This window comes from Hemiscyllium ocellatum, chromosome 11 (assembly GCF_020745735.1).
Source record: "Hemiscyllium ocellatum isolate sHemOce1 chromosome 11, sHemOce1.pat.X.cur, whole genome shotgun sequence".
NCBI classification, from domain to species: domain Eukaryota; kingdom Metazoa; phylum Chordata; class Chondrichthyes; order Orectolobiformes; family Hemiscylliidae; genus Hemiscyllium; species Hemiscyllium ocellatum.
In genome coordinates this window covers 22,648,507-22,792,685 of record NC_083411.1, presented here as the reverse complement: position 1 = coordinate 22,792,685, position 144,179 = coordinate 22,648,507, and the positions used below count along the sequence as shown (strand labels likewise).

Below are 144,179 nucleotides of genomic sequence, written 5' to 3'. Positions count from 1 at the left end.
CCAGGACTTTATGGCTGCTGTGTAAGGAGATTCATTAGTTAGACATTTCTAAGATGCCCTACATTCTGGAAAGGTCCCAGCAGATTGGAAAACAGTGAATGTAACTCCCTTAGGCAAGGAGGGAGACAAAAAACAGGAAACTATAGGAGAGTTAGCCCAGTATTTGCTATCATGAAAGTTCTTATTAAGGAGATTACAGCAGGGTGCTTAGAAAATCTTTATGCAATTATTTTGTGAAAGGAAAATTACATTTGATCAATTTATTGAAGTTCTTTGAGGACATATCAAGCAAGTTGGATAAAGGCAAAACTGTAGGTGTGGTCAACTTTTCTCAAAAAGCATATAGTAAGGTGATATTTTTACTTCTTTATTCATTCATGGAACTTGTGTGACAATGGCTGGGCCAGCATTTGTGGACCATCCCTAATTGCCCTTGAACTGAATGGCTTGTTAGGTTACAGAAGTAAACCACATTACTTTGAGTTTGGAGTTATGTGTAGGCCAGATGGATAATCATTGAACTCCCACAGTGTGAAAACAGGCGATTTGGCCCAAGTCCACACTAACTCTCCAAACAGCTTTCCACCCAGACTCATCCCTGCTACTCTATCCATGTAATTCTGCATTTCCTATGGCTAATCCTCCTAACCTACACACCCTGGATCACCCTTGATCACAATTTAGCATGGCCTATACACCTAGCCTATACATCTTTGGACTGGGGAGGAAACCCATGCAGACATGGGGAGAATGTGCAAACTCCACACACACAATCACCTGAGGCTGCAATTGAATGTGGGTCCCTGGTGCTTTGAGACAACAGTGTTAACCACTGAGCCACTGTGTTGATTTCCTTCTGTAAAGAATATTGTGAACCAAATGTGCTTTTGTGACATTTAAAGATACTTTCATTGACATAGGACCTTCATACATTCATTTGTAGCCAAGATTACCTCAGTGGTATGGTAAAACAATGGTTTGCTCTAAGTGTGGACTTGCGATTTCTGAACAGAGAGCTGTTTTTCACAATACAGTACAGAAACGCAGTGTTAGAAAGTAGAACATCATTGTTTAACCTTTGCCAGACTTCTTTCCTGGTTCCACCTTGGACTTCACAGAAGAGGCACCCTGGGCTGTTCCAGGGGCTTCTTCGATTGTAGCTTTTAAGGTTCCTTTTGCCTTCTTCATCTGCTGAATAAACACAATTTGTTTTGAACCATTGTGAGATTTTTGAACACATTAAAATCATCCTTTGCTCCCCAACGCAACTATTTCTCTGCAACAAAATTGAAATATCTCAGATATTGGAATTCTGAAATGAGGTTGTAAGTTTGCTCGCTGAGCTGGAAGGTTTGTTTTCAGACATTTCGTCGCCATGCTTGGTAACATCATAAGTGGGCCTCCGGTGAGGTGCTGGTGCTCTGTCCTGCTATCTATTAATGTGTCTCGGTCTGTTAAGGTGGGTGATATGATTTCTGGTTCTTTTTCTCAGAGGTTAGCAAATGGGGTCCAAATCGATGTGTTTATTGATGGAGTTCAGTTTGGATGCCAGGCCTCTAGAATTCTCGTGCATGTCTCTGTTTAGCCTGTCCTAAGATGGGTGTGTTGTCCCAGTCGAAGTGGTCTTCTTCTTCATCTGTATGTAAGCATACTAGTGATAGTGGGTCATATCTTTTGGTAGCTAGTTGGTGTTTGTGTATCCCGGTGGCTAGTTTTCTGCCTGTTTATCTGATATAGTGTTTATTATAGTCCTTGCACAGTATTTTGTAAATGGCATTTGTTTTGCTGGTTGTTTGTATAAGGTCCTTTAGATTCATCAGCTGCTGATTAAGTGAGTTGGTAGGTTTGTGGGCTACCATGATGCCAAGGGGCAGGAATAGTCTGGAAGTCATTTCAGAGATGTTTTTGATATATGGTAATGTGGCTGGAGTTTCTGGGTGCATTGCATCTGCTTTATTGGGTTTGTTGTTGTGGAATCGGCAGACTTTGTTTATCGGGTTAAGGGTGTGTTGCTAGAAAAGCACAGCAAGCCAGGCAGCACCTGAGGAGCAGGAAAATCAACGCCTCAGGCCACAACCCTTCATCTGGAATGAGGCCCTGATGAAGGGATCCGGCCTGAGGCATCAATTTTCCTGCTCTTCAGATGCTGCCTAGCCTGCTGTGCTTTTCCAGCAACACACTCTCGACTCTGATCTCCAGTATCTGCAAACCTCACTGTCTCCCCGTATTTATCGGGTACCAATTTTCTTGAATACACCGGATAGGCGTATTTTCTGCTGCTCATAGTTCCTGGGAGGTGCAGTATATTGTGGTCCATTTCAATAATGTCCTGATACTGCTTCGTTTGTGGGTGTTGGAATGATTGCTTCTGTAGTTAAATATCTGGTCTGTGTGTGTTGCTTTCCTGTAGACACTGGTCTGCAGTTCTCCATTAACTGTTTGTTCTCCCGTGACATCTAGGAAGGGAAGTCTGTGGTTGTTGTCCTCCTCTTTTGTGAAATTCATGCCAGTAAGGATGTTGTTGATGATGTTGTAGGTTTACACAATCAGCCAGCAAAATAAATATCATTTACAAAATACCATGCAAGGATTGTAACAAACACCACATCGGACAGATAGACAGAAAACTAGTCACCAGGATACACAAACACCCAGTAGCCACCAAAAGATATGACCCACTATCACTAGTATCCTTACATACAGACGAAGAAGGACACCACTCTGACTGGGACAACACATCGATCCTAGGGCAGGCTAAACAGTGACATGCACGAGAATTCCTGGACACCTGCCATTCAAACTGGAACTCCATCAATAAACGCATTGAATTAGGCCCCATCTTCCAACCTCTGAGAAAAAGAACTGGAAATGATATCACCCATCTTAACACACCAAGACACATAAATTGAAAGTGGGCATAACACCAGCAACTCACCAGAGGCTCACTGATGACATTACCTAGCAACATCTGAAAAGAAACCTTCCAGCTCAGTGAGCAAACCTACAACCAGAACCTCAACCTGAGCTACAAATCTTCACAAAAATTGCAATCTGCAATAAAAACAGTGATTACTCAAAAAGCTGTGAAGAGGCAAGTAGTGCTAACATTTCTGTTGATCTGTCATTGAAGCTGGAAGGTCACTACCTTAAAATGGTGACCCTGTTTTTCTCTCCATTGATGCATTACGTGCTGGGTAGTTTCATGAGTACATCAATGAATCTTGCCTATCAATTGCTGGGCAATGCCAAAGACTGAGGAAAGCTGGCCAAAGGTTTCATCTTTCTCTCTCCCTTTTCTTTGGGAAAGACTTTGGCCTCAAGGTGTGAGGAATTAAGAAAAATCAATGGTTGGAAATGGACGCTAGGTGATGGGGTTGGAAGATTTGAGCTATAAGGAGAGGTTGAATAGGCTGGGGCTACTGTCTTTGGAGCATCAAAGGCTGAAGGATACTTCTGTCAAAATGATTGGTGCATGCTGAAGGCAATTTTATTTTGCAAAGGTGCAATACCGGACCTGAAAGTGTGAGAACGCTGACAGGGAGAACAAAAATAGTCATAAGTAGAGCAAATAAAACAGCTAGATAGTAAATGTATGACGGTAAAAACAAATTATCTAGTTATTTAACAACTATAAATAAATTCGAGCCATGTCTTTACGCATGGTGAGCCACCGAAAATGCTGTTTTCGATGTGCATCAGTCTTCTTGATATATGAGGAGTATAAAGGGAAATTTTCCAATTCCATAGTTTCAGTAGGGAGCATGCAATTGAACGCGTGGCAGCAACATGGTCCTGTCTCCCAATTATCTGATCCAGCAGGCCTATGTTCGCAGGCAACAAAAAACTATTCACCCTTATAAACAAAACCCTTCACTGTAAAATAGATGTATTGGAAATCAAAAAGTATACTAACCTAACCGAAAAACTCATTTATTAAAAAAAGTACTTCTATATAGTTTGAAAGGTGTTAGAAATAAAAATTGATATAAAATAAACAAAGGAACACAGAACAGTAGGAAAATGATTCTACACTCAAGCCTATAAAAACAAGTTTTGTATAATTTTCACGGTGTAGAAATGTAAATAAAATTTATTTCAAATGAACAAAACATACAAAATATATTCAGATAATTATTCTAACATAGAATATTTTATAAAGCATTTTACAGCAGCCATAAAGATAAGTAGTTGACATAACAACGATCAATGTTTATTGAATTGCTAGGAGGCCCTTAGGATTTTCTGTCTATCATATTTGATTTCCACTATAAAAAAAATCAATTACAGAATTCCACATTGGGAAATCTGGTGGGACACATTGCTTTCCATCTGCTAACTCCACACGTATGTACATCAGAAAAAAAATGACCTAATGCACTTTACTTTGATAGAAAAGATTGCAGTGTGTTGTTGAAATACGTACAAGAAACGCCTGCTCAAAACCAGGGGGATATTGTTACTCTACAAGGCTGGAATCAAAATGGGGAATGAGGAACATGCAAGTACATTTTTTCAGTGCCTTACATCAGCAGACTGTTTAATTCTTTTTATACATGACTGCACACTCACAAGAATCAAAAAGGGCTGCATTGTACTCGACTTCCACAGGAACCTTGGGCTGCTGTGCAACCATGAGGGAGCCTTGATGGGGAGTAGAATCAGCCATTGGTGAACCAAGAAACATTCTATTGTTAAAATAATTAAAGACTGGCATATGGGGTAGCTGGAAGAGTCAATAAGTTCAGAATGAGAAAGAGGGGAGGTTGAGAACAGGGAAAGCCCAAGGGCAGTGACTGATTTCTTTAGATAATAAAATTAATGTGCCAAATCCAACAGTGCAACAAGCAGGGTGTTGCAAGATGCATGTTAAATACAAGTTATTGTACAAACTGATCTATAATGATTTTAAACTTGGCAAATATGATTCAGAAGGAAAGGCTTGCATTTATAGAACACATTTCATACCTTTAAAGCACTTCACATTAACATGTGACAGCTGAATTGTAAACAGCAAGATCCCACAACTCACAAGCAAGATACACGACTGGTGAATGTGCTTTGATGATATTGGTTTAGCATCAAATCTTGGATGGAATTCAGGACGCACTGCTTTTCTTTACATAATGCCAGGGTAAGAAATAATGAGAGCTGTCTAAAATACGTGGAAATAATCATGGGTGCTTTTAACCTACATATTGAGTGGAAAAACAAGTTGGTCAAAGATAAGCTCATAGAATATTTTCAGGATAGTTTCTGAGAACAGCACATTATGGAATTACCTAAACAGCAGGTTATCCTCGACCTCATATTGTGATTTGATTTAGAACTAATTAATTATCTCGGTGAAAGTGCATGGTAGACAGCAACAACTATATTAAACCTTACACTCAGTTTGAGGGAGACTGCAGTGCATCTGAGGCTTTTAAAAAAAATTTAAGTAAGAACAATTGTAAAGGCATGAAAACAAACTGAATTGACAAATTGGGTTAAAGGATAGATTAACAGAACTGAAACGGCAGTCATTTAAGGAGATATATCAGAATAGACACATTCCAAGGAGTCAGAAAAAAACAAGTCCAAAGAATAGACACATGATCCATGAGGTAAAAACAATGACTGCACATGCTGGAAATCAGATTCTGGATCAGTGGTGCTGGAAGAGCACAGCAGTTCAGGCAGCATCCAATGAGCAGCGAAATCGACGTTTCGGGCAAGGGCTTTTGTCCGAAACGTCGATTTCGCTGATCATTGGATGCTGCCTGAATTGCTGTGCTCTTCCAGCACCACTGATCCAGAACATGATCCATGGTTAATTACAAATGTGAAAAATAGCCTGAAAGTTAAAGGAAAAGTATATAATGATTGAAAAAACAGGTGGCCAGTTGGAAATTTGGACAGAATATATAAAAGACAAAAGATGGTCAAAAATTTAATGAAGAGGAACAAATAAAGTCTGAGAGAAAGCTGGCCAGAAATATAAAAACAGATAATAACAAATTCTACAAACATGTGAAGAAGAAACGTAATAACAAAGTGAGATTGGTCTTATAGAAAGTCAGAATGGAGAATTAACAATAGAAAATAAGAAAATTACAGATGAATTGAATAGGTATTGTTCACCAGTTTTACACAGTGGAAGATGTAACTAACATCCCCAGAGCAACAACTTATCAAGAATTTGAAGGGAGGGAGAAAGTTAGAAAAATCAAAAAGTGTTACTGACAAAAATCGTTGAAGCTGCCAGCTAACAAGTACTCAGGTCCTAATGGACCTCATCTCAGGTTGGTTGAGAAGTGATTAATGAAACAGTTGATGCATTGATTGTTAATTTTCCAAAACTCCCTTGATTTGGAATGGTCCCATTAGTTTGAAAGATAACAAATTTAACTCTTTTATTCAAAACTACATGTCAGTTAGCTTAACATCTGTCACAGGTAAATACTAGAAGCTAGTATTAAGGAAGTTAGAGGAGGGCAATTGGATAAGGTCAAGGTAATCAGATAGTTCAAGGTAATCAACATGTCCTTGTAAAAGTCAATTCATGTTTGTCAAACTATTGGAATCCTTTGAGGTAACACTTGTGAATAAAGGGAAACTAGTAGATGTACTATACTTATATTTCCAGAAGGCATTCGATAAGGTGCCACATCAAAAGTTATGCAGGAGGCTGGAAAAACACAGCAAGCCAGGCAGCATCAGGAGATGGAGAAGTTGTTGTTTCAGGTGTAACCCTCCTTCAGGAATCTCCGAAGAAAGGTTATACCCGAAATGTCGACCTCTCCATCTCCTGATGTTGCCTGACTTGCTGTGTTATAGAACATAAAACATAGAACATTACAATGCAGTACAGGCCCTTTGGCCCTCGATACTGCACCGACCTGCAAAATTAATCTGATGCCCATCTAACCTACACTGTTCCATTATTCCTATATATGTCCAATGCCCATTTAAGTGCCTTTAATATCGGTGAGTCTACTACTGTTGCAGGCAGGCTGTTCCACGCCCCTACTACTCTCTGAGTGAAGAAGTGTTCTTCCAGCCCCCTGCTTGTCTACTTTGGATTCCAGCATCTGCAGATTTTTTGTCTCTCGTGTCAAAAGTTATAGCAGCAAATAAAAGTTCATGTTATGAGGCAGCATATTAACATGGATAGAAGACCAATTGGCTAACTGTAAAAAATGAGCAAATTTTTCAGGTTGGCAATATGTAATGAGAGCTGTGGCCTGGGAATTGGTGCTGAGACCCCAACTGTTTAGATTAGATTAGATTACTTACAGTGTGGAAACAGGCCCTTCGGCCCAACAAGTCCACACCGACCCGCCGAAGCGCAACCCACCCATACCCCTACATTTACCCCTTACCTAACACTACGGGAAATTTAGCATGGCCAATTCACCTGACCCGCACATCTTTGGACTGTGGGAGGAAACCGGAGCACCCGGAGGAAACCCACGCAGACACGGGGAGAACGTGCAAACTCCACACAGTCAGTCGCCTGAGTCGGGAATTGAACCCGGGTCTCAGGCGCTGTGAGGCAGCAGTGCTAACCACTGTGCCACCGTGCCGCCCACAATTTATAATTTATATAAAAATTATTTTGATTTTGAGGTGAGAGGACAGAGATTTTAAAAAGACATAACAGGCAAATTTTTCACAGAGGATGGTTCGCGTATGGAATGAACTTCCTGAGGCAATGGTGGATGCAGGAATAATTGCAACACTGAAGGGATGGAAGGTATGGTTGCCAAATTTACCAAGGACACAATGATAGTAGGGAAGTAAGTTGTGAAAAGGACACAGGGAGTTACAAACAGATATCGATAAAATAACCGAGTGGGCAAAGATGGATCAAAGAGAGAATAATGTGTGAAATAGAGAAATTGACCATTTTGGCAAGAAGAATTTTAATTTATCACTTATCAGATGAAGTGCTAAAGTAGGGAGGTAATGCTTCAGTTATACAGGGGATTGGTGACATCACTTCTGGAGCACTGTGCAAGGTCCACACCTTATTTGTGGAAGAATGTAAATAGGGTGACTTGATTGAAATATATGATATCCTGAGCGGTCGTGACAGGATAGATGTGAAGAGGATGTTTCCTGTTGTGGGAGAACCTAGAACAAGTGGATCACTATTTGAAAATCAAAGATTGGCCATTTAAACAGAGATCAAATGAAAACTTTTCTTTCAGAGGATCCTGAGTCTTTGGAACTCTCTTCCTAAAAATGTAGTGAAAACAGAATCCTTAAATTCTTTTTAAGGTAGAGATAGACAGATAGATTCTTATTGTCAAAAGGGATGTGAAAGATATTTGGGATAAGCAGGAATGTGGATTTCAGGTTACAATCTGATCAGCCATGATCTTACTGAATAATGGACAGGTTTGATGGGCTGAATGGACTACTCCTTTGAATGTTTGTATGTTCAAATGGGATCTTTTCTGTTCCACTTAAATAGAAAGACAGGTCTAGCATCTCAACTTGAATGCAGAGTAGAGTGCATCTCCATATTCAACATCAGATGGATCATATTTTCATCTTCTATAAAACTAGCCTGACCTATTTCCCTCATAGAATGGGCAGGAGCTCTGCTCCATGAGATTGGCTCCCAAGTGTGAAGACTATACCTCTGTCAGGGCTTCCTCACTGCCCTGAGGTGTCAGCCTAGATTATCTGCTCAAACCTTAGAGTGAGACTTGAAGTCAGGAATCTCTTGGTTTAGAGCTACAATTATAAACCACAATGTCAAATTGTGACACAATGTCAAACTGTGCTACCCTTATGAGAGGGTAGCAGGGAGAATAGGCAGTTTTCACTGGTTGACAATTTGGCAGGAAAAAGGACACAGACTCAGGCATATTTAAACAGGTGATTAGATCTGATCTGTGGGAGGCCTGAAAAATGTGGTGCACCCAACTGTTCTGAAAGAAGCAAGGCCTGGGATGATGCAATGTTTCCCTCTCTGGAGCAGGACAGAAAGGTGGTAAGAAGGCCAAATATTTGGGCAAGTTGACTCCAAAGAGATACTTTCCACCCCATACCCATTTTCACAATTAAACGCTAGGTAGGAATGTCCATTGAGGACCATTAAGTTGTTAATTAATGGCCCCTTAAGGGCCTCAATGCACATCAACCTAAATATCTACTTTCTCAGGAGCTGATAAAATGGCTAGTGTCTTGACTGGGAGACCAAGGTGATCAGCCTATTGGGATTAGGGCTGGGAGGACTTCCATTTGCTCCAATCTGGGGCCAGTTGGGCTAGGGTTGGGGGCTGTTACACCCCGGCTCTTGCATCCAAACCCTTCTGAACCCCATATTTCTGACCAAAAGAAAAGTCTACCTTTTCACTGGTAGATTTCCTGTACACTGGGCCAGCAGTGATGATCTCTAGGACCCAGATGATGTTGCCTCTGATTGTCATGAGCTTTAGGTGAGGCAGTGCTTCTGCATCGAGATCTCTGATTCGCTAAGAAGGTCAGCAGTTAGTTCTTCACTACTGGATTGGCATTCGAGCAAGCTTCCTCATGTCTTTGGGGCAGAGTTAGTCATCACTAAACATGCCCACCCCCTCAGAAGCACTAACAGGCAGCAGTGTTTAATTTATGTATGTCCCCCTCCCCCATCTACAAGTGCTAACTATCTTGGCTAATAATATGAAAGGCAGGAATGGTGCAGTATCTGGCAGGGTTAGGGTCAGGTTTAGTCTGATTTTAACTCAGGTAGGCATAATTTGCTGTACCACATCCTGCACCAACATCCCCCTAACTTGGCCTCACCAATCATTATCTCCTGATAATGATGCTTAAAGTTGAATCTCAGGATATCACTCAGAAAATGGAAGAAAAAGGTTCAGAGAAACTGTTTCATGTAAAACAATTTGGCAAGCCTTGACAGGAGTAAGGAACTATTGAGGCACAAACTATATTCCAATTTAAAGAAAAATGGATAGTATGGGAGAGGAAATTATCTAAAAGGATACAGAAAGAAAAGTGTGGAACAAAATTAAAAATCTCAGAACTGGTCAAAGCAGCCCCAACTCAAACACAAGGAACTGTACATTCCCTGGAAGATGTACGAATAGAAAGTGGAAATGAGTATCCTGCACTTAACATGCAGTAATTACAAAATAGTTTTAAAATTTTCTACTTGCACAAGTGCTGTAATGAATCAAAAAACTTAATGGACAAAGGCACTATTGCTCAGTCACTACTAGCTTCATGAAATCACATGAAATTTTGAATTCCCATCCTAAACCACTTTGCACAATTTAACATTGTAACCCAATTCACTGTTAAAATGAAAATATGGGCAAAATTTCCAACAACCTTCTGCCTGCCTGTAGTTTGGTTCTACTGTCAATCATGGCTGAACATTTGTAGTGTCAGAAGTTCATGGATTTGGATTGATGTCAGCTGAATTTCTACGACACTAATTTGTAGAAAACTGCATTTAGTGGATTGGGATAAAGACGTTGGCTGAATGTAGATTGACTCAGCACAAAATGGAGTAAAACCTGGTTTGAGAACACGAGATGGCTGACTGGACAACACTATAGTCATGTTTGTTTAATCTGGACATACAATGATATAGAGAATTTGGCAAAGTGTGGTTTGTAGGTGAACTCAGCCCAGACAATCACAAAGGCCAACCTCCTATCTATAGAGTCCATCTACCAGGCCCGCTGTCAAGGAAAGGCTGCCAGCATTCTCAAAGATCCATCCCACCGTGGCAATGTTTTTCTACAACCTCTACCATTGAGGAGAAGGCACAGAACACACGCACCAGCCAGTTTTCCACAGTTTCTACTCTACTATTGTTAGAATATTGAATGATCTCACAAACTCTTAACATTTGCCTGTATCTATGTTTTTGTTTTTGTTATTTACTTATCTATGCTACTTAACTATGTGATCTGCCTATATTGCTCGCAAGACAAAGCTTTTCACTGTGCCTCGGTACACATGATAATAAATTCAATTCAATTCAATTCAAAAAGACAGCTGACTGCATTTTTAATGGCTTGAGAAGGTGTGGTATTTAGATTAATACTAATATGTAGAAGTTGATTGATCATTGAATTAAGTATGATTTAGCATTAGCTTGGTTTATCTATATATCTTCAAAGTTGAAAGTACAAGACAGAGTTTAAAAACTGAAGCTAGCTACATCAGAAGAGACAAAATTATAGGGTAACTAATAAATTGGTTGAAATTATGAAAGAATAGAACACTGTGGAGACAGCTTTCAGTTGTGGAGAGGACCTGAACAATGAATGGTGTAGAGAAGACGGTTAAGTACAAATTCATAAGCTTAAATGTGATTCAGGTAATGGATGGACTTACATTGCTATAGCATTGAACCAATGTGCATGTTAAGACCTGGTACCCAGGTTGAAAAATTGGTTCACTTAATATTGGGGTCAATATGCCTTTAAGGTAATATGAAAGACAGATAGGAATATTAAGGAGGAATCATGGAAGAAAAACATATTGAAATAGCTGAGAGAAAGCTTGCAAAGCTATATTCCCAGTGCTCCACTAGCATCATAGACACCCATTCCTTCACAGCACCACAGATTGGGAAACTTAGACTGTTGATCCTTTCAGTTTCTTTACCATTAGAGCCAATGTAACAGAATTATACTTCCAGTTGTTGGAACCCCTTCAAAGAGCACAATCAGGTTTCGTAGATCAGATTAGGAGAATCAACTCATATCTGACTTCTGATTGCTGTCAAATGTGTGAGCAGGTTTTAGGTAAGGAACATGACTGGGCTTATGTTTGAAGCCTCTAGGGTAAAGTCACTTGTCAATACTCGTTATCAAAGTTCAGAAATAAAGAATGGCCACTTGTTTGAGAATTCCCTGCTGTATTACATTCCAACATAACTTTGCATTTTCAGGAAAGGAAAAAGAGAAAGCAAAACAATAAGATACATTAATAAAACTCATTATTACAGGTGTCAAAGACATCCGCCTGGAGGTGATCCGTTTCTGTTTTGGGTGCTCCAGAGTGACACACTGAGTCATAAGAGTCTCTGTAAATAAAGGACAATACACAGTTAATGAAAGGACTATGATCCAACATGACATAGCCATGACTCAAAAGATCATAAGAAATAAGAAACGTGTATGCCATTTAGACCCTCAAGTCTATTTCACCATTAAATGAGATCATGCTTGATCTGACTGTGGTCGTAACTTTATGTTCTGGCCTACCCCAACACCCCCACCCCACCCAATTATCTTTAGATCAAAAATCTTCCAAACTTAGTCTTGACTATATTCAATGGCTCAGCTTTCACTGTTCTCTGGGTTAGAGAACTCCATAGGTTAATGATCTCTGAGAGAAGAAATTCCTCCTTGTTCCCATCTTAAACTACGCCCTCTCATTCTAGATCTCCTGATGAGGCCATAACCTTTCACAACATTTTGAACTGTCAGTGGATAAACACACTGTTTCAGAGCATGTGCAGCTAACCCAATAACTTGATATTAGAAACAGCAGAAAATTAAACAAGTTGCAAACATATTGAAAATGTACATACATATGCCATAACACAAAGAACTAGTGTCCAAGTTCATGTGAAAAACAAGGTGAATCCTTTTTAAGCTTAACATATTTTTCGATTCCTTAAAGCTATGCCCAATGGGACTCTATTTAGAAATGCACTATCTAGTAAAAGAAGGTTTCATGTTTGAGAATTGCTCTATGCTGAGTGCTGGATTAGTGATACTGGCAGAGCACAGCAGGTCAGGCAGCATTCAAGGAGCAGCGAAATCGACCCTGAAGGGCTTTTGCCTGAAACATCGATTTCGTTGCTCCTTGGATGCTGCCTGAATCTGGTTTCCAACATCTGCAGTCATTGTTTTTACCTCTATGCTCAGTGCACTGATCTCACTAAAACAGCACTAGGGGTGCCACAACTGCCCTAGTATCTTATCCCTATGAGAATTTCTGCTCTTGGCTGTCATTTTTTGCACAAAACAGCAGATAAGGACTAGATCAGGCTGGATGAGAGTTCCTATGAATTAATATCCTGCTCATCCAAAATACTTGTTCAAAGGTGAAGATGATCACATTGGTGAGGGTACTGGAGGTGCTTGTGCAGGTGCAGAGAAGCACAGCATGAGCAAAGAGCCCAGGGACCTGAATGATGTGGGCGAGAGCAAGAATTCTGGGAGAACGGTGTGAGAAGTCAGGTTAGGTTTTGCGATTGCGGGAACAACTGATTGTGTTTTCAAGCAGGGTTCCTGGTGTCATGATAAGATTGTCATCAGGGAGTGACAGGATTCCTATGAATGGAGATTCTTGCTCATTAACAGCCTCGTCAACAATGAACCTCGCCTCAGTAATATGTGGCTTAGTATTCCATCACCCACTGCAAGGAAAGTAGACATTTATAATTCCATAAGACATAAGACATAGGAGTGGAAGTAAGGCCATTCACCCCATCGAGTCTACTCTGCCATTTAATCGTGGCTGATGGGCATTTCAACCCCACTTACCTGCACTCTCTCCATAGTCCTTCATTCCTTGTGACATCAAGAATTTATCAATCTCTGCTTTGAAGACATTTAACGTCCTGGCCTCCACTGCACTCTGCGGCAATGAATTCCACAGGCCCACCACTCTCTGGCTGAAGAAATGTCTCATCATTTCCGTTCCAAACTGACCCCCCTCTAATTCTACATCTGTGCTTATGGGTCCTAGTCTCTCCGCCTCACAGAAACAACTTCCGAGCATCCACCCTTTCTAAACTATGCATTATTTTGTAAGTTTATAATAGATCTCCCCTCAACCTTCTAAACTCTAATGAATCCAATCCCAGGATCCTCAGCTGTTCATTGTATGTTAGGCCTACCTTTTCAGGGATCATCCATGTGAATCTCTGCTGGACACAGTCCAATGCCAGTATGTCCTTCTTGAGGTGTGGGGCGCAAAATTGGACACAGTATTCTAAATGAGGCCTAACTAGAGCTTTATAAAGTCTCAGAAGTACATCGTTGCTTTTATATTCCAACCCTCTTGAGGTAAATGAAAACATTACATTCACTTGCTTAATTTAAACCTTTAAGTTAACTTAACGGTGGATTCTAGAAGTTTATCAACAACCGAGGTTAGGCTAATCAGCCTTTAATTTTCCATCTTTTGTCTTGATCCTTTCTTGAACAATGGGGTTATAATCATCTGGGACTTTCCCTGACTCCAGTGACTTTTCAAAAATTACAACCAACACCTCTGCTATTTCCTCAGCCACCTCCCTCAGAACTCGAGGATATAGCCCACTGGGGCCAGGAGATTTAACATTGTTAGACCTTTTAGCTTTTCTAGAATGTTCTCTTTTGTAATGGCTACCATATTCAACTCTGCCCTGACTCTCCTTAATTGTTGGCATATTACTCATGTCTTCAACTGTGAAGACTGACACAAAGTACTTATTAAGTCCTTCAGCTACTTCCTTATCTCCCATCACTAGCCTCTAGCATCAGTTTGGAATAAATGTCTACTTTTGCCTCTCATTTGTTTCTTATGCATTGAAAGAAAGTTTTACTATCATTTCTAATATTACTAGCTAGCCTATCTTCCTATTTGATCCCCTCCTTCCTTATTTCTCTCTTTGTTATCCTCTGTTTGTTTTTGTAGCCTTCCCAATGTTCTGATTTCCCAGTGCTCTTGGCCACTTTCTAGGCTGTCTCTTTTTCTTGATACATTTCCTGACTTCCTTTGTCAGCCATGGCTGTCTAATTCCACCCCCCCCACCTTGCCTTTCGGACATGCCCTGTCTATTTCCTGGTAAATCTTGTGCTCCTGGTCCTGACCACTGTTAGGAGGTCTGTACATAACTCCCATTATGGTTTTTTTGCCTATGTAGTTCCTCAATTCCACCCGCGCAGACTCCACATCATCTGACCCTGTGTCACTCAGTGCCATAAATTTAATTTCATTCTTAACTAACAAGGCAACCCTGCCCTCGCTACCCACCTCCCTGTCTTTTTGATGTTTTAAATTCTTCAACCGCCAGTCCTGAACCCCCTGCAACCACATCTCTGTGATGCCAACCACATTATAATCATACACAATGATTTGTGCCATTAATTCATCTACTTTGTTAAGAATATTACAAACATTCAGGTAGAGTGCCTTAATCTAATTTTCTTATCATTATTAGAAATATTGGAAGTCATAAGATGTCTTAAGTTACCTTTCCTTTTTGCTGCATTCCTAGTCTGCCTCAAGCTTAAACCCACCTGCACACATGCTCTCCTGCTGCTTATCTTTCCATTTAAGTCCATACTCCCTGTCGCTTTTGCTTTCCCTTCCCCTCAGACTCAGAAGTTTCAACTCCTACTGACCATCCTATTTATCCTTTTCGCTTGAATACTGGTTCCAGATCAGTTCAGGTGGAGACTGACCCAATGGTTCAGATTCCCCCCATCCCGGACATGAAAGTGTACTTTGTGGTTTTAGTATGTCATTAGCTCTTTTTTAGATTAGATTAGATTACTTACAGTGTGGAAACAGGCCCTTCGGCCCAACAAGTCCACACCGACCCACCGAAGCGCAACCCACCCCTTACCTAACACTACGGGCAATTTAGCATGGCCAATTCACCTGACCCGCACATCTTTGGATTGTGGGAGGAAACCGGAGCACCCGGAGGAAACCCACGCACACACGGGGAGAACGTGCAAACTCCACACAGTCAGTCGCCTGAGTCGGGAATTGAACCCGGGTCTCAAGCGCTGTGAGGCAGCAGTGCTAACCACTGTGCCACTGTGCCGCCCATCTTGGATATTGGTGGCACTGTCACAAAGGCTGCACTAGGTGGTGACCAGGTTGAGCCCAATGCTGAGGGTATTGGCCACAGGTTTGGTTCTTTGCCATCACTTGTGTTTGATAGAAGCAACCTTCCACTGGATAATGCTGGCATGATGCCCAGGGTGGGCATCATCAGTGTCAGCGTGATGGACAAAAACATTGGCTCCACTTCTACTGGACAGGAGAAAATTGAGGGCAAAGGGATCAACCTTGCACTCACAACATGCAGCTACATTTCATTTGTAATTATACCATCGAGCAGGAGAAATGCATGCAGTTCAAAAGTGTTTGAGATTCAAATGTTGGTCACTGGCCACATGTCATTGGTCCTTGCATATTGCACAGAGATATCTCAAAGAAGTAGATGCTCATGTTCTGAATCCAGGTCCCTTCCCCGTCAGCAGAAGCTATGGATGCGGCCTCAGGTGAGATGTTTGTTGCTTAATTAAGAAGTTGAAGGTGGATGCGGGAGGCTACAGCAATTATAGTCAAAGCTACATGACTCCTAAGGATGGGTTGGGGCCACAAGATGATTAGGGTCTTTCATCCTCAAATCCATTTTCTTAGGATGAGCAAGTTGCAATGTCAATGCAGGCTTCATATTTCCTAGGAACCTGTGATAGAACTGCGTCAGCTGCTGAATTGGGACCTGAGATCTGCAGATGTGGGAGACTGTCCTTTCCCGGTCACAATGAAGGTGCTGCTCTGCATTATCTATGCAACTCGCCCCTTCCAAGGAGCAAATGATGACCTGTGTGGACTTGTCAGTCATGCACCCACAATGCATTAGTACAGTGATTGATGCCATCTGTGCCAGGTCACACCAGTTCATTTCATCCCCCCCATGTTGAGGTCAGTGCAGCAGGCCAGGCAGTGGGATTCAGTAACATACCCAGCTCCCCCCAGGCACAGGATGCCACCACACGTGGCACGGAAAGGACTGTATCACAACTACAGAGTTCATCAGCAAGAAGGACCAATTCCATTAATCTCCAGGCCACTTGCATTCACCGTTTCCATTTCTTAGAGGTTTGTGCCCACTACGTGAACGATGCAATGACTCGTACATCCTCGAGCATTCTCAAGTACCTGCTATATTTGAGGGTCCAGGGCTGATTAATGTGGGAAAAGGGTTGCCTGCTGTGGCCATCGCTGATGGTTCTATTAGGCAGAAATGGTACTGCAGATGCTGGAGATGAAAGTCAAGATTAGAGTGGTGCTGGAAAAGCACAGCAGGTCAGACAACATCTGAGGAGCAGGAAAAATCGACATTTTGGGCAAAAGTCCTTCATTAGGAATGAGGCCTCCAGGTGATATTACACAACTTGGAGCATGGATGCAATGCTTCAGACAGATCTGTGATGGAGCAGACGATGGGTGGCTGAAGGTGGAGTTCCACAGCCTGAACCAGGCTGGGGAGGGGGCCTGCAATATAATCTGAGCAGAAATGTTGAACCGAAGAGTCTGTTTCTGTGCTATACATCTCTGTGACTCTGTGATATCACCCTAGTCCTGTTGTCTCCAAATGACTGAAGTGCTGATTGCTGAGAGAGTAGATAAACAAAAATACTCTTCTGAGGAGGTGGACGATTAGGAATGGTCTTCAGAGGAAGTGTAAATTTACATTAAGGAGGAGGACCTACAATCCTTACAGGGTCTGATTTATATCTGGTTCTGAGCTGGATGCAGTAGACAATTGAACAGTTGTTGGTCAGGGTGCCAGCAGTTCATTTAAATTTATTAAATTTATTTACAGCCTCTTTTATTCAAACAAAAATAGAAGTTGCTGGAAAAGCTCAGCAGGTTTGGTAGCATTCTAAGGAGAGAAATCAAAGTTAATATTTCGGGTCTGGTGACCTTCCCTCAGAACTACATTCAAGCTAAAGATGAACTCAGTTCTGATAAGGGTCACTCGACCCAAAATATTAATCCTGATTTCTCTCCTCTGTTGCTGCCAGACTTGCTGAGCTTTTCCAGCAATTTCTATTTTTGTTTCTGACTTACAGCATCCGCAGTTCTTTCGGTTTTTATTTTCTTTTGTTTATTTGTGTTCACTTTTGAAATAAAATCTCATTCTTGGAAATGTCTGATGTGGTTAGGGACAGGTGAGTTGTGTGTCCTGCTGGTTAAACAGTGACTGGGCAAGAACATGGAATGTGCCAGGAAGTGCCAGCTATACACTGTGAACAATATGTGTTTTAGGCTGCTTTGCCAGTATTTTGGTGAGGGTAAACTCTGCAGTGCCAATGCTTGCCAAGTGTTGGCCAGGTTTTAAAGATAGCACATGAGTCAGCGATGCCTGCATATTCTGGGATATCCAATTAGTGGCAAGTTCATTCTCTTATGGCGAGATGATAGAATCAGGCTAGCATTGGGTGATGGTGAGTTGAGTTTGGGATGTTGCAGTAAGAAATCTGACTAGGCCTGTATGGAGAGAAACCCTGGTGAAACCTAGTGAAATTGACACTTTGTCAAACTATCGTGAGATTCAGATGCAAGAAATATTACTATAGACAAATTGGGCTCTGTCTTGTGCTTGGAATTGGCATTTAAAATGTCATTTGTGATGAATGTACACACTTCCAATATGAAGTACCCTGGATACCATCTTGGTAAAGGCGGTTATGTGTATGCAGAGCAGGTAGGTCATGATACCAGTGTGCCATACTGCTCTTCATTCAGGTCAGTGCTCTGTCTTAGCACTGCTGAATAAATAGAAAATACAATGAAAAATTCCCAGCAATTACGTTTAAAGGGATCATCAATGACTTACAAACTTGGCTACAAGTTCATTTCTTCTTGCTTTGATTTTTGGGTGACAATTATTTCACACATACCTATTTGTCAATCACTTCATTGTTATAACTGAACATAAGTCATTGAAAATGATCGACCAAAATCCACTAACAAGTACACCTCCATAACTCCAGAGACTACTTGTGAAGATCTGGAATATCATTGCAAAGTACAATACAAACATGGTTCCTAAATAACCATTTCCAATGTTCCTAGGTGTTTCTAAATCCTGCCAAGAACAAAAGCTATTCCTTTAAACCTACAGTGGACATTATTGTATCTGAGTTAGAATACATTCTGGACATCAGTCTCTTATGTTTTGATCAACAGATTCAGCAAGATACAGCTGATCATTTCCAGCTATCGCAGCTCAAAAGTTCATCAGCAAATGACTTGAAAATATTCAGCAAATTCCCAAAGAGATTTATTTTTTCTGGGCATTCAGAAACAAAATAGGTTGATGCAGGATGGTAATTTTTAAAGGCAAACAAGTGATAATTTCACAAGTTCCACATCAAGCTATACAAGACAATATACAAATAGGTCATATAAGTGGAGATAAAGAAGAGACTAGTGCATGCCCATTGATTGGCCTATCATCAATGAAGACATCAGTTGAGTTGAGAAACATGGCAATTCCATCAACCCCAATAATCCATAGAATTCTTATTCCACATGGGATTCCTTCTAAGACATGATGCAAGATTGCAACTCTCCTTTTCCACATCCACCGTCACAATTACATACTGATCTCTGATCAAATTGCCTTTTTGAGTGACAGGTCAAAGAAACCAGGCATGCAACTGTTGTTGACATGTTGACTGACATATTCAATATGTTTAGTGATTCTCAACAAGTTGTGTCTGATAACATTGTGTGGCCTGCTAATGCATCCATCCTGGATAAGTGCAGGAAAAGGAGTGTATAACATATTACCTCTTCTCTTCATTTCCATCAGCCTAATGGTCTCACAGAATGTATGTAGAAGTTGTTACGAGGACTAACATATAGGAATTACTCAGAACATAACAATCTGACCAGAAACTCCATTAGTGGAGATACGTGCAGCCTCTCACAATTTGCAGATCACAATTTAATGAGGAAGAATACGAAGGATCTGCACTCAAAGAGACTTGGAATAGAGGGGGTTGAAGGGATGGCAAATTCCAAGCCAAGTAAGAGCTAGACTGCTTCATGTCTCTAAATGTGCTGTTTTCTGGAAGGCCGGCCAATGTACTCAGCATCTTAGTTTGCATGTCCATTAGTATTCTGTATGCTGACCAGGAAAGTCCTTTGCAGTAGTACTTGCCTGCTATTCCATTGTCTGCTGAACTGAACCATCTTCACCCAGGTCGGATCACAGTTCATTAATTAAATAATTTGTTATTACCTCATAGACACATCAATCAAGTAAAGTCAACATTTAAATACACGATCATTTTATGAGAATCTGGTCTCTCAGCCAAGCTTAGAAAAAGTTGTTTATTTCTGTGGAGCCGTCTGTCAATGGCTCAATATTAATTTGCACAAGATTAAGATGTGTCAAGGTCTTAGACCTGCTGTTCAGAAACCATCATGTATAGCTGAGTGATCCTTTTATAGGGTTGTTTTTGTTTTGCAAGTAGTTATGTAATGGTGTTTTTCAAAACGTTTCACACATGCCTTTATTTCAGTCATACAGTCATAGAGATGTACAGCACAGAAACAGACCTTTCAGTCCAACTCATCCGTGCTGATCAGACATCCTAAATAAATATCGTCCCATGTGCCAGCACTTAGCCCATATCCCTTGAAAATCCTTCCTATTCATATACCTATGCAGATGCTTTTTTAAATGTTGTAGTTGTCCCACCCTCCATCACTTCCTCTGGCAGATTATTCCATACACACACCATCCTCTGCATGAAAATGATGCCCCCAGGTTCCTTTGATGTTTTTAGTTTTGGACTTCCCCACCAGATGGAAAAGACTTTGTCTATTTATCCTATCCATGTCCCTCATGATATTATAAACTTCAATAAGGTCACCCCTCAGTCTCCGACGCTCCAGGGAAAACAGCCCCAGCCTATTCAACCCTATAGCTCAAACCCTTTAACCTTGTAAAGCATCCTTGTAAATCTTTTCTGAATTCTTTCAAGTTTCACAACATCCTTCCAATAGCAGGGGACTAGAATTGCATACAGTATTCCAAAAGTGGCCTAACCAATTCCTGCAGGATTTTTACTGTAGGATTTATTGGATTTGTACATTTTGAATGCTGGATGAGTGGGCTTGGGTTGGCATTGAGTTGCCATTGAGGTGACAAGGGGTCCTGGTGCTGGATGGAGTGCACTGTGTTGGAATGGAAGGCTTAACCTAGTTATCTTGGGCATTGGTAATCCTTTTGTAATTAGCTTTCATCAGGTTCCTGAAGTCAGATTACAGTTCGTAACACCTTAGAGATTCATGAACCATGGGTGATGAAGAAAACAGCATAACTCCACAAAGATTGCAGGGGATGAGGAGATCAAATCAGCATTGTCGGGTGCAGGCTCACTACCCCACACTTAGCAAACACCAGTGAAAAGTTTAAGGTGTCTTATTTAGTGTGCTGAGGTCCTATGGCATTGTAAAGAAAAGCTGCAGTAAGTTGCCATTCCACCAATCCCTTATAGAAGCTGTTTTGCAGAGTGACAACTTCACCACCATTCTCTTAGGTAGCTGTCTGCATGTAGAACGAGGCCCTGCATGAAAAAGAATTGTTGGATCCTATTCATTGGTTCCCTGAACAGACTGATTGGAGTCATTTGGCAAAATGCATCATTACCAGATCTTTAAAGCGTGCACCAAGATGATTTTTGAGTGGTGGCAAGAAGATCTAGTCGATCCCTATCTGATCCTTTCAAAACATGAGAAGTCCCACACACTCACGTTGTCCTTGAAGTGTCTGCCATGGGGAAAGAACATCATCTGTCTTCTTCTGGGCTGTGCCCTTGCAAAGTAGCTCTGGAAAGAGATACAGTGATTTTTGTCAAGGTTCACCTCAAGTTGTTCTATAAGGCAGGGCTCTGTGCTCTGCAGACAGTTCCCATGGGAACTTTCAAGGCCACACATGTATACCAAAATAAACATCAATTTTATCTTTTCTCTTTGCTTTGGTCTGACTGAAACCTCCTAGTCTTCTGTTGTGATGAGTGCTGCAGGTGGGGGCAAAGACTCAATGGGAAAGATCATCATCTAAGGCCCTCTTGTTATAATATAGTTTGTCAATATGCACAATTCTTTGTACTCTACATTTGAAATGAAATGTATATTGTAAATTTAACTTAGATGTTATGTGGCACCTATATTAAAAGAAACTGACCTGATTAATATAACATCAGCTTGACTCCATCTATACATCTCACTGTCTCAGAAAGGCAGCCAACATAATCAAAGACCTCTCCCAGCCGGTTATAATCTTGTCCACCCTCTTCTGTCAGGCAGAAGATACAAATGCTTAAACACATGGATCAACAGATTCAAGATCAGCTTCTTTCCTGCTGTCATTAAACTTCTGAATGGATCTCTCAAATTTCAAATTTAATATTGACCTCGCTTGTCGTGCACCTTCTCTGCAGCCATAACATTGTGTTCTTCACTCTGTTCTATTACTCTTACGCATTTTGTATGGCATGACCAGCCTGTCCTGCACGCAAAATAAAACCTTTCACTGGACCTAGGTACACATGATAATAATAAATCAAATCAAATCAACTTTGAACTATTATATAACATACTTCTGTAAATTTCATGAACAAAGGGGAATTTTGGAATTTTTATTCAAAAAGTATAAACTTACTGAGTCAAAAGTATAGACTTGCTGTCATGTAATTCTATAAAAAAGCAGCTAAGGGTCCAAGAGATTGAACAGAGCTTTGACCTGGACCTGCTCAAAAAGGTTTGATATCTGCATTACCTGTCCTGTGACAGTAATTATGGTTACTGTACCTATTAATTCTGCGTTTGCACTGCTGTCAAGTGGAACAATCGATTTAAAGGAATTATCTAGCTGGTTTCCTGTAACAAGACAGACAAATTTCAGCTTTTTAAAAATTTGCCTTTCATGAAATTGCTCAATTCTATCAACCACAGTTGTTGACATCAGTTCTTTATCACTTCCTACTGGTGATTATTTTCAGATACTTAAAGATACTTGATCAAGCACATTTTTGTCCTCACCTGATAGAAATGCATGTATTGAATATTAATCAGGAATGTGAACTCTGATGGATTTTTATATTCTGTAACACAGGGGCAGTGGCACTGATTGGCATGCAATCTTTCTTGAATTGGACATGGGACTTCCCTGTTTTATATCATGTTGGGCATTGCATGTGTTTACCAAGCCATCAAAGGAGTTGGATATCTTTCAGTCTCTGTAAATCAGGAAAACTTTACAAAGGACCAAGGGAAATATTTACAGTTGATCTTGAATGCAATAATAAAGTCTTGGTATGTTAGAGGCAATTTGAGTTCTTGGTGCACACTGGCTAGCAAATGGAGAAGGAGATCATGCCACCTGCCTAACATTCTCAGTGAGAAGCAGGGCTGTAGTTAAGCAGGACTGAACCATAGCTCTCTGGCAGGTTGTTGATTGTAACTGGGGTAAGGTCCAAGGTGGATTTGTGGAAATCAGATGGAATCTCTGTGGAGCCGAGAGGGAGGTCACAAAGTGAAGGAGGGGCGAGGGTATTGGGGTAGAGTGAACTCAAGGTTTTGTTTGCAGGATCAGGAAAAGCATTTCTTAAAAATTATTTCCAAATCTTAACAGTGATCTTTTGAATGTGATCTATAGTAGTGTGCATGCTGTCCACTGGTGAAATTTGCACTGGTTAGCATCAGAACCGAATTGACATGCCTTAGTGAGTCACAGGTCTGAGGCAACCAGATCTCTTCTCATCAATTTCTAGAATCAATTGGAAACAGTAGCAAGTGCATCAAGAATGGAGCGGCAATGGAATTTTCATGGTATCCAGGACTGCATTTTCATCCACCAAACATGATAGAAATTGTTTCAGTAAGGTATCTTTAAATCCCCTGAGACCATTCTAGATTTATAGGATGATGTTCTTTTTGCAGGATACAGGGATGACATTTGAAAAAAAGCATTCACAATTCTTCTTCAAGTGATAATTAACTGGCCCTTGCTCACAGAGCGGTTACTGTGATGTGAAAAGTAGTGACAGGTTGATATAGTAAATCCTGGCTATGGGACTAGAATTAAGGGACATAATTGGAGTTGGAGAAAAATAGCTTTAGCCTGCAAAGAATCTGCCATTTAATATAATATTAACACCATTTCCAGCAGCATCACCCATCACCTTAATGAATAAAACAATTCTCTCAAAAGAAAAGCAGCATGAAATGTTCAAATACATACGTTCGATTTTGCACGCATAATAGGTCCCCCTTGGCTCAAATAGGTTTTCAAGGTTTTCATTTGGATCTTTCATTCGGAACAGCAACTTCATGTTCATCTGGTCATCATACAAGTCTACTGTGTCTGCACAGACAGAAGGTTTGTAATTAATCTAAAGATCCAACCTCCAAAGCTTCCTGCTGTTCAACTAAGAAAAAAGAAAGGCTTACATTTACATAGCACTTTTCATGACTCCCAGACATTCAGAAAGGCTTTGCAGCCCTATTAAATTTGTCTGAAATGCTGCCATTCTTGTAATGTAATGACAACTGTTTTTTTATGAAGGGCAGAAAACAAGGTAAGCTGTTTTAATCATGTTATCTGTGGGATAAAGATTGAGTAAAAAATGAGGTCTGCAGATGCTGGAGATCACAGCTGCAAATGTGTTGCTGGTCAAAGCACAGCAGGTTAGGCAGCATCTCAGGAATAGAGAATTCGACGTTTCGAGCATAAGCCCTTCATCAGGAATAAGAGAGAGAGAGCCAAGCAGGCTGAGATAAAAGGTAGGGAGGAGGGACTAGGGGGAGGGGCGATGGAGGTGGGATAGGTGGAAGGAGGTCAAGGTGAGGGTGATAGGCCGGAGTGGGGTGGGGGCGGAGAGGTCAGGAAGAGGATTGCAGGTTAGGAGGGCGGTGCTGAGTTGAGGGAACCGACTGAGACAAGGTGGGGGGAGGGGAAATGAGGAAGCTGGAGAAATCTGAATTCATACCTTGTGGTTGGAGGGTTCCCAGGCGGAAGATGAGGCGCTCCTCCTCCAGCCGTCGTGTAGTTGTGTTCTGCCGGTGGAGGAGTCCAAGGACCTGCATGTCCTCGGTGGAGTGGGAGGGGGAGTTAAAGTGTTGAGCCACGGGGTGATTGGGTTGGTTAACACCTCTGGGCCGCCCGAACCAACCAACCCAATCACCCCGTGGCTCAATACTTTAACTCCCCCTCCCACTCCACCGAGGACATGCAGGTCCTTGGACTCCTCCACCGGCAGAACACAACTACACGACGGCTGGAGGAGGAGCGCCTCATCTTCCGCCTGGGAACCCTCCAACCACAAGGTATGAATTCAGATTTCTCCAGCTTCCTCATTTCCCCTCCCCCCACCTTGTCTCAGTCGGTTCCCTCAACTCAGCACCGCCCTCCTAACCTGCAATCCTCTTCCTGACCTCTCCGCCCCCACCCCACTCCGGCCTATCACCCTCACCTTGACCTCCTTCCACCTATCCCACCTCCATCGCCCCTCCCCCTAGTCCCTCCTCCCTACCTTTTATCTCAGCCTGCTTGGCTCTCTCTCTCTTATTCCTGATGAAGGGCTTATGCTCGAAACGTCGAATTCTCTATTCCTGAGATGCTGCCTAACCTGCTGTGCTTTGACCAGGGATAAAGATTGACCCTATGGCAGAGAAGAATTCTTCAGCTCTTCTCCAATTTCTGTCCTTCGATCTCTGATGCCACTTGCTCTTCTGATACATTGGCGTATCAGAGCGGCATTATTGTCATGAAGAGTGTGATGGGATATTGGTCTACAGTTGGCTCGTCAATCATATATGTAATTCCTTGTAAGTCAGAGCTCTCTTTCTAAAAACTTGAATCTGCCATGTTTGAGTGTAACAAGGCATAGTTTCTTGCTCCAGGACATTTATAGGATAGCTGCCAAACTCACATGATGGGGATGTTGGTTGATTGAGGAGAAATGAGGGTGGGGGAGCAGATGGTGGTTATTTTACCAAAAGCAGTGGAGGTGTCAGACACCCATTAACCCTTAATCTAATTCAACCCTTAATGGTCACCTAAGGGTTGATTCCTATCACCACGGGTGCCATACATAGGTTGGTCCAATCTCCGAAACTCCTTGCCATTCTGATCCCATTCATTAAGAGATGAGAAATATCTTATGAAGAAAGTTATTGACATGTGTGGAAGCTATGAGATTGTCAGTCGTCAGCCAGAATGTGTTGGTGGGAAAACAGATGAGGCTTCACATTATTCTGAGATATTCCAGTCTAAGTGAAAACAGAAAAGTCAATAGAAAGATCAAGATCAGAGGGTAGGATGTAAATATGGCAGAGACCATCACATAAAAGGAACGCTTGGGAGGAAAGAACTCTAACTGCTAGAAGCAGAATCACTGTGCTCACAAGTGCTTAACTAGAAGGAAGCAAGATAAGTCTATGAAGATGGCACTCAAATAAAAGCAAAATACTTCAGATACTGGAAATGTACTTAAATCATTAACTCTGTTTTTCTCTCTCCACAGATGCTACCAGACCTGCTGAGTTTCTCCAACATGTTCTCTTTTTATTTTATAAGGATGGCTGCTAGAGGGACATCAGCTGCTGATTCTGAGGTTTGAGTCTATACTGTAGACCAGGCTGCGCTCATCACATCTGAAGGTGATCAGCACTTTGTGACTGTTAGAATAATGACAGCAAAAAGATAACATCAAGTGAAAGTGAAGTGTCAGATAGACACCAGTACTTTGTGGAACATTGGACCTTTACAGACCTTTGCAGTAACTCAAGATGGCAATCGAGAAATGAACCTCTCAAAAGGGAATTCAAGGCTTTTTGATGGAATAAACCTCATGTTGAGAGGATACGTTAGGTTGGGAACCCAATGCCTTGTAAAAAACAAAGATCTAAATTTCCAGATAGTAAACATTTAACAAAGTCTAATCATCTGAACTGAAGCAAGTCAAAAGCTTACACTAGTAACTATAAGTAGGCCCGAAGAGAATTCACTTCCACAGTAGGCTGTCAAGGTTGAATCATTAAGAAAATTGAAGACTAAGACTTAAAAATGTTTAATCAGGAAGGGAATCAAGGGTTAGGGGATAAGGTGGGAAGGTGGAGTGCAGAAATATCAGATTATGGTCTCATTGAATAGTGAAGCAGACTTAATGGGCTGAATGGCCTCCTTCTGTTCCTATGTCTTACAGTCATAAGAGATTTGCAGTGAGTTGCCGGCCACTAAACCATTAATTGCTGAGCAGATCGTACAAGATTTCAAAGTCTTTTTTACCAGTCTTGAAATATTCCAGCTGCCATCAGGTCCAGCCTGAAAGACAAGATAGGAGATCTGGAAAAGCAGGGAGTAACCCAAGAAAGAGACAACCCACACAGACTGGATTAGAAGACTGGCAGCATGCGGCCTGAGAGTACATGTTGTTCCAATGGATCAATAAAGATTTGAAGGGATTTCCCTAGCCTAAGCCAAACATTGAAGAAATTCTACCACAAATAGCTGAAGGCTTTCGTACCCTTGATGTGAAAGATGGCAACTGACAAGTGAAATTGGATGTAAACAGTGATTTGCCACATTGACCACATTCTGCTTACCATTTGGAGGAAACAGATTATCACACATGTTGTTTAGGTTTTACACAGCTCTGGAAGACTATCAGTCAGCACAAGGTAGTATGTGATTATCCCAGAGTGGAAGCTATTGTGGATGATCTGCTGGTCTATGGATGTCTGGAACTTGCTTTGTTTGGCTGGGATGTTAAACTGGATTATGTTGACTAGTATAATAGCATTCAGCCCTGCTCCTGTTCCATATTCCCTGTTTAAATTATTATGGGGTTAGACAGGTTGGACGGTGGGGTGAGATTCAATTCACCAAAGAATGTTTAGAAGGATAGTTTTGACTGTCAGAATTTAGTTGATTTCACCTACCAAGAGTTCCTGCTTCAGTCATTCTATCACGTGCCAGTGTATGTAAGGATCACTTAAAGTATCCCTTCAATTCTGGGCAACACTGCAGTATTAAATAGTGATCATCATCCCATAATTATTATCAGAATGTCTGATTAATTTTAGCCATTACCTGGATGATGGATGTTCAGTTTTCCTTCCAAGTAATTCCGGAAAATTATGAGAGTACAGTTAGGGTTAACAAGAAAATGTTGGTCATCTGGAATCAGAAGAGCAGAAAGGTCAAAATAACTCCATGATTATATAACAACAACAAAAAATGTCAGCTAATATAGTTAAATGCATCACAAAAACTCAATTTTAACCCCATATAGACATTGGGTGGTTGTAACTTGTCATGACCCTTCTTAGTGGAGGCTCCAGTCAATTTTAATTCCCAGACTTCATTGGAATTTGATGCATAAATAAATCATGCAGCCCATCCTTAAGAGGCAATTTTGGCTGTGACTCTTTAGGTCTACTTAAAACAAAGATGGGCTTCTTGAAGTGCAATTGCATTCTTAAGAGAGACAATGGCTTAGTGGTTATAGTGATTGCAATGAGGTCACCCAGGTGGGCTTCATAGAATATGAGTTCCATGATTGAGGTTGTCAATCTGGTCCAATTCAGGAGCCCTGGCTGACAGATATAAACCCGATGCCACATATCCTGTTCACTCTGAGAGCTGGCTCTGAGGGAGCTGGGTCAATATAAATGTGTAAATAAAGGGTGACTTGGTGACGGGATACAAGAGTTTGTGGAGTTACTTCAGTGGTGATGAGAGAAAAACACACTCCTGAAGAAATTCACTCACGACATTTGCCTTTGAGTTGGGATGAGCATTTCTAGCATTTGTTATTTGGTTAGCTTGACTCATTTGATCCTGCTGTTGAGGACTGGGCCCAATATGTGGAAAGAATGTGTCATTTTTTCCAGGCAAATCACATTGGGGCAGACGAAAGCAACAAGTAATCCTCCTGACAGCCTGTGGACCCAAAGCTTTTTTAGATGTTTGGAGCCTAACTTTCCTTGAGAAAAAAAACAATGACTGCAGATGCTGGAAACCAGATTCTGGATTAGTGGTGCTGGAAAAGCACAGCAGTTCAGGCAGCATCTGAGGAGCAGTAAAATCGACAAAAGCCCTCATCAAGAATACAGGCAGAGTGCTTGAAGGGTGGAGAGATAAATGAGAGGAGGGCGGGGGGTGGGGAGAAAGTAGCATAGAGTACAATAGGTGAGTGGGGGTGGGGATGAAGGTGATAGGTCAGGGAGGAGGGTGGGGGAAGGTAGCAAAGAGTGCAATGGGTGGATGGGGTGGGATGAAGGTGATAGGTTAGAGAGGAGGGTGGAGTGGATAGGTGGAAAAGAAGATAGGCAGGTAGGACAAGTCTTGGGGAAAGTGCTGAACTGGAAGTTTGGAACTGGGGTGAGGTGGGGGAAGGGGAAATGAGGAAACTGTTGAAGTCCACATTGATGCCCTGGGGTTGAGGTGTTCTGAGGCGGAAGATGAGACGTTCTTCCTCCAGACATCGGGTGGTGAGAGAGTGGAGGTGAAGGAGGCCCAGGACCTCCAAGTCCTTGGCAGAGTGGGAGGGGAGTTGAAATGTTGGCCTACAGGGCGTTGATTGGTGCGGGTGTCCCGGAGATGTTCCAGATACTAAAGCTTTTCAAGAGTTGACAGTTTTAGTTAAGGAATATTATGATGCCAAGCCTCCTTTAATTCTGAGATGCTATTGGTTATACCTGGCAGTTCCAAAACCAGAGGAATCTGTATTGGGATTTTTGATTAGGTTAAGATGAATGGCAGAGGCATGTGACTTTGGTTTAACCCTGAATGAGATGCGAAGAGACTGTTTGGTATGTGGGATTAATGATGTGACCATGCAAAAGTGCCTACTATCTGAAGCCCAAATGAACTTCAAGCAGTCACTAAAACCAGCTTTGTCATTGGAAAAATATGGCTGGTGGAGCACATGATTTACAGGGTATTTCAATGGAAGTGGACACTCTCGACAGTTCGACTGAACTTGGGGAACACCACTTGAGTGAAAGCATTTGCATAGCCTCACTCAGGACACATCATAAACAAATAGACTCTAGGTCGGCCCACATCAAAACCCAAAACAAAGCAAAGCCTCGGCCAAATTATTAAATTGTCTTCAGGGTACAGATAGACAAGCCATTTTAGTTCCTGCCTATATATGCAGATCAAAACAGCAGAAGTGTCCCACAAGACCTAAACTGATGTGACAAAGCTGCTCCTTTAACCAGGTTATGCAGTCCTTTTTTTTCAGCGTGGTTGTAAATGACAGACTCCAAAAAGTCTCAGGATGAAGAATTTAAGCTCTAATTTGATAATAGCTAACAGAGACTGACTCAGACAGAAGGCTTTCAAGTTTAAAAAAACACTTGTACAATGAAAGGGGAGTGGTCAGTTCTCCCAGCTCAGCACTTCCCTAGTTTGGTTTTTTAAACAGTCATGTGAAGAAGCAGGTCCAGGCTGGTACTCTGTCTCTGACTTCTATCCAGTAATAGCTTGTATTGATTTTACTGTTTAGGCCAAGGGATGTTTATGGGGATTGTTGTAAGTATTCGGAACAGCATCATTAAGTTGTGTTTTTGGATGGGATGAGTTATTTGGTATTCTGTTTTCTGTTCTTGGTGTTTCATGCAGTAATCTGTTTTGTTTAATTCTGTTTTGTTTAAAACTAAGTGATTTGACCAGCTGATTCTCTCCTGGAATACCCACTTTACACCTGCTTAAAACAATTGGCAAAGTTAGGGTCGGGGCTAACTTCTTGAAATGTATTGAGGGGTCTCGTCTGGTCCATAACACGGAGTAAATGGACTCATAGGCCAGTGTCCAGGAGAGTGCACATACTGGAAAATCCACCTATGTCCAATTTGAAACAGTTAATTGCTTAACAACATCCAAATCAGAACCTATCAAAATAAGTATCTGGTTAAATGGTCGTCCAGTTCTAATAGATGTCGATACCACTGTGGCTGTTTCAGTGATTGCAGAACCAGTCTTTACCATACTTTGTTCTGGACTCCAATATTTACGTTTGGGCAAAACCTTGGCTGGACTGAGAATCTATACCGGGGAACTTTTTGTAGATTAAGGGTTAAAACTTCAGTTGTATTAACTCATAGATGGTCCAATGGAAGGAGCACCCAATAGTGCATGCTTCTAGGATTTTGGCTAATGTAGAGTGTAAATACACCTAGACAGAGAAAGAAGGTTTGGCAGTCATATTTGGCAGTCACAGGAAGTTCCAGCAATATTTTTACAGATCTAAATTTGTAATACTAACTCACCACAGTGGGGGGGGGGGGCCGTGGGGGTGAGCAGCAAGGTGGCTCAGTGGTTAGCACTGCTGCCTCACAGCACCAGGGTCTCAGGTACGATTCCAACCTCAGCCGACTCTCTGTGTGGAGTTTGCACATTCTCTTTGTGTCTGCATGGGTTTCCTCCGGGTGCTCCGATTTCCTCCCACAGTCTAAAGGTGTGCAGGTCAGATAAATTGGCCATGCTAACTTACCCATAGTGTTAGGTGCATTAGTCAGAGGGAAATAGGACTGGGTGGGTTACTGTTCGAAGGGTTGGTGTGGACTTGTTGGGCCGAAGGGCCCATTTCTACACTGTAGGGAATCTAATTTAATCTAAAAATTCCTCCTAGTTCCACTTAAAGACAACATAGCTTCAGGCCAAATTCAGCAGTGGACTCTAATAGTAACTAGGTATAATTACAAGTTGGAACACTGTTAAGGAGGCCAAGTAGCAGATATGAATGTCTTAAGCTGCCTCCTGCTGGCAGATACACCATTGATGGTACCATCACTGCAACAGTCCATAATGGTTTTAAATTTTCGGGAAACACGTCCACTCACAGCTGACAATATGGATGCAGAACAATTTGGTCCTGGCAAAACTGAAATAGCTGGTGGTGTTGGGGGAAACCAAAGAGCTGTCACAACCAAAATTGAAACCTTTTTGGACCTGGAGAGTTCAGATCACAGTAGAGGATGATGTATTATATAGGGAAGCAAGAGTGATTTTCCTGAGCAAAGGTCGCCACCAGATACTGGCTGAATTCCCCATCCAGGAGTGTCCAAAATAAAGATATTGGCAAGAAGTTATATCTGGTGGTCAGGATTAGATGCAGACATAGCTGCGTTGACGGGGCAGGTGTCCCACATTTGTTAGAATGGCTGGGTAAATCCTGGACTCGGTTACATGTTGACTATACTGGTCTGTTCATGGGCTCACTGTCCCTTGTCATTGTGGATGTCCACTTAAAGTGGTTGGTCATGCAAAGAGTTCATTCGTCAAACATGGGGATGATGAGAGAAGAAAAATACACATCTTTTGCAATGCATGGACTCCCTGAGGTATTGGTCACAGATCACAGGCCATCGTTTGCCTAAGGGAATTTGAGTACTTCCTAAAATCCTCCTACCAAACTGTGCAGGTTCTGATTTGATTATAGGGCCACACCTCATCCAACTGCAGGGATAGCTCCAGCACAGTCACTAATGGGGAAAAGACTCTGCACCAGGTTAAATGTGGTCTTCCTGGACCCAGGTGGGGAGGTATGTGTGAAACAACATCAGGAATGCCAATGCTGGACACAAGACCCCACTAAGCGAGAGAGATAGTTTACTTCAGGGGATGAATTTTGGGGTGTAGGAGCCATGGGAGTGTCCCTGTGTGAGTCAGAAGCATGATTGACTGGAAGTCAGGCCTAGTGACATGTAAAAGTTGGGTAACTGCTACAGTCCTGAACAAGCACATGAACCACCTGAAAGCTGCAAACTCGCAAATGGTGTGGAAGCAAAACGTCCCCAGCTCCTCAACAGCCTTTCTTCCTGTGCTGAAACCCATGGGTGCTCCCTCTCTGTCAAGTGTTGAACATACCTCAGAATCTGAGACAGGCACAATGAATGTCGCCATCTTGATTCTTTGTTGCCTGAAGAGGAGCTGGATTAGTGTCAAGGACTCTCCATGTGTAAATAAAAGGTGAGTTGGTGATGGGTTTCTAGCCTTTGTGGAGTTATTTCAGTGGTATTATTGCTATCTATAAAGAAGTAATGTTCTGGTGACCTGGGTTCAAATCCTACCATGTTAGATGGTGGAATTTGAATTCAATTTTAAAAAAAATGCAAATAAGACTTTAATGATGAGCAGGAAACAATTGTTGGGAGAAAACCTATCTGGTTCACTAATGTGTTAAGGGAAGGGAATCTGCTGACCTTACCTGGTCTGGCCTCCATGTGACTCCAGGCCCACAGCAATGTGGTTGCCTCTTAACTGCTCTCAGGAGAATTAGGGATGGGTAATGTATGTTGGCCTGACCAGTGGTGCACACATCCTGCGAATGCGTAAAAAATCTTCTGGAAGAACTTTCCAAATGATTGAGCTGCCTTGTCAGACTCAATGCCAGATGTCTCCCATATTTTCCTCTGTGGCTCCATTTCAAGGTTTGAAATTTATTGCGAATGCTCAGTGAGATTGTGAGAGTGATCTGAGGAGACTGTGAGAGCGCGAGCACAGCTTTTATAACTCGGGCTTGGAGGCTATTGCTGCCTTTGAACTCTGGACCCCAAATTTCCACTTGTGCCCCCTTTTGAGGCCTGACTATGACTTCGGAAGCCATGTCCAAGTGTGCCAGAAGCCTCTGCCCATTCTGCATGAATATGTGTAAGGCAGTGATGAAGCAGGGTTAGACACAGGGGCTACCAGGGTGAATGAAACTGATATCACTCTCAAAGCCTGTGTTAAATGCAGGAAGAGATTCAATGAGCTCAGTAAAGCAGCAAAACTGACAGCAACCATCAGCCTCATACCTCTCTTTGTGTCTCGACAGCAGCTCTCAATAGTCCACTCACCCACTGTCTCATGACTCTCAACAATTCCTTCCGCATCACTATATCTTTCAATCCACACTAAAAAGAGCATGTTTAAAAACACTTCACTGCTCCATCCAGACACATTCACCTCTCTCTACGTAACACATTACCATCATTCTCATTTTGCATACAATAATTACATAGCCAGCTATTTCTCCCATCACAGTACAGTTTCCTTTACTTAAGCACTTTCCCAATTTCATTCCTAGCATTTTCTAGCCAACAATGACTGTTGTCTCATCATTTTCCATACTTAGCTTCTGAGCAGTCACTTTTTAACTCTTGCCCTCTGTTGTTTTGGGCTTTCCCATTTAAGTTAGCATTTTTTGGGTTTGCTTTCTCTTACCATTAGAATTAAAGTGTTCATTTGTACTTGCGTGTGTACAACTTATCATTTGTAAGTGTTGTCTCACATATTCTGTAAACATTCCATCATTTAGTTTAACCATTCCCTGATAGTATCTGTCCTGCCTGTTTTCTAATCACATCCACCAACTTTTTGTTGGGTATCGCCCATCAGTTCTGTAAAGACCAGCCTTTCCACTTGGCACAGTTTACTTGTGCAGCAGCACACGGGGAGCTCTTGCTGCATATGAGCAGATGCAATATCAGTGCCTGTGACCAGATGGACTCCTACGTTAAAATGGACAGAGGCAGCAATGACAAAAGGATGGGAGGAAAGCAGGAAGGAGAAGGGAGGAGGTGAAGGGAATTAAAAAAGGGAGTGGGGAGAGTGGCAGCAGGTCAGAGCAGTGGAGGCCGAGGATTCTGAATATATAATGATCACATAAGCAGATGGACAACTTGCACAATGAGAACATGGGAGGTGACTTCCAGATTTCATATTACAGGCATTGGTCTGTTCAACTGCATTCCAACTAACACATGGCACAGGTTGTATTTAGAAAATGCTGCACTTGAGACCTTTTCCTTAATAATCTTCCCGAAATCACCTACATTACGCATGATAGACCTTTGGTCCATTTCTACCTGGAACACCTCTATGAGTCTATGAGTTGGCTGCATACAGTTGGTCACTCTCACCTGTGAATCGGAAAGTTGTGGATTCAGCCCCGAGCTGAGCTGATACACCACTGCAGTGGTGTGTGGAAATGGCACCTTTAGATGAGATATATACCTGAAGTCCTGTCTGCTTTTTTATTTGATCACAAATGTGAGTATCACTGATTAGACTAGCATTTATTGCCATGCCCAATTTCAGAGGGTGGTTCAGAGTCAACAACATTGCTGTGAGTCAGGCCAGATGAGGATGGCGGATTTCCTTCCCTGAAGGACATTAGTGAAAGCAGTTTTTTATATGACTATCTCAGAGATTTCATGATCACCAATAGGCTTTTTATTCCAGATCTTTAGAAAATTCAAATATCACAAACTGCCATATTGGGATTCAAACCCATGTACCACTGGACCAGAAACATTTACTTTGTTTTTCTCTTTCCAAAGCTGCTGAGTTTTTCCAGCACTTTCTCTTTTTTGCCCAGAATATTAACGCTGGGCTTTGAATTACTGGTCTTTTGACATTACCACCACGCTACCACCTCCTCTGTTAACTCAATGTAGAAAATTCCATTTCGGAAAAGAAGCAGGATGCAACCCCCCATTAGTTTTATGGGTATTTTATAAACAATTTGATCCGTAAAACCTTAAGCAAGAATCCAATCCATAATATCACAGCTTGGCTTCTCTTTCCTATCTTGCCTGCTTCCTTGGCCAGTTGTATTGCTTAGCATATGGCACATCCTCATTTGGTGCAGCTGTGTATTGAACTGTCTTATTGTCTGTTGGAGACCACTAGCATTGCCTGTTCCTTTACTACTACCTGATCATTCTTCCCCACCCCTTATTAACAGAGCTCCTTCTCTCCAATATACTCAGAGACTCCTTTCCTCCTCTAAGCCCCTCAAAGTTCCTGCTAGCATATGAACTAGGAGTATAAGTAAGCCACTCTGTCCTTCCATCCTACTCTGCTCTATGAGAAGAGCATGTCTGATCTGATTGGTCCAAATTCCAAACGACATCTGATAATCTTTCACTCCCTTTAATTATCAATCATCCATCTACTTCTGCCTTAAAAATATTCAAGGACTCTGTTTCTTCTGCCTTTTGGGGAAAAGATGTCCATAGACTCACAACTCTCTGTGAGAAAAATAAATTCATTTCATTCTGGCCTAAATAGGTAACTACCCATCACTGTTTTTAAACAGAAAGCCCTAGTTCTAGATTTTCCCAAAAGCAAAAACATCTTTCCAGATTCATCCTGTTTCTCAGTTGGGAAGAAGGGTCACTGGGCCTGAAACATTAACTCTGTTTTCTCTCCACAGATGTTGCCAGACCTGCTGAGTTTTTCTAGCTATTTTTGATTTTGTTCCTTGGGACCTTATACTGTATGTGTTAATCAAGTCACCTCTTTCTTTTCTAAACTCCAGTGGATACAAGCCTAACCTGCCCAAACTTTCCTAAAAGGACACTGGCTCCCTTTCAGCTATTAGTTAACAAACCTTCTCTGAATTGGCTCCAACACATTTACATCCTTCCTTTATAAAGTGACCAATATGGTACACAATATTCCGGATATGGTCTCACTAGTGCCCTGCAAAACTGAAACATAATCTCCCTGCTTTTTTGTTCAATTCCTGTTGTCATAAATAGCAAAATTCTATTAGCTTTCCTAATTTCGTTATACCTGCATAATAATCTTTTACGATTCATTCATAAGGGCATCTAAATTTTTCTGCACTTCAGAGAACTGCAATCTTTCATCACTTAGACAATATCCTTTTTTATTCTTAATGCCTAAATGGACAAATTTATGTTTTCACACATTGTTCTCATTTGATGATCTTTGTCCACTCACTTAGTTGATTTATATATATATTTTTGTAACTTCCTTCCTTTCTCTTCACAGTTTCCATTCCTATCTATCTTTGTCATTAGCAAATTTAGAAAGCATGATTTTGGGCCCTCCATTCAGGTCCATTTATATAAATTGTAAAAGGTTGATCACCAAGGATTGATCTTTGTGGTATATCATTTGTAACATCTCACAAAGTGGTCTTGTCATCCGTTAGAACGTCTCTCTCACTCGTTGTGTAATGTGCAGCCAAATACTCACCGACACCAAACAGTTCAACACTGAATGTCTCATCCCGATTGAGGATGCTGCTGGTGAATTCTTCCAAAGCCTTTTGTTTGAAATCTTCACATTGTTATGAAAGAGTTCTCCAAGTGAAATCAAAATTCCCCTTTTAAAATCCACCAATTTCTCTCCTCCAGAAGTTCGTTCATCTTTCTAGAAGTGATTATGTTAGTTAACTGCTAACTGGCAGTGGGGTTTGAATGCCACAGATAGCTCTCTATACTGTAATTATAGTAGCAAGCTTAACTTTCTGAAATGTCCCAGTCATTCAGGCAAAGAATCCAATAATGGCCCACTTGTATTGTGTTTCTTGTTTTATTGTAACAGTCGTTCACGTTAAACCATCTCAAGACATGTAGTACAATGCTATTAGATTAGCAGCTTTGGCAAAGGCTGTGACATTCTTTTGTTAAGGCTGTGTTGTACTTTTAGCACTGTATGTCAGCTCAATTGTAACTCCAGCTGTTTTTAAACTTAATTCCCATGAACTGGATGTCATTACTGCACAAAGCAAGAGTAAATATCTTCAAGAATTAGGAATCTCATTGTCATTTATACAAAGCTCAAAGTTCTCTGTCATGAAGAGGTATAGCTTGAGAGCCTGGTGGTTCAAGCATGCACTTCAGAAGCTCTGCTCAGTAATGTTTGGCATCTACAAAGACATGGACATGGCAGTTTCAGAGGACAATTGCTGAACTGAGACTCGGAATAAGCATGTTGCCTTATGAGGAAGGATTGAGCAGGTTGGGCGGTTTAGAAGGGTGAAGGCTAATTTGGTTGAAGGTCATAACATCCTGAATGGTCTTGGCAAGGTGGACATGGAATAAATGTTTCCCCTTGCGGGTGAATCCAGAACTAGAGAACATTGTTTAAAAATTAGATGTCATCCTTTTAGGACAGGAATGAAATGTATGACTTTGGAGCTCCCTGCCTCAGATGGCAATGGTCATTGAATACTTTTAAGATGGAGATAGATAGTTTCTTGTCAGGCAAGGGATCATGGATTATCAAGGTAGTCGGGAATGTGGAGTTCGGCACACAATCTGATCAGCCATGACTTTAATAAATGATAGAGCTGGCTTGAAGGTTGAATGGCCTATTTTTGCTCCTAATTCCTATGTCCATGCACAGGACACTAAATTGTTCATCTGTGAAGCTTTACATGGCCCAGGCGCAATGCTGTGCTAGGCCTTTTAGTGTAATGCTGTTGTTCTGGTCTTCCACTACCTTCAAATCACTAATGGATTTCCCTGGACCTAGTTTACTACCAGTTTAGGTTGTGGTTGGAGTCCACTCAATTTTTGTTCTGGCACAGACATGGCTCTCGCTGCAGCGATGTGCCCATGCCCAACATAGACCGTACTTCCCACCGAGAGCTAAAACTGTCTCTAGAGAATTTAATTACTGTTCCTGCAGAGCTTACTTACAACAATGTAAATCTTCCAACCCCATACAAAATAACTGAGTTTCTTGTTTGCACAGGTCCAAGAAATGCTAGGTCAATTCTGTTTGATTAGATATTAGATTACTTACAGTGTGGAAACAGGCCCTTCGGCCCAACACGTCCACACCAGCCCTCCAAAGAGCAACCCACCCAGACCCATTCCCCTATATTTACCACTTCACCTAACACTACAGGCAATTTAGCATGGCCAATTCACCTGACCTGCACATCTTTGGACTGTGGGAGGAAACCAGAACACCCGGAGGAAACCCGCACAGACATGGGGAGAATGTACAAACTCCACACAGACAGTTGCCTGAGACAGGAATTGAACCCGGGTATCTGGTGCTGTGAGGCTGCAGTGCTAACCACTGTGCCATCGTGCTGCCCACTAGAGAGCGGGCTCCCGATCTCTGTGCCCACTTTAAGTTGCTGTGCCATTCCCACTTTGCTGCTGGCTGATCTTGTCAGTGACAGGAATGCCATCTTGGAAGCTGTGCTAGCACTTGTTTGCATATCACGGGAATGTCAAACCTGACTGAAGTCATTCCTGTTACAAATATCTCTCTCAATCCCAATCCCCTCAACCTTCCACTTTCTTTGGAGCATGGATTGTGCCCCTTTTCATGTTAATTCCAAGTTCTGGAAAGAAACAGAACCTCATGCACGATCATCTTCAAGTAGACTCTTCTGAACTTTCCACGTTAAGGATAATTTACAAAGCTTAATTTATACAGAAGCACATCTTATTTCACATGTTAGCAGCAGTAATCAACTGCAAGCAAAAATTCAGTCATTTCAATAAACAATAATTACCATTGTTTTGTATTCCCCTTTCAAAAACAGTCATATGAGGGTGGTCTAGTGGATCTCTTGATTTATCCTGGGTTTCAGAACATTTGTCCAAACATTTATTAATGTGCTAAGATTTTTCCAGTACTTGTTTTATTTGTTAAATTGTGTGCTTCTCATTTGAAATGTAAATAATACCTTTTATTTCCACAGATATGCACAAAGAAACATCAGCTCACCTCCATATTTGATGTAGATGAACATATCCTCTTGCTAAGTCTCCTGAGTGGGTCAAATTTCTGTTTCCTTCCCTGTGCCAATCTGACATCGATAGCTTTGTGACATCAAGCTGATGAAGTCATCGGATGAGAAATGCAAGATGTTAGCAAGTTGCTTAAGAAACAATTACAAGACCATGCAATAGTTTTTTTGCAAACTCTTTCTGTAGTTATCATTTAAGCACATAAAATGAAAGAATCCTCCTCGCATTGAGTAATATAGGTCAGAAAAAGTTAGTTCTCAGCAATTACGCAATTAGAATTGGTAAAAGAAAAGTTGGAAATATTCAGCAGTTCAGACGCAGTTCAATGGCATAGGTAGAGATGGGTCCTTGCTTTTTTTTATTCATTTGCAGGACTTGGACATTGCTGGCCAGGCCAGTATTTATTGCCCAGTTTAGAATCAACCAAATTGTTTTGGGTCTGGAATCATATGTAGGCCAGAACAAGTATGGAAGGCAGATTTCCTTCTCTAAAAGACATCAGTGAACCAGATGAGCTTTTCCAATCAGCAACATTTCCATAGTCATCATTAGACTCTTAATCCCAGATTATTATTGAATTCAAACTCCATGGTAACATTTGAACCTGGTTCCCCAGGATATTATCTGGATTAAAAGTCTAGTTGTGATATACTAGGGCATCATTTCTCCTTGGAGCTGCGTTGACAATAGTTTCATTTCCTTTTATTGTTCACTATTTGTTGCAAATCGATATTGTTTTAATAATTGCAGTCAAAATGAAATTTCGTAGTTACTCAAATTCGTGAGCTTCTGCCAACCAAATTCAAATTAGGAATACGTTATGCAAAGCTGAAATTTAAATTTAAATTGTTGATAGTGACAAGCTATAAGTTAATATTAAAATTAGATCCAAAATTCAAACAATACCGGCTAATAGTTTACAATCTTGATTTCTAAAGGAAATTGGATGGGCTCCTGACAGATTTGTTGAGCGACATGGGATAAACTGAGTAGAATGGGGCTGATTGGCTTGCTCTACAGAGAGTCGGCATGGAATTGATGGGCCGAAGAACTTCCTTCTGCACCTTTATGACTAACCTTTGGGCCCTTGAAGTAAATAAATACAATCTGATGCTTACATATATTATGTGTCAGGGATATTGTGCATTTTCAGGGGAATGTGGACGGCCATTGTATGATACAGAAGGTATCAGGATGTATGGACAATGGAGAAAGCAAAAACAATGAGCAGGAGGGCAGAAAGGAGTGATTGCTGAAGGGACAACTTTGGTCACAAGCCCAGTGATATCAGGCTGAGTCTAATGTTTCTCCACTGCTGGACTTATTAAAACCAGTGGGTGATTTGCCTACTTATAAGCAGTCTATCCCTGCATCCAATGCAGTTCTAACAGCTGCAGGACTAGCATCTGTGGCCTATCTGACAGTGAACATTTGAGGTCCTCATGTGGCCGGTTAATGCCTGGTGAAGCACCTTATCCTCGCCCCACTGCAACTAAACTGGTTGTAGGAGAGGTCACACCAAGCAGCTAGCAAGGCAGTTTGCCTAGTATAGGCTGGGGGCAGGCTGTCCTTGTTAAAGGGTCCTTTGTGTTTATCAGAGATCCACACCCTCCCCCAGAGCCTTACTGCTCTGGGTTGCTCTACTCATGGAGACTTGAATTCAAGTCTCTGCACCCTTCACCCACTAATTGGGGTCAGAACTTTGCCACATTTGAAATCCTCATTTAATGTCGCATGCATCTGTCTCTCGTGGATGGATAGCCATTGGCCTCCAAATGACCAGTTACTGTGAGCTGTGATGTAGAAGGGTTAAATATTGTGGCCAGATTATTCAAATGCAGTCAGCTATTAAATGGCTGTGGAAAAGCTGGTGTTCCCAAACTATTGGCATCTACGGCAAGGGTAGGGGATAGGGAGGCAGGTGCCTACATCATTCATCCCATTAACTCTGAAATGCAAAAAAAGTGTCATTATAAGGTATGCTGTGTATCCAGAACCTACTCCATTGCCCTTGAAAAAAGGGACCAATTTTACGAAAGCTTACCCTAACCAGCTATCTTCTAAGTTATACAAACTCTGCTTCTATTTATTACTGCAGGGTAACTAACAGGCTAGTTGATAGGCTTCAGGATGTGCAAGGTGCACTTTCCTTCCAAGTGATAGAGGTCACTGGTTTCAGAGAGAGATGTTGATGAGTAGGTGCCTCTCCATAACATTGATGATGACACCTTCCATCACTTTAACATTGATTGATAAAAGTCCACTGGGACAATTATTGGTTGCAATAGATTTGACCTGTTTTTTGTGGATCATCTACAAAATTTGAATGGTTCATCAGTTTCATACGTTATAATTTCAAATGATATTTTCTGTTCTTGGTTGCAACCATTTAAATAACGAAATGGCTTACCCCCGTCTCTCATCCCCATCACATTGATTAAATCTCTGATCTAAATCAAGGAGCGCAGAGAGTTATTTATCATCAAACAATTTAGAAAAAATAAAAGTAAAGAATGAAAACACAAGCACTTTACAAATTTCCTACAAATATCCAACGAAGTATAAAATCCAGAATGCAAACCTCATTTAGATATTGAACAAACCTCCAACTTTTTGATGAAGCATTAAATACAAAGTCCCAACTACCCTCTCAAAGACATCTCAAGCATTGCATGATATTATTCAAAATGGACAGGATATTTCACCCAGTGCCCTGGCCAATGTTTATTCCGTGACAAATATGAGTAAAAAGAGAAGAGGAACTGACTACATGTTCATTTACCTCACTGCTGTTTGTGAGTCTGAGCAAAATGAATACTGAATGCCTTGCAACAATGGCTAAACTTAAAATTATGTGTAATGAAAGGATTTCAATAATCTGCAAGCTATAAGAGATGCTGCAGAAATCCATGTTATTTTGATTCCATAGGTACAGTGCATCATTTTAAAACAAATTTGTTCTCTTTTATTGATTGGAAATCACGTTGAAAGAGAGGCACATGTTAATTACCTCTGAATCTGCCTATTCTACAAATCCTATACTCAACATAGCAGTGTGACTTCAATTAAATCTCCATTAATGAATAAATAAGCCTCCAAAGATCAGACTTGATATGAAACGTATTAGATTAAATTAGCCATTCCAGTTTTATTTTGCTGCACAGCAGAATAGGCTCATGGTTCCTTTTGCATAATGACTACAGAATACTGTGCTCTATACAACCAACCAGTCTTAAAGATGACAGTGAGACCACTGGATAAATGATCTTAACTAAGCAATTCAAAAGCCATTCACACCCATAGCAACTTGAGGAGACTTTTTAATCACCTATAAATTCACAAAATTAATTTGTGCCACTTCACCTTCATGTTTAGTCTGTATATCTGAGTTTACTTACATTTTCTCTTCCTCCTTGCCTTCTGTTTTGAAGCTTCATTGTAACAAAACTATGGTACTGGCAGCCCACCAACTCTTCACCCAAATGATTGTTATAAATTTATGAGTGTGGTCAGTGAGCATTGCATGTTGTTCAACCATGAAGGGCATCACAGACTAGCCAATGTCTCTGTCATTTCCCATAAGGAGATAATCCATAATGTTGTAGCAGAGACTAGCTATATTAGATTCCAGAATAACACTGTCTCATTATTATACTGAATGATGCCTCAATTCTCCTTTCTTATATAACTTGTTTATGACATATGTTCCTCATTCCATTCTTAACGTTACCTTAAGTTTTCTTTAAATCTTGAACCACTTAAAATAAATTAAAATAAAGTAAAATAATCAGATGCTTTGCATTTTAATGGACAATTTGTGAAAACTTTCCTTTATTTCTCTGAAGGAGAAGAGGAATGAGAACTAACAAAGTCATTTTGGTTATGATATCATGATGATACATTTTGAAACATTTGACATTGAGGGTTACTAAGTTTTCAGAACAAACAACTACCACATGATAACTGTGCTCCAAATCACATTAAGTAAAAGTTTTTAAAGCCCAAATTCTAATATCTAACACTTCTCATGATCTTTTCCTTGGAACCAGAAATATGCTTAATATGCTTCCATTACTCTTTGAATTTTAATTTAATATTTGCAAAATCAGGGGAGTTTAGGATCACTAAACAAATGTGAGGTTTTCATTCAAACAGAAGTAATGGGATTCTCTATAAAATCCCTCTACTGTGAATCTTTGCTTTCCAACCTTTGATGAGTTTAACATTCTTCAGTCTAATCTGGGCATCTTCAATACAAGAGGCATTTGAAGCTAAATCACATTGCAGCTGCTGGAAGTGGTGTGAGGAGAGTACATGATAATATCTTTCCATCCCTGCATTTCAAATTCCAGAATTGCCTTTGGCATCTCTCCTTTGAATTGTTCACTGCTGTGAACTGTGAAATCCAAAAAGCAGTGAATGGGGTTAGGCAGATCATAGAATTAAATGATTAGATTACCTACAGTGTGGAAACAGGCCCTTTGGCCCACACCAACCCTCCAAAGAGTAACCCACCCAAACCCATTTCCCTCTGACTAATGCACCTAACACTATGTGCAATTTAGCACGGTCAACTCATCTGACCTGCACATTGTTGAACTGTGCGAGTAAACTGGAGCACCCCGAGCAAACCCGCACAGAGAATATGCAAACTCCACACAGACAGTCACCCAAGGCTGGAATTGCACCTGGGACCCTGGCACTGTGAGGCAGCAGTGCTAACCACTGAGCCATGGTGCCACCCTGCTTGGATTATGGTTTGGGCATCCTAAGTACAGAGAGGTGGGAAACATCTTGTTACAGGGTGGCATGGTGGCACAATGGTCAGCACTGCTGCCTCACAGCGCCAGGGTTCAAATCCTGCCTCGGGCAACTGTCTGTGTGGAGTTTGCACATTCTCCCCATGTCTGTGTGGGTTTCCTCCGGGTGCTCCAGTTTCCTCCCACAGTCTAAAGAAGTGCAGGTTAGGTGAATTGGCCATGCTAAATTGCCCGTAGTGTTAGGTGAAGGTGCAAATATAGGGGAATGGGTCTGGGTGGGTTGCTCTTTGGAGGGCTGGTGTGGACTTGTTGGGCTGAAAGGCCTGTTTCCACACTGTAACTAATCTAATTTCTTTCCATTCATGCTTACATCTGGCCCTGTCATGCCTATGACAGTCACTTAGCTCATCAAGTTTGCAATCTGATTCTGGTTTGACAAATACTGAGCATCTGGATTTAAACTCCAAATTTAAACTCCATTTGAGCATGCAACTATAGTACACTTGGAGTGAGAATGTTGGGTTTTTTTTAGATTAGATTAGATTACTTACAGTGTGGAAACAGGCCCTTCGGCCCAACAAGTCCACACCGACCCGCCGAAGCGCAACCCACCCATACCCCTACATATACCCCTTACCTAACACTACGGGCAATTTAACATGGCCAATTCACCTGAACCGCACATCTTTGGACTGTGGGAGGAAACCGGAGCACCCGGAGGAAACCCACGCAGACACGGGGAGATTGTGCAAACTCCACACAGTCAGTCGCCTGAGGCGGGAATTGAACCCAGGTCCCTGGCGCTGTGAGGCAGCAGTGCTAACCACTGTGCCACCGTGCTGCCGAATTCTGCCGGGTTCTGAATAAAGTTTCCAGTGAAGAATCTTCACTGGTATCTCTACTTCATGAACGCACATTCCTGGAACTAATGTTCTGAGCTGGTGGTTAGTGGGCTGTCAAATGGCGGTATTGGCTCACTAACATCTGTCCACTCTCTTCAGTAAAATCTCAGCCACAAATCAGTTAAGGTGGAGACATGGTCAAATTAATTTTGACGCTCAGTACAAACTGTTTCAATTGAATCTTATCATTAGTCAAACTGTTAACCAGGAAAAGTAAACATTAAAATCTATTAAAATGGAATTTTTTTTTCTTTATTATTTTACCAATGAAGACTATATTTACAGAGCTATAGTGAAGTACAGGTACATGGCTCTAACTAAACAGTTCTTTCAATGATATGACTGGCACGATGGCTTGCTTCTTCTTCTTTGTATGATTTTATCCTTAAATGGAGAAGGAAGAATTTATTTTAAGCGCTATTTGCAGCAAAATTACACTATATTTATGAAGAATAGATTAAAAATTTCACATACATGGCTTAGAAAGGATTTCTTTCCTTGACTGAAAACAGTATGGTAAACGTTTTTCCATGATAGTGATTCACTTTTCTCTGCAGCACTTCAAAAAATTCTCAACATTTAGGCTTAAAAATAGAGATTAAGTTAAGTTTGTGGGCGGCACGGTGGCACAGTGGTTAGCACTGCTGCCTCACAGCGCCTGAGACCCGGGTTCAATTCCCGACTCAGGCGACTGACTGTGTGGAATTTGCACGTTCTCCCCGTGTCTGCGTGAGTTTCCTCCGGGTGCTCCGGTTTCCTCCCACAGTCCAAAGATGTGCGGGTCAGGTGAATTGGCCATGCTAAATTGCCCGTAGTGTTAGGTAAGGGGTAAATATAGGGGTATGGGTGGGCTGCGCTTCGGCGGGTTGGTGTGGACTTGTTGGGCCGAAGGGCCTGTTTCCACACTGTAAGTAATCTAATCTAATCTTATACTCAGGCACCATATGCTGGACAGCAAAAACAGAACTGAAAGCAAATCTTCCTGAAACAGCAAAATTAATTTAAGGATGACAGAAAATGAAAGGAGAAGAAGATTGTATATAAAAATCTCATTTAATAAAACAGTGTTAGTATGACAATGGCTGGAAACTGCTTCTTGAGAGTATCAACATGGCTGAAGCAGATTTATCTGCCCTGGCTGATTCTTTTATACAATCGGGAAGTACATGCACAGTTAAATGGTAAGTTAGTTTTTGCTGATTTATTTCTTGTTTCTTGTTTAACCCCACAGTCTGATGAGGAATAAGCAACTTGGTTAGATCAGCACACAATTTCATACATACATCCTCAAACCTAACTTACAATACTGGAAAAGGTCTGGCGAAGAATCATGCATCACTGAAACATTAATCTATTTTTTTCTTCCAGATAATAATCAACTTGCACTTTTCCAGTAGGTTGTGTTTTCATCTCTGATCTTCATAATTTATAGATGTACTTGCCACCTTAAAACTGAACTTAGAATTTCGTTGCATGCAATACTTTTTAAAAATTCTATAGCTTAGATGTTATTAATGTTAATGATAACGTGTCTTAAAACAGGCTTTTATCTATTCCTTCAACATATTGATATTTGAAAAGAATAGTAGCACCTCAACATTATAAATTCAGTTTTAGCCTAAACATTTATGAAAAGGAATAGATGCTTTAAATATTCATTCACAGAATGTGAGAGTTGCTGGCTGGGCTAACATTAATTGCCCAACACGAATGGTCCTGGAAGAGGTGGTGTTGAGCTACTGCCTTAAACTGTTGTTGTCCATGAATGTGGAAACAGCCACAATCCTGTTAAAAATCACACAACACCAGGTTATAGTCCAACAGGTTTAATTGGAAGCACACTAACTTTCGGAGCGACACTCCTTCATCAGGTGGCATCTCCAAATCACAATCCTGTTAGGAAGGGAATTTCAAGATTTTGACCTTGTAACAGTGAAGGAACAGTGGCACAGTTCCAAGACAGGATGGTGTGTGGCTTGAATGGCTACAAACAGGGTGAACATTGTTGATTTGGAATTATAGCTTCCCTGTTCATTGGGTTCAGAATATTTACTTGTAGCATAATAGGAATGCTAGAGTGAACGACACATTTGATTAAGTGGCTTCTGTGTAAAATAATGGATACCTTAAATTAAGTTTCAGGTTTGAATGTAATTGGAGTGTTTGGATAATTTATGCTTATAACGTTATATGCATGTATATAATATGCATTGGACAGCACTGTGGCACAGTGGTTAGCACTGCTGCCTCATAGCACCAGGCCCCGGTTTGATCCCACCCTTGGACGACTGTCTATTTGGAGTTTGCATATTCTCTCCGCGGGTTTCCTCCCGATGCTCTGGTTTCCTCCCACAGTCCAAAGATGTGCAGCTTAGGTGGATTGGCCATGCTAAATTGCCCATAGTATCCAGGGATGTGCAGGCTAGATGGATTAGCCATGGGAAATGCAGTGTTACAAGGTTAGGATGGGGTGGGTCTGTGTGAGATGCTGTTTGGAGAGTTGGTGTGGACTCGATGGGGTGAATGGTGTGATTTCACACTGTAGGGATTTTATAATTCTATGAATGTTGGGCGAGAGTGGGGTATAGGCCAAAATCTAACTGAGCCTTTTGTCTACATTCAAAGTCAAAATTGTAATTGATGGAGGTATTGATGATACAGTTTTGATATAATGAAGATATTACAACATTATATTTTCTTCCTGTTATTCCCTTTATTATGGGTATATATTCTCTATATTATTAGTATTATTGTTGGGTGATGGTGGTGAATGGTTCTGGTGACATTCTTTGTATTTTATCAGCAAGCACATGTATTGTTTCACTGCATAGCATCGACTAATTTTCTCAAAATAACTCCATATACAGTCATTTTTCTGTATCTGTGAGGATTCCATTCCTGAGGACACCTGCGAATGATGAAATTCACAAGTGTTTAAAATAGGTTAAAAATCATGGAAATGTGAGTTTTGCCTGCAGATGTCAATTTTCGTTATTATTTATTATTTGGTGTGATAGGCAAATTCACAATTTGTGATTTTGCACACACAGAGGATTTATTTGGCTGTTGTGTACAGGTTATCAGGACATGAGGAAGAAAATAAATCAGAAGATATAAAAGACATGTAAGAAAGGCACTATTATAATAATCATGAGGGACTTCAATATACAGGTGGACTAGGAAAATTAGATTGGTAGTGGATCTCAAGAAAAAGACTTCAGGACTTCAGGAAGTGATGTGCAATGAAGCAAATTTGATTAGGGAGATTAAGGTGAAGGAGCCTCTAGGGGGCAGTGGCCATAAAATAGGAGAATTCACCATACAGTTTGAGATGGAAAGCTGGAATCAGATGTAATGGTATTACAATTGAGTAAAAATAACGACAAAGACATGAGGGAGGTGTTAGCCAGACCTGAATGGAAGGGAAGCGTAACATTGGAGGAGTTTCTGGAGTAATTCAGGAGTCACAGCAAAAAAAGTCATCCTAAAGAAGAAGAAACATACTAAGGAGAGGATAAGGCAAGGGAAGCCAGGGACAGCATAAAAGCAAAAGAGAAAGCATACAACGTGGTGAAGATTAGTGGAAAGCGAAAGGATTTGCAAGCCTTTAAAAACCAGCACAGGATAACTAGTAAAGCAATAAGAGCATAGATGAAATATGAGAGTAAGCTAGCCAGTAATATTAAAGAAGATTGAAAGTTTTTTTAGATTTCTAAAGATCAAGAGAAAGGTAAGCATGGACATTGGACAATTGGAAAATGAGGCCAGAAAAGTACCAATGGGGAAGAAAGAAATGGTGCAGGAACAGAATAGGTACTTCAATCAGTTTTCACAGTGGAAGACACCCACAGCCTACCAGAACTTCACGAGAGTCAGGGTTCATAGGTGACTGTGGTGTCCATCACTAAGGAAATGGTGCTGGGGAAGCTGAAGGATCTGATGGTGGATAGATCATCCGGATCAGATGGACTATATTCTATAGTTCTGAAGGTGATACCCGAGGACATTTGTAGAAGTGTTTGCGGCAATCTTTCAGGAATCAGGAGTGGGGGTCCCAGAGGTCTGGAAAATGGCTAATGTAACATCTCTATTCAATGACAGAGGGAGGTAAATGACAGGAAATATAGGCCGGTTAGCCTGACTTAGTCATTGGTAAGATTTTAGAATACATTATTAAGAATGAGATTATGGAGTACTTGGAAGTGCATCATAAAATAGGGCTGAGTCAGCATGGCTTCATCAAGGGGAAGTCATGCCTGACAAATCTGTTAGAATTATTTGAGAAAGTAATAGCCATGTTCAGCAACAGAGAGCCAGTGGACGTGATCAATTTGGATTTCCAGAAGGCCTTTGACAAGTGGCCCCATAGGAAACTGCTAAATAAGATAAGAGCAGATGGTGTTAAGAGCAAGGTACTGGCAAGCATAGAGGATTGGCTCACAGGCAAAAGGCAGAGATTTGGAATAAAGAGGTCTTTTTTTAGCACAGCAGCTAGTAACTAATGGAGTTCTGAAGGGGTCTGTGTTGGGACCACAACTATTCACATTATACATTAACAATCTGGACAAAAGATTTGAGGACATTGTTGATAAATTTGCAGATGACACCAAAGATTGTTGGAAGGACAAATAGTGCTGAGGAAGTAGGGAGGCTTCAGAAGGTCTTTGACAGGCGAGGAGAGTGGCCAAAACAGTGGCAGATTGAATACAATTTGGGAAAGTGTGGGGCTATGCATATTGGTAGGAAGAGCAGAGGCTTGGATTAAATTCCGAAACAGGGGAATGTTTAGGAAATCTGAAGCACAAAGAATTTTAGTAGTCCTAGTTTCAGGATTCTCTTGAGGCAGTTAGGAGGACAAATGCAGTGTTAACATTCATTTCAAGAGGATTAGAACAAAAGAGTAGAGATGTATTGCTGAGGTGGTACAAAGCTTTGGTCAGACTGCATTTGGAATATTGTGAGCAGTTTTGGCCCCGTAACTAGGTAAGGATGTGCTGGAATTGGAGGGAGTCCAGAGGAGGTTCACAAGAATGATCTTGGGTAGGAAGGACTTGTATGAAGAGTGGTTGAGGAACTTGGGTCTTTACTTGGTGAGTTTAGAAGGATGACGTGGGATCTGATTAAAATTTACAGAATACTGAAAGGCCTTGGTAGAATGGATTAGAGAAGATGTTTCCACTAATAGGAAAGACCAGGTCCAAAGGGTATAGCCTCAGAATGAAGGGCCAAGCCTTTAGAATCGAAATGAGGAGAAATGTCTTCAGCCAGAGGGTGACTAATCTGTGGCAGTATTGTTGTAGAGGGCTGTAGAAGCCAAGTCATTAAGACAGATGGATTATTGATTAGGAGGGGGATCAAGGGTTACAGGGAGAAAACAGTAGGATGGAATTAAGCAACATACCAGCTATGACTCAATGGGCCAAATGGCGTAATTCTGCTCCTATATTTTATGGTGTTCTAGTTAGTTCTATGAGTGGCAGCATAAAGGAAGTGAGAAATGTGGGACAGTACATGAAACTAGAAATTGCTGAAGTGTCCATGTATTTTTTTGTGGCTCCAAATTACCCTTAAACACAGCAGCTTGGAGGTCAACAGTTCTTCAACTAGTTCCCCATGCATCTCATTCTCAGTTGAGGTGAAAGGAAGAAGATACTGTGCTCCACATTGATGTAACTGAATGCGGTGTGGTTCACTTCTGTAATTCTTTCTAAGTGAATTTAACATAGTAGCTTCATTCCCTTGTAGATATCAGTCATCAAATCACATTGCACAGAAAATGTCAAGTGAGCTCATCATGATTGCATTGACTCTTAGAGAGAGCTTTGAATTTTATGCCGCACCCGAGCTCTATTCCCACACTCTTGCAAATATTTCCCCTTCAAGTATTCAACTAATTTCTTTTTGACTGCTACTATTAATATTGCAACCAACACTCTTCAAGGCAACACTTTCCAGATGATAATAACTCAACTTGATAATATACTTCTCAAATCATCTACTGTCATCTAATGTTCCCACCTTTTAAAGTATAACAGCACTCAGTAGAAGTCATTGAAAATACAGATATATATACACAAGTGTTGAATCAACAGCAGGAGTAAGCTATTCTGTCCCTCTAATCTACTCAATCATTCAATATGAAATGGGAAGGTGATGGCCTAGTGATTATTGGTGTTAATCAGTAAACCTAGATAATGTTCCAGAGACACGGCTTCTGATCCTGCCATGGCAAGTGGTGGAATTTGAATTCAACTAAACAACAAATCTAGAATTAAAAATCTAATGATGACCATGAATGTATTGTTGATTGTCAGGAAAAACCCATCTGAATCACTAACGTCATTTAGGGAAGGAAATTGCCATCCTTATCTGGTCTGGCTGACATATGATTCCAGATTCAAAGCAATGTGTTGACTCTTCACTGCCCTCTGGCAATTAGGGATGGGCAACAGACGCTGGCCTAGCTAAAGATGCCCTCATCCCGTGAATGAATTAAATAAAAAGAATATGGCTGATCAGATTGTATCTTTAAACCTGCATTTCCACCTTACCTGATACCTTACCATTTCACCCCTTGAGAATTAAAAGTTATTCTACTTTTGCCTTAAAAATATTCAAGGACTGTGCTTTGGCCATCTTTTTAGGAAGAGGGTTCAAAAGCTTGATCAGCCTCTGAGAGAAACCATTTTGTCTCATCTCTGCTTTAAATGGGCAACATCTGATTTTTAAACAGACCCCTAAATTTCATTCTCCCATAAGAGGAAATATTCTCTCTGCATCTACCCTGTGAAAATCCATTATGGGCAATGAAGGCACCCAGACCCCTCGGCATCTCAGAGCTCTGCAATCTCCCACCATTTCAATAATATGCTTCTTTATCATTCCTGCTGCCAAAATTGCACATTTTCCCACATTGCACTCCTTTTGCTACTCTCTGCCCATTCATTTAATCCATTGATATAGGTCTTGTAGCTTCCTTATTTTCTCTTCACAACTTATTTTCCCAAATGTCTTTGAGTTGTCAGCAAATTTGGCAACCAAATCGCCAATCCCCTCATCTAAGCAAGTGACAAGAGTTTCAAAGACTTGAGGTCCCAGAACAAATTCTTGTGGCACATCATTCAAAGATCCATTTATGCTGAATTTCTACTTCCTGTTGGCCATCTTCCATCCATACCAATGTGCTACCTTCTACACCATAAACTTTTATTTTCCACAATAACATTGATGTGACAACTTATCAAATGCCCTCTGGAAATTTAAATACAGTGCAAACACAGGTTTCCCTTTATCTAACACACAAAGGACTCCAAACATGATTTCCAATCCATGAGACCATGTTGAGTCTGCTTGATCAAGTTGTATTTATTCAAGTGCCTTGCTATAATTTCTTAAATAATATCTAGGAATGACAATTGCCTATTGGTCTTATCACAAGACCAATAATCCAAAAGCCCAGGCAATGTTCTGGGGATCCATGTTCAAGTCCCACAATGGCAGGAGTCTAATGATACCAGAGCATGGTGGCTCAGTGGTTAGCTTCAGTGCCAGGTTCGATTTCACCCTTGGGTGTTTGTCTGTGTGGAGTCTGCACATTTTCCCCATTTCTGCTGGGTGCTCCAGTTTCCTCCCACAGTCCAAAGATGTTCAGGTTAGGTGGGTTGGCCATGGGAATGCAGGGTTGTAAGGATAAGGTAGGTGGGTGGGGATGCTTTTTGGAGAATTGGTGTGGACTCAATGGACTGTGTAGGTGTGTGTAATGTGGGTGTCAATATACATAAGCTTGTGACAAAAACAGAAATTGCTGGAGAAAAGCAGCAGGTTTGGCAGCATCTGTGGAAAGAAAACAGAAAGAATGTTTCACGTCTAGTGACCCTTTTTCAGAACTGTTCTGTCTTGAAACATTAACTCTCCTTTCTCTTATAAATGCTGCAAGACTCATTGAGTTTTACCAGCTATTTCTTATTTTGTGTTGGATTTCCAGTATGCGCAGTTCTTTGTTGAATTTTACGTAAACTTGTGTGTTTTTTCATGGAATCATACAGCACAGCAGAAATTTATTCCACCAATAATTATTATAGCTGTTTGAAAAGCACTCCCCAATTATTCCCAGTCCTGCCCTTTCCCTTATAACAATTCAGAAAATTTCCATTTCAAATATATAATTCCATTCTCTTTTGTAAGTTACCGGTCTGTGAGTTAAATATTCCTGGTTACAAGGTAATCATAAAAATAAGAAAAGGAATAAACAAAGAAGGGTGACATTTTTTTGATTATGGGCAGTATTGCAGCAGGGATCTCGATTTACAAACACCTGATTTACAAATACTCATACTACTGAATGCAATCCCATATAAGGGCATCATTTTAAAAGTCTGACATTTTTCCTGTACTTCCAGACAGTTATTTTATATTGACATGCATTGTGTTCCAATTTGCAAACAAATTGACTTGCAAACAGACTCATGAATGGTACTTGTTCACAATCTGGGGACTGCCTGTACTGAAGAAAAAGGATATTTCAGAGGATTCCAGAAGAGAATTGACTTGGCTAGAGCAAAGGGTGCAACTACATTGTTTGGTGTATTCTGTAGTGAGAAGGTGCAGTGGAACAATTGTGAAAGGAAGTTACAAAGAGGTGTCGACATCATAGAGTAGTTCTAATCAAGGGATTTAATTATCCAAATATAACATGGGATGCTCATTATATCAGGGGAAGCGAGTGGCAGGAGATTGTGTTCAGGAGAATTTCCCAAAGCAGAATGTGTCCAGTCCAACAAGAAAGACTCACTCCTAGGCCTGTTTCTTGAGAATGAGGTTGGCCAAGTAAATCAGGTGACAATGGGGGAACATTAAAGAGACAGTTATCATTGTATCATAAGATTTGGGATCATGTGCAAAATGGCTTTGGTCAATTTATAGCAAGAACTATCACATACCAAAGAGTCGACATCAATAGGGCAGGAATAGAGCTGGGTTAAATATATAGCAACCACAGCTTGTCAAGAAAAACAGCAACTAAACAATGGGCTACCTTCAGAGAGCATAGAATCAAGGATAGGCAATTCTGCCATTTTGGGCTTGCACTTCACTTCAATATGATCGTGGCTCACTGAACACTTCAACACCTTTTACCAACCCCAACCCCATAATTCTTTATACCTTCCAGAATCAGAAAGGTATAAATCTCTACTGTAAACACAGTCAGAGAGTAGATTTCCACAGCTCTCTGTGGGAGAGAATTCCAAACGTTCACAAGCCTCTGAGTTAGAAAATGTTATCTCATTTCAGATCTGAGCAGCATCTTCCTTATTTTGAAATTGTGTCAGCTGCATCTAGACTTGCCAAACTGAAGAAGCATCTTACCTGCATTAACCTTGTCTATCCCTGTGAATAGTTTGTAAGTTTCAATGAAATTACCCATCATTCTTCAAAACTCTAAACATTGCAGGTCCAGTCTGTCCAAGCTCTCTTTGTAGGACAGTCCCACCATCCCAGGAACTAGTCTGGTGGACCTTTGTTGCACTTTTTCAATGTCAATAATAACTTACCTCTGATTTCTGTTTGTTAGTCCATCATTAATTCACATTACCTCGTATACAATGTGCTTTAGCTTTTATAACTAGCCTCCTGTCAAGGTCTTTATCAAAGGCCTTCTGAAAATCTAAATGCATTATGTTCATACATCCTCCTTTATTAATTTTGTTAGTAACTTCTTCAAAAACAAGCTTATCAAACATGATTTCCTATCTGCAAACCTATGCTGACTGTCCTCAATCAGATTATTACCATCTAAGTGTCTATTTATTCCATCCTTGACAATAGATTTCAACACTTTCCCTACTACTGATGTGAGGCTGATAGTTCTGTAGTCCCTTGCTTTCTCTCTTGGTCCCTTCTTAAACAGTACAGTGATATTTGCAAACTTCCAATCTGCAAGAATCATTCCAGAATCCATGGAAGTTTGAAAGAGAGGAGATTGGAAAAGTAGGACAATAATTTACAAAATCCCTGGATGTCAAAGAAGATAGAAATTAAGTTGTAGAAGAAAGACTCTGCTTACTACAAGTGCCAAGTAGCAAATACAATTGAAAACCAAGCTGATTACAGAAGTTTCCGAAGGGTGGAGAAAAATTAAATACGAGAATCAAAGACAGATAATGAAACCAAATCAGCAGTTGACATAAAGGGAAATCCCAAAATCTCCATTAAACACATTAATTGCAAAAGGATTGTAAAAGCAGAAGTAAGGCTAATCAGTCACCAAAGATTTGATTTACAGTAGAGGCAAAAAAATCACAGCTGAGGTGTTAAATGAATACTTTGCATCTGTCTCTACCCATGAGGCAGTTGCAGCTCAGACCATGGTGACTGAGGACAGAACACAGTCACTGGAAAAGTTTTAAATTGATTGGTGGTATGGTGGCTCACTGGTTAGCGCTGCTGCCTCACAGCACCAGTGACGTGGGTTTGATTCCCACCTCGGGTGACTATCTGTGTGGAGGTTGCACATTATCCTTGTGTCTGCATTGGTTTCCTCCGGATGTTCCGGTTTCCTCCCTGCATCCAAAGATGTGCAGGTCAGGTGAATTGGTCATGCTAAATTGTCCATAGTGTTCAGGCATGTGTAGGTTAGGTGCATTAGTCAGGGTAAATGTAAGGTAAGGAATGAGTCTGGCTAGGTTACTTTTCAGAGGATTGGTGTGGATTTGTTGGGCCAAATAGCCTGTTTCCACACTGTACAAATTCTATAAGGAGGAGGAATTGGATACGCTCTCAGTAATTAATGTTTATCAGGCACCCAGGCGGGCTAGGATACAAACCAGAGTAGGGAATATGGAAATTGTAGACGTCCTTCCACTATTCCCAGGATTTTGTGTTGTGCCAAAGGGCTTGAGAATTGAAAACATGATGTCTTTATTCATAAACATTTGTAAAGTAGATCCAGCAATTATATTTTAGTCAATTTAACTTTAGTTGTGGGGTAGCAATGATTTAGGACAGAGTTAACAGTCAAATGGCAAAGATGGGTGTTGATCCAGAAGAGTCAACATAAATTTGCTCAGGGAAAATCTAATCTAACATTTTGAAGAGCTAACAGACAGGGTCAATGAGGGGATGTCAGTTGATGTGGTGGATGTGCATTTCCAAAAGGCGTTCAACACAGTACCACTTAACAGGCTTGGGAATGTTATAAGTCAGAAAATAAAAAGATTAGATTACTTACAGTGTGGAAACAGGCCCTTCGGCCCAACAAGTCCACACATACCCGCCGAAGCGCAACCCACCCATACCCGTACATTTAACCCTTACCTAACACTACGGGCAATTTAGCATGGCCAATTCACCTGACCTGCACATCTTTGGACTGTGGGAGGAAACTGGAGCACCCGGAGGAAACCCACGCAGACACGGGGAGAACGTGCAAACTCCACACAGTCAGTCGCCTGAGTCGGGAAATGAACCCGGGTCTCAGGTGCTGTGAGGCAGCAGTGCTAACCACTGTGCCACTGTGCCGCCCACCAAAAGGACAGGAGCAACATGGATATGAGGGCGAGGTAGCTGAGATTAATATTTAATGGGCGTTTTTCAGGTTGGAAATATGTTTATAGTGGAGGTCCCTAGGTTTGGAGTTCAGAGCCTTGTCTCGTCTGATTTACATAAATAATTGAGATTGTGTGTGCAGGGGATAATTTCAATTTGTGGAGGACACAAATTTGGGAGAATTGTAAACTGTTAGGAGCACAGTGTTGAACTTCAAAAGGACTTTGACATGTGGGTGGAATGGATGGATAGGTGACAAATGAAGTTCGATGTGAAAAATTGTGAGGTGGTACATTTTGGTTCAAAGAACTTGTAAAAAGTAAAAGGGTAACAAAAGCAAAATACTGCCAATGCTGGAGATCTGAAAGTAAAATATGAAGTGCTGGAGAAATTCAGCAGGTCTGGCAGCATCTGTGGTAGCAATTAGTTTTGAAGAAAAGTCATACTGGATTTGAAATGTCAATTCTCTTTCTCTCTCCACAGATGATGCTTTGTATTTTGTATAAAGGGAAAGAGTACAATCCTAAAGGATATGCAGCAGTGTAGAGACCTGAAAGTATATGTACATAATTCATTGAAAGATTTCAGCTGCATAGAGAGAACTGTTATTAAACATACAATATTTTAGGCTTCACTAATAGGCAGACAGAATACAAGAACAGGGAGGTTATGATGAACTTGTATCAGGCACTGCTTAGATCTCAATTGGAATATTACACATAGTGCTGGGTTCCACACACTATTGGATGAACGTATGTGATTTGGAAGTAGTGTAAAAAGATATTTCTGAGAATGGCTCCAGGAATTACTGGGAAAGGTCGGATTATTTTCCTTTGCGAGAAAATGGCTAGGAAGAGACATGATTAAAGTTTTCAAAGTCATGAGGGGTCTACATCAAGATGATACAGAGAAACCTTCTCAAGAAGTGATCTAGAACCAAGGGACATGGCTTTTGAAGAGTTTTGTATAGGAAGCAGAAATAAGGATAGGAACAAATTTTTCAGGAAGTGAATAGTTAGGATCTGGGTTTCACTGCCAAAAGTATAGTGAAGGCATGTTCAAGCGAAGCATTCAAGAGCGTATTATTTCCTTTTAAGTCATCCAATGAAATGGGTTAAGGAGAAAGGGGAGGAGGTTGGTGCTAAGTTAAAACGCTCTGAATATGTCCTGAATACTTACGTTTTTGATAGTTCCCTGCGGATTCTGATGAAGTGTTAAACATCAGAAACGTTAACTGTTTTTCACTTCACAGATGCTGCCAGGTCTGTTGCATAGGTACAGTATTTTTTGTTAATATTTCACATTTCCAGCATCCATCGAGTTCTGCTTTTGTAAGAGTATGATGTGCTTTACTTGTAGATGTGAGTTGCATTGTCCACAATGAGGAATTTATGGAGTGCAGATGGAACCACACTGATGGGGAAGCAAACTATACCCTGTTTTACTGGTGAGTCTGCTGATCGGGTGAAAGGTTTTATGGAGTTTCATGGATTTGTTCTGATAGAAATTGATTCAGAAGTACATCCCACACCTCATGAATCTCTTCACTAATCTGCAATATTGGAAAGTTTCTTCAGGAGTTTGACCAGCAAATATACTGCCGAATGGGATACTGAGCAGTGTGGGAGAGTAACTGTCTCAGGCTACAATTCCTGCTCAGTGTTCAGTGTACTGATCTCATGTGAAAAGAAAGAGGACAGGGTGCAGACTGGTAGTGTTAGGCCCTGATAATCAAGTTGTTATTTCTCTTAAGAAGGAAAGCATAATAATAATGAATAATAAAATATCCATATTCAAAATAAAACATAAGAAATATGAGCAGCAGTAATCCATGTAAGCCTTCAAGTCAGCTCCATCATTCAATACTGTCACAAAAGCAAAATACTGCAGAATTTGGAAATCTGGAACAAAAACAGAAAATTTGCAGAAATTCAGTGACTGTGGGTGAGTCTGCTGTGGCTTCTTTAAAGCAGTTACATTGAATTCAAAACATTAACTCTGCTTCTTTCTCCACTGATACAACCAGACTTACTGAGGTTTGCCGGCATTTTCTGGTTTTATTACAATCAGATCAAGTCTGAACTTACACATAAAATTTACATCCCTTGATTTACATCCCTTGGATTTTGCTACAAGTGCCAAATTCTAATCATCTCAGTCTTGAATGTTACTCATGGACTGAAAATCCACAACAGTCATCGGTGGCAAATTCCAAAGGAAGACAATGCTCCTTGAAGCAATTTCTCCTCATTCCAATTTTAAATAGCCAACCACTTATTTCCAGACAAAGGAAAGCAACCTCTGTGCCTACTCTGGTCAAGCCCCCTAAGAAATATATGTTTTATTGAAATCACTATTTTTCCTTCAAAACTTTAGAAAATGTTGGCCCATTCTACTCAATGACAATTATTCAGCTGAAAAAAATCAGTTTACTAAATGTTTGTTGCACTCCTCTCAGGCCAGAATATTCTTCCTAAGGTAATAAGAACAAACTGTACACAGTCTCATCAAAACTCTATATCGCTAATAGTAAGACTTTTCTCGTTCATTGCTCCCACCCGTCTGGCAAGGTTAATGTACCAGTTATTTTGAGTATTGCTTGCTGGATCTGATTGTTAACTTTCTGTGATTTATGTACGAGGCTCCCTACTTCCTTCTGAAGTAACCATTTATTAGTCTCTAAACTTGTTTAAAAAACTTTAATTTTTCATTCTTTCTATGCAAATAAATAAGTTTGCACTTTGTCACATCACATTCTATCTGCCATGTTATTGCCTAATTGAACAAAACCAATATACCCACTACCTCTGCAACTTTGACTATCTTAGCATTCACCTTCCTTCTGTTTAGGCCCTGAGGATCATGTGACCTGCTGGTTTCTCGCATGCATTGATTTAACACAAATCAGAAAGCTGAACATCACAAGCTAGCAAATTCTACATCATTTTTGTTTTTGAAATTTTCATCCATTAGTATCAACTTTAATATCGATTACACTTGTGTGAAATGTCCTCCAGTAGAGGAAGAAGGGAACAGGGTGAAACAAAATGACATATCTGAGGTGAGGACAAGGGCCACTGGAGAAAGTGGGAAAATGGGGTTGAGAAAGCTATCAGCCATGATTGAATGGTGGAGCAGATGTGATGAGTCGAATGGCCTAATTGCTGCTCCTAAGCCTTATGGAACAGATCAATTGATACTATATGTGTCATTCTGGTGAAATTCTAAAGTAAAGCCAAAAACTTACGAAATGTGGGAAAGCTTCAGCTGCCATGTGATGCTATCTTGTGGTCACTTATTCAGCAGCAATGCTGGACCCTTATGAACAGATCACTTGATGACTTTTGCGGTCTGAATAATCAGCGCATCTGAAAATAAAATGCAGGAAATGAAATACAGCAAAGCAAATAAAAAATAAATTGGCATCAGCAGATCTGATCATAAACACAACCAGCATCATTGATTTCTCCAGTTTGAAGTATGTCACAACGTTGCAATCTAGAGGTTATATAACTAATAGCAGGAGTAAGCATTTAGCCCCTCAAACCTGCTCTGCCATTCAATAGAATGATGGACCATCTCAACTCCACTCTCCTGCCCATTCCCTGTAACCCTTTAATCTATGACTAATTTAAAATCTATCTTCTCCTTAAATTTACTCATTGTCCTGGTATCTATTCAACTCTGGGTAGTGAATGCTACAGATTTGTGAACCTCTGTGAGAAGTAATTTCTCCTTATCTCTCTTAAAACCCTTCCCCTAAAACTATAACCTTTCATTCTGGATTGCCCCACAAGAAGAAACATCTCCTGTGTGTCTAGAACATTACAGCAGTCTCAATGTATCCATGATGTTTTCTGAATGTTAAAAGTGGAACTGATTATTTTAAGAAAAACCTCATTAAATTGAAGGATGATGGAATATCACATAAACATGTTAAGTATTCGTCTGGTGAAAACTTATACTACTTTGATCACGTTGCAATTGTCGTATGAGCCTGCTTTCTTTCAAAGTATGACAGACTGAAAGATAAACTGATAATGAGTTTTAAAGAGATGAAAATCTTGATGCAGTGAAACCATTTCCATTCTTTCGGGAGTGTACTCAAGGGTTGGGGGCTGTATTCAAACAGCAAATGCATGTTAATAATAATCTGGTCTGGCCTTTGTTATCATTTTTTTTCTTTTTTTTCTTTTTTTTCCTTTTTTTCCCTTTAATCCCCCACACTACCGCCTAACTGCGGTAGTGCTTATTTTTTTCCCCAGCACCCATAGTGTGTGTGTGCAGGTGTGAGACACAGTGAGAGACACCAAATTTCTACCACCAGGAAAATAGGAAAACACCCGAGTGGCCAGTGACAAGCAGTGCCCTTCACATCAAAAAGGGCAATGCTGTGTGATCAAACAGTGAAGGGGAGTGCAGGGAGGCCTTTGTTTTCAACAAGATCCAACAGCGATGTGATTGGCTCTTATCTGTCCCCTGGCTAATTAAGAACAAAGTTAAAAATCACACAACACCAGGTTATAGTCCAACAGGTTTATTTGAAAATACCAGCTTTTGGAGCATTGCCCCTTTGTTAGGTAGCTACCTGACAAAGGAGCAGTGCTCCAATAGCTTGTACTTCTAAATAAACCTGTTGGACTATAACCTGGTGTTGTGTGATCTTTAACTTTTCCCAAACCAGTCCAACACCGGTACCACCTTATCGTAATCAAGGACAGGCTTTAACTGTGGCCCAGCTAGTGGTAATCACATCCCATGAATGAAGAAAACAAAGCAAATAAATAGTTCAAGAGAAATTTCTTTATCCAAAGAGTGACCATAATGTAGAACTTGCTCCTGCATGATATAGTTGAGGTAAATAGCATGGGAGTCATCAGCTGAACTAGGTTGAAAATTGAAGAACTTATTATTAAATTTAAAGATGATAAAGTATGGATTGCCATTGCAGTCACTTCAAGCATGTATTTTGTAAACTGAAGTTGCCTCATCTGAGACTCCATACACAAATACATATCACTGCAATAAAACTTAAGGTTGAAGAAGAATCACAAAGGATTTATCACATAAATGGGACATCTGCTGTGTGAGGTTGGTGTAAAAGATTCCTGACACTGCATTGAGGAAGTAGCAAGATCTCCTGGCCAATATTTATCCCTCAACCCGTGAAACAAATAATAAAAAATTGATTATTTGGTTTCTGAGAGTCTGCTATGTGTTACTGGCTGCTGTATTTCCTTCATTAAAACACTGTCTACACTTTCAAAGGCAATAAATAATTTATTGAGAAAGTTATAAATAAATCTCTTTGTTTAAAGAATTCTTTTGTATGTAATGATTTGCACTGGAATTTACATATTATAAACTAGAAATGAAATAATAACCATTTCTTATCCCATACAGGTATACCTCAACGTCACCGGAGGAATGTAGGAACTATATCCAAGAAAATGGCTATAATGTTGGTTGTTATTTCTCAAAAGACAAAATTATCGAATTTGAAAACTTTTATCTATATAGAAATGGATCCAGTGACTCAGGAAGCCTGACTAAAACATTCCAGCTACAGAACCAAGGTAGATAAACTAGGACTGAATCTTACAATTTCTTTGCTAAGTGTCAGTTTTATCAAGTTTTGAGGAGGAATTCACTCACAAAATTAGCGAGTTTCTTTTGTACAACCGCCTGGACATGTCTCCTTATTTGAATACCATGACCCAATGGCACCATTCTTAACCTATGATAGTATAATTCTCACACACACCATAGGTAGAAGAACTCACCAGGGTCAGATTATTCCTGGCATGGCATTATCTTTGACCCCCAATGTGCGTCTGGTTAAGCATTGGCATTCCGGAATGGTGTCTCACCATCAACGTAATGGTACAGCAGCTACAAATAACGCCTCTTGTGGCACATAGATGGCACTGCTGACACTTATTTGCACGTTCCTACCCCAATTGCTTCTTAAGCACAAGGCCCCACAGCTTAACTGTTCTTAGCCACATTTCCTCTCACCATGACTCCTTCCCTAAAGTCCTCTGTAGACCAGCATCTTATAATTGTTCAATGTGGACCAGTACAAGCAACAAGTCCTTAAGTCACCTCAGAACATTAATTTTTATTTGCAATCACCAAAAGTAAACAACGATCAAACAACCAGAGCACCAACAATTATGTAGCCAGTGAATTGCCTTATGAGGAAAGGCTCGAGAGGCCAGACCAGCATCCTCTGTAGATTAGAAGAATCAGCAATGTCTTAATTGAAGCACATAAGACCATGGGAATGCCGAAAGGATGTTACCTCTTGTGAGAGAATCTAGAATTAAGCGTCATAGTTTAAAATTACGTGGCTGCCCATCTAAAACAGAGATGATGGAATACTTTTCCTTCAGAGGGTTGTGCGTCTTCGGAATTTCCTTCTTCAAAAGACAAAAGGTGCGGAATCTTCAAATAATTTTAAGGCAAAGGTAGATAGATGCTTGATGACCAAGCGGATGATAAGTCATCGGGGGATATATAGAAATGTAGAGTTGAGTTTTAAGATCACACCAGCCATGATCTTGTTGAACAGTAGAGCAGGTTTAAAGAGCTGTGTGGCCTACATTTATTCCCTGTTTATATCACTGCATCCAGTTGTTATTAATTAGAATTAGATGTCAGTTAGGTTCTGTCTGGCTAGTTGCGCTTGCCACAGCTGCACTCTATCATGCTGAAGGTGATGTTCCTCCTGCTCAAATGCTTCATCCTCCTGCCCCCTGGTTTTAGAACACTACCTCCTCATTTCAGACCGCTTCGTTTTGAAAGCACATTATCAAATACACAAAATATACATAGAGTTGTATAGCACTGAAACAGACCCTTCCATCCAACTTGTCCATGCCAACCAGATATCTCAACCCAATCTAGTCCCACCTGCCAGTAACCGGCCCGTATCCCTCCAAACCCTTCCTATTCATATACCCATTCAGATATCTTTTAAATGTTGCAGTTGAATTAGCCTCCACCACGTCCTCTGGCAGCTCATTCCATACACGTACCACCCTCTGCATGAAAACATTGCCCCTTAGGTCTCTTTTATATCTTTCCCCTCTCACACTAAACCTATGCCCTCTATTCTGGACTTCCCCATTCTCAGGGAAAAGACTTTGTTAATTTATCCTATCCATGCCCCTCATGATTTTATAAACATCTATAAGGTCACGCTCAGCCTTAGATGTTCCAGGGAAAACAGCCCCAGCCTATTCAACCTATCCCTATAGCTCAAATCCTTCAAACCTGGCAAGATCCTTGTAAAGCTTTTCTGAACCTTTCAAGTTTCACAATATCTTTCCGATAGGAAGGAGACCAGAATTGCATGCAATATTCCAACAGTGGCCTCATCAATGCCCTGTACAGCCACAACATGGGCTCCAAACTCCTGTACATGACACGGTCCCCTGTAGCTCCTTGGAATGAACCAGTCACATAAAAGATCAGGTTTGCTTGCTGAGCTGGAAGGTTTATTTTCAGATGTCTCGTCACCATACTAGGTAATATCTTCGGTAAGCCAAAGTCTTGTCCGGAGGCTCACTGGAGATATTACCGAGTATGGTGATGAAACATCTGAAAATGAACCTTCTAGCTCAGCGAGCAAACCTACATCCAGAATCTCAACCTGAGCTACAAATCTTCTCAAAACTCACTTACATAAAAGATCAATACAGTGGTCACCTTGACTGCTACCAGGATTGGATGGTCCACCCCTTCAGATTCCCCTCCAGCAGCTGGCACAGTTCTGTGACAGAGTCCTGGGACATCCTCAGGCTGTGCCAACATTGTGCTTTGCTTATCCGGAGGAAAAGTTTCCTTGCTGCAGCACTGAAGTGCAGAATCTTGTCTCAAACTCCAGGAACTGATTGGAAAATGAGACTTCTTGGTGTCAACATGGTGAGAGCCCATGCTTTGGCATTGTGCACACTTTTCCAAAGTTTCTCACTATAGCCCAGGGTCTGGGAAGATTCTTTCCTTTTTCAGTAATTCAGGGAGAATGAGTAGATAAGACATAGGATGGACACAAGGGTAAATGCTTGAGGGGCACAAGAAGTAAGGGGATGCGAGATTGTCCTACCGCTTACTTTTCTGAAATAATCATTCTCCGAAAGTTCTTGAAATAACCTACTTCAATAACAGCAAAAACTCAATTCATGTCTTTCAGTGAAACTCTACCCTCCTACAAACGTGACGCTGAATATGACAGAAAACAATGAGCTCCTTTTGAGCTGGGAAACACCAGCCAAGTTACTGGAGTGTCGAATGTATGAAATCAGGCACCGCAGTAATAAGGATAAAGTCTGGCAGGTATGAGGATGAGGAATCTCCACCAATTTTACCCTTCTCAATAATAGGAAAGACCAGCAGATCAGTGCACAAAGCTGAAACATTTGTAGTGTGCTTTAGTCAGCAATTTTGATCCACATCAGCCTCAGCAGGTCTGACCATCACAGATGTCTGTCTTCGGCCAATTTAGTTCAGTCAACGCAATATTAAGAAATGGCTGAAAGCACTGGATATTGCGAAATCTACGGACCCAGACAGCATCCGAGCAATAGTATTGTAGGCATATTCTGAAGAATTAGTTGTACCCTAGTGAAGCTATTCCAGTTCTGCTACCACAATGGCATTAGCCAAACTATGTTGTAATGACATCTCCAGTCGCATGTGGCAGTAATGAGGGAGGGCACTGAGTAAGACAGGCAGAGCAATTGAACAGGATTCTCTGTGGACAAGGGTGCTTTTGGGGAAAGGCAGCCAGATGAAACCACAAGCTTAATTCCATAATTCCTCTTTACCTATCCTGAGTTTCTTTTCAATTCTGTAATAACCTGATGCTGGAGGAATAAATATGCCCGTCTTCATAGTCATTGGGACATCCGTGTATTCAAATTTCATCTTATACTTCCGGTGTAGTTGGCAGGATTGCATAGCATAGGCATCAAGAGATGCTAGATGATATTGAAAGGCACTGGGCTGAGATGGAATTTGTGGTTGGAGGGTTGAGACTGACAATGTCTATGAGAGAGGCTAGAATTACTCCATCATTAATGTAGATTCAGGCATTGGTGATAGAAATTGAAGCATTAGTCCAAACACAGCAGAGGCTCTCTTTATGTTTTGCCTTGAGATTACAGAGGATGAAAGTGACCCTGCTAGTTGGATTTTCTACTTGCCAATGAAAGGAAGCTGGACAAAGTTGGGGAATATTTGGAAACATGTGGTGGCCTGGCGATTGGAGACTGGATTGAAGGTGTACACCTGATAATGGCAGTCAGTAAGTGGTGCTCACAATTGAGCCTCCTGTGGAAAAGTCCAATGGAAAATAATGGGATGGGCTACTTATGCTCAAAGAAGTGTGCGGTTGAATCTTTGAGGTACTGACAGCAGTTTATGGGAACTGCAGTAGTCTGACCCAGCTAGAACAAACATTTTATAGGCAAATGCATGTTGAAGAGGAGGACATGGTATCTGTATCCCTGGAGCTGCTGAAGTTGCTTGATTGTGTTGTTCAGCTGGATTCCTCCTTCAAATTGCCCAGGGAAGAACACTTAGTGAAGCGGTGAAAGATAGTTACGTCCAAATGGAGTTGAGGAGACTTAATTGTGATAAACCTCAATTTTGTTTCAGTGGTGTGTGGGATCACATCATCTGGAACATGGAGAAATATCGAACTTGTAAGACCACAAAAGAGACTACCATCAGGCAGGTGACTGTCAGCATGGATGGGGATGTAGACCACAGGTTGAAGAAGCAGGCAGAACAGATTACTGCACAGCAAATGCAAATCCAATCCTTGTTGTCTGATCTCCATGGCAAGCTTCATTGTTGATCCCATTAAAGAGATGTTTGAATTATGTCAAGGTTCATTCGAGACTGCCCTCATTATCCGTGGCCACCATAGTCATCAGGCACATCCTTTGCAATGGCTTTCCCTTCTCACTGGACTTTAAATGTTTTGGACCTCTCAGCAAGAGCCAGGCAGGAGTGAGAATTCTTCTTGAAGGGCACAATCTTATGTAGAGTGACAGGGACTTGCCCTATAGTGAGTATAAAATTTGTCAATGTAGATTTGACATGGCTAATTGACGCAAAACCAAGGATATTTACTGTAACTTATTAGCTTTTCTGTGAGCAAATTGATATGGGGTGTGAGCTGGTTGACATCTCTTCCCTCATCTAAGTCTCACTTTTGTAGTGACTGGATGTACGCTATCATCATAGAATCTTTACAGTGTGGAACCAGGCACTTTCTCCCTTTGAGTCCATACTGACCTCCAAAGAGCATCTCACTCATCTACCCTATACCTGTAACCCTGCATTTTCCATGGCTAATCCAACTAGCCTGCATATTCCTGGACACTATGGGCAATTTAGCATGGCCAATACACCTAACCTGCACATCTTTGGACTGTGGAAGGAAACCAAAGCACCTGGAGGAAACCCAAATGTACAAATTCGACACAGACAGTCTCCTAAGGCTGGAATCAAATCTGGGTCCGTAGTGCTGTGAGGCAGCAGTGAAAATCATGCAGCCTCATTTATCTCTCCCTAACTGTCCTCAATAATACTTTTCATAGCCTAGAGTTTCTGATCGTTCATGATCCAATCAATAATCTAGTGGAAGTAAGGAACTTGAGAATAATCATGGTGTTCGGGTATTTGGAGAAATCTAGGTGATCTATAAAGCATTTATTGTGACTGCTATGAGGACTGTTGCAAAGTTGGCAGATGGGGCTTGAGGGATTTTGATATACTTAAAGTGTATCAACTCATATGGGAAGAAATTACTCAACTGAATAGAGATGACACAAGCGCAGATCAGGTGAAATTGACAAGCTGTTTATTACAAGCAATATCGCTGGAAGAGAAATTGACGAGGCTGACACAGAACTGACAGTCTGTACAGGTAGACCAAGGATTCTCTTCCTCGAGGAGTGGACACACACAGTTTTATAGGGAAACAGTCATGTGGTGTGAATTACAGTACAATCAAGAGTAAAACTCAATCAATGGGAGGACAATCAGCCATCCGGTAGCAACAATCAATCAGTGATTGAGTTAGGAGATTCCAATCCTCAGTGAGAGTAGGTGCTAATATTTCTCATCCTGGCATCAATGGGTTTCCATTGTGGTGAGTCCGTAAGCGAGGTATCTTGGTGCCTTTCAGTCTGTGCATCCTTTATGGAGTTCCAGTATGTGTGAGGAGTGAGGCTGCCCTTAGGGCTTTGGGAGTGGTTGTGCTTACTGAAGGCGAGGAAGTCTATTGTCACGCTGTTTCGGGAAGTGTATTCCTCAATCTGGAAGTGGCTTGAGTCATCTCCTGTTTGCTGCCTAGTGTCTTAGTTCACCTGTTTGGTCAAGGCTGAGGCATTCTGGGTAGTTTCTGTTGTGGCTTAGGCAGACATGGTTCCTGATGTTCTTTGTGTCCATGATGTGGGTGGACAGGGAAGTGGATTTTCTCCCACAGGGACCTAGAATTGTTCAAGCAGCAATGAATTCGGCTGTTCCTTTACCTGCCCACACCATCTCTGGTCATGCCACACCGTGTCTAACTGACTGATATTTGGCATTACTAGAGTACCATGTTTCACATGCTACACACTCCCACCTGGTGTAATTTTGGGAGCAGCCCTTGTCATTGTGGGAGAATAGGGTAAGATATCCATCAGGCTACCAGTTTCGGTGACTAAGATGTTTACCTCCAACAAAGAATCTGTCCAGTAAAGATTCCTCACCATCTACCCCTTTACAGGGGCATGCCTGAAGACTACCTGCAGAGAATTTTGGGCCAAGATGTCCTCAGCAAATCATCATGTTGATAAGCATCTCCTACAGTCCTCAAAAGGAGGAGAAACAGAAAAGTGAGGATCTATCACTTACGTCAATCAGAGTCTCAAGCTGAACAAGTAGAATGTGTAGAGTTGCTCCTGTATGAAACTTAAACCATTGATTCCCCAGAAATAAAGAGATGTTTTGTGCAGGGTTAGAAGTCTTTAATGCAACCCGCTTAGTTATTTTCAAACGTCTACTGAAGTTTAATCAGTAGAAAGTCAATGGATTCCTGATATTGCTCCATTTTGATGCCAGATTTAGTCTAGTTCAGTCAAAACTAATGCAATGTTGACGGCTTTAGTCAGAAGACTGACCATGGGAGGGACCCCACACCCTGAACAGCTGAGTGGGTCTTTGGCCCAAGTCAAAGGCAGCATTCCAACCCTAATTGCCTATGACATTCTGACTAAAATTCAGTTGCGTGTCATGGATACAACTATGAATGAGATTTAAACCAAGTCTGGATAGGTCGAACCTAGTGTGGCTTCACCCTTGCCATCTAACTCAGAAAGCTTCAGCTGATTAACACAAACAGAAGCAGACTGCACCATTGCCAGAAGGCCTAACACCCAGCAACCCAGAGTCAATGACGAGGGTGTCCAAATAGGCACAGAAACTGTTGAGGTGCTGGAAGAGGATCGGCAGGAGGATGGAGTCCTCTATCAGCTGATTCATGGTAAGGAGAGAATGTTGAAGCAACTCATCCTTCCTGACAGCCTCAAGTGTTGGTATTAGTTCATAATCAATCAAGACACTAAGTGACAGAAAAGACGACTGCCCTGACCAGTCTGTGGCATTTTTGGTCCAGAATACCCGACATTGATGACTACAGTTGTAACGTGAGAGCTGAGCTTTGGCCAAAGTCAGGAAGCAACTTCACCCCAACCTAGGATCCTTGGTAACCAATAGACCTTTAGAGGTATTGCAGTAGATTTTGTAGTCCTTCTCCTCAGCAGTAATGGAATCGAGCTTGTTGTTATACTCTTGGATGTCGTCACCAAGTTCATGCAGGCTATTCCCACCCTTAACCAAAATACTTCAATTTATCCAGCATGTTAGTACCTGAAGGCTTGTCTGTTTCAGTGTTCTATGTCAGATTCACAGTGAGAGCAAGAGCTTTGCAAGGTCCATGGCATTGCCAGGAACTGCACCACTCAATATCATCCTGAGGGTAATGGATGATTCAGATAAATTCTGTATGACCATCTGTGAACCTGGCCTCATGAGAGTAAACCATGTAAAATGTGGTCTGTGAGCTTTTTGGAGATGGTTTTGGCTTATAATAGCACCCCTCATTCCTCCACAGGCTATTCTCCACATTATCTCTTCTTCAGGCATGGCTACGTCCTGACTATGGACTATCTCCTTGGTCTCCCCATGCCTTCTAATGGGGTTGGCCAGATCAATGAGTGGGTAGCTGAGCATCACATAAGACTAAGCCTGGCATCTGAGATAACATCTAACATCTATTTGAGATAACTGAAAGAGAAGCACAGAGAAGAGAAGCATTGGCCAATTGAAAGGCTAACAGAACGCATCGTCAGCACAAGGTTATTCTTCTGAAGTTGCAATATCAGGGCTTGGAAAAAGATATAGATATCTGGGATGCTAAACTCTAAGGAGTCACCAAATGGCTTGACACAGGTAGCCACATCAATGTTGTTGAACTGATAGTTGGGACAGTCTCAGAAAATGATTCACAGAGAGAAGGGAGTTACTTGGGGTCAGACGTCTGGTGAATGATTTGACAACAAATTTATTGTGGAACCTCAAATGTCGTTTTGAGTGAACTGGAGGGAGATAGTGATGAGGACTCCTGGACAGACCTGTGTGTTGTGAATTAAGAGGGTACATTCAGTGTGGGGAGGCCTACTCTGTCCCTCAAAAATGGAATGGAGTGACCTTTCAGGAGGCTTTAACTGAAGTAACAAATGCTGCAGATCCTGGAGAATTGACCAACCTGGATCCCAATGTGGGTGATCTACCATAGAACCTAGAGCCATTAGCAATACAAAGAAGAGTTTGAGTAGGCTCTTGTGAGCAAATACTGGACATCACCAGAACCCTTACAGATTGTCCAGGTCGGTGATGCAGGAAGAAATTGTTGCCAGTAACATAGACACAAGCATTCAAGCAACATGTTACAATTGAAACTGCTGGTCACCAAACTGCTTCATAAATTATCTGTATGTGCAGTATGTACTCATTGGGGTGGCATGGCTCAAACAGGGAAGTTATAATGGAACCTCCAGCAGCAGGTGGCAATGGTGAGGGAGGGAACCAAGCAGGGCACTGGAGCTGTCAAACAGACCCTCTTGGGGGAAGGAGGCTTCAAAGGAAAATCATTCCACCAGAGAAAGCATTTCCTTAAACAGATGCAACTAATAGTTTTGTTCCTTTTTACCTTGCTTAAATCCCTTAATTTGTGTAATGACCTGATTCCAGTGGAATAAAGAATCCCTGTTTCAAAATGTTTTGTCATCCTATATTCAGATCTAATATTACAATGTAAGACATGACCCACGTACATTCTGTTCACAAAAAGCAGGAAATATTCAATCTGGGTAATTACTGGCCACTAGCGTCTCTTGATCATCAGCAAAGTGATGGATGGAATTGTTGACAATGCTAACTAATGTTTCTTGTACAGCAATAGCCTGCTCACTGACACTGCCTGTAAGTTGCATTCAAGCCACTTGGCTCCTCAATTTATTACAGCCTTGGTCTAGACATGAAGAAAACAGCTGAACTCGTAAGGTAATGTGAGAATGGCTGATCTTGTCAACGAAGCAACATTTAATGAGTATGACATCAAGGAGTGAATATAAAATAATAAATACCATATACCTAAGCTTAATGAATATTTAGTTGGTCACTGCATACATTTGCACATTCGGTCTCAGTAAAACATGGACATCGAAAGAAAAATCTGATTGAAATTGAGTTTTGAATTGTTGTTTTCTTATTTGTCCATGATGTTTCAACTCAGGAGATCTTGGATTGTCCCCTCCTCCTTGTACTATAAACAGCAGGTTCACGAGAATGTGAGAAAATGGCGATCTGGAATGAGTTCCTTATCAATCAATGTAAATAGCATGGAGCTTGGAGACACATTGTTTACCTATGAAATGAGATTTTAATATTTTCTTCAGTTCTGATTACAATGCTACTTTTTCTGGATTTGTTCATCTAGGTACAAGTCATCACTGCGCAAACAAAATATGTTTTGTCAAGTGTAGATCCAACGAAATTCTACACCTTTCAAGTTCGAAGTAAGATTAACCAGTATTGTGCAAGTACTGAGCTGTGGAGTGAGTGGAGCTCAGCTGTTCACTGGGGAAAGGATCCCATCCAGTCAGGTAATTAAATATGCTGACAATGTAATAGACATCTGAAAAATAGCATTCAAATAACATCCAAATGGAAATAAAAATCAGCAGGGTTATAAAACCAGTTGCTGTTGAAACGTTTTGCTTTATCTCCAAAATCAGAAATGTCCTAGGGAGAAGGCAGCTGGGAAACTGAAACATGTTCAGTATGATCTATGTAATTTAATCTTCTTGCTCATTGATAATTAGATCCTTCTTTTTCATCCTGGGATAGGAACTGTGTGAAGTGACCTTCCACAAAAATACACACCATTCTTCTGTATTCCCACAGACAAGGTGAAGTATCAATGTGATGAGGCAATCCAGTATCTGAAGTAGCTATTTTCCAGGAAATAAGATTATTGAATTTGTAACATTTTACTTTCAGGCAAATAGATCCAGTGATTCAGGAAATGCATTGCCCCTGAAACAACATACCAACTTAACTAACTAAGGTAGAAAAACGAGCAAATAATTCACAAGATAGAACCCGTGCTGCATTTGGGTCTTGCAATATATTCTCATGAAAGGGCTAGGGAAGGGAACAGGGGCTGGTGTTGGATGAATGGTGCTTCTGGTTAGGAGTGTCACCATTATTGCTGATGTTGATACTTCAAGACATGTCCCCAACATGGTTGAGTACAGCTTTATCAAAATTACAAATAGTATCCTCTGTTACTGTGGCAAATGTGATACCTTCTTGAACTTCTCATCCAGTGGGGCCTTTCACAAACAGACTGTAACAATCTTAGTGGAAATAGACTATCAATGTTCCATGTTCGTCATTTGACTTTAATATCCAAGACATTCTAGGACTACAACATATTTTCAAAAAGACATTGACAAACTAAAATGTCCGCTGTGATCACCTAACAATCACAATGAAATGTTCAAAACCAGCCACCTCAGAATTACCATTTTTAATCAGTCGGCACTGAAACATAGTGAAGCATCAAAGCATTCTTCTGTTTTATTCACACTTCTGTAATAACTTCACATGTTGGAGGTGAAAGGTCACCTATGGAATGATAAGCTTGAGAAAGACAATTGATATTCACTTGGAATACACAACGACCAGTATTTTGGCAGCTTGATTTGAGCAATGAATTAAAGAGCTAAAGGTGTGCATTATACATTGTTTTAATTTGGGAATTTGGATGTTTAAAATGGATGTGACACATTTATTTGCTCCCTGCAGGTGCCACAAAGAGTCATGTGCAAAAAGAAAACTGACATCATTAATTAGTGATGGAAAGCAACACCTAATCTCAATTATGACACTGCAGGAAAAGTTCCTTAATTTTTTTAAATTTTGAGATCATAGGAAAGGGTTGGATGGATGGTCTTTGTCATCCTGGAGTGTCCTGAGGGGAAGCCATCCATCTCCTTTGTTTTGTAAAGGTATCTCTGTGCATTTTGAGACCATGGGATTTCCTTGGGTCTGGAGCAAGAATGTGCCCGATCTGTGGGAGTGCTCTGAGTGGCTGATTTCTCTGGCTTTCTTCCTCATCCAACTGCAGAGATGTGTCAATGATGCACTCACCATATTGTGCTCTCAAATCCAATCATAGAATCATACAGCATGGAAACAGACCTTTCGTTCCAACTCGTCCAAATTGATCGTGTTTCCAAACTAAATTAGTCACAATTGCCTCCTTTTGGCCCAAATGCCTCCAAACCTTTCCTATTCATGCAATTATCCAAATTACTTTTAAATGTTGTAATCGTACCTGCATCCATCATTCCCTCTGGAAGTTCATTCCACACACGAACCACTCTCTGTGTAAAAAAGTTACCTCTCATCCCTGTTTAAAACTTTCTCCTCTCATCTTAAAAATATGCCCCCTAGTTTTGAACTCCTCCACCTTAGGGTAAAGATCCTTGTCATTTCACCCTATCTATGCTCCTGGGGAGAAAGTCTTTGAGTTAGTGGGAGGGACAACTGAAAGCTCTGCCAGCTCATCCTCTGAGGCTTCAGTGACTTCCCCCTCAGAGGTGGGGGTGGAACTAAATTTATTCTTTCATTGGATGAGGGCATACTGGCAAGTCCAGCAATTGTTACCCATATCTGATTGCCTGAGAGCTGATAGGCTTTCTAGGCCATTTCAGAGGGCAGTTAAGAGTCAATCACACTGCTGTTTATCTGCAGTGACAGACTAGATAAAGGCAGCAGATGATTTTCCTTTAATGGCATTAGTGAATCAGATGTGTTTTTATAACTATCAAATTTCAATTCCAGATTTCATGAACTGCGTTTAAATGCCATCAGCAGCATTGGTGGGATTTGAACCCATCCACCTCAACAGATTAGCCTGGGCACTAGGGGGCATATTTTTAAGATGAGAGGAGAAAGTTTTAAACAGGGATGAGAGGTAACTTTTTTACACAGAGAGTGGTTCGTGTGTGGAATGAACTTCCAGAGCGAATGATGGATGCAGGTACGATTACAACATTTAAAAGTAATTTGGATAATTGCATGAATTATTATGACACCACCATCCCCCCATTTCAGGGTCTTAGGCACTGGCTTCCTTATGGCTAATGGCTGATAGTTGTCTCTAATGTCTGATAAGAGGAAAATGGGTTTTAGTTGTGTAAGAGATTAAAGCATGCTTGTTGTCTAAACATAGTATGTAAAGTGTTCAATAAATCCTGAAACCTTGAGCAGATAACAAGGCCAAAGCTTGGAATTTTGTTACTGGAGACCAAGCATTAGTATTATTTGAAAAGAAGCCCAAAGAACTCAGATGCTGCTAATCAGAAACACAAACAGGAATTATTGGAAAAACTCAGTAGGTCTAATAGCATCTGTGGGGAGAAACGAGCTGAAAATGTGTTGCTGGAAAAGCGCAGCAGGTCAGGCAGCATCCAAGGAACAGGAGTTTCGATGTTTCGGGCATAAGCCCTTCTTCAGGAATGCCCGAAACGTCGAATCTCCTGTTCCTTGGATGCTGCCTGACCTGCTGCGCTTTTCCAGCAACATATTTTCAGCTCTGATCTCCAGCATCTGCAGTCCTCACTTTCTCCTCTGTTGGGAGAAAATAGAGTTAACGTTTTGGGTCCAGTGACCACTCTTCAGAACTCAGTACTGTTACCTGTCTTTGGGGACAGACATTATCAAATTTAAAAAACCCTAAAGAGTTATGTGACAAGTATGCCAAACATGAGAAAAGAAATGTAGGTCTGAATTAATATGTTAAAGTGATAGTGTGACAAGGAAGATAGTCAGAACCGAATTGTATTTACAGTGGTAAGAGAAATAGGAAGGGAAATATAATTATTATATGATCTGAAAATGAATCAGAAATTGAAAATTCAAAATTTGACCCTTCAGTGGTCAGATTAGACATAATGGAACTATTTAGAAACGTTAAATAGTATCTCTCAGAAACTATTGAAGGAACTTATGAAAGATATCACAGATTTAGAAATCAATACGTATGAACAGGCCAGGAGAAACCACATGATGTTAATATGGGTGTGTTACCCAAAAAGCAACATCCTTATAGACTCTACCCAGAGAGGGTAGTAGCTCAAGTCAGCGACCGAAATTAATTTCATGATGGAGAATGACATTGTTGAATTGAGTCATAGTAGCTTAAGCTCTCCTATTGTGTTGATGCTGACACCAGATGGATTAAAGATCATACATCAATGATCACAAAGTTAATGTAATAGCAAAAGCAGATTTGTATCTGAATCCACAATTTCAAGATTGTATTGAGAGAATTGGACAAACATGATTAGTTATAAAAATTGACTTGTTAAAAGGCTATTGGAAGATGCCTTTGACTAGCACAGCCAAAGAACTATCAGCTTTTCTCATAGCACTTGCACCACATCAAACTAAAGCCATGCCATTTGGACTGAAAACTGCACCAGCAATTTTTCATATTTAATAAGCAAGGCCATCAAAAGATTATCTAATATTTGTTGCATACATCAGTGTTCTGGTTGTATGGGCCAAACTTGAGAGAACCTTTACATAGCTTGACTGAGCTGTTTAATCAGTTACAAAGAGCCAATTTGATCATAAGTTTGGCTAAAAGTGAATTTGCCAAAGCAAAAATGACTTACTTGGGTCACACTGTGGGACAAAGTCAAGTAGCACCCAGAGCAGCAAAAAATAGGGCTATATTGGATTTTCCCATGCCTTAGTGAAAATTCTGTGATATATTGAAATTTGCAGAGATTTTTGATTTGATCATAGGATGTGACCATCACTAGATAGGCCAACATTTACTACCTAGAGGGCAGTTAGAAATCAATCATATTACATGGGTCTGGAACCATAAATAGGCCAGACCAGATGAGAATTGCAGATTTCCTTCCTTAAGGGGCAGTAAAGAAACAATTGAGTTTTTATGACAATAGCTGCTATTGCTCTAGCTTTCTATTGTCACTTTTTAAAAATTAAGTTCAAATTTGACGAGTGAATTTCAGGTCATTCAGCTGGGTTCTGAACTACTAGTCCAGTGACATTACCACAATCTTCCCCATTGCATGTGCATTCCAAATTCCACACTCTTATGGCTCCTTTGACAAGTTTATTCAAGGAAGGCAAGAATTTTGAATGGACAAAAGAATGATAGATCACTTTAAAAAATTTTGAAAGCTGACCCTTCTGCAATAGTTTTACTTGCATATAATTATTATAAGGTTGGTGATGCCAGTGACTTTAGCATTGGAGTATTGGTATAAGAGGAAAATGCGATAGGATTTAAATGACCAGTTCGTTTTTTTCCCCAAGAAAATTAACTGAGTGTCAACAGAAATGTTCAATTGTGAGGAAAGAGTCTCTGATCTTAGTAAAGACACTGCAACATTTTGAAGAGCACATATTCAACAATTCTCTGTGGACCACAACTCTTCAGTGTCTTTTTCAGAGATTCCATGACAATGAAACTGTTTTATTGGAGCTTAATGCAACCATACAAGTTGTTAACTGTAAAAATGAAAGTTGCTAATGATAAAATATATTGTGATAAAAATACCTTCTTATTTTTCAAAAGGGAGGCATGATGAAGCTTTGTAATGCAATATTATTATTTATAAACTTGGATTCAAAAAGTGGTGGAGATGGATTTTAGTTTTCAGTTCTGTGAAGGTGACAATTGTTTAAGGTAGTGTTGTGCATTCACTTGGAACACTGAACTTACCAAGAAATCACATGATTTTGCAAAATGATTCAACAATGTACCTGTTGAGATAATTCCTGTATATTGATGACATCAGTTTTTGTGATCCACAGAAAAGATACATGTCCAGAAGCCACAATCAGGTTTTCAGATTAGAAGAACATGACCAGAGGTAGGACAAGTTTAGTTTGTAGAAGTCTTCAGGCTGGAAAGGAGTCTTTGGATATTTTAGCAGCCCAAAGAGAAAGGCTGAGAAGGGTCCTGGGTTTGTCTTAAGGATAATTGAGAACATTAAGTTGGTTACCCGTATTGCATGTGAGTGGAAGAGATAGATAATTCCATCAAGTGAAAGTATAGAAAATCACTGAAAGGAAACATTTGCAACTTCATCAGGTGAGTAAGAAATTCAAAAGTCAAGATAGTCCACAGTGAGTGAGTGTCTATAAAGGATTTTGTTGAGGAAAAGTGACGAATGGTTATTTTTAATGTTTATGATGAAAATCAATAATGACTTAAAAGTCATCACCTACATACATGTACAACCTTTCCAATGTGCTGAAAGGGACTCAAAATTGGGATTCCTGACCTCAAGCACAGAGCCTCCCATATCAATGTGGGCAGGAGTAGAGTTGTTTTGGGCTTCACAACTGCTCAACTCCCTGAGGTGGCTCACAATTTAAACGGCAATTTTGATATACTGACTCAATGGAACCCAGAGTGCTCAGGACAGAGTAGCTCAGAGTTGGTATCTTCTCAGCACATTTCTTTTGGGTAGACAGTGTACCCCTCTTATGGATATGGTCCCAGACAGCTTGGGGGGTGGGGTTTAGGTCACAAATATCCTTTGGAAGAGTCAGGTATGGTTTGTGGGTAGCTTGTCAGGTACCCATTGCAGTTGTTAACTGTCGAGGGTATTGTGCACAAAGGGTGCATAACTGTTTGGAGCTGTTAAATTTTTAAAGCATTTGTCAAATTTATCAATAAATTTCAAGAAATACGAAGATCTATCAAAGTGTGAAAACATCTCAAGAACTGTTAAGAAATGTAAAGATATCTCAACCCTGTCATGATTTGTCAAGAAGTGTCAAAGCTGTCAAGATGTGAAGAAACGTTTCTATGAATGAATATATTTTTCTCAACAAAAGTAGTCAGAAATATAAAACATAAGTCATTGAACTTTCCTTTTTTCTCATTGTGCATAGATACTTGTGAATAACAGGTGAGTAAACATAGTAGATGAATGGGAAAGGATGGTGGGTGAACATGGATCGGCTCTGGGAGAGTTTGAGGGTGTCAAGGGATGGGCTGAAAACATGCTTATTTTGGATTTTTTTTAAAACAGTGCTGGAGGACCAAAAGATATTTTCTGCCCAGCCCAGTTTCACAACTGGCAGCTTCCTCAGTTCTTCCCAGATCCTCTGTCCCAATGTTTAATCCAACCCTTGCTCCCAGACTGAAAATGGAGAGAGTGTGAGACTATTTTAAATAAAAACCCGGAAGAATTGCGGATTCTGTAAATCTCAAACAAAAACTGAAGTTGCTGGAAAAGCTCAGCAAGTCTGGCAGCATCTCTGAAGAGAAATTTGAGTTAACATTTCAGATCTGGTGATCTTTCCTCAGAACCATTCTGAGCAAGGGTCATTGGATCTGAAACATCAACTTTGATTTCTCTTCAGAGATGCTGCCATATCTGCTAAACTTTTCCAGCAATTTCTGTTTTTATTTCTGGCCATTTTTGAAGATTGTTTTGCACAGCTGGGAACTCTCAATCTCCCGCTTCTGCTCACTCAATCTAGGAGAGAAAATCAGGACCTAGATGGAATAGAATTTAGTCCATACAGTGGGGAAATGGGCCATTTGGCCTAAAAACTCCACACCAACCCTCTGACGGGCATCCCATCCTATTCCTGCACCTCCCATGGCTAATCCACTTCACTTACACATCCCTGGACACTACAGGCAATTTAGCACAGGTAATCCACCTAACCTGCACATCTTTGGACAATGACAGGAAACCCATGCAGACAAGGGGAGAATATGTGAACTCCACACAGACAGTCACCCTAGGGCAGAATTGAACCCAGATCCCTGGCACCGTGAGGCAACAGTGCTAATTACTGAGCTATTGTACCATCCCATAGTCATTAACTTATATCAAGAAGAGTGGAATTCTTAACATCAACCTGTGGGAAACCCTATTTTAAGCCTTCCTTCAGCCTGTGTAACTCACATCTACCAGCTCTTTCCTGCCACTCAGTCAGTTAGTTATCCATGTTGTTATTATCTCTTTTATGCTATCAGTTCTAACTTTGCTCACAAGACTGTTATGTATCAAATGCCTTTTGCAAGTCTATTTACACCAACTATACTATCACCACCAAGCCTTTCCATTACCTCAAGAAAGTTAGTGAAACACGGTTTTCTCTTAATAAATCCATGGCTGAATTTCCTTATTGAATTTGCCCAAGTGACTATTCATTTGTCTTGAGTTATTGTTCCTTAAAGTTTGCATACTGCCAAGGTTAGTGTCTGGCCTGTAGTTGCTTGGCTTATTCTTAAATGAGTTATTGAACAAGGGTGTAATACAATAGTTGAAAATGTGTTGCTGGAAAAGCGCAGCAGGTCAGGCAGCATCCAAAGAGCAGGAGAATCGACGTTTCGGGCATGAGCCCTTCTTCAGTAATACAGTAGTTCCCTGCCACCACAATCCCACCCCACCCCCCCACCATACCTGCAGGGGATACATTCCAGGAGCTTCTGTGGAAGGCTGAAACTGCAAATAGGTGTGAACCCGTTAATTTAAATATGAAACATACTTTCACAGCAGTCCCCTGGTCCATGGTTCTGGAATGTTCCCTTTTATATGTTCGAGCTGCGGTAAACTGCAGGTAACTTAAACCACAACAACCAGACTCGTGGAAACGGGTGTCATCATGTACGTGCAATTCTCTAGTCCTTTGGCAAAACCTTGTTGCCAGAGATTTGGAATATTATTGTCAATGCCTCTGTCATTTCCATTCCTCCTTTAGTATCCTTGGATACATTTCATTGAGGCCTGATAGTTTATCAACTTTATGTACAGCTAGCACGTTAACACCTCTTTACTCATTTAAATCCATTAAGTGTGTCAGCTGTCCCTTCTTGGTCTATGATTTGGGCAGCATTTCCCACCATAGACATAAAGCACCTCAACCAGCACCCCACCTCCATGTCTAAGTTTCCTTTTAGGTCCCTAATCAACCCAACTTATCTTTTTTCTGTGATGTAGAGGTGCTGGTGTTGGACTGGGGTGGACAAGGTCAGAAGTCACACGACATTAGGTTATAGTCCAACAGGTTTATTTGAAATCACAAACTTTCAGAGTGCTGCCCCTTCGTCAAGGTGTTGTCTGACTTCTGGCTATATCCTTTTTCCATCATTTTATGATTTATATATCAGTATTGGATTTTTTAATGTTCATTATCATTCTCTTCTCACACTCTTTCTTTGCTTCTTTCATTTGTTTTTTCCAATTCTTCATCAAATCATCTGTATTAAATCTGATTATATGTACTCTTTTCTGTTTCATATTTGATCACTCAGGGAGCTCTGGGTTTTGTTGTCCTACCTTTTCTGCTTATGGAAGTTACCTTGACTATATCAGACCTATGCAAAAGTAAGGACTGCAGGTGCTAGAAACCAGAGTTTAGATCAGCGTGTTGTTGGAAAAGCACAGCAGGTCAGATAGCATCCGAGGAGAAGGAAAATTGACATTTCGGGCAAGAGCCCTTCATCAGGTTTTTGCCCGAAATGTCAACTTTCCTGCTCCTGGGATGCTGCCTGACCTGCGATATCAGACCTATCTCCTCTTTAATGACAGCCCATTGTTCAGCTATAGTTTTGTCTGTCAACCTGTAATTTAGACTTATGTTGGCTGGATTTGTCTCATGTCATTGAAATTGGCCCTCCTCCAATTAATTATTCTTATTTTAGAGCGCTCCTTGTTCTTTTCCATTGCCAAGCCTAGTGTTATCTATAGTATCTGAAACACCATGACCCACAGTACAAGTCTAAAAAACAAATACCATTATATTTTACCATGCCAGGTTGTGCTGTTTGCTTTATTTCCTTTATTTCCTCTTTTCTGCTTAATATTATGTTACCAGTTTGATTGTGAAAATGTACTGAGATGGGGGGTATAAATAAAATTACTTGGATTATAGATTGCTCCCTTTTGGGCATTGGACATAGGGAGCTCTGGTCTGTAGCAGACAGGAGGTTCACTACCTCTTAAAAAAAGAGAAGTGGATACTGCAGTGTCCTAGGAGGGAAGCCTCAGAGAACATCTTGATGTGGGATTGCTTTAACAATATGAAGTACAAAAGTTCGAAGTTTTTTTTGCCCCAAACTGGTGATTTTAAATTTTGGTTTTCTTTCCTTAGGTATGTAAATTTTGATGAACTTTTGTTTAATAGGTTAATTTGTTTATTTCTGTCCTTTTTTTTAACTTGACGCCAGTAGGTTTCCCGATTTGAATCCCTAAGCAGATGTTTCGTTGGAGAGTTGCCAAGCTGGTCAAACAGCCTGAGGGAAATTCCATGCCCTGTAGTCAGCATTTACATAACTATATATGACATCAATAGAGAATATATGACCTTGCTTTGACATAGACAAGTTTCATGGAAGTTCCTTTTCCCAAAGGAGACTGAGGCAGAAGGTCAAAGTTGACATCCCCATTAGCAATGAAAGCCCAAATTTTTAAGCAGCCTAATCAGAACATGTCATACTTTATGTGGTAGTACAGGGATGAATATGATCTATTGGGTCCCAGTTTCCAAATGCTAACAACTATTTCTTGAGGCTTTGGCACATCTACCTAGCTCTGCCGTGAAGATCTACCTTTTCAGTACCTGAGTTTGTAGAGATTCAGAACTGTACCATCTGAAGAACATCTGTGATGATCTTGCAAAATAGGGTTGGCGCATTAACTAATAGAAATTATTAACCGTCGCCCTGACATTTGATTGTAGCCATTTTCCATGATTCTGTGTTCAGTTTAGCTCTTCCAACTGTGCTTGTCTATTTGGCCAGCCTGTTTACATTTCTGACGACTTTGCTCACATTGCTGAGCAACAAAATAATAAAATATTCACAGCAGGATCCAAGATGGCGGTGTTCTGTTAGGATTGCGTTTGCTGGGCTCCGTGCTAAGTCAGATCCCATCCAAAACACTTTTCTGTGAGTAAAACATAGGAAAGGAGCTAGAAAGCTGAAAAAAATCTACTCACCTTTGTCTTTGCAGCTGGAGGGATGCCAAAGAAAGGAGGGAGCTCACCCAGGGCCAGGACCATGGCCCTGCCCTCTGAAACTGCGTGTTTACTTACTCACCAGACCCTAGTTGAGGAGCTGGCCAAATCTCATGAGGTCCTGGGGAAGCAGATCCTGGAAATAGTTGATGAAAAGCTGACTCCTATAACTGCTATGCTGCAAGACTTGGGAAAAAGGACCAATGAGCTCAAGCGCTGGGCTGCAGGAGTAGAGTCAGAGACTGACTCCTCCAAGACCTGCATTGAAGCCCTGGAAACATAGGCCCAGGGTCTGTTGGATCTGGTAGACGATCCCTTAAACAGGCAGAAGAAAGGACCAGTGTGTTGTTAGCACACCAGAGGGGCCGGAAGGTGAGCAGCTGGTGAAGTTCTTTGAGAAGTGGTTTCTGAGATTCTTGGTTTGGAGGTTGAGAAGGGAAGGATAACAATTGAAAAAGCCCACCGGATTGTGTCACGAAAGGCAGGTGCAGATCAGTGCCCATGCCCTGTCCTGGTAAGGTTCCATCATTGTAAAGACAACAAGTAGGTCAAGGGAACCTCTAAAGCCTAGGGGAGGGATTTGAAGACATTGGTACATGGCGGCTCCAGGATCATGTTTTTCCAAGACTTCTCGGCGGCAGTGGTCCGGAAAAGGATGTCCTACAACAGCGTCAAGAGGAGATTGAGAGAGCTTGGGATCCAGTATTCTTTAAGATATCCAGCGGTGTTTCAGATCAATCATAATGAATCCATATATTTGTTTGACATGCCAAAGAAAGTGAAGAACTTTGTGGACATGTTGACTTAAGTCGAAAGGCCGGATAGTTGTAGAGGACAGAGCTGTTCAGGTTTGCTTTTATTTAAAGAGGACTTGGTGGAGTCTCCTTTCTGATAATAAGTTGTGTGAAATGATGTCTGGGATGGATAGAGTATTTATCTTTAATGTCTAAGTTATGTTAAGGGATGAGTGACTTATTTATTTTTCGTTTACTTGTCTATAGTATTAACCTTGCTCCTGGGTGTTTTTTATTCTCTACCGGGTAGTCGGTGTATGTGGCACGACCCTAGTTGGTAGAAGTTGAGACAGCAGTTGGGATGGTTAGTAGGGTTGTAGGCTGTATAGGTACCCCCTTCGAATGGGGGGGAAATTCCTTTAACCAGTGTTATTGGCAATTTTTTGTTTTTCTGTTTTTGTTGTACATAGTTTTTGTAAGTTTTGTAGATTTGTTGGCTGTAGTTATTTTAGTTTGTGTAGTTTTTGGGTTTTGTGGATTCTTTTGCATTGAAGCTCAGTGATCTATAGTTCAGGTTCTTCTCTCTCTGGAGTCTAAATGGTGCTATAGAAGGTTATGGCTAAGGATGTGTTTAAGTGATGCACCTGGAATATTAAGGGGAGTCATTCATCTATCAAGAGGAAGAAGGTACTTTAAAAGGAAGAGGGTGGATGTTGCCTAATTATATGAGAAACACTTAGATGATGCGGAGCATTTGAAGCTGCAACAGAATGGGCATGACCAGGTTTGTTTTTCATTTTTCAATACAAGGAGTAGAGGGGTGGCCATTTTAGTTAGAAAGAATATCCCATTTAAGTTATTAGAGTGCATTAAAGACACAAATGGGAGATTTGTAATCCTTAAAGCTTTGATATATGGGGAAGAATACAGGATCTTGTGTTTACTGTATTCCGGCCCACCTGCTTCAATTCTTGACAGATGCACTTTCTAGACTGGTTAACCTTGCATTTTAACATATCAATGTAGGAGGAGATTTCAATTGTCTCATACACCCTACGGTAGACAGATTGGCCAAAGGCTCGCCAATATCTTCTTAACAAACGAATGGGCTATGCTCGGTAAGTAGCCCATCCATTCTTTGGGAAACAGCTAAAGCCACTGCTGGGGGTTAGTTATTTCCTCTTCAGCCAGTAAGGAGCAACAGAGGGGTGAGCAGCAGCGTTTGCTTGAGATGTGTCTGAAAGTAGCTGAAAAGGCATACTTTGACAGGCTCTCACCTGATAAACTGCAGAGGATCACGGCGCTTCAGTCTATGCTGAACTCCATGCTCAGATGGACAGCTGAGAGGGAGCTTACATTTGCAAGTCAAAGGCTGTTTGAGCATAGGGATAAGCAGGGCAACTACCTAGCATATCTTGCTAGGAAAAGGAGTGCCCCCCTCCACCCCCTGCCTCTCCCTCCCCAGGCCATTACCTCGATCAGGGAGGACACTGGAAATTTGACTGAGGATTGTAAAAGGATTGATGCAGCATTCCAGAAATTTTACTCTGAATTATACCAAGCTGAAAGCTGTGAGAGTGGGGAGGTTAGGATGGAGTCATTTTTTAAGAATTTTGACCTTCTGGGAGTGACTCCTGAATAACAGTCTCTCCTCAATGTCACATTGTCAGAGGTGCAGGAGGCTGTGAGGCAGTTCCAGAATGGAAAGGCACCCGGTCCTGACAGCTTCCCAGTGAGCTCTATAAGAAATTTATAAGTATTTGTCAGGGCCAATGCTTAGTTTAAAGACTTACATAGTCATGGTCTCCTCCCACCATTTCTAAGAGAGGCGAACATCTCTCTCATTCTTAAAAATGGACTGTGCTTCCTATAGCTGAAAATGTGTTGCTGGAAAAGTGCAGCAGGTCAGGCAGCATCCAAGGAACAGGAGAATCGACCCCTGAAGAAGGGCTTATGCCCAAAACGTCGATTCTCCTGTTCCTTGGATGCTGCCTGACCTGCTGCGCTTTTCCAGCAACACATTTTCCGCTCTGATCTCCAGCATCTGCAGTCCTCACTTTCTCCTCGAAGATTTTAACCTACTGCGAATCCTCTTGCAAGGATGCCTTCCTTGAAGAAGCTCTCTTCCTCCCTCTACAAGGATTTCAGTGAGTCCCTCTCTCACTGCACCCTCCAGGTCATCTCCTCTGCACAGAAGCTCTTCAGCCACGTTCTCAAACAGACTCGTTACCACAGCCACATCTCCTTCCTCAGCACCTGCCTACGGAACCGACTGACCCCGCACGGACTACGTTCCGACCAACAAAAGTTGGACCCAACCAGGACAACCAGTACCTACAACAAATCCGAAGCCTCCAGCAACAGACCTCCCTCCGGATCCTCCGCTCCACCCTTGCAGCCATATGCTGCTACCTACATTCCCTGCAATTAGACCTACCCCAGCTCAGGACAACACTCTCACAGACTTCTACTGATTCCTGAAGAAGGGCTTATGCCCGAAACGTCGATTCTCCTGCTCCTTGGATGCCGCCTGACCTGCTAGGCTTTTCCAGCAACACATTTTCAGCTCTGATCTCCAGCATCTACAGTCCTCATTTTCTCCTCTGTGCTTCCTATAGACCCATTTCACTCCCGAATGTTGATTTCAAAATCCTACCCAAGATTCTGGCATTAAGGCTAGAAACTGTACTGCCCTCCATCATGAAGGAGGACCAGACAGGGTTCGTAAAAGGTCGCAGATCGACAGATAATATCAGGAGATCACTTAATGTGATCCAAGTATGTCAACAGTGATCGGTACAGGGGTTGGTGATCTCCTTTGATTCGGAAAAGGGCCTGTGGCCATATCTTTTTCATACTTTGAAGCGGTTAGGCCTGGGAGAGACCTTCATCAGGTGGGTGGGGGTCTTGCTGTGGTCCTCGCCAATGGTGTACAATCAAGCAATCTTAATAGTTTGCGGAAATAGTAAATTTGCGGATAACACTAAGGTAGGCAGAGTTGCAGATAGTGTCGAAGGATGTTGTGGGTTGCAGAGGGATATAGATAAGATGCAGAGCCGGGCTGAGAAGTAGCAAATGGAGTTTAATGTGGAAAGACGTGACGTAGTTCACTTCGGTAAAAGTAACAGGAATGCAGAATACTGGGCTAATGGTAAAATTCTTGGCAGTGTAGTTAAACAGAGAGATCGCAGTGTCCAGCTGCATAAATCACTGAAAGTTGCCATCCAGGTTGATAGGATTGTTAAGAAGGCATACGGTGTGTTGGCGTTTATTGGTCAGGGGATTGAGTTTTGAAGCCACGAGATCATGTTTCAGCTGTACAAGACACTGGTGCGGCTGCACCTGGAGTATTGTGTGCAGTTCTGGTCACCCCATTATAGGAAGGATGTGGAAGCTTTGGAAAGAGTTCAGAGGAGATTTACCAGGATGTTGCCTGGTATGGAAGGAAGGTCTTATGAGGAAAGGCTGAGGGAACTGAGGCTGTTTTTGTTGGAGAGAAGAAGGTTGAGAAGTGACTTAATCAGGACGTATCAGATGATCAGAGAGTTAGATAGGGTAGACAGCAAGACCCTTTTTCATCAGATGGTGAAGGCTAACACAAGGCGACATCACTATAAATTGAGGGATGATAGATTTAGGACAGAGATTGGGGTAATTTCTTTACTCAGAGAGTAGTAGGGGCATGGAATGGCCTGCCTGCAACAGTAGTAGGTATGCTGACATTAAGGGCATTTAAATGGGCATTGGACATACATATGGTTAATAATGGAGCGGTGTAGGTTAGATGGGCATTGGATTAATTTCATAGATCGGCGCAACATTGAGGGCTGAAGGACCTGTACTGTGCTGTAATGCTCTATGTTCTATATTTGTAGGGGCAGTCGACAGGGCTGTCCCTTGTCACCACTGCTTTTCACATTGGTGATCAAACCACTGGCGGAGACAATATGCAGGGATACCAACATAACTGCTCCAGAAGTAGGGATGAAGTCCATAAGATCGCACAATATGCGGATGACATTCTCATCTTCTTATCAAACCCAACAGTCTTAGTGCTACATCTGATACAATGCATCAGGTTATAAGATCAATTTTGCGAAGTCAGAGGCCATGCTCATGGGTCCTCTCCTAAGAGTGCCTGATCCTGAGGGCGGATCTCAGTTCACCTTTAGATGGTCGCAAAGGGCTTTCTCTACTTAGATATATTTACTACTCCCATTTTTGATAGGCTGGATATTGATAGGTTGAGTAGCCCTCATGAGCATGAACATTCTGTCCCGCCTGTTGTATCCTATGTGAATGCTTCCTCTGCTTTTTACTAAGCAAACATTTAGAAGGCTGAACAGCTGGTTTAGTTCTTTTATCTGGTATCACAAGCAGCCCCTAATTAAATTGGCTAAATTGCAGTTACCTTACAGACCGGGAGGCGATATCAATGCTATCAGTTAAGCTCATTGCTATCTTATGTGAATGATTGGGCCTAGGGGGACCCTCACTCACTTCAGTTGGACATTGAAGCATTTCAGGCAAGATGCCCTCTTATTAGCTTGCTGTTAGCGTCATAGAATCCTAACAGTGTGGAAACAGGCCATTCGGCCCTACAAGTCCACACCAAAGAGTCACCCACCCAGACCCATTCCCCTTCTACTCTACACTTACCACTAACTAATGCACCTAACCTACATATCGCTGAGTGCTATGGGCAATTTAGCATGGCCAATTCACCTAACCTGCACATCTTTGGATTGTGAGAGAAAACCCACACAGACATGGGGAGAATGTGCAAACTCCACACAGACAGTTGCCCGAGGATGGAATCGAACCCAGGTCCCTGGCACTGTGAGGCAACAGTGCTAACCACTGAGCCACATGTTGGCCATAATTCTTTGATCCATGCTTCCATCCTGCAAACTCTGCTTCATGATTTAGATCCTTATGCATTAAACCTCCCCAGCCTATAACAACTCCAACAAATGTAACATATAGTCAAGACCAGAGATCACACAATCTTAGACAAAATGAGAACAGTTAAGGAATAATGCCATAGTCCCATTGTCATCAATACTGTCAAGGCGTGGAGGGCAATGTGTTAGGGTGAGGGCAACATTGACAAAACATAATTTTTGACACCCGTTGTTGGTTTGCCGGGCTTTCAGCCAGGGATGATAGACTCTGGGTTTAAACTATGGGCAGCTGGGGGCATGTTTTGTCTGAGTGATTTATTCAAAGGGGACATACCAATGTATTTTGACCAGTTTGTTCAGAAATATGAATTGCCCAGCAGGGACTTCTTTCATTTCTTTCAAATGAGAAACTTCATGCAAAATGAGACCACACTTCTAACTGATCCGTAAAGGTCTGACATGGAGAAGAGTGTGTTAAGTGCTGAGGACACATTATCTGTCAACCATTTATCATCTACTGGGAGGGGTTCCCTCAGATGAGACCAAATGGCTCAGTAGGGTATGGGCGAGGCTGTTGGATGTTGAGATCTCTTCTGAAATATGGGAGGATATCTGCGAAAACTCAAGAAGGATCTTGATTTGCGACAGGACCCACGCCTTGCAATTGAAGATTCTCAACAGGGTCCATCTGGCCCCAGACCACCTTGCTAAATTTAAAGCAGGAGCATCTCCAATGTGTCCTAAATGCAGAGTGAGCATGGGCATGCTTACTCATTGTCTCTGGTCCTGCCACAGACTGCGGGCATACTGGCGCGCTGTGATAGGCAAAATAGAGAAGGCCTTGGGAACGGAAGTGGAGATGGACCCGGTATCTCTTCTTCCTGGCTTTGGTAATTCATTTTCATTAGATGTACACAAAAAAGGCTTTTCAGCATCCTCACTTTTTGTGCTTGAACAAACATTGTATTAGAGTGGGTGTCAGAAAATCCCCTGGGGCTGGCAGGCTGGCATAAGCTAGTCATGGGGCACAACCCCTTGGACTTTCTTACGAGTATGCTGCACCATAAAACTAAAAATTTCTATAAGATGTGGTAACCATTTTGGACCACCTTGGTTCAGATTTGTCCGCCATACTAATAAGAGCCTATATATAGCTATGGCAATTCTATGTAATTGATTTGGTATCTAGAGGGGAGGAACTACGAACATATGAATATGTATAAACTTATGCTCTCGATGATCGAGGGCTATTGCTTTGCTTTGCTGAGCCATGTTATGGCTATTATCGATATTATGATTGACAAGATTTTCCTTTTTTAGCTTAGTTCTTAATTATTATTTATTTACGTCATTAGTGAGTTTTTTTTAATATTGGTTTGAATTATTTGGTTTTGTATTGGTTGTAATATTCAAAAGCTAAACATTTCCATGTTTTTAATAAAAATACATTTAAAAGAAATATTCACAACCCACTCTGCCAAGAAAACCATACTAGGAAGAAGTTGATTCTAAACTTGGCAAAGTAATTTTTGTATATAACTAAAATATATTGCTTTCCTGATAGCTTAACTGGCAAAGGTTTGGGCATGATAATGAAGCAAGCAAGTTCCACAAGGGTTCCAGGTTTAATTCCTGCTCTGTTTTGAGTTAACTGATCTCAGCCAGGATTTGAACTTGTCCTAATAAAAATGATACCAGGTTAGGGAAACACTTCTGGTCCACTAATATCCTATTGTAAAGTGGATGAATGTGGAGAGTAAATTTACTATGTGTAACTCTGTTTTTGAGTTGGCTAATGATGCACACATGAATATATGTGGAACTGTTCCTCAAAGTAACTTTTTTGGGGGAGGAAATTATACATAAAGTAATGATGATAAAGAAAAAAAAATGTTTTGTTTTTCAGGGAAAATACATGAAAACTATTATCTGTTTGCCTTTTTACTAGCTTTGGGTTTGTTGATAATTGTATTGAGCCTGCTAAAGTTTAAAAGGTGAGGACAAGTCTGTTTTGATTTCATTGTCACGGCTGCATGAGCTATATAATAAACTGGTCTCTGCATCTTTATGTCCAATTGTCAAGGGACACTCAAGAGGTTTGATGTTTTCTAGGGTGTCACGGGCTGGACTAACATTTATTGCTCATTCCTAGTTGCCCTTGAGAAAGTGATGGTGAGCTGCCTTCTTGACTTCCTGCTGTATATTTGTTCTAGGTAGATAGTTAGGGAGGGAATTCCAGGGTTTTGACCCAGTGACACTGAATTTGTAAGAGAGCCAGCCAAAGAAGGTAAAGCTTTTTGAGCTGCATTTAAGTTCAGAATAGGTTGGGATCCTAGGATCCTGCACAAGTACCTTCCCATATTTGATCAGTTTGCTTTCCATGGCTGCCTGGTCACTAATTGACTTTGTGCAGTCTTTTAGCTCCATTGGAGAAGAGGTTCTGCCTCTGAGTGGTGTCAGTCAAGCAAATGGTTGGCCAATCTCTTGGCACAACTATGCCATTGGTGCAGTGGCCACAACTGGGATTGCATACAGTGTTGAGGTCGAGGAGTCTGGAATCTGTACTTCCAGGTGACTCTGTGGTCTTGCCAGAGCCGAGGGAGAGGGTGTGGGATTCAGAATCGTTACTCTGAGAGTTAAGGCTAACGGGATGGGATGCAGGGGTATGCTGGTGCTGGTGGTGGTTGTGGAGATGGAGAGGTGGAGGTGGAATCCTCTGATGGGAACAAGGTGCCAATCAACAGTGACAATACCCGTACCCTGGCCAGCTTTAACCTGGACACTTGGTGCCACACTCCTTCCCTCAGATGAAGTGACAGTGAGTGGAGGTTCTTTAGTGGCCATTAATTGGTTCATGGTGGGGGAGTGGCACTTAGCTCCTACCCTGACAGGGGTAAAATACCAGCAGGAAATGAGCATGGCATCAGTGCAATTTTATATCTGCCCCACCACTCAACTGCCATCCAACTCCAGGGGACTGTAATATTAAGTCTAATATAATCACAAAATGATGAATTCTGAAGACCATCACATTAATTCCAAATGAATCAGCAGTAGCAACAGCAATGCCTTGTGCCCTGAAAAACCACAAACCTTTGACAGAAAGGAAATTGGTCACTAAACAAAAAAAGTTCTGACAACATTTACTAAGACAAAACGGGCAATTGTGGAACAGTGGTAGTGTCCCTGCCTATGAGCCACAATTTTGGGTTCAAGTCCTGCCTGTACAAGAAATATCCCCCAAATGCCTACAATAAGAAAAGACATATCAGATTAACAGCCTGCCAGTTTACTCAGGTGATACTATTTGAAGGGATATTCATTTTGACCAATGTTTGACCAACATTCAACCAATCCCACCTAATTAGATTAACCATTCATTTCTGTCTTGTTCATGGTAAATTATTGTGCACAAATTGGTTTTCATAAGCTTTCTTATGTAATAAAAATTGTACTTCAAAAGTGATGGACTGCAAAATTATTTGTAATTTCCTGATGCTTTCAAACATGATACAAATGCAACTTCTTCCCAACCAGATTATCAACCTGTCTTTTCTCTTTAAAGACACTGATGATGCTCTTTTATGTTACCAGTTTTTTGGGAGTCTTTATTTCTAAAAGTACAGTCCTAAGCCTATTAATCATTTACAGCTGTTTAATTGGGAGGTCTAATGCTGCAATGAGTAGCATTCCTTCCTCTGAGTCAGAAACTCTAGATTCAAGACCAGCCCTCAGACTTGATGGTCTTGGAAAGTGCAGACATTAGGCAGACAAGTAGGTTGGGCATTAATTATTCACTAATATCCCCCATTTGTAAAATTTGGGGAAATTTCTGGTCAGATAGAAATGGGAGACTCTGTCATCACTTTCCATAACTCCAGGCTGCATCATGCATGAGGAGTGCAACTTGGCTCAGGAGACCTAGATGACTAGTATGGGTCAGATTGATGCCAACAGAATTTGACTTCTATTCTGGCTGAGATGGATGGATTTGGGTCTTGCCCACTTGTCCTATGCAAGGTTAAAGTTGTAGTAATGTGGCATCAATTTGACCTCAGGGAGACTACTCAAAAAGAAGAAAATATTGAATTAAGTACATCCATCCTTCACACTGTTTCTCTCTAACTCTGATTTTCTATATTCCTGTCTTGGTTTCTTTCATTGATTGTGAACTGCTCAACCTGTTTTCCCAGTGAACATGTCTAAAATTAGAAAAGAAAACTCCCAAAGAGTTGCAGATGCTAGAAATCAGAAACAGAAACAGAAACAGAAATTGCTGGAAAATCTCACCAGGTCTGGCAGCATTGTGTAGAGAAAGCAGAGTTAATACTTTGGGCCCAGTGACCCTTTCTTCAGTTCTGAGTCTTCCCAGCAATTCAATTTTATGTCTAAAATTGGATCTGTTGTTTCAATAAATTGTGCAAATGTTTGCATTACAATAGTCTTTTATCAAATTTAACTGCAGTTAAGTATATTACACAAAACATGCTCTGCTGACTATGGATTTGTTTTCTTGGTTAACAGACAAGACTCTATAACAAGAATGAGTGCTTTCATTGTGGTCAATGTGCTAATTGCGGTCCACGTTTTAATGAAAATACTTTCAGAAATCTCCAACAAATTTAAATGTGATAAAGAAAAAATGTGTTTTGCTTTGCTGTAAAATGTTTTAACCAGATTTGTTTGGAAAAATTTTTCTTACAGAATATACCATTCCTCTCATAATCAATGGAAATTCTTAAAGGTAAAATATTTAGCATGCTTTTTTAAAAAGCACTCATACAATTTCTGTCTTTTCAAATAAGGAAAACTATTTTGATACTGTAGAATCATAACACAAAGAAAGAGGTAATTACTTGCTTGTGCCAGTTGTTTGTAAGTTATTCAATTAGTCCACGCTCTTCCAAATAAACTGGCATGGTGGCTCAGTGGTTAGCACTGCTGCCTCACAATGCCATAGACTCAATTTGATTCCTTCCTCGGGCAACTGTCTATATGGAGTTTGCACATTCTCCCTGTGTCTCCGTGGGTTTCCTTAGGGTGTTCCGGTTTCCTCCCACATTTCAAAGATGTGCAGGACTGGTGGATTGGCCAGGCTAAAATGCCCCTAATGTCTAGGGATATGCCGTTTAGGTTGAATATCCATGGGGACTGCAGGGTTAGGGGGATGGGTCTGAGTGAGATGCTCTTTGGAAGGTCAGTGTGGACTCAATGAGCCAAATGGCCTGATTTCATGCTATAGAAATTCTATGAATACTTTCTCTTTACATTTATATCCAATTCCCTTTTAAATGTTACCAACAATCCCTTTTTTGACAACGTATTCCAGATCATAAGAGATTAGGTGTGCCTGTGTGTATTTTCTTTATTATTACCTGAGCCAGTGAAGGTTAATGGTGGTAATGTTTTCACCTCAATCTGTCAGTCTGCTAATAATATTTCTCCAAAACTAATGGACAGATTGAAGCAAACATTGGGAACAAAAGAATTGGTTACTTTTGGTGAAGAAGTGAATTGAAATCCTGGAATTTTTTTCAAGGATATTTACTCATTGGGGTAGTGCACTAAAAATCCACACTCAATTTTCTTGGAAGCCATGGATACACATTCTCAAACTAATGCTCACTGGTTGAGGATTAATTCTTTCGGTGCCCCTTTTCCTTTTAATGATACATTTTCAGAAATTCATAGAATCATAGAATTTTACAGTACAGGAAGAGACCATTTGACCCATCATGCTTGTGCTAGCTATTGATAGAGCTACCCAGCTCATCCCATTCTCTATCCCTATGTCCTTAGCCCTATCAATTCGTCATTTTCAAATATATATTCATCTCTCTTTTGGACCCTCCTATGGAATACCCCTCTGGCAATCTCCCAGGCAGCTCATTCCAAATCCTAACAACTCAAGCTTGGTCTCATGTCACACGAAGCTGTCTTGCTGACCTTTTTGAAATTGTGACCCATCGTTATTAACATACAAAATAGTGGAAACAGAATATTCTTCTTTACCCTGTCAAAATAGTTCATAACTTTGAACACTTCAACCAAGTCACTCTTAATGTTCTCTGTTACAAGTAGAATAAGCCCAATTTCTCTAATAGTCATAGAGTCATAGAGATGTTCAGCATGGAAACAGACCCTTCGGTCCAACCCGTTCATGCCGACCAGATATTCCAACCCAATCTAGTCCCACCTGCCACCACCTGGCCCATGAATGCTCTGCCCCAGAGGACAGTGGAGGCCCAGTCTCTGGATTCATTTAAGAAAGAGTTGGATAGAGCTCTCAAAGATTGTGGAATCAAGGATTTATGGAGATAAGGCAGAAACAGGATACTGATTAAGGATGATCAGCCATGATCATATTGAATGGTGGTACAGGCTTGAAGGGCAGAATGGCCTACTCCTGCACCTATTGTCTATTGTCTATTCATATACCCATCCAAATGCCTTTTAAATATTGCAATTGTATCAGCCTCCACCACTTCCTCTGGCAGCTCATGCCATAAACGTACCATCCTCTGTGTGAAAAAGTTGCCCCATAGGTCTCTTTCAAATCTTTCTCCTCTCACCCTAAACCTATGCCCTCTACTCCCTGACCCCAGGGAAAAGACTTTGCCTATTTACCCTATCCATGCTCCTCATAATTTTGTCAACCTCTATAAGGTCACCCCTCAACCTCCGACGCTCCAGGGAAAAAAGCCCCAGCCTGTTCAGCCTCTCCCTATAGCTCAAATCCTCCAAACCTGGCAACATCCTTGTAAATCTTATCTGAACCCTTTCAAGTTTCACAACATCTTTCCGATAGGAAGGAAAACCAGAATTGCACACAATATTCCAACAGTGGCCGAACCAATGTCCTGTACAGCCACAACATGACCTTCCAACTCCTGTACTCAATACTCTGACCAATAAAGAAAAGCATACTAAATGTCTTCTTCACTATCCTATCTACTTGCAACTCCATTTTCAAGGAGCTATGAACCTGCACATCAAGGTCTCTTTGTTCAGCAACACTCTCTAGGACCTTACCATTCTCTTGTGCACTCTATCAGGGCTTCAACATCCTTCCTTAAATAAGGTGCTCAGAACTGAATACAATACTCCAAATGTGGCCTGACCAATGATTAATAGAGGTGTAGCATCACTTCCTTGCTTTTATACACTGCCACTAAGCCTCCTTAACAATTTCAAACTTGCCTGGCCATCTTCAGAGGATTATGTACATGAACCCTGATGTCCCTCTGCTCTTGTATTAATCTCAAGGTTGTACCATTGGAATATTTTCTCCTCACGTTTCTTCTACCAAAATGTACTATATCATATTTTACTGCATTGAAATTCATCTGCCAGGCTCCTATCTATTTGGCCAACTTGTCATTGTCCCTCTGAAGTTGCTCAGTATCACCCTCACAATTCACTGTTCTCCCTAGGTTAATATTGTCTGTAAAATTAGTCATTTTGCCCACAACACCCATATCCAAATCATTTATATAAATCAGAAAAGCAAGGATCCCATCAATGATCCCCAGCAGACACCAATTTTAATTTGTCTCCAATTTTAGAAATGCTCATCTATATCCTACTCTCTGTTTCCAATCTTTTAGCCATCTTCTATTCATGCTGCCAAAGGCACATCAATCCTAAATATTTCTAATTTGCTAATCAACCTGCCATGTGGCACTGTATCAAATGCTTTCTGAAAGTCCAGATATATAACATCCATGGCATTACCCTCATCCATTACCTGTGTCACCTTACCAAAGAGCTCAGTAAATTTTGTCAGACACGACCTGCCCTTGACAAAGCCATGTTGATTGTCATATTATTTTCCTCTAAGTGTACATCTATCTTTTTCCACATTATGGCGTCCATCAGTTTCCCCATTATTCCCATTATTGATATCAAATTGAAAGATCTGTAGTTTCTTGGGTTACCCTTTTCTCCTTTCTTAAACAATGGTGTCAGATTTGCAATTCTCCAGTACCCCAGGACTAATCCTGTGCACAGAGAGGCTTGGAAAATTTCTGCCAATGGCTCAACAATTTTCTCACTTCCCTCTCTCAACAATCTAGGATGTATCCCATCTGGGTGTAGCGACTTCTCTGCCTGGAGTGCTGCCAGCCTTGTTAGCACCTCTTCTTTATCTATCACTGCACTGCTCAGTTGCTCAATGCTCACATTTTCAACTGGGACATTGTCACCATCTTCTAACTTAATAAAGACAGAAGCAAAATAGTTGTACCTTAATACCTCTGCCACATCCTTTGCTTCAGTGAGCAGCTTAACCCTGCTTGTTCCTTATGGACTTCTCTCTGTCCTTCACTAATCTTTCACTGTTCATATGTTTGAAGAACATGTTTCAATTTGTTTTAGGACAGCCTGCCTTTCATTCCTTATGCTTCCTCTTAGCCTTCCTTATTCCAGCCTTGGGCTCTCTCCTGCATTTGAGATACTCTTCCTGATTTCTATTGCTATTACTATTGGGGTGGCATGGTGGCTCAGCACTGCTGCCTCACAGCACCAGGGGCCTGAGTTCGATTCCTGCCTCAGGCAACTGTCCGTATGGAGTTTGCACATTCTCCCCGTGTCTGTGTGGGTTCCCTCCGGGTGCTCTGGCTTCCTTCCACAATCCAAAGATGTGCAGGTCAGGTGAATTGGCCATGCTAAATTGCCCATGATGTTTGGTGCATTAGTCAGGGGTAAATATAGGGTAGGGTAATGGGTCTGGGTGGGTTACTTTTCAGAGGATTGGTGTGGACTTGTTAGGCCAAAGGACCTGTTTCCATTCTGTCGGGAATCTAATCTATTCCAGTATGCATCATATGCCTCCTTTTCCTTCTTTATTTCCTCATCAATATTCTTAGTCATTCTGGTTCTCCAGCTTCAAATTAATTTTTAAGCAGTATGGACCTACCTTGTACCTTATTCATTTCAGTTTTGAAAATCACCCATTTTTCTTCCAATCCTTTATTCACCAAAATGTGTTTCAAATCCAGTTCAACTTTTAGACCCCTGATATCTGCCCTTTTTTACTCTGGGACTTTAATCCTTGACTGTTTTTTTCCTTTTCCAACTTAATTTATTATAACTACTGGTTCCAAAATCCTCCCCACTCTGATGATCTCTACTTGAACAGCTTCATTTCTAGGAACAGATTCAGCTTGGCGTCTTCCCTGATAGGACTGCAAATGTACTGTTCCAGAAAGTTCTCCTGTACACACTGCAGGAATTTCTCCCCCTTTGTTTCCCACACTTTATCCTTTTCCTAATCTACTCTGGGGTAATTGAAATCATCAACCATTACATAACTACTTGCCCTGTTTCCATAATCTGCCTACAAATGGTCTCTTCTACTTCCTCCCCAGTATTTGGAGGTCAATAATAAATACCCAACCAGGTCACTGCTCCCTTCTCATTTCTCACCTCCAAGCATATTGATTCCAACTTAGGAACTGCATCTTGTTCCAGGACATTGATATTATCTTTGATCAAGACTGCTACACCTCCTCCCTTTGTACCCAAACTGTTTTGATCTAAATGTTAAGTATCCAGTCCTATTCTGTTGTAGCTTGAGCCACAATTCTGTTAATGCTACAAAGCCACATCCACCAGAACAAGGTTTACTTCCAGTTCTCCAATTTTGTTTACGACACGCAGTGCATTTTCATACATACGGTTTAACCATGCCCTTAACTCTTTCTTGCTCATTGGAAGCTGACCATTTCTTTTCACTGTCAACACTCAAGCCTTCCCTACTTTCTTTTCCTCGTGATGTGGAGGAGCTGGTGTTGGACTGGGGTGGACAAAGTTAAAAATCACACAACATCAAGTTATAGTCCAACAGGTTTATTTGGAAGCACTAGCTTTCGGAGCGCTACTCCTTCTTCAGTTGGTTGTGGAATAGAAACATAAGGCATTCTTTTCCTCACTTCCTGTTCCCCATCTTCTCTCTTTTGACCTCACGAGGACTTCCAAAACTAGGCCCATTAGTTTACCACTCCCCTGCCTTGCAATTTTAAATCTACCCCCACTACATTATTTACTCTCTCAGCCAGGGGGTTATTTCCATTTCTGCTCGTCTGTTCTGAACAGCTTTCTCCCTTCCCAAAGTGATCCCAATGTCCCAAAAATCCAAACCCCTCCCTTTAATACCATCCCTCAAGACACATATTAACCTCCCCGATCTTTGTGAAAAATGGTGAATCTCGTGGCACAGGTAATATTTCTGAAATTAGTTCCCTGCTCCATAACTCCTGAAACTGATCCTGTATATTTTCCAAGCTGTCTCTCCCTAGCTTGGCTCCACATGAACCACAACCACTGGTTGTTCACCCTCCCTTTCCAGAAGTTTATCTGTTCTGTTATGGCCTGAATCCCTGCACACAGGAGGCAACAGACCATAGAGGACTAATATCTCAGCTGCAAATGAGACTGTCTATCCCTTGAACTATTGAGTCACCCACTACAACTACCTTACCAATCTGGTAAAAACAATGACTGCAGATGCTGGAAACCAGATTCTGGATCAGTGGTGCTGGAAGAGCACAGCAGTTCAGGCAGCATCCAAGGAGCAGCGAAATCGACGTTTCGGGCAAAAGCCCTCCATCAGGAATAAAGGCAGTGAGCCTGAAGCGTGGAGAGATAAGCTAGAGGAGGGTGGGGGTGGGGAGAAAGTAGCATAGAGTACAATGGGTGAGTGGGAGAGGGGATGAAGGTGATAGGTCAGGGAGTAGAGGGTGGACTGGATAGATGGGAAAGGAGATAGGTAGGTAGGACAAGTCCGGACAAGTCATGGGGATAGGGCTGAGCTGCCCACCAGCGTCCCTCTCTTTTCCCAGTGTGGTCTCGGGCACCATGGTCCTGTGGTTTTCCCTCGAATTATCCATCCCTGACTCACTTGGGTTACCCTCTAAATAACCCTCAACAGTTCCAAGGAGTCTTGGGTTTCCTGGACCTGCTATCTCTTTTCTTTTTGTCAAATGGTCACCCACTCTGCTGCCATCTCTACACACCTCGGTGTGCCTGCCTGTCATGATGTGGAATGATGGCTCTCTGGTATGATTATCACAGAAACCTATCTCCTCTTATGGTGTGTAATGAAGAGAGTCACTGCTCCAAATTAGCTGCATATTGTTCAAGGACTGCTACTCTCTGGCACTTCATGACTCTCCTGGGTATCTTGTGATCCCATATCTTAGATGCCTGACCAATCACAAGCTTTGCCAGAGTCCCTGCCATCTTTTCTGGTCAAGATGATGCACATTGCTGGGGGTCTGCTGTTTCTAAACCACTAACAAACTTTCTAACAGCTCATCTCTCTCCCTCTCTGTCTGTCTTTTTTTTGGTTTAAAGGAGGAGGGAGAGAAACACTACAGTAACATAACTACAGAGAGAATAACTTAGAGGAAGGGAGCTGACTAGGGATTTTCTCTTACTTCTCCACACAGATGGGAGACAGAGAGAGAGTGTTTCTCTTCACAGACTGGATGTTTCTGCTATATTGTTCATAGCTAAGCCTGTGGCCACCAGCCAAGGGACTAATCAAGTGGTTGTTACTAAGCTGAGTCTTCCTGAGCCCACAACAATGGTCTCAATTGGAAAATTAATCAAAAGACTGTCTGTGGTTGAAACTGCACCGATAGGTGGTGCTATTCTTTCTGGAATACCTCCTCACTGCTTCAATAAGGCAACATTAGAGATACAACTCCCAATGCATTTCAGTAACTTGTTCCTTTAAAACTACAGTCAACTGTTCACAAACATTTCCATGGTTTAAAGCAGATTGTTTTCACTCCACGGTCAAATGATAATAAGAATGATCTTTACAAGACCTATTAGATTTAGCATAGTGATGGAAAAGGATAGACCAGATGTAAAAGTTGAAGTTCTAAATTGGAGGAAGGCTAATTTTGACGGTATTAGGCAAGAACTTTCAGAAGGTGATTGGGGGCAGATGTTTGCAGATAAATGGACAGCTAGAAAATGTGAAGCCTTCAGAAATTAGATAATGAGAGTCCAGAGACAGTATATTCCCAAGAGGGTGAAAGAAAAGGTTTGTAAGGTGTGGGGATTCTCGGATGACTAGAGGGATTGACGGTTTGGTTAAGAAAAAGAAGGAACATATGTCAGGTATAGACAGGAGAGATTGCGTGAATCCTTAGAAGAGTATAAAGGCTGTAAGTGTATACTAAAGAGGGAAATCAGGAAGCCAAGAAGGGGACATGAAATAGCTTTGGCAAATAGGGTTAAGGAGAATCCAAAAGGTTTTTACAAATACATGAAGGACAAAAAGGTAACAAGGGAGAGAATAGGGCCCCTCAAATGATCAGCAAAGCAGCCTACATGTGGAGCTGCAGGAGATGGGGGAGACACTAAATGAGTATTTTTCATCCGTGTTTATTGTGGAGAAGGACATGGAAGATATGGAATGTGTGGAAAGCAATGGTGACATTTTGAAAAATGTCCATATTACAGAGGAAGTGGTGCTGGATGTCTTGAAGCACATAAAAGTGGATAAATCCTCAGTACCGGATCAGGTGTACCCTAAAACTCTGGAAAGCTAGAGAAGTGACTGCTGGACCCCTTGTTGAGATATTTGTTTCATCAATAGTCACAGGTGAGGTGCCAGAGGTCTGTAGGTTGGCTAGCGTGGTGTCGCTATTGAAGAAAGATGGTAAAGACAAGCCGGGGAACTTTAGACTAGTGAGCCCGAAGTCGGTGATGGGCAATTTGTTGGAGGGAATCCTGAGGGACAAGATTTACATGTATTCGGAAAGACAAGGACTGATTAGGGATAGTCAGCATGGCTTTGTGCGTGGGAAATAATTTCTCACAAACTTGGTTGACTTTTTTTGAAGAAATAACAAAAAAGATTGATGAGGGCAGAGAAGTGGATGTGATCTAAATGGACTTCAGTAAGGTGTTCGACAAGGTTCCCCATGGGAGACCGGTTAGCAAGGTTAGATCTCATGGAATACAGGGAAAATTAGCCATTTGTATATAGAACTGGTTCAAAGGTAGAAGACAGAGGGTGGTGGTGGATGGTTGTTTTTCAGACTGGAGACCTGTGACCAGTGGAGTGCCACAAGGGGATCGGTGCTGGGTCCACTACTTTTTATCATTCATATAAATGATTTGGATGTGAACATAGTTAGTAAGTTGTAGATGACACCAAACTTGGAGGTGTAGTGGACAGGGAAAAAGGTTACCTCAGAGTACAACGGGATCTTGATCAGATAGGCCAATGGGCTGAGGTGTGGCAGATGGAGTTTAATTTGGATAAATGCAAGGTGCGGAGTTTTGGAAAAGCAAATCAGAGCAGGACTTAACATTTAATCGTAAGGTCCTTGGGAGTGTTGCTGAACAAAGAGGCCTTGAAGTTCAGGTTCATAGTTCCTTGAAAATAGAGCCATAGATAGATAGGATAGTGAAGGCGACGTTTGGTATGCTTTCCTTTATTGGTCACAGCATTGAGTACAGGAGTTAGGAGGTCATGTTGCGCTGTACAAGACATTGGTGAGACCACTCTTGGAATATTGTATGCAATTCTGGTCGCTATCGGAAGGATGTTGTGCAATTTGGAAGGGTTCAGAAAAGATTTACAAAGGTGTTGCCAGGGTTGGAGGATTTTAGCTATAGGGAGAGGCTGAAGAGGCTGGGGCTGTTTTCCCTGGAGCATTGGAGGCTGAGTGGTGACCTTATAGAGGTTTATAAAATTATGAGGGGCATGGATAGGATAAACAGACAAGGTCTTTTCTCTGGGGTGAAATGAGTCTAGAACTAGAGGGCATAGGTTTAGGGTGAGAGGGGAAAAATTTAAAAGGGACGTAAAGGCCAACGTTTTCATGCAGAGGGTGGTGCGTGTATGTAATGAGCTGCCAGAGGAAGTGGTGGAGGCTGGTACAATCACACACTTAAAAGGGTATATGAATAGGAATGGTTTCAAGGGATATGAGCTAAGTGCTGGGAAATGGGACTAGATTAGGTTAGGATGTCTGGTCGGCATGGACAAGTTGGACCAAAGGGTCTGTTTCCGTGCTGTACATCTCTATGACTCTATTAAGTTTAGGAGACAGGGCGAATTGATTTTGATTGTTTTATTTAGAGCATTGTTGCATTTTATAACATTGTGGACTGCCTCAGCTGCTGAGGTGGAATTGTCACAATTGTTCTGAGTTTTCAGATCATGTTATTGGATATGGATTATACGAGAATATTTTTTTCAACTTTTTGGTGGAAAACTTGTTAGAAAAAAGAGATCAAGGAAGAATTGCATTCTTGTAATAATGTTGAGTTTGCACAATTTGGCAGATGGATGCACTCAACTAAGTGCCTTCTTTGCTTCTATTACAATTGTTTCCTTTAGTTACTCACTCTCTTGCCAGTGGAAAATTACTCCCTAATTATTCCATCAAAAAATTCATATGGATCATGCCTGTTACTTTCTTTGGTGCATTTACTTACTCGTTGTGAAATTATATTTATCTTACTTCAGTAACGCCAAGAGAAACGTGGATGTCAAAGCATTTGGATATTTCTTGTGATGTATTCACATAGAATCATTGAGTCATACAGCATGCAAACAGACCATTTGGTCCAACTAATCTACACTGACCATGTTCCCAAACTAACCTAATTCCACTTGCCTGCATTTGGCCCCTATCTCTCCAAATCGTTTCTATTCATGTACTAATCTGAATGTCTTCTATATGTTGCAGAGTACATGCATCTCCCACTTCCTCCAGAAGTTCATTTCACACACGAACCACTTTCTATGCAAAAACATTGCCCCTCATGCCCTTTTTAAATCTTTCTCCTCTCACCTTAAAAAAAGTCCCCTAGTTTTGAACTCCCTTGAGAAAAGACCTTTTGACTATTCAGTTTGTCCATGTCCCTCATGATTTTATAAACCCCTATGAGGTCATCCATCAACCTCCTACACTCCAATGGAAAAAAACATCCCAGTCTATCCAGCCTGGAGTTTAAGTTCAAAGATGTTTGTTCTTTGTCTATTGCCACAGGAAGTGTGCTAATGCTATTGACAGGCAGGATCATCTTAGCAACCCAGAGAATGGGAAATGTTGCTGCTTTCTAACTGGAATCCAATTACTTCCTACTTCAGCATATTAGAACATTTCTCCACATTAGTTGAATCATATAACTACCAGGGAGATCATTATTGTATATTCCTAGGTGCTTCTTAGCAGTCAGAAAGATATTCTTTGCTAAAATTCAGAAAAATTAGGAATTTGTGCTCCAAATGACATCTAACCCTCCAACAAGGAGAAGTGCTTCTATTCACCCACTGTGATCTTATAGTTGGCCAGGATCTTAAAATGTAAAATTGACCAAGTTTACAGTGAGATATTGATAGGTTCAGTAAATGATACAAGGTTGGCAAACTTGGCGCCACCTCGTGCTCCCGCGAGGAGGTTGAGCAATTCATCAACTTTGCCAACACATTCCACCCTGACCTTAAATTTACCTGGACCATCTCTGATACCTCCCTCCCCTTCCTGGACCTCTCCATCTCCATTAATGATGACCGACTTGACACTGACATTTTTTACAAACCCACCGACTTCCACAGCTACCTGAATTACACCTCTTCCCACCCTACCTCTTGCAAAAATGCCATCCTGTATTCCCAATTCCTCCGCCTCCGCCGCATCTGCTCCCAGGAGGACCAGTTCCACGACAGAACACACCAGATGGCCTCCTTCTTTAGAGACCGCAATTTCCCTTCCCACGTGGTTAAAGATGCCCTCCAATGCATCTCGTCCACATCCCGCACCTCTGCCCTCAGATCCCACCCCTCCAACCGTAAAAAGGACAGAACGCCCTGGTGCTCACCTTGCACCCTACCAACCTTCGCATAAACCAAATCATCTGCCAACATTTCCGCCACCTCCAAAAAGCCTCACCACCGGGGATATATTTCCCTCCCCACTCCTTTCCGCCTTCCGCAAAGACCGTTCCCTTCGTGACTACCTGGTCAGGTCCACACCCCCCTACAACCCACCCTCCCGTCCTGGCACCTTCGCCTGCCACCGCAGGATTGGAAAACCTGTGCCCACACCTCCTCCCTCACCTCCATCCAAGGCCCTAGAGGAGCCTTCCACATCCATCAAAGTTTTACCTGCGCATCCACCAATATCATTTATTGTATCCGTTGCTCCCGATGCGGTCTCCTCTACATTGGGGAGACTGGACGCCTCCTAGCAGAGCGCTTTAGGGAACATCTCCGGAACACCCGCACCAATCAACCACACCGCCCTGTGGCCCAACATTTCAACTCCCCCTCCCACTCTGCCAAGGACATGGAGGTCCTGGGCCTCCTTCACCGCCGCTCCCTCACCACCAGAAGCCTGGAGGAAGAACGCCTCAGCTTCCGCCTTGGAACATTTCAACCCCAGGAAATCAATGAGGACGTCAACAGTTTCCTCATTTCCCCTTCCCCCACCTCACCCTAGTTCCAAACTTGCAGCTCACACTGTCCCCATGACTTGTCCTACCTGCCTATCTTCTTTTCCACCTATCCACTCCACCCCCCTCCCTGAACTATCACCTTCATCCCATCCCCCACTCACCTATTGCACTCTATGCTACTTTCTCCCCATCCCCACCCGCCTCTCATTTATCTCTCCACCCTTCAGGCTCTCTGCCTTTATTCCTGATGAAGGGCTTTTGCCCGAAACGTCGATCTTCCTGCTGCCTGAACTGCTGTGCTCTTCCAGCACCACTAATCCAGAATCTGGTTTCCAGCATCTGCAGTCATTGTTTTTACCCAAATGGAGTATGATGCCAGAAAATGAGAAGCTGCTCATTTGGGAAGGGAGAACAAAAGAACAGAATATTATTTAAATGGAGGAAAACTGTAGAAATCTGCAACACCAAGGGACTTGAGGATATTTATACAAAACACAGGAAGCTCACTCACAGGTGCAGCAAGTAATCAGGAAGCCTAGTGGAATGTTGGCCCTAATTTGAAGAGGGTTGGAGTATAAGAGTAAGGAAGTCTTACTGAAACTGTATTGGTGTATAGTGAGCAGTTTTGGCTCCTTATTGATGGAAAGATTTTATTTAATTGGAGGCAATTCAGACAAGGTTCATGAGGATGATCCCTGGTATGGAGGGATAGTCTTATGAGCAAAGGCTAAATAAATTGGGTCTATATTCACTGGGAGTTTAGAAGGATGAGAGATGATCTCATTGAAACTTATTGGATTCTTAAGAGGCGTGACAGGGTAAATGTTCAGAAGATGTTTCCCCTCATGGGAGAGTCTAGGACCAGATAACAGTCTCAGTGTAAATCTTAATTTAAGATTGAGATGAGGAGGAATTTCTTTTCTCAAAGGTGTGTGAGTCTCTGAAATACTTGTCATAAGAGCTGTGGGGGCAGAGTCCCTGTGCACATTTAAGACTTAGATAGGTAGATTCCTGATCAGTAGGGGAATCAAGGGTTATGGGGAAAGCACAGGTAAGTGGATATGAGGAATTTTGGATCAGCCATGATCCTGTTGAATGGTGGAACAAATTTCAGGTTCCAAACATCCTACTCCTATTCTATTTCGTATGGCCTGGGTTCAATTTAAAATAATATATTTTATTGCCATTTTTCACAGGTATCCAATGAAAAACAATAGTCTCAGAAGTGAGCATTTCCCACACAGCAAATCCCTTCGCTTTGTTTCTAAAGAAAAAACATGGATGCTTTTATTAAGATGGAGCAACATTATGTCACAAAAGTTTCTATTTTAGAGGAATATTGTTTGGAATGAAGAACAGCAATAACTGAAAATGAAGTTGGCATCATCATGGCACTGTTCATCTCACCAATTACAGTCACACATTGATGTTAGTTACTATGTATTTTAAACACCGCTTGTGTGGAGCACCATTACTAAAACTCAGTCGTATAAAAATATAATGTAGACTAATGAGTTGATTATTATGTAATTAGAATTCCAGTGATTTTACCCAAATCAAACAACTAATTTTAATTAAAAAGCTTTGTCCTGTACAAATTAACCAGCATTGTAGTTTTACGTTGTCATAAATGATGTTGGCAAATAATTTTTCATAACACAACAGTAAGAATGTAATGAAAAATAGATACTTCAATGTAACAATCAGCTAATAAAATAATCCAACACCCGATTCTTTTCTCTTTATTTACCTTAATTGTTTTGGCTGGTTTTCTTTCATTAGTAGATCTTCTTGAAGTACAATCAATCCCTGGTTCTTCCAGCATGCTCACTGTATTTAGATTAGGAGCTCATCCATCTATCGCTCGGTCTTACTTATATTTTTCTATCTTACTATAAACTCATTTCCCATACTACTATATACCTCATTCAGTTTTTCCTTCATCCTGTAAGCTATAGAGTTTTCAACTCAGACTTGATGCCAGGTAACTACTGCTTCTCGAATTAATTCCTTTTATCTTCCACTTGTTTCAATGTTCATCAAATTCTGCAGGAATAGGGTTTGGGCTATTGCACATTCAATTTCAGAGAGCCTTTGGCCAAATGAGTGGTCAGGTAATTCTATTTGTAATTTCAATCCTATGTTGTTTGTTATATTTTAACATCCTAAGCCCCAGGTTTCAATTCCTTTTATGAGCCCAATGACATAGGTTCCTGTCCCTTTATTTTCAATTTGAGCAAAGTCCATTCAGTTGAATTAAAAGTAAAATACTCAGATGCTGGAAGTCTGAAACAAATACATAGAATGCGGGTAAAACTCAAAAACAGAGCTAACATTTTGAGTCCATGATAACTTCTTCAGAGATGCACACCGCACTCAGATCAATGTCGTTATGTCTTGCCCTGTTAATTAGTTTGTTTGCAGGGCAGTGGGTGTTGCATTGTAATTGAGCTTCTGATTAAATCCAACTTCTCAGGACCTTGACAAAACTCAATTCGACTGGATAAAGCCAACACCCAAACCTTTATGAAGTGATTTATTTGCCTGACCAGTAGGTGGCAGCAACCGTAAATTGTAGAGAAATTGAAGAGAAATTGACTGGCGGTCCCATGAAAGTAAGATCCAATTACTTTTGAATCTTCTCCAGTAACAGGCTGACAGGAGGTATTTAGTGCAGTACCTAGTATTATACTGTGTCCCTGGGATGGACAATACCAATGGGGGCAAGGGATTATGGTTAGTATTGTCCAATGTCCAATGCAACTGCGCAGATCCGTATGGTATCAGAGCAAGAGGAGTGTCACAAATAATGCCTGCTCCCAGAAAATGGTTCTAAACCCCTCCATTTCAAAAGAATAAGACAAGTGGTAATAGGGTGAAAGTGGTAATTCCTTTAAACATCTAGTTTGAGGGGTAAGTCAGCAAACTACTTTTCCTCCAAACTGCAACTTTTAAATATGTCCGGTTAGCATAATCTGATGGAAATAGGATAAGATGCACGAAACCTGTGGTGAAAATTTAGTGTGACTGCAAAAATGAAGTGTAATCAGACTATTTTTGAGGTTTCCTGTTTGTTGACAAAGCATGTCATGATGGAAAAACAAGATTGCAATGAGGCTTTGGCTCTAACCTTGCTTAGCCTTTGCTGCTAACCACCATTCACCCTACTTTCAAAACTACAGTAAACAAATTTGGGCGAAGTTCACAAGGATAAATTGTTTTGGGGGTGAAAATGATCTACGTCAGCAGCGCAAAAGAGGCTCACAGAGAAGCAGAAACTGTTTATATACATTGTATCAGTTTTCATTTTCCACGTATGAAAACATTGCCAAAATCATTAGTTTCAAATCAAAGTGAGAGACAAAGTCCAGGAAATATGCATTTAAAGAGAGTTTGAACCATTGTTCAGATCTGAAGAGGAGTCATACTGGCCGCCATACGATTACTTTGTTGTTCTCTCCGCAGATGCCGCCAGAACTGTTGAGTTTCTCCAGTACCTTACATCTTTGTTCCAGCTTTCCAATGTTTCCTGCTGCATTTTGCTTTTATTTGAACCATTGTTCTGTGAACTTCAGCAGAAAGGAGATCAGATGTATAGATCAGCTGCCAATTCATTACCAGCCCATTTTGTGTTGCTGGTTTGCCCCTTTTATCTGTGGTTCAGCGACTGTGAATTTATGTCATCTATATTATACCTTTTCAAAAGGGCTAACATTGGAACTGTATCTGTCATAGGACATAGAACGTTACAGCGCAGTACAGGCCCTTCAGCCCTCGATGTTGTGTCGTCCTGTCATACTAATCTGAAGCCCATCCCACCTACACTTTTCCATGTACGTCCATATTCCTGTCCAATGACAACTTAAATGCACTTAAACTTGGCGAATCAACTACCGTTGCAGGCAAAGCATTCCATACCCTTACTACTCTCTGAGTAAAGAAACTACCTCTGACATCTCCCCTCACTTTAAAATTGTGTCCCCTCGTGTTTGCCGTCCCCATACTTGGAAAAGGCTCTCCCTGTCCACCCTATCTAACCCTCTGAATAACTTGTATGTCTCTATTAAGTCACCTCTCAACCTTCTTCTCTCTAACGAGAACAGTCTCAAGGCCCTCAGCCTTTCCTCGTGAGACCTTCCTTCCATACCAGGCAACATCCTAGTAACTCTCCTCTGCACCCTTTCCAAAGCTTCCACATCCTTCTTATAATGCGGTGACCAGAACTGTACACAATCTGTCCTGTGAGCAATCTTAACTGTGGAACTTGAGAAGAAGAGAAAAATAGGAATCTTGAAGGATTTGAGTCAGCTGTCAGAGACTCAAAACATGATAATTCAGGTCTGATTGCTTGCTCATTACCCAACGTAAAGAGTCCGGATGGGAGTCGGAATTTGGGTTTTCCAACTGGCTGGAACACAGGGAGTAATGTGGAATGGAAATGGTTACAAATGGCAAAGGTGTCTTCTTGAGATTAGAGTTGTTTAGCTTTTGAGGTATAACTGCCTGTGGAGTGAATTTTGACCATTGACAGGAATATAAACAGTTGGTTTGAGCTGAAAATCTGAGGAATGTACAATACAACAATTTGAACAGCTCTGGGCAAATGTCCATGTTGAGGCATCAACATGATATGTGATTGTTGTGGGAGACAGCACTGCAGAAATCAATCATTCTCCTGGGGTAAGTGTTGGAGATAGAGCTGTTCTGTCGGCTGGTTCTAATGCAGGTCACTGCTACACCATCTTAAGAAGATGTGAGCATCAGAAGCAGCGATTTATACTCTTTTGTGGGATATGGGCTGCGTATTTGTTTCCCATCCCGAATTGCCTTTGAGCTGTGAGGCTTGCTAGGCCATGTCAGAAGCTAGTTAAGAGCCAACCATATTGTTGTGGGTCTGGAGTCACATAGGCCATACTGGGTAAGGATGAATAATCATCCTTCCCCAAAGGACATTAGTGAGCCAGTTGGGTTCTTACGACAATTGATGATGGTTTTATGGTGGCCATCACAGAGACCAGCTCTAATTACAGATTTATTAATTGAATTTAAATCCCAAGAGCTTTTTGGTGGTGGGATTTGAGGTCACAATCTCAAGGAGGTCCAGGGCCTCTAGATTACAAACTAGTGATGTCACTACTATGCCATCATCTACCCTCTATTGATGGTATACAGCCCTAAACCGATACAGTATCCATTTCTCAAATTTGGATAGTCAGATCACTTCATGAAGAGCAAGCAGTCAGCTGCAGGACGGGACCACAATATGAGTTACTTTAAGGGACTTGGCACCTAACCTCAGCAGGTCAGGAAATTGTGAAGAACTTCTGCTGTTGCAAAGTGGCTGGAGGTATTCCCAATCATGTTTGGAGTTGGTCTTTGAGACCTTGAGCTCACAGTCAGGACGGTTAAAATAATTTCTGGCCGAGGTCCACTTTGTGGTCTTGACTAAAGTGTAAAATGGAACTGAAGACACAGACTGAGAAAGTTCTATAAAGTAGGAGGAGGAGGAGCAGCAGGCTTTATGGATGCTGGCTGTCAGACATCAGATGGTCAGACTCCATTTTCAGGAACACAATGTCCTTTTGGCCAACAAAAAAACTCTCCACTCTTACATCCAGCTGAGATTCCTGATCAGAATAGTCTCTCAGCCAGCAGACAAAAGGAAAAGCCATCAACAAAACCTTCTCAATAACATCTTTATCCAAGAACACATCAAATTAGATAAACAATGAGTTATTCTTCCAGTGCCTTTATTTTAAACCTGTCAATAGTGTTTTGGCCTTTGGATGTACTCCCCCTAATTGGGAGAGCTGCAGATGATCTTGAACAACGCTGTGGGGGGATGACTGACTTCAGACCGCACTCCTTCAGTATGGGAGGTAGCCACGGCTGGCTATTCTGAGGGACAACAAGGGTTAGGGTGAGGGTTAGGTAACAAGGATAAAATTACAGTGTTGGGAGAAACAATGTTATCATGCAATTAGAATCGAATAATTCGGTTAGATGACGTGTTTCTGGACTGCTGTGAGAGCCTATACACCCCTTTGGAGCACTGAGATCCAGAGCCATGGTGACTCTAGCCTGGGCATGCATGTTAGTAAGCTAGGATTTCATGATCTGTGTTTGAGCGTCCACTGTTGCACTGAGTAATTAATGGCTTCACCTTCTAACAGAAGATGAGACAACAGTCACCAATCGTGCATCACAGGTGAATCTGCACGTGATATCATCTTTTCGGCCACCACTGTCATGTTGGAAAGGAAGTCATTGTAGCAGCTGCCCATGGGTTCTCTCATTCTTCTTCCTGTTAAATGTGACCACCACCTGCACCAGAGAGGTCAGAATGTCAGTATGGCACTGGTAGGGGTGTGTGAGTGGAGACAGAATAAGAAAAATGGAGCACATACACAATGTGGACAGTTTCTGAAAGAATTGGAATTTCTTGTTCTTCACAATCCCTCCTTGTGTCCATTCCCTATCAGAGTGGTCTGAAGGGTTTCTGCTTCTTTCTTCAAAAGAGGTCGGCACAGTCTCTATTCACGGTCATCCTCCTTCACCTGGTTGAGTTTGTCCTCACTTTGAACAACTTTAACTTGTTCCATTTTTCCCAGGTCAAGGTGCAGCCATAGATACTGGCATGGGTACCAGCTATGCCTGTCACTTTGGCGGGGAATGTGGACCAGCCTTTGTTCCAGTCCTGCTCGGTGCCCCTCCCACAACTCTTGCTCTAATCCATCAGTGATCTCTTTGGTGCTGTTTCCTGGTCTTATCCAGAATTGGAAAATTTAATCAGATTTGATTTCAGTTTCCATCTTTCTCTCACATTCATCTGGTCCATCTCTGACTCTTCCCTTCCTTGACTTCACTGTTTCCATTTCTGAGGATTACATTACAAGCCCAATGACCCCACAGTTACCTTGACTACACTTTCTCAATCCCTACTTCCTGCAAGCATTCCACTCCTTTTCCCAGTTTCTCCATCTTGTTGCATCTGTTCTGAATATGAGATCTTCCACTGGTTGCCTCTGCCATGACCTCCTTTTTCCTCAACCAAGGATTCCCCCACATTGTGTTTGACAGGATATTTAGCTGTGCTCACCCTATCTCTTATACTTCTGCCCTCACCCCTTCCCATCCTTCACAGAATAGCACTAGGGTTCGCTTTTCCTTACTTTCCATCTCCCTAGTCTCTGCTTTCAAAGGATCATCCTCTGCCATTTCCTCCATCTCCGGTGGAATGCTACTGTCAAAATTATCTTCCCCTCCCTTCCACTGTTAGCATTCTGCAGGGTTCATTCCCTCTGTGACACCCTGGTCCATTCCTCCAGTCTCCTGTCACTTTTTCACTCCCCCTTGGCACCTTCCCATGCAATCACAGAAATTGTAACACTTGTCCATTTACCTCCTCCCTTCTCATGTCCAAGGCCCTAGGTAAAGCAGCATTTCACTTGCATTTCAATCATGGCTACTGTATTCACACCTCACAATGCTGTCTGCTTTATATTGGTGTGACCAAAGACTCGACGAATACTTTGTGGATCACCTCTGCTCTATTCCATAGGAATGACCCAGACTTCCCAACTGCTTGCTATTTCAATTAACCTCTTGAGCGCTCATACTAAAATTCTGTCCTGGACCTACTGCAAGGAGGTGCAATACACTCTGGAGAAGCAAGTTCTTAAAAGGGTCACTGGATCCATCTGCTTTTTCTCCACACATGCTGCCAGACCTGCTCAGTTTCTCCAGCTCTATCTGTTTTGCTCAAGGGACAAGACCTCACTTTCCGCTGAAATGCTTTATAACCTCAAGTCTTACTGTTGAATTCCACATTATGTCTGTTCTCCACTTTTCTTACATTCTTTCTCCCCCTCCATAGCATTGCCCTGATTGTGTCTTGTTTACTTCGTTTTTAGTAGAGAACACTCATTCTCTCCCTTTCACATCTTAACTTACAGGGAGAAAGTGAGGACTGCAGATGCTGGAGATCAGAGTCGAGAGTGTGGTGCTGGAAAAGCACAGCAGGTCAGGCAGCATCCAAGGAGCAGGAAAAACAATGTTTTGGAGCATAAGCTCTTCATTGGAGAACCTGATGAAGGGCTTGTGTCTGAAACGTCAATTCTTCTGGTCCTCGGATGCTGCCTGACCTCCTGTGCTTTTCCAGCATTACACTCTCGACACCTTAACTTACACCTATTTTACATCTCTTTTCCTTTTCCATCTCCATTAACAGCTCTTTTTTTCTTTTGCACTGGACCTCAATACCATTTACCCTCCTTGTTCCTCCATTGCCTTTATCAAAAGTATATAAAAACACATTTTCCACTTTCAGTTCTGAGGAAGGGTCACTGGATCCAAAATGTTCATTCTGCTTTTCTCCCCACAGATGCTGCCAGACCCAGTGAGTTTATTTTCTCAACATTCTCTGAGTTTGCTTCAGATTTCCAGCATCTGCAATATTTTGTTTTTATTGCTGATTGGCTGGTGGCATGGGAAGCAATAAGAGTGCATGTGAGGTTGGTATCATTGGAAGATGTGTGAGAGTGTGAATATAAGGCTTGAAGCTGAATGCCAGGACCTGATGCTGGTAAGTGATGATATATTGAGCACCAGGAAAGAATAGTGGTCTGGTGGATATGAGAGGTAACAAAAAGATACGCTCATAGAGACATAGGGTTGTGCAGCACAGAAACAGGCCCTTTGGTCTAACTTGTCCATGCTGATCAGATATCCTAAACTAATCTAGTCCCATTTGCCAGCACTTGGCACATATCCCTGTAAACCCTTCCTCTTCATATACCCCTCCTGATGCTTTTTAAATGTTGTAATTACACCAGCCTCCACCACTTCCTGTGGCAGCTCATTCCATACATGAAAAGGTTGCCCCTTAGGTCCCTTTTAAATCTTTCCCATCTCATCATAAACCCATGCCCTCAGGTTCTGGACTCCCCCACCCTTCACTCAATGAACTTGACCCGGGATAGGGCCACTAGATTTCTTCCAGCATCACTATCCGGTATTCAGAGGCAAATTTGGACCTCACTTGCCACCTGATTCCATTTGATTCCCTACAGTGTGGAAACAAGCCCTTCAGCCCAACAAGTCTATCCCAACCCTCCAAACAATAACCCACCCAGACATACTTCCCTCTGACAAATGCACCTAACACTACCTAACTGGGTCCTAGGTGCTGTGAGGCTGCAGTGCTAGCCACTGAGCCACCGAGCTGCCCTAGAGAGTCTTACTTTTGCTTCAGAGTGTCTTACTTGAAAGCTTCATGATCATTCTTTGCAAATTTGGCTTTGCTTCTTGAATTCACCTGCATGACTAAAGCCTCCAGTGCAGTATCAATAAAACCTGGAGCCCCTCTCTTTCCCTTCATTTTCAAACTTCAAATTTGACTTTCTTGCAGCATTCAGGTCTTCAGTGCAACTTCCGTTTAAGTGGGACACTGTCTTTATGAGCTGGGAACTAGTTGCAACATCCTTTCATGCTCTAGTGTCCCCTTAGTGATTGCAGCCAGCCAGCAGTATGGGTCTCATCCTGGGATGCACACACCAAGCATTCAAATGAGCAGGGAGCCTGACAGTGCTGTGATAGATAGATTGTGAATAATGAGAATTGCATCAAGGCAAACCTAGATAGTGGGTTTAAAAGTTAATTTCTAAACCTGATCCACTTAGGGGGATGATGAGTGACATTAAATATATTAGAAAATCTAAAGCAGCTCAAGGAGAATTGTTAGCAGCCAGTCAATCCCAAAGATTGCCATCTGCTGTAATAAACCTGCAGCAAGACCTTCCCACTCACTCTGCTTCCAGCCATCGATAACCAGAAATTGTGTTTTCTTCTCTTCACTTTAGCTTTCCATTTCATAGCTCTCTCACCCTTCAACCTCACAAAAGTCAATCAATTACAACTTTTTAAAAATCTACACAAAGATTTATATTCTTTGATTTCCTTTAAGTATCCATGCCCCATTAAGCTATACCTGTTCACAAACTTATAGACCCAGTGCAAAGTTATTCTTGCACTCTGTTGAAATAAAGAACAATAATTATTTTGCATAAGCAAAATAGTTTGCTCTTTTTCCATTTCTTTCTTTCTTCAATTGTCTGAAGCATTTTAAATCCCAAATCATGTATTTCCCAATAATGACTTGCCTGCTTCTGCTGTGTTTGCTCTCACTTGCTCTATCGTGTGACCTCAATGGGACTTTAGTCATCACCTATACTACTCAGTGAAATGGATTGCATATAATCAAAAGTAAAAAAATATAAACATTTGCAAGTAGATTGTTAACATTTTAACAATCTCTGCAGAGGGAAACTGCAGTCCAATATGACTACATTATCACAGGGATGCAATGTGTTTTATTATAATTTGTGCTAATCTACTTTAATGTTATCCAGACAAATAGCCTCTTCTATACAAACACACTCCCCAAGCACCATCATTTTGTATATAGACAGTGCCCCACTTCCCCCGCAAGGTTTTTGTTTAATAGCTGTTATCAACCAGCTTTGCTGTGCCTATGCATGAATATAAATAGAATAGGTCAAATCGACAGTGCAATGAGTAACTCAATAAAGGCTGCTATCGTCTTTAGTGGAACTGACTTGATGGGGGACTCTTCAGGAATAGAAGTGTTTGACCAACATTACTAAGTGTGCACTAAGTAATGAATGAATGTTTGAACAAGATGATCTGGTACTCCACAGGACACCGAGTGTTTTGGGATGAAGCAGATGAAGGAAATTTGTGATAGGCAGCAAGCTAATCTTGAGAAATAGAGTTAAAGGAGTGGATGGAAACTCTGAAGTTATGCCTGAAGCTAGTGTTATGCATGCACCTCCTTCAAGTGTTCAAATATTTTGTAATTTTTTGAAGTCTTTTTCATAAAATTTATGCACTATATAAATGAGCATGGCCACAGCATTTACAACAGTTGCATGACTACAATGTGTGTGTACATAAGGAATGGTGATATATGTTTGGAAGGGAAGGCAAGGTCAGAAACATTTGCTTTAAAGTTGACTCACTTCGTGGGAGGGAGACAGAGAGAAAAAGTTATGCAAGTCATAACTTACCAATAGGAAAGAGCCAGAAATCTGAAACCTACTATTATTCATTGAGATAATTGCAATTATCACAGATAATTACCATACATACTGTATGCATTGCACATGATAGCATTAAATTATAAAGGGATATTGATGGACTTGGTGAATGCTCAAAACTGTGGCCAATGAAATTCAATGTGAGTAAATTTAGGTTACCCATTTTGGGTTGAAAAATGATTGAGCAGGGTCATTTATGGATGGTATGATGGTGGATGGTATGATGGTGGATGTCCAAAGGGACTTGAGGGTTCAGGTGCACAGATCTTCAAAATGTCACAGACAGATGCAGAAAATATCAAGAAGGTTAATGGAATGCTGGCCTATATATTTAGAGGACTTAGAAAACTGGAATATAATAACCCCGAAGTTATGCTACAGTTATACAAAACCCTTGTTAGATCCCCCTTGGAGTACTGCGAGCAGATGTAGTAACCACACCTTAAGGAAAGATATATTGGCCTTGGAAAGAGTACAATGTAGATTCACAAGAATGATACCTGGACTTCAGGGGTTAAGTTATGAGGAAAGAATCTCCAAACCAGGCTTGTTTTCTTTAGAGTTTAGAAATTTAAGGGGTAATCTGATCTAAGTCTTCAAGATATTAACAGGAAGAGATAGGGTGGATAAAGGTAAACTATTTCCACTGGTTAAGGATTCTAGAACTAGAAGACATAGTCTAAAAATTAGGGGCAGACCATTCAAGAGAGATGTTAGGAAGCACTTCAAACACATAGGGTGGAGAGGATAGCAAATGGCAATGGATGCTGGATCAGTTATTAATTTTAAATCTGAGATGGATTACATTTTGTTAAGCAGCAGTGTTATGGGATACGGGCCAAAGGCAAGAGTATGGAATTAGGCCACAGATCAGTCATGATCTCATTGGACAGCAGAACAGATTCAAGGGGCTGAATGTTCTGACATGTGAGATGGCAAATTTGAAGTGTGAGAGTGATGTTTCAGAAAGGAGACCAAGAGGGATAAACATTGAGAGCATTTGGTAGAAATGACCTTGAGGCATAAAAGCAATGTAGATGATATCTGTCAGCATGGTCATATATTGGATTATGACCAAGCATATCTATCAAGGAAAAGCTTTTTTCACTTTAGACTGGAATACAAGTTTTGTTGAGCTGGTTTGCATTGAGTTCCCCACATCTGAGTCAGTTGGTCTTATTGATTCATGCAGTAAAGCAGTTTTCACATTGACAAGATGTACTGTTAGAAATATTTCTGGTAGCATAGTTAGAAGAGGCAGAAACCAATACATATATTTCATAAATGGAAGTGCCAATTGATTGGAATGCAATTGATACATAAGAGGTCATTTTGTAAAAATGTATGTTTTCAATTTTCAGTCTTCAAGTGAATAAATACTGGGTGAATGTTTTTAGATTAGCTTTGACTGTACACATACACATAGTTTTCTCTTCAATTTGATAAATAAGATGGGTTCTGATTCATGGTATGCCTATACGGTAAGTTATATGTGACAAAAGAACAGAATACATATAGAAACTAACATTTAAATAAATTGTATCTCAATTTATACATTATTCTTGTATAAATTTTTGGTCTCCATTCATTCAAATTTAAATACTCATCAAACACAATAATAAGAAAGTTTAATTCTTCCCATTATCTACTGTATCTATCTGAAATGCAATTGATAATCATTCAGTCGTAATTTTGCTTCGATGGGAAATTAATGAAATTGTCTTTTGTAAATTTAGAGATAACATGAAACCATGGAGATAAGTTTGGAAGTTCACAACTTAAAATGAAGGTAAGAGTTTCTACTATGGAATCCAAATAGAATAGAATTTGCCTTCAGCAAAGAGAATACAATGTAGAACAAAAGAAGCATTTAGTTTGTCATTAACATATTTTAAAAATTGTAACGGATAAAACAATATGTTCAGTCAGGGTAGAGATAATCTCTAGAAGAGCTATTTGTTATTTCAACCTTATATTTTTCCAAGCTGCTGGCTAGCAAATGGATTAACATCAACAAAAAGGCACTTGGTAACAGAGGTCATTTTTTGGAAAAATTATGAAGGCTGTCAGTGATGGAACTAAATACAGCATGGATTTGTCATTAAGAGTTATCTGACTATGTGCAGTTACTGAATTCCACAACATGAAGTTACAGAATTAATATCCAGTACTAAAAACATTTCTTGAATAAAACCATTTTCCCAATTGTGCACAGTTGGTGACATGGACCCCTGATGTTTTGAGTAAAATTGAGTAACTGTCTGAGGCTGCTCATTCCCAACGAAGGGCTTATGCCTGAAGGGCTCCTGCTCCTCAGATGCTCTCTGATCTGCTGTGCTTTTCACTCTGATCTCCATCATCTGCAGATCTCCTTAAGTTTACTGATCCCCATTTTGAGATTTAGTAATGACAAAGAGAAATAGGTTGTAGTGTATGTGCTATCATAAGGCTAACATTGTGGAAGGAGTTAATGAGTGAGGACTTTGAAATTGCCTAAAATGACCAGTGAAGCCATTTTGCACATCAGAGCGACAGAGATGTGGAGTGGGCAGGAGATGAATGAAGGAACTGTTCTGTGAGAGTTTGATTCTGTGTTGTGCGGCGGTGGCATGCAATGGCTTTGTACAAAGTGAGAGATTGTTATCGACTCAGAGTGCAGCTAATTATGTTCCTGTGTGACAGGATATGGACTTGGTGGTTTGCTGCACGGGAAAAGCTGTTCGTGGTTTTGAGACTGATGTTGAAGGGCTGGAATAACAGTCTGCGTTCATGTTATAACTATTGTTAGACTGTAGCCTTTCAACAAACTAAAGATTCATGACAAGTATGTGACGCAGAGGTCAGTACCTCTACAATGGGTCTGCAATCATATTTTAATATGGAGTGGCCAAGTCGAGCATGGTGAAAGGTGCACTTCCAGTGTGGAAAGAATACAAACAACTCGTATTGAACCCTGAGATATCTACTTACATTTTAAAAGCAGTTATAGCAGAAGCTGCAATATCTTTATTGTACTTCTGCCAATTTCAGAAGAGCACGCATTTACTGTGCTTCCATTTCCAGTCTCTTCTCTGCAGCAATGGTCATGAATCCAGATGGCAGTGCTGCCTGCCTGGTGCCAGGATAACTGGCATAAAGACAGCAAGTGCTGGAGAAACTCAGCAGGTCTGGCAGCATCTGTGGAGAGAGAAACACAGTTAACGCTTCAAGTTTAGTGACCCTTTGTTTTGTTTCAGATCTCCAGCGTTTGAAATTCATTGTTTTATTTCAGGACATCTGATCAGGGCTGAGAGGAACTTACAATCAGAGGAAGAGGACCTACAGATGATGGTCTATGTAGGTATCAACATCATGGGAAGGATAAAGAAGGAAATTCTGTACAGTCAGCATGAGGAATAGGCACCAAATTAAGAAACACAACTGCTAAAGTCATAATCTCTGAGCTATTATCTAAATCATGAGCAAATTGGCATAGGGCAAATCAGATCAGAAAGATGAATGTGTGACTAAAAGACTGGAGTGGATGAAGGAGTTTCTGGTTCATGGCACACTGGTATCAGTACTGGGGGAAGAGTGACATCTGTACTTTGGGACAGTCTAACCTAAACTGTGCTGGTGGAGAAAGTGAGGACTGCAGATGCTGGAGATCAAAGCTGAAAATGTGTTGCTGGAAAAGCGTAGCAGGTCAGGCAGCATCCAAAGAGCAGGAGATTCGACGTTTCGGGCCTGAAGAAGGGCTCATGCCCGAAACATCGATTCTCCTGCTCTTTGAATGCTGGCTGACCTGCTAAACTGTGCTGGTGCCAAGTTACTTGGAGCTACATAGCCAGAGAAGTAGAAACAAATTTAAATGTAACAGTAAAGCAAAGGAATTGAATTTGGGAAAATGGGGGAAATCAGAGGGTAGAGACAAGACAAAAAGAGAAAAGTATTCTTATGGGCTTTGATAAACAGATTGTTCCAGGAAGGAATAGAGACTACAAATCTAAGAGTAAACCAACAGACAAGAATAGAAACTAAAAAAAGGGGATATAACTAAAGACTCTGTGCCATAATACATGTAAGATTCAACCCAAAACCGATGAAATGACAGCACAGATTGAAATAAGTACAATCTACTAACCATTGCAGAGATATGGCTGAAGGATGACATGGACTGGGATTTGAATATTGAAAGGTATGTTGGAATCACATGAAACTATGAAAAGATGCACGGTTGGCTCTGTTAATTTGTAATGATAATAATACAATTCAAAGAGATGACCTAAGATCAGGAAACCAGCATCTGGAACAGGTTTGGGTAGAGATGAGAAATGATAAAGGCAAGAAGCCATCCATGGGAGTGATGTACAGGTCCCCTAACAGTAACCACACAGTAAGTTAGAGTATAAAGAAAAGAATAATGGCACTTATCAGAAAGGCACAGCGATTAAAGTCAGGTGGGCAAAAATAGCCGAGTGGCAAGTTCACAGAATTACTTTGGAATATTTTCTTAGAACAGCATGTTCTGGAACTGACTGGAAGTCAGGCTAAAATAAATCAGATACTTTGTTATGAGATAAGTTTTATTAATGATTTCATTATGAAGATGCTCTAAGATAGTAGAGACCAAAATATGATTGAGTTTTACAGTCAGTTTAGGGTGAGGAGAGTGGGTCTGAGCCACTGTTTAAAAAGTTAAATAAAGACATTCATAAAGACATGAAAGTAGAGCTGGCTAGAGTGAATTGGCAAATTAGGTTAAAGAACAGGTGAACAGTGATGCCATGGCAGATATTTAGGAGGATATATCAGAATAAACAGAATAGGTACATTTCAACAAGTAAAGAAAAATTCCAAGTGACAAACCCACTATCTGTGGTGAACAAGAAATGTTAAAGATAGTCTGAATTGAAAAAAAAAGATATATAATAGTGCAACAAGTGGCAGGTCAGAAGATTGGATAGAATAATAATAAAAACAGAGCATAGCTAAAATTAATGAGGAGGGAAATATTACAATACAAGAGAAAGATAACCACAACTTTCAAAGCATATCAAGAATATATAATTAAAAAGAAAGTAAAGATTTCACAAAGTGAAAGTTGATCCAATAAAAGGGAGACTGGAGAATTAATATTGGAAATACGAAAATGGCAGATTAATTGAAAATGAATTTTGCAACATTCTTCAGTACAAGTAACTTCCCTGAAACAGCAATAAATCAGGAAATGGAAGGGAGGGAGGAACTTAGGAAAATTGTAATCACCAGAGAAGTAGTACTGAGTAAACTCCTGGAGCTGTAGGCAGACAAGTGTTGGGTTCTGATGGACTTCATCTGAGGATCATTACAGCAGTGGTGAGGGAAATAACTGATGCACTGGTTGTAATTTTCCAAAACTCCTTTGATTTGGGTATAGTAAAGATTGGAAGATAGCAAAAGTGATGCATTTATTCAAAAGATAGCTGGGGAGGCAGAAAACAGGAAACTACAGGCCAGGAAGCTAGCATCTATCATATGAAAAGTGCTGGAAGCTCTTATGAAATAAATTATAGAAAAAGTGACTCCTGTATTCAAGAAACCATTTTTAGAATGGGTTCCAGAATCATCTTCAACCAGATGGATCCCCTTGTTAAGAAATGCAGATTGGCTGCAGCAAAATAACTTTAATTTGTACTAGACTCTCATTATTTTGCCCAGTTGCTCAGGACACTACAATTGTTAAAAATATGGAAACATAGATGCCCCTAACATTCAGCTCTTTCAGCCTCCTCCACCATTCAATTCATGGTTCATCATCCAACTTGAGGTTTACAAAATTATGAGGGGCATAGATAGGATAAATAGACAAAGTCTTTTCCCTGGGGTGGGGGAGTCCAGAACTGGAGGGCACAGGGTGAGAGGGGAAAGATATAAAAGAGACCTAAGGGGCAACTTTTTCATGCAGAGGGTGGTACGTGTATGGAATGAGCTGCCAGAGGAATTGGTGGAGGATAGTACAATTGCAACATTTAAGAGGCATTTGGATGGTATATGAATAGGAAGGGTTTGGAGGGATATGGGCCAGGTGCTGGCAGGTGGGACTAGATTGGGTTGGGATATCTGGTCGGCATGGACAGGTTGGACCGAAGGGTTTGTACATCTTTATGACTCAATAACTCAGTACTCTGTTCCCAATTTCACCCCATGCCATTTGATCCCTTAAGCCCTAAGAACTATAAATAATTTCTTCTTGAAAACATTCAATGTTTTGACTACTTTCTGTGGCAGAGAATTCCATAAGCTCACCAATCTCAGGGTGAAGAAATTTCTCCTCATTTCAGCCCTAAATGGGCAATCGCAGTATCCTTAGACTGTGACCCCTGGTTCTGGACTGCCCAACTTAACTTAGTTTATTAGCCAGCATGAATTTTGTAAACTGTCCTCATGTTGTAATTCTGCAATGCAATCTCACATCTGTTGCTGGGCCTTGTCCAATGTTGCCCTCCCCATTCCTCTCCTGGATCCCTCCTCCTCTACCTTAGACAAACGTGAACACCACATCAGTGCCTAACTTTGCTCATGACCTGTGCTATGTCTGAATTTCTGGAAATCTGGGACTTTATTCCCTTGAAAACTGAGATCAGAGCAATTGAAAATTTCAAAGGTGAGCTAGATTGGCTTTGTTAGGCAAGTTGCTAAGGGTTATGAAACTGAGGCAAGTAGTTGAAGTTAAGAAGCAAATCATCCATGATAGAATTGATTTGAAGAAAGCAATTCAAATGGTTCCTGTTCTTATATCCTTGTATTCCTAGCTGTCACTGACATGAACTGACAAAAGTAAATCAGTATTGCATACTATTATGCTCAAAGCAACCAACATAATGTCATCAAAATCATGTATTTTGAATCTGTGCTCTTTGAAAGTCAAATATGCTGTACAGCAACGTACTCTTCTATATGTGTGTCTGAACCTTATCTCCTTTATCTAAATTCCATCGGTAAGAATTAATGGATACTGATCAAAAGCTGGAGTCTTAAACTGATCTTTCAATTTTTTGTTCTATCCAGTTATAGACAGGTCCCATTGATAAGTGGTCAGGAATGGTGCAGGAGCAAAAGTAGGATTATAAATGGAAGCAAAGCAGAGTTCTGCACTGATACTGTAGTGATTAACAGCAACTTTCATTGAAGGAATTGAGCTGAGCAGTCCAAGTTGAATTGTGCCAAGTTACAGTTGAGCATGAAAAAAGCAACAGTGCAATAGAATAAAAGGTGAGAGGCAGCCTTCCCAGGAGATGCTCTGCAGATATTAAATGCAATGGAGGTACTAACAGGAGACAGGATTCAAGCGCCTCAGAGAGCTGCCAATCAGTTAGAAGCCAGCAGGTTTTAAGTACCGGCATTGCCCTATGCACCTGAGGCTGGTTTGTTTAAATGTTTGGGGATCAGCAAAAGGATAGGAGTTTTGAGAGACCATGGAGGATGACATCTTGCAAGGTAGAAGGAGGGGCACTCTGATAGACCCAGACAGACAGTTAAGATGGGCCAGCTGCTTGACATGAACCTCTCCCACTCCCCATTTGGTCCCAACATGAACAGGCCACTTCAGGGCCTCAGTAGGCCCCACAGGTGGACAATTGGTGTTGTCTAGGGGCAATAGCTGGCTGCCTGCTGAATTTTACTTGGCTCCCCTCACCTTCAAAACTGTCAGCTGAAGGGAATACAATCCAGCACAGAGTTCTGAGAAAGCAGCCCTGGTTTATCACTCGTTAGTATGCACCTCTCTGGCTGCATAACATCGGCTTGACATTCTCTGTCCAGAAGCCCACTCATAGTGAAATTCCACATTGGCGAGGTTCCAAAGGATGTGGTGAACATTGGCCCATATTCCAGCCAAAGTCAGCACCTACAGTGGTAACCAAGAAGAAAATGTTGGAAGTGTTTTTTTTAAAATGCAAAGAAGAAGATGTCTGTTGTTTTACTGATACAAATGGATTGTGAGATCTCTTGTTGATGTTACAATGCAGAACAAGACCGTAAGTACCTCAAACTTCCTGTGGCATTAGGTTAAATCAGTTGTTCCTGTCTGATAAGCTTTATCTTTGAACAAAACAAGTAATGGATCAAGTAGTACCATCATAAGACTATACACCCACCTCATATCAGCTAGCTATTCTGTGTGGGAGTTGGTATCAATGATGTCATTTTCTGCACATAGTCTGTATAATCATTTTCAGCCCTTTTCATAAAAAAGTGCGAGCTGTTCATTTTTAAAGAAATTGTTGAACGATTCTGAGGGTTTCAAATTAGTTTCAAATTTATGTCAATGGAAATAAAAAATTTGAGTGTACTACAAATTGGCTTTAGTAATGAAGAGAAAAATATACCTCCTAGTATCATGTATCTACTCTCCAATTTTCTCTCCTTAGTTTCTGGGGATCTTATTTTTGAAACATTCTCTCACAGGATGTGGGTGTTCAGCATTTAGTGCTAATCCCTAATTGCCCCAGAGAGGGCGACGTTAAGCCATTGAACCACTGCAGTGCGCATTGAGTAGGTGCGTCCACATTGCTTTTAGGAAGGTAGTTCAGGGTTTTTGAAGCATTGATTAAGAAAATCTGCCCTATAAATATCTCCTTCAATATACAATAAGGATTACTTAGTAGGTTTCCAGCTTGTAACTACTTAATATGTAGTGGGCCACTCATTTTTGAGCCTGTTCCACCATTCGGTTAGATCATGGTGGACCTGTATTGCCTACATTGATTCTGCAGCCCTCATTAGTCTTGACGAACAAAAAACTATCAACATCTATTTGGATATTTTGAGTTGACCCAGTCTCAATAGCAATTGTAGTACAACAAGAATTTCTATTGACCTTTATGTGAAGAAGTATTTGATGACATACCTGATGAAGGGCTTATGTCCGAAACATTGATTCTCCTGCTCCTTGGATGCCGCCTGACCTGCTGTGCTTTTCAAGTATCAGACTCTCGACTTTGCTGACATTACCCCTACCTAATCCAGCTCCAATGTCAATGAGGCATGTGGTCCCTGGCTCTGGACTGTGCCACCATAATATCTCTCTGCTAACCCCATAAAATTCTGTAATCATTTCCAAAACTGTAGTTCGATCACCACCTATTCTTCTACAAATGTGGAAATATGAGCCCAAACTCGATGAGCTGTCCCCATAATTTAACCCTTTCATCACCTCCAACTTCAGAATATATCCTCCTTGTGACTTTTCCCCCAAACTGTAATCAGGAATAATCTTGAGTTGCTAGTCTTGTTGAGAGAGTGCCAGAAGTATGTATATCACTTTTGAAGAAGTTATTGATCTGCTTTTAATAATTTCCAAAGTGCAATCTGCAGATTAGATATCCAACTTGTGAACAGGGGAATTGCTTAAATGTGTACAAACTCACTGAGACATCACCAAATATTTGCAAACCCATTGAGACATCCCCAGATGTGTACAAACTCACTGAGCCATCCCTAGGTGTGTACAAATTCACTGAGATATTGCCAGATATTTACAAACTCTTGAAACATCCCCAGATGCGTACAACTTCACTGAGACACCCCAGATGATTATAAACTCATTGAGATATCCACAGATGTGTACAAATTCAATGAGACATCCCCAGGTATTTACAAACTCATTGAGATATCCACAGATATTTAAAAATTCACTGAGACATCCCCGAATGTTTATAAACTCGCTGAGCAACTTCCACATGTGTACAAACAACTAAGCTATTTCCACATGAATACAAACTCGCTGAGCCATTTCTACGTATAAATAAACGAACTATTTCCACATGTGTACAATTCATTGAGCCATTTCCACATGTGTACAAACTGACTAAGAGATTTCCACATGTATGCAAACTCAAGGAGCTATTTTCTGTGTGCAAACTCACAGATCATTTTCCACTCAAAAACAAACTCACTAAGCTATTTCCACATGTGCACAACCTCACTGAGTCAATTCCAAATGTATACACACTCACCTTGCTATTTCCACATGTATACAAACTCACTGATCTATTTCCACAAGTGCACAAAACTCACTGAGGCATTTTCACATGTGTACAAACTCACCGAGACATCCCCATATGCATACAAACTCACTGAGACATTTCCACATGTATACAGTCTCACTGAGCTATTTCCACATGTGTACAAACTCGCTGAGAGACTTCCACATGTGTACAAACTCACTGAGCTATTTCCATATTTGTACAAGCTCACTGAACTATTTCCACACGTATACAAATTCACTGACTTATTTCCACATGTGTACGAACTCACTGACCATTTTCCACATGTATACAAACTCACTGACCAATTTCCACATGTATACAAACTCACAGAGCTATTTCCACATATATACAAACTCACTGAGCCACATCCACGTGTGTACAAATTCACTGAGCTATTTCCACATGTACACAAACTCACTGAGACATTGCCACATGTGTATATACTCACTGAGTTATGTCGACTTGTATACAAACGTATTGAGCTATTTCTACATGTGTACAAACTCACTGAGTAATTTCCACATGTATACAAACTGACTGAGCTATTTCCTCAAGTATACAAACTCAGTGAGCCATTTCGAAATGTGTACAACTTGCAGAGATATTTCCACATGTATGCAAACTCACTGAGCTATTTCCACATGTACAAACTCACTGAGGCATTGCCACCTGTGTATAAACTCACTGAGTTATGTCGACTTGCAAACAAACTCACTGATCATTTTCCACACGTATACAAACTCATTGAGTTATTTCCAAATGTATACATACTCACCTTGCCATTTCCACATGTATACAAACTCACTGAGCTATTTCCACATGTGTACAAACTCACTGAGCTATTTCCACATGTGTACAAACTCACTGAGCAATTTCCACATGTGTACAAACTCACTCAGCTATTTCCACATGTGTGCAAACTCACTGAGACATTTTCACATGTATACAAAATCACTAACTTATTTCCACATGTGTACAAACTCACTGACCATTTTCCACATGTATGCAAACTCACTGAGCTATTTCCACGTGTGCACAAACTCACGGAGCTATTTCCACATGTATAAAAACTCACTGAGCCACATCCACATGTGTACAAACTCACTGAGCTATTTCCACATGTACACAAACTCACTGAGACATTGCCACATGTGTATATACTCACTGCGTTATGTCGACTTGTATACAAACTTATTGAGCTATTTCTACATGTGTACAAACTCACTGAGTGATTTCCACATGTATACAAACTGACTGAGCTATTTCCTCAAGTAAAAAATGAGGTCTGCAGATGCTGGAGATCACAGCTGCAAATGTGTTGCTGGTCAAAGCACAGCAGGCCAGGCAGCATCTCAGGAATAGAGAATTCAACGTTTCGAGCATAAGCTTATTGTACATGTGGAAATAGCTTAGTGAGTTTGTATACAAGTCGACATACCCCACATGGGCATAAGCTTGAAGGGCTTATGCTTGAAACGTCGAATTCTCTATTCCTGAGATGCTGCCTGGCCTGCTGTGCTTTGACCAGCAACACATTTGCAGCTATTTCCTCAAGTATACTAACTCAGTGAGCCATTTCGAAATGTGCACAACTTGCTGAGCTATTTCCACATGTATACAAATTCACTGAGCTATTTCCAGCTGTACAAATTCACTGAGCTATTTCCATGTATGCACAATCTCACTGATTGAGCTATTTCCTCAAATATACAAACTCAGTGAGCCATTTCGAAATGGGTACAACCTACTGAGATATTTCCACTTGTGTACAAACTCACTGAGCTATTTCCACATGTACACAAACTCACTGAGCTATTTCCACATGGATACAAACTCACTGAGCTGTTTACACATGTGCACAAACTCACTGAGCTATTCCCACATGTATCCAAACTCACTGAGCCATTTTCACAGGTATACAAACTCACTGTGCCATTCCACATATGTTCAAACTCCCTGAGCTATTTCCACATGTGTGCAAACTCACTGAGAAATTTCCACATGTATACAAACTGACTTAGCTATTTTCACATGTGTACAATGTCACTGAGCTATTTACACATGTGTACAAACTCAATGAGCTATTTCCACGTGTGCAAAATTCACTGAGACATTTCCACTTGTGTATAAACTCACTGAACTATGTCGACTGGTATACACACTCACAGAGCTGTTTCTACATGTGTACAAACTCCCTGAGCTATTTCCATGAGTGTACAAAGTCATTGAGCTATTTCCACAGGTACAAATTCTCTGAGATATTCCCACATGTATACAAACCCACTGAGTTATCTCCACATGTGTACAAACTCACTGATCTATTTCACATGTGTACAAACTGACTGAGCTATTACCACATTTGTATAAACTCACTGGGGTATGTCGACTTGTATACAAACTCACTAAGCTATTTCCACATGGGTACAAACTGACTGAGCCATTTCCACATGTATACAAAGTCACTGACTTGTTTCCACATGTGCACAAATTCAATGAGCTATTTCCATATGTATACAAATGCACTGAGTTATCTCCACATGTGTACAAACTCACTGAGCTATTTACTCATGTGCACAAACTCACTGAGCCATTCTCACATGTGTACAAGCACACTGAGTTATTTCCACATATTCAAAATTCACTGAGATATTGCCACCTGTGTACAAACTCACTGAGACATTTCCACATGTATACAAACTCACTGAGCTAATTCCACATGTGTACAAAGTCACTGAGACATTTCCACATGCGTACATACTCACTGAGCTAATTCCACATGTGTACAAAGTCACTGAGCTATTCCCACATGGGTACAAACTCCCAGAGCTATTAACATATGTGCACAAACTGACTGAGCCATTTCCACGTCTGCAAAATTCACAGAGACATTGCCACCGGTGTATAAACTCCCTGAGCTAATTCCACATGTGTACACACTGACTGAGCTATTTCCTCATGTATACAAACTCACTGAGCCATTTCAGAAAGGGTACTACCTGCTGAGCTATTTCCACACGTTTGCAAAGTCACTGAGCTATTTCCACACGTGTGCAAACCCACTGAGCTATCTCCACATGTGTACAAACTCACTGAGCTGTTTCCACATGTGTACAAGCACACTGAGTTATTTCCACATGTTCAAAATTCACTGAGACATTGCCACCTGTGTATAAACTCACTGAGCTATTTCCACATGTATACAAACCCACTGAGCTATCTCCACATGTGTACAAACTCGCTGAGCTATTTCCACATGTATACAAACCCACTGAGCCATTTCCACATGTGTACAGACTCACTGAACTATTTCCACATGTGTACAAACTCACTGAACTATTTCCTCATGTATACAAACTCACTGAGCCATTAACACATGTGTACAAAGTCACTGAGCTATTTCCACATGTGCAAAATTCACTGAGACATTGCCACCTGTGTATAAACTCACTGAGCTATGTCGACTTGTATACACACTCACTGAGCTATTTCTACATATGTACAAACTCACTGAGCCATTTCCACATGTGTACAAACTCACTGTGATATTTCCACATGTGCACAAATTCACTGGGCTATTTCCCCATGTATGAAACTCACTGAACTATTTCCTCATGTATGCAAATGCACTGAGCTATTTCTAAATGTGTATAAACTAACTGAGCTATTTTGACATATATGCAAACTCCCTGAGTTTATTATACTTGTGTACAAACTCAATCAGCTATTTCCACATGTACACAAACTCACTGAGACATTTCCACATGTATACAAACTCACTGAGGTAATTCTACATGCGTACAAAGTAACTGAGCTATTTCCACATGTGTACAAACTAACTGAGCTATTTCCACATGTATGCAAACTCACTGAGCTTTTTACACTTGTGTACAATCTCAATCAGCTACTTCCACATGTACACAAACTCACTGAGCTATTTCCACATGTGTACAAAGTCACTGAGCTATTTCCACATGCGTACAAACTCACTGAACTATTTCCAAATGGGTACAAAGTCACTGAGCTATTTCCATATGTTTACAAATTCACTGATCTATTCCCACATGTGTACAAACTCACTGAACTATTTAGACACGTGTACAAACTCAATGATTATTTTCCACACGTAAACAAACTCACAGAGCTATTAACACATGTGCACAAACTCACTGAGCTACTTCCACATGTGCACAAACTCACTGAGCTATGTCCTCATGAGTACAAACTGACTGAGCTATTTCCTCATGTATACAAACTCACTAAGCCATTTCGGAAAGTGCACTACCTCATGAGATATTTCCACATGTGTCCAAATTCACGGATGTTTTCCCACATGTATACAAACTCGCTGAACTATTTCCACATGTGTACAAACTCACTGAGCTATTTCCACATGTATACAAACTCACTGAGCTATTTCCACATGGGTACAAACTCACTGAGACATTTCCACATGTGTACAAACTCACTGAGACATTTCCACATGTGTACAGACTCACTGAGCTATTTCCACATGTGTACAAACTAACTGAGCTATTTCCACATGTATGCAAACTCACTGAGCTTTTTACACTTGTGTACAATCTCAATCAGCTACTTCCACATGTACACAAACTCACTGAGCTATTTCCACATGTGTACAAACTCACTGAGCTATTTCCACATGTGTACAAACTCACTGAACTATTTCCAAATGGGTACAAAGTCACTGAGCTATTTCCATATGTTTACAAATTCACTGATCTATTCCCACATGTGTACAAACTCACTGAACTATTTAGACACGTGTACAAACTCAATGATTATTTTCCACACGTAAACAAATTCACAGAGCTATTAACACATGTGCACAAACTCACTGAGCTACTTCCACATGTGCACAAACTCACTGAGCTATGTCCTCATGAGTACAAACTGACTGAGCTATTTCCTCATGTATACAAACTCACTAAGCCATTTCGGAAAGTGCACTACCTCATGAGATATTTCCACATGTGTCCAAATTCACGGATGTTTTCCCACATGTATACAAACTCGCTGAACTATTTCCACATGTGTACAAACTCACTGAGCTATTTCCACATGTATACAAACTCACTGAGCTATTTCCACATGGGTACAAACTCACTGAGACATTTCCACATGTGTACAAACTCACTGAGACATTTCCACATGTGTACAGACTCACTGAGCTATTTCCACATGTGTACAAACTAACTGAGCTATTTTCGCATGTATGCAAACTCACTGACCTTTTTACACTTGAGTACAAGCTCAGTCAGCTACTTCCACATGTGTACAAACTGACTGAGCTATTACCACATGTGTATAAACTCACTGGGGTATATCGACTTGTATACAAACTCACTAAGCTATTTCCACATGGGTACAAACTGACTGAGCTATTACCACATGGGTACAAACTGACTGAGCCATTTCCCCATGTGTACAATCTCACTGACCTATTTCCACATGTATACATACTCACTGAGCTATTCCCACATGTGTACAAACTCACTGAACTATTTAGACATGTGTACAAACTCAGTGATTATTTTCCACACGTAAACAAACTCACTGAGCTACTTCCACATGTGTACAAACTGACTGAGCTATTTCCTCATGTATACAAACTCACTAAGCCATTTCAGAAAGTGCACTACCTCATGAGATATTTCCACATGTGTCCAAATTCACGGAGGTATTCCCACATGTATACACACTCGCTGACCTATTTCCACATGTATACAAACTCACTGAGCTATTTCCACACGTGTGCAAAGTCACTGAGCTATTTCCACATGAGTACACAATCACTGAGCTATTTCCACATGTATACAAACCCACTGAGTTATTTCCACATGGGTACAAACTCACTGAGACATTTCCACATGTGTACAGACTCACTGAGCTATTTCCACATGTGTACAAACTCACTGAGCTATTTCCACATGTATACAAACTGACTGAGCTATTACCACATGTGTATAAACTCACTGGGGTATATCGACTTGTATACAAACTCACTAAGCTATTTCCACATGGGTACAATCTCACTGACCTATTTCCACATGTATACAAACTCACTGAGCCATTTCCACATGTGTTCAATCTCACTGAGCTATTTCCTCATGTATGCAAAATCACTGAGCTTTTTACATTTGTGTACAATCTCAATCAGCTACTTCCACATGTACACAAGCTCACTGAGACATTTCCACATGTATACAAACTCACTGAGCTAATTCCACATGTGTACATACTCACTGAGCTATTTCCACATGTGTACAAAGTCACTGAGCTATTCCCACATGGGTACAAACTCCCAGAGCTATTAACATATGTGCACAAACTGACTGAGCCATTTCCACGTGTGCAAAATTCACAGAGACATTGCCACCGGTGTATAAACTCCCTGAGCTAATTCCACATGTGTACACACTGACTGAGCTATTTCCTCATGTATACAAACTCACTGAGTCATTTCGGAAAGAGTACTACCTGCTGAGCTATTTCCACACGTGTGCAAAGTCACTGAACTATTTCCACACGTGTACAAAATCACTGAGCTATTTCCACGTATACAAATTCACTGAGCAATTCCCACATGTATACAAACCCACTGAGTTATTTCCACATGGGTACAAACTCACTGAGCAATTTCCACATGTGTACACACTCGCGGAGCTATTTCCACATGCATGCAATCTCAGGGATATATTTCAACATGTATTCAAACTCTTGGAGCTATTTCCACATGTATACAAACCCACTGAGCCATTTCCATATGTATACTCATGAGTTATTTCCATGTGTGTACAAACTCACTGAGCCAGTTCCACATGTGTACAATCTCACTGAGCCGTATTCACATGTATACAAAAGAGCTATTTGCACGTGTTAAAATCTCACGGAGACGTTTGCACATGTTAACAAAGGAGTTAATTCCACATGTATAGAAACTCGCTGAGCCATTTCCACATGTGTACAAACACACTGAGCTATTTCCACATGTGTACAAACTCACTGAGCTATTTCCATATGTGCACAAACTCAATGAGACATTGCCACATGTGTATAAAATCAAAGAGCTATGTCGACTTGTATACAAAATCACTGAGCTATTTCTACATGTGTACAAACGTACTGAGCCATTTCCACATGTACACAAAAGAGCTATTTCCACATGTATGAAATCTCACAGAGACATTTGTACATGTTTACAAATGAGCTATTTCCACATGTATACAAACTTGCTGAGCCATTTCCACATGTGCACAAACCCACTGAGCTATTTCCACGTGTATACAAACACACTGACAAATTGCCACATGAGTATAAACTCACTGAGCTATGTCGACCTGCATACAAACTCACTGAGCTATTTCCACTTGTATACCAACACACTGACACATTGCCACATGTGTATAAACTCACTGAGCTATGTCGACCTGTATACAAACTCACTGAGCTATTTCCACGTGTATACAAACACACTGACACATTGCCACATGAGTATAAACTCACTGAGCTATGTCGACCTGTATACAAACTCACTGAGCTATCTCCACATGTGTACAAACTCACTGAGCAATATCCACATGTGTACACACTCGCGGAGCTCTTTCCACATGTATACAAACTCATTGAGCCATTTCCACATGCATTCAATCTCAGGGATCTATTTCAACACATGTATACCAGCTCACTGAGCTATTTCCACGTATACAAATTCACTGAGCTATTCCCACATGTATACAAACTCACTGAGCTATTTCCACATGTGTGGAAAGTCACTGAGCTATTTCCATGTGTACAAATTCACTGAGCTATTCCCACATGTATACAAACCCACTGAGCTCTCTCCACATGTGTACAAACTCACTGAGCTATTTCTACATGAGTACAAACTTACTGAGCCATTTCCACATGTATACAAAAGAGCTATTTCCACATGTATGAAATCTGACAGAGACATTTGTACATGTTTACTAACGAGCTATTTCCACATGAATACAAACCCACTGAGCTATTTCCACGTCTATACAAACACACTGACACATTGCCACATGAGTATAAACTCACTGAGCTATGTCGACCTGTATACAAACTCACTGAGCTATTTCCACTTCTATACCAACACACTGACACATTGCCACATGTGTATAAACTCACTGAGCTATGTCGACCTGTATACAAACTCACTGAGCTATTTCCACTTGTATACCAACACACTGACACATTGCCACATGTGTATAAACTCATTGAGCTATGTCGACCTGTATACAAACTCACTGAGCTATTTCCACGTGTATACAAACACACTGACACATTGCCACATGAGTATAAACTCACTGAGCTATGTCGACCTGTATACAAACTCACTGAGCTATTTCCACTTCTATACCAACACACTGACACATTGCCACATGTGTATAAACTCACTGAGCTATGTCGACCTGTATACAAACTCACTGAGCTATTTCCACTTGTATACCAACACACTGACACATTGCCACATGTGTATAAACTCATTGAGCTATGTCGACCTGTATACAAACTCACTGAGCTATTTCCACGTGTATACAAACACACTGACACATTGCCACATGTGTACAAACTCACTGAGCAATATCCACATGTGTACACACTCACTGAGCTATTTCCACATGTATACAAGCTCATTGAGCCATTTCCACATGCATTCAATCTCAGGGATCTATTTCAATACATGTATAAACTCACTGAGCTATTTCCACATGTGTCCAAAATCACTGAGCTATTTCCACCTGCGTATAAACTCACTGAGCTATGTCCTCATGAGTACAAACTGATTGAGCTATTTCCTCATGTATCCAAACTCACTAAGCCATTTCGGAAAGTGCACTACTTCTTGAGATATTTCCACATGTGTCCAAATTCACAGATGTTTTCCCATATGTATACACACTCGCTGAACTATTTCCACATGTGTACAAACTCACTGAGCTATTTCCACATGTGTACAAAATCACTGAGCTATTTCCGCATGTGTACAAAATCACTGAGCTATTTCCACGTGTACAAATTCACTGAGCTATTCCCACATGTATACAAACCCACTGAGTTATTTCCACATGCGTACAAACTCACTGTGCCATTCCACATGTGTACAATCTCACTGAGCTGTATACACATGTATACAAAAGAGCTATTTGCACGTGTATAAAATCTCACGGAGACATTTGCACATGTTAACAAAGGAGTTAATTCCACATGTATAGAAACTCGCTGAGCCATTTCCACATGTGTACAAACTCACTGAGCTATTTCCATATGTGCACAAACTCAATGAGACATTGCCACATGTGTATAAAATCAAAGAGCTATGTCGACTTGTATACAAACTCACTGAGCTATTTCTACATTAGTACAAACTTACTGAACCATTTCCACATGTATACAAAAGAGCTATTTCCACATGTATGAAATCTCACAGAGACATTTGTACGTGTTTACAAATGAGCTATTTCCACATGTATACAAACTTGCTGAGCCATTTCCACATGTGCACAAACCCACTGAGATATTTCCACGTGTATACAAACACACTGACAAATTGCCACATGTGTATAAACTCACTGAGCTATGTCGACCTGTATACAAACTCACTGAGCTATTTCCACTTGTATACCAACACACTGACACATTGCCACATGTGTATAAACTCACTGAGCTATGTCGACCTGTATACAAACTCACTGAGCTATTTCCACGTATACAAATTCACTGAGCAATTCCCACATGTATACAAACCCACTGAGTTATTTCCACATGGGTACAAACTCACTGAGCAATTTCCACATGTGTACACACTCGCGGAGCTATTTCCACATGCATGCAATCTCAGGGATCTATTTCAACATGTATTCAAACTCTTGGAGCTATTTCCACATGTATACAAACCCACTGAGCCATTTCCATATGTATACTCATGAGTTATTTCCATGTGTGTACAAACTCACTGAGCCAGTTCCACACGTATACAATCAAGCTCTTGCCACATGTGTACAAACTCACTGTGCCATTCCACATGTGTACAATCTCACTGAGCCGTATTCACATGTATACAAAAGAGCTATTTGCACGTGTTAAAATCTCACGGAGACGTTTGCACATGTTAACAAAGGAGTTAATTCCACATGTATAGAAACTCGCTGAGCCATTTCCACATGTGTACAAACACACTGAGCTATTTCCACGTGTGTACAAACTCACTGAGCTATTTCCATATGTGCACAAACTCAATGAGACATTGCCACATGTGTATAAAATCAAAGAGCTATGTCGACTTGTATTCAAAATCACTGAGCTATTTCTACATGTGTACAAACGTACTGAGCCATTACTGTAGACAAACACACTGACACATTGCCACATGAGTATAAACTCACTGAGCTATGTCGACCTGTATACAAACTCACTGAGCTATCTCCACATGTGTACAAACTCACTGAGCAATATCCACATGTGTACACACTCGCGGAGCTATTTCCACATGGATACAAACTCATTGAGCCATTTCCACATGCATTCAATCTCAGGGATCTATTTCAACACATGTATACAAGCTCACTGAGCTATTTCCACGTTTACAAATTCACTGAGCTATTCCCACATGTATACAAACTCACTGAGCGATTTCCACATGTGTGCAAAGTCACTGAGCTATTTCCATGTGTACAAATTCACTGAGCTATTCCCACATGTATACAAACCCACTGAGCTCTCTCCACATGTGTACAAACTCACTGAGCTATTTCTACATGTGTACAACCTTACTGAGCCATTTCCACATGTATACAAAAGAGCTATTTCCACATGTATGAAATCTCACAGAGACATTCGTACATGTTTACTAACGAGCTATTTCCACATGTGTACAAACCCACTGAGTTATTTCCACGTGTATACAAACACACTGACAAATTGCCACATGAGTATCAACTCACTGAGCTATGTCGACCTGTATACAAACTCACTGAGCTATTTCCACGTGTATACAAACACACTGACACATTGCCACATGAGTATAAACTCACTGAGCTATGTCGACCTGTATACAAACTCACTGAGCTATTTCCGCATGTATACAAACTCACTGAGCAATATCCACATGTGTACACACTCCCGGAGCTATTTCCACATGTGTACAAACTCATTGAGCCATTTCCACATGCATTCAATCTCAGGGATCTATTTCAACACATGTATACAAGCTCACTGAGCTATTTCCATGTGTGTACAAACTCACTGAGCAATTTCCAAACGTGTACAAACTCACTGAGCTATTTCCACATGTGTGCAAAGTCACAGAGCTATTTCCACATGTGTACAAATTCACTGAGCTATTCCCACATGTATACAAACCCACTGAGCTCTCTCCACATGTGCACAAACTCACTGAGCCATTTCCACATGTATACACATGAGCTATTTCCATTTGTGTACAAACTCACTGAGCCAGTTCCACACGTATACAATCAAGCTCTTGCCACATGCGTACAAACTCACTGTGCCATTCCACATGTGTACAATCTCACTGAGCCGTATTCACATGTATACAAAAGAGCTATTTGCACATGTATAAAATCTCACGGAGACATTTGCACATGTTAACAAAGGAGTTAATTCCACATGTATAGAAACTCGCTGAGCCATTTCCACATGTGTACAAACACACTGAGCTATTTCCACGTGTGTACAAACTCACTGAGCTATTTCCACATGTGCACAAACTCAATGAGACATTGCCACATGTGTATAAAATCAAAGAGCTATGTCGACTTGTATACAAAATCACTGAGCTATTTCTACATGAGTACAAACGTACTGAGCCATTTCCACATGTACACAAAAGAGCTATTTCCACATGTATGAAATCTCACAGAGACATTTGTACATGTTTACAAATGAGCTATTTCCACATGTATACAAACTTGCTGAGCCATTTCCACATGTGCACAAACCCACTGAGGCATTTCCACGTGTATACAAACACACTGACAAATTGCCACATGAGTATAAACTCACTGAGCTATGTCGACCTGTATACAAACTCACTGAGCTATTTCCACTTGTATACCAACACACTGACACATTGCCACATGAGTATAAACTCACTGAGCTATGTCGACCTGTATACAAACTCACTGAGCTATTTCCACGTGTATACAAACACACTGACACATTGCCACATGAGTATAAACTCACTGAGCTATGTCGACCTGTATACAAACTCACTGAGCTATCTCCACATGTGTACAAACTCACTGAGCAATATCCACATGTGTACACACTCGCGGAGATATTTCCACATGTGTACAAACTCATTGAGCCATTTCCACATGCATTCAATCTCAGGGATCTATTTAAACACATGTATAGAAGCTCACTGAGCTATTTCCACGTTTACAAATTCACTGAGCTATTCCCACATGTAATACAAACTCACTGAGCTATTTCCACATGTGTGCAAAGTCACTGAGCTATTTCCATGTGTACAAATTCACTGAGCTATTCCCACATGTATACAAACCCACTGAGCTCTCTCCACATGTGTACAAACTCACTGAGCTATTTCTACATGAGTACAAACTTACTGAGCCATTTCCACATGTATACAAAAGAGCTATTTGCACGTGTATAAAATCTCACGGAGTTATTTGCACATGTTAACAAAGGAGTTAATTCCACATGTATAGAAACTTGCTGAGCCATTTCCATATGTGCACAAACTCAATGAGACATTGCCACATGTGTATAAAATCAAAGAGCTATGTCGACTTGTATACAAAATCACTGAGCTATTTCTACATGAGTACAAACTTACTGAGCCATTTCCACATGTATACAAAAGAGCTATTTCCACATGTATGAAATCTCACAGAGACATTTGTACATGTTTTCTAACGAGCTATTTCCACATGTGTACAAACCCACTGAGCTATTTCCACGTTAATACAAACACACTGACAAATTGCCACATGAGTATAAACTCACTGAGCTATGTCGACCTGTATACAAACTCACTGAGCTATTTCCACGTGTATACAAACACACTGACACATTGCCACATGAGTATAAACTCACTGAGCAATGTCGACCTGTATACAAACCCACTGAGCTATTTCCACTTCTATACCAACACACTGATACATTGCCACATGTGTATAAACTCACTGAGCTCTGTCGACCTGTATACAAACTCACTGAGCTATTTCCACGTGTATACCAACACACTGACACATTGCCACATGTGTATAAACTCACTGAGCTATGTCGACCTGTATACAAACTCACTGAGCTATCTCCACATGTGTACAAACTCACTGAGCAATATCCACATGTGTACACACTCGCGGAGCTATTTCCACATGTATACAAACTCATTGAGCCATTTCCACATGCATTCAATCTCAGGGATCTATTTCAATACATGTATAAACTCACTGAGCTATTTCCACATGCGTACAAAATCACTGAGCTATTTCCACGTTTACAAATTCACTGAGCTTTTCCCACATGTGTACAAAATCACTGAGCTATTTCCGCATGTGTACAAAATCACTGAGCTATTTCCGCATGTGTACAAAATCACTGAGCTATTTCCACGTGTACAAATTCACTGAGCTATTCCCACATGTATACAAACCCACTGAGTTATTTCCACATGCGTACAAACTCACTGTGCCATTCCACATGTGTACAATCTCACTGAGCTGTATTCACATGTATACAAAAGAGCTAATTGCACGTGTATAAAATCTCACAGAGACATTTGCACATGTTAACAAAGGAGTTAATTCCACATGTATAGAAACTCGCTGAGCCATTTCCACATGTGTACAAACTCACTGAGCTATTTCCACATGTGCACAAACTCAATGAGACATTGCCACATGTGTATAAAATCAAAGAGCTATGTCGACTTGTATACAAACTCACTGAGCTATTTCTACATTAGTACAAACTTACTGAGCCATTTCCACATGTATACAAAAGAGCTATTTCCACATGTATGAAATCTCACAGAGACATTTGTACATGTTTACAAATGAGCTATTTCCACATGTATACAAACTTGCTGAGCCATTTCCACATGTGTACAAACCCACTGAGCTATTTCCACATGTATACAAACACACTGACACATTGCCACATGAGTATAAACTCACTGAGCTATGTCGACCTGTATACAAACTCACTGAGCTATTTCCACATGTGTACAAACTCACTGAGCTATTTCCACGTGTATACAAACACACTGACACATTGCCACATGAGTATAAACTCACTGAGCTATGTCGACCTGTATACAAACTCACTGAGCTATCTCCACATGTGTACAAACTCACTGAGCAATATCCACATGTGTACACCCTCGCGGAGCTATTTCCACATGTATACAAACTCATTGAGCCATTTCCACATGCATTCAATCTCAGGGATCTATTTCAACACATGTATACAAGCTCACTGAGCTATTTCCATGTGTGTACAAACTCACTGAGCAATTTCCAAACCTGTATAAACTCACTGAGCTATTTCCACATGTGTACAAAATCACTGAGCTATTTCCACATTTACAAATTCACTGAGCTATTCCCACATGTATACAAACCCACTGAGCTCTCTCCACATGTGCACAAACTCACTGAGCCATTTCCACATGTGTACAAACTCACATGAGCCATTTCCATGTGTATACACATGAGCTATTTCCATGTGTGTACAAACTCACTGAGCCAGTTCCACACGTATACAATCAAGCTCTTGTCACATGTGTACAAACTCACTGTGCCATTCCACATGTGTACAATCTCACTGAGCCGTATTCACATGTATACAAAAGAGCTATTTGCACATGTATAAAATCTCACGGAGACATTTGCACATGTTAACAAAGGAGTTAATTCCACATGTATAGAAACTCGCTGAGCCATTTCCACATGTGTACAAACACACTGAGCTATTTCCACGTGTGTACAAACTCATTGAGCTATTTCCATATGTCCACAAACTCAATGAGACATTGCCACATGTGTATAAAATCAAAGAGCTATGTCGACTTGTATACAAACTCACTGAGCTATTTCTACATGAGTACAAACGTACTGAGCCATTTCCACATGTATACAAAAGAGCTATTTCCACATGTATGAAATCTCACAGAGACATTTGTACATGTTTACTAACAAGCTATTTCCACATGTATACAAACCTGCTGAGCCATTTCCACATGTGTACAAACCCACTGAGCTATTTCCACGTCTATACAAACACACTGACACATTGCCACATGAGTATAAACTCACTGATCTATGTCGACCTGTATACAAACTCACTGAGCTATTTCCACTTGTATACCAACACACTGACACATTGCCACATGTGTATAAACTCACTGAGCTATGTCGACCTGTATACAAACTGACTGAGCTATTTCCACGTGTATACAAACACACTGACACATTGCCACATGAGTATAAACTTACTGAGCTATGTCGACCTGTATACAAACTCACTGAGCTACCTCCACATGTGTACAAACTCACTGAGCAATATCCACATGTGTACACACTCGCGGAGCTATTTCCACATGTATACAAACTCATTGAGCCATTTCCACATGCATTCAATCTCAGGGATCTATTTCAACACATGTATACAAGCTCACTGAGCTATTTCCACGTTTACAAATTCACTGAGCAATTTCCATGTGTACAAATTCACTGAGCTATTCCCACATGTATACAAACCCACTGAGCCCTCTCCACATGTGTACAAACTCACTGAGCTATTTCCACATGTGTACAAACTAACGGAGCTATTTCCTCATGTATGCAAACTCACTGAGCTATTTCCACCTGTGTACAAACTCACTGAGCTATGTCCTCATGAGTACAAACTGATTGAGCTATTTCCTCATGTGTACAAACTCACTAAGCCATTTCGGAACGTGCACTCCCTCATGAGATATTTCCACATGTGTCCAAATTCACGGATGTTTTCCCACATGCATACAAAATCGCTGAACTATTTCCACATGTGTACAAACTCACTGAGCTGTTTCCACATGTATACAAACTCACTGAGCTATTTCCACATGTGTACAAATTCACTGAGCTATTCCCACATGTATACAAACCCACTGAGTTATTTTCACATGCGTACAAACTCACTGTGCCATTCCACATGTGTTCAATCTCACTGAGCCGTATTCACACGTATACAAAAGAGCTATTTGCGTGTGTATAAAATCTCACGGAGATATTTGCACATGTTAACAAAGGAGTTAATTCCACATGTATAGAAACTCGCTGAGCTATTTCCACGTTTACAAATTCACTGTGCTATTCCCACATGTATACAAACCCACTGAGCTCTCTCCACATGTGTACAAACTCACTGAGCTATTTCCACATGTATGCAAACTCACTGAGCCATTTCCACATGTATACAAACTCACTGAGCTATCTCCACATGTGTACAAACTCACTGAGCAATATCCACATGTGTACACACTCGCGGACCTATTTCCACATGTATACAAACTCACTGAGCTATTTCCACCTGTGTATAAACTCACTGAGCTATGTCCTCATGAGTACAAACTGATTGAGCTATTTCCTCATGTATACAAACTCACTAAGCCATTTCGGAACATGCACTATCTCATGAGATATTTCCACATGTGTCCAAATTCACGGATGTTTTCCCACATGTATACAAACTCGCTGAACTATTTCCACATGTGTACAATCTCACTGAGCTATTTCCACATGTATACAAACTCACTGAGCTATTTCCACATGTGCACAAACTCAATGAGACATTGCCACATGTGTATAAAATCAAAGAGCTATGTCGACTTGTATACAAACTCACTGAGCTATTTCCACATGAGTACAAACTTACTGAGCCATTTCCACATGTATACAAAAGAGCTATTTCCACGTGTATGAAATCTCACAGAGACATTTGTATGTGTTTACTAACGAGCTATTTCCACAAGTATACAAACTTGCTGAGCCATTTCCACATGTGTACAAACCCACTGAGCTATTTCCACGTGTATACAAACACACTGACACATTGCCACATGAGTATAAACTCACTGAGCTATGTCGACCTGTACACAAACTCACTGAGCTATTTCCACATGTATACAAACTCACTGACCTATTTCCACACGTGTGCAAAGTCACTGAACTATTTCCACATGTGTACAAAATCACTGAGCTATTTCCACGTGTACAAATTCACTGAGCTATTCCCACATGTATACAAACCCACTGAGTTATTTTCACATGCATACAAACTCACTGTGCCATTCCACATGTGTACAATCTCACTGAGCCATATTCACACGTATACAAAAGAGCTATTTGCACGTGTATAAAATCTCACGGAGATATTTGCACATGTTAACAAAGGAGTTAATTCCACATGTATAGAAACTCGCTGAGCCATTTCCACATGTGTACAAACACACTGAGCTATTTCCACATGTGTACAAACTCACTGAGCTATTTCCATATGTGCACAAACTCAATGAGACATTGCCACAAGTGTATAAAATCAAAGAGCTATGTCGACTTGTATACAAACTCACTGAGCTATTTCTACATGAGTACAAACTTACTGAGCCATTTCCACATGTATACAAAAGAGCTATTTCCACATGTATGAAATCTCACAGAGACATTTGTACATGTTTACTAACGAGCTATTTCCACATGTGTACAAACCCACTGAGCTATTTCCACGTGTATACAAACACACTGACACATTGCCACATGTATATAAACTCACTGAGCTCTGTCAACCTGTATACAAACTCACTGAGCTATTTCCACTTGTATACCAACACACTGACACATTGCCACATGTGTATAAACTCACTGAGCTATGTTGACCTGTATACAAACTCACTGAGCTATCTCCACATGTGTACAAACTCACTGAGCAATATCCACATGTGTACACACTCGCGGAGCTATTTCCACATGTATACAAACTCATTGAGCCATTTCCACATGCATTCAATCTCAGGGATCTATTTCAACACATGTATAAACTCACTGAACTATTTCCACATGTGTACAAAATCACTGAGCTATTTCCACGTTTACAAATTCACTGAGCTATTCCCACATGTATACAAACCCTCTGAGCGCTCTCCGGTGTGTACAAACTCACTGAGCTATTTCCACATGTATGCAAACTCACTGAGCTATTTCCACCTGTGTATAAACTCACTGAGCTATGTCCTCATGAGTACAAACTGATTGAGCTATTTCCTCATGTTTACAAACTCACTAAGACATTTCGGAAAGTGGACTACCTCATGAGATATTTCCACATGTGTCCAAATTCACAGATGTTTTCCCACATGTATACACACTCGCTGAACTTTTTCCTCATGTGTACAAACTCACTGAGCTATTTCGACATGTATAAAAACCCACTGAGCATTTTCCACATGTGTACAAAATCACTGAGCTATTTCCACGTGTACAAATTCACTGAGCTATTCCCACATGTATACAAACCCACTGAGTTATTTTCACATGCATACAAACTCACTGTGCCATTCCGCATGTGTACAATCTCACTGAGCCGTATTCACACGTATACAATAGAGCTATTTGCACGTGTATAAAATCTCACGGAGATATTTGCACATGTTAACAAAGGAGTTAATTCCACATGTATAGAAACTCGCTGAGCCATTTCCACTTGTGTACAAGCACACTGAGCTATTTCCATAT

At 41.0% G+C, this 144,179-nt stretch overlaps 1 protein-coding gene across 4 annotated transcripts; it reads left to right on the top strand.

Annotated features, from left to right (window-relative positions):
* Positions 1-46,017: 46,017 nt before the first annotated feature.
* Positions 46,018-105,971, top strand: LOC132820130 (cytokine receptor common subunit gamma-like). Of its 4 annotated transcripts, XM_060832067.1 has the most exons (8): positions 46,018-46,149; positions 57,872-57,959; positions 61,916-62,088; positions 64,710-64,852; positions 71,574-71,739; positions 89,716-89,803; positions 92,514-92,553; positions 105,437-105,542. In XM_060832067.1, exons 1-8 carry the CDS (start codon positions 46,041-46,043, stop codon positions 105,455-105,457), a joined length of 828 nt encoding a protein of 275 aa, XP_060688050.1. In that variant the 5' UTR covers positions 46,018-46,040; the 3' UTR covers positions 105,458-105,542. The 4 variants fall into 4 exon arrangements, with proteins under 4 accessions (XP_060688050.1, XP_060688049.1, XP_060688051.1 ...); XM_060832066.1 differs by lacking the exon at positions 92,514-92,553 and having other exon boundaries at positions 105,437-105,971; XM_060832068.1 differs by lacking the exon at positions 89,716-89,803 and having other exon boundaries at positions 105,437-105,523.
* Positions 105,972-144,179: the final 38,208 nt, after the last annotated feature.

Bases quoted from the DNA above. Each gene is read 5' to 3' on its own strand.
- LOC132820130 (XM_060832066.1), top strand. From the start codon at position 46,041: ATGACAATGGCTGGAAACTGCTTCTTGAGAGTATCAACATGGCTGAAG. The intron at 57,960-61,915 runs GTGAGTCTGCTG...TATCCCATACAG, and splicing joins AACTATACCCTGTTTTACTG to GTATACCTCAACGTCACCGG. The intron at 62,089-64,709 runs GTAGATAAACTA...CATGTCTTTCAG, and splicing joins ATTCCAGCTACAGAACCAAG to TGAAACTCTACCCTCCTACA.